This window comes from Punica granatum, chromosome 1 (genome assembly GCF_007655135.1).
Source record: "Punica granatum isolate Tunisia-2019 chromosome 1, ASM765513v2, whole genome shotgun sequence".
Lineage (NCBI taxonomy): Eukaryota > Viridiplantae > Streptophyta > Magnoliopsida > Myrtales > Lythraceae > Punica > Punica granatum.
The window spans coordinates 46,385,849-46,523,571 of record NC_045127.1 but is presented as its reverse complement, the minus strand read 5'-3'; the positions used below and the strand labels follow the sequence as shown (position 1 = coordinate 46,523,571).

The following is a 137,723-nucleotide window of genomic DNA, read 5'->3' as shown; positions in this document are numbered from 1 at the left end:
ATTAGATAAGTGATCGAATGTGAAGCGTAGATAATATTCACATTGGAACTTTACTAATGTCAATGAATATTATCTAGACCGTATTAGTGCATATAATCCTTAGACTTGAGATAGTACGATTATCTCATGCGTATGTGATTAAGATTTACTACTACTAATGTGATTAGTATGGGTATTCGGTAAATGGTGATCATAGTTAGTTATACATGAAGGTAGGTGTCCGATTAAGATGAGGTTCACTAACTTGAGTAAACAGGGAGAATGTCCTATGGATATGAGTTTAATTATGGATCAAGAAATCCTCGGCCAGAGTAGATGAACATGAATAGAAAGAGTTTCTATTTGAGTGGTACTGATCTAAGAATGTAAACTAGAGAATTCATATGATCGGTTATAGGGTTTGACATTTTACGTGGCCTTAACTAGATCGGGATCTTGTAGTGAAGGGATTCGGTGCATGTTATATATGGTCACAGGTTCATTAGAAAGTTTTAATTATACATCTGTCACTATTTGGATTGTTATGATATGCTGCTAGGCGTCACTCATAAACTTTGAGAATCGATGGCATTTTGGGAATTATACTTTTGGTTACGGAAAGAGTTTCCGATAATGCGTTACTCATAAACTTTGAGAAACGATAGCATTTAGGAATTGTGCTTTTGGTTACGGAAAAAGTTTCCGATAATGTCAAACGAGTTGATATTATAATCATATTGTCACTTAGTGATAAACCTAGTTAGTCACATATAATAAACGTGTTTAAGAAGAGAAAAGAATTAATTATAATTAAGAAAGTTAATTAGGAATTAATTGTAGGATGAGGCTTGCAATGTGGTTGCATGAGTGCTAGCACATGCAAAGCCGAATCCAATACCAAGGTGAATTTAATTAACGAAATACTAGAGTTTTCTTATTTGGAAATATAGATTGTCTATAAGTGGAAACTTATGTCAATGACAAAAGTAATCTTACTTTCTTACTAGGAGGGAAAGTCATTAGATGACTTAAAAGTGCAAGGATTAACTTGTGATTAATTAATATAGATTAATTAATAATTGCAATTAGATCCCTAGGGTAAATCTAAGAATCTATATAAAGATGTAGTGTCTTACAATTAACCCTAAGTGTGCCGATTGATCTCAACACTCAAAAAGTGAGAGAGAGGAACAAAGGTTCGGCCGAGACCCTCTGCTCAGCCTCGCCCCTTAGCTTACCAATTGGAGGCCAACCCTGCCTTTGATTGGTGAACCGGCATTGTCCGAGACTACCTTGACACGGTCCTTTCCTTCCGTGGCAATTCCGTTCAAGTTTGGTGACCTAGATCGGAGTGGATAGATCGAAAGGAGCCAATCCTTGGCGGTGACAAGTTCGTGTGGACGAGTTAGAGACCGAACAATTGGACGGTTCCGTTGATTGATCGAAACAAACCGAATCCGACAAGAGTAAGTATAAAGGTAGTAACTTCACTTGTGGATTCATTATACGTCGTTATCTATTCGTTAGAATGTGATATTCCATGTCGAGATATGATCTCGTGTTTTGTTTTCAATTGAGCATGTAATAAAAATTTGATTTTTATCTATCGCACGTTCTCAGTTTTCTAACAGTTAGGCCCTTGAGGTGTGAGTCGAATAATGTGGCTGTTTGTGGAATTCCTCAGGCTTCAATAGTGCACTAGGTTGTTCATGGATTGGATACCGGCGCTCACATGAGCAATCATTGCCTCGAGGGCGTGCTGGCCACGTTTGTGCCCATGCTTGATTGATGTTCATATTTGCTCAGGTAGTGAAGGCAGTTCATATTGGCAGAAAATTCCCAGGCACTTGCTGAAGGAATCTGCAGTCATTTTCGGATCGACCATGGTACATTCCGGGGCGCGGTCCTCTCACAAAAGGAGGAGAGTGCTACTTTGGACGAAGTTCGCAAGCTGCTCAGCTATATCTGGATTTAGAAAAGAGGGATGAACCGCGCAGATCAGCCGTTCGTTAACAAGGAAAGACAGTAGTTATTAAGTTAATTAACGACCACCTTGTATATGGTTTCACGTACGCACATACAGTGGAGTTCATAAGGTCTTCGCCAGTTGGGCCGAATTAGAGGCGTAATAGCAACTCATGGCCCCTTGCCCTTTCCTGGTAGCCCAATCACAGGCCTTCTCTAGCAAAATTTTGCCCTTTTTTTTTGTTGGGGGTATATAAATTTTGGGCATTAACTAGTTTATATTTTGTGCGGGTCGTCAGAATACTCTGTGTTGTAAATCTTTTTTTTTTTTAATAATTTTAAGGAGAATAGAAGAAAAATGACTTGGTATAGTGACATTTATCTAAAACGTTTTTGAATTCGATTTTTGTCGGTGAAACTTTTCGTAACACTTCGTTGGTTACATAGATCTCGTTGTTATTAAAAAATAAAGAGCGAGAAGGAAAAAACAAATGGACGATTCATGAAGAGTCATGTGATTTGGTTACTATTGGATCGTCAGCCCCCAGCCAGCCAATTTAAGTTGGATCCTGCGGACACTGCTTATCTTTGCGAAATGATCATCTGCCCTCAGCAAGCCAATACAGCATAACTTAGATTAATACTTTGTTCAAGAAATGAAAGGATAAATGTAGTGAAACGCAACATAAAAAAAAATCAAATAAATATATATGATATAGTTGAGTTTAATTGGCGGAACCTGACATAATAAGACAAAAAACCAAATGTTCCATCGACCGGCAAAGTTTTATTATGAGGTCTTGGAAGGATTATCGAATGGTCCGAAAAGGCATAAACCGATTTAAGTTATGCCGACCGAGCATCTTTGTCCGTCTAACCGCGGGCGGGGCCACCTCGCCCCCCTCCAATCCACAAGTTGATAAGATCCAAAATTTCATTATTCTCTTTAGTGACTAAATAGGTAGATATATGCTTTTTCATGTGGATGACAATATTCATCTAAGGGATCTATTCAACTGCAATAACACTTTTAAGTTTTTATTGTTACTTTTTTTTTTTGGGTCCTAGTTCTCTATGTGGAAGTTCTTCTACAAACAAAGTGATGCCTTTATTATTATTATTATTTATTTATTTACAAAGGAGATTCATTAATCTATTATAAAAAAATATAAATATAAATAAAATGACATAAATAATCTAACAATAAGTATCAAATTTACAACTTCATAATTATCAAGCGAGAATGCATAATACTGCACTATACTCTCTTTTGATAGTGATATATTTAATTTTAAACCACGTAAGTTACCATCAAGATAACTCAAAGCAAGCTCTTTATCTTATTTTTCCTATGATCCGCTATGAATATGTTGATGAGTGACTATGGATGGATCTATGGATTATTCGACAACCAGCTGGGATGAGCTTTTTTATCTGAAGCCCAAGTGATTTTCGAAGAAATAAAGAGAGACCGGACTTAAAAACCTTTTTAAACACGTGAAAATGTGATGGCTCCCTAATCAAAGCACGTACTGAGGTACTTGCGGGCAAAGACAGCCTTATAACATCATTGCATTGCTCGGTAGTTACTTGATAGCTGTTGAAACCGTTGATTCTCAAATTACTCCAACTGATCATTCTAGTGGGTCCATCTTAGGTGATCCATGTTACGGAAGAATGTTTATCCATTATATCGTAATATATGGGACTAAGATTGTTTAACATTTTTTTAGGATAAATTACACTGATGATCCAAAAAGTTTTACAAATGTTTTAATATGGTACAAAAAGTTTTTTTTGCTACTTAATGGTACAAAATGTTTCGAAGTTGTTTCTGTATAGTACAAACAGTCATCTCGCCATTGACGCCGTCAAGCCGACGCTGATGGTGCAAAATCGATTTTTGTGAGACGTTACATGATGGTGCAAAATGTTTTGAAGTTGTAACTTAATAGTACAAAATGTTTTACGTAAGTTATATGATAGTGCAAAATTTACAATCTTGTAAAAAACGACTTGACGACGTCAATGATGAGATGACGGTTTGTACTATACTGAAACAACTTTGAAATATTTTATACCATTAAGTTGCAAAAAAAACTTTTTATATCATTATTTGTAAAATATTTTGAACCATCAGTTGCTTCAGCCGCCCAACCACCCCCACTTTCTCTCCATCTTTGTCTCTCTCTCTCCCCCTGTGTCTATCTTTTGTCTCTGTTTATGACCGACTCTCTTTGTCACCGTCTCTCACAGCTCCCACACTAGAACAGCTCCAGTGACCCCCTCCGATCGCACCAAGACCAACCACCTCTAACTCAACCTCTTAATTGCAGATATAGGAAAGCACAAATCCTAACAAGAATGGAGTCCCAAATCCTTCATCATCACCCTACCAATCGATCAGATTCTTACACTAATCGTTCATCCTAGATCCTAATTGCAAAAGCCCCTCAACAATTTTGGTGGAAGAGAAAGAGAGAGAGAGAGATCAGAAGTGAAATGATCGTTGCAAATGAAAGGAAAAGGGGAAAAGAAAGAGAAGAATATTTTAAAGGTCGGTATAAAATTAAGAAAATATCAAAATATTGGGGGATAAAATTGAGAATATATCAAAAAGTTGGGATATATATTGTTATTTTTTCCTTATATCAAGTCTATATACCCTCAACGTCAGCACTGTTACATCAATTAATAGCGGGATAGATTTAAAATTGAACCCTAAACGTTAGGCTGCCTTATAAAAAAAAATAATTGGAATAAAATTGAGAAAACGTCAAAAGATTAAGATGCATAACGCTATTAACTTGTTTTCTATTAGAGCCGTAAAATCATTCTATAAAGTTCGTGAAGCAAATAAGTTTAATCATATTTTAAGCACCCAAAGACTTGTATAAGAATTTCATTCGAAATTAAATAAACGAGAGAAAACGTGTATCCTTCGACCCCTCCATGATTTCTATTATTATACTGGATAATATTTTTTGGAGTTCGCTTATCCAAAAGAAAAATTTATATATATATAATATTTTCGAGCAGATACTTTTTCTGCCTATAAAATAATTATGTTGCTGGTGATCATGGGCCATGGCTACGTCTTCCAATTATTTAATTTGTTTGACCTACATGAATTACTGTTATATATTACATTATCGGGTATTGTTCAACAACCGATCGATCGATCCACCTCTTATGGAAACGATTGACCAGATACACACTTTATTTGAAAGGGTCATTGTCGACTAAGCCCTGTAACCTGACTTTGCAAAATTGTCCCTTCCAAGGCAAATGAATTAGCAAAATTAGGATGGATCTCTCAATGAAACGCCCATTCAACGATATATTAGCCACTGTTAATCACTCGAGTATGTACTTGCCATTGTTCTGAATTACAAGAATATAATTGATTCTTTCTCATCATATCATTATAAAGTAATATCATTGTTTAAAGAATCAATTTTAAGCATCAAAATCATAATTCATGACAATAAATACAACGTGAGATTGTTGTTTTCTATTCATAACTTATATTTGGATAGTGCCTTGGGATAATAAGTAAATAAAACTTTATATTGATTTAATGTGGTTAATGAGTATTAAAAAGAATAATGTAAGACTTATCTGTTAATGTAATTTGGATATTTCCAATCGGATTTCAAGAACTAGAAAAATGAAACGGTGAACATTTCTTTCTATCAAATTAAACAAAACCTATCAAATAGAGTGGGACGTAATGAAGCACGCCTTTACCTAATAATTAAAAAATTACAGTTTCGATACTCATTTTGGAACTACCCGTGCCCCTTTACAATTTCTATTTCTAGCGTGATTTTTCTGCATTCACAATAACCTGAACCTGAGACCTTACTTAAGTAGAACAAGCGCTGAATCGCTTGAACTAACCCACGTTGGTTTTATTTCATTGTACTAGGCCCGCGGCCTCCCTTATAACCCAAAAAAAAAAAACCATAACTAGTGAATTGAGACCATTCGAGTTCTGGACTATTATATATTCAAAGAGTTGCAAGTTAACCTCTTATTCCAACAGCTACCATTGAAATGCTCCATGCTTCTCCAACTATATATTCGATTTAATAAGGTTTGCAACATTAGTCAATATCTTTTTGTTCTTTTAAGGAAGGGTATCTAAATTTTGTCCGATTAATTCTCAAAATTCATGTGCATACCCTGCAAAGCTTAGGGACAAATAAGTCTGGCACATAGCCTGTGTAGATGTTCAATAGGAAGTATCATCCTTCATGTCGTAGCACATCGTGATTCGATCATAAATCTCTTGTAAGATTGTCTCATCGTTCCAATACCAAACCAACATTGGTTTGACAATAATTAAACTTCTCTTTATATTTAATCATGGGCAAACTTGCACGGAAACTCATATTTCCTACTCATTTGTGGAACAGAAAATTTTTATCGTACTTTTAAAGTGGAGTAGGATATATACTCTAATATCGAATGAACTCTTAAATATTAAAAATATTATTCGACCAATGAAGAGGTACCACGTGAATCGATGTAACGCTGTTAACTTTTAGTTACAGATTTGCACCAAAAGTGTCTAACATACTAGACATTTAGGATTATTCGAGCCAAACTAATACATTATATTTAAGACTGAAGTTCAACTTTTTGTATAATTTTAGGATTTTTACTATAATTTTGCCATTAATATGTACATAGAATTAACACAAGCACGATTCAGAGACGCACGCAACCACGAAATCGAGAAAGGTCATAAAAAGTTGATCTATTAAAGATGGGGACCAGTCCTGAATGGGGACCGGATGAACCATTAGAGTATACATAGTCTCTTTGACTGAATATTCATACATGTACTTGCAATCGGCTGCATTTCGGCGGCTAATGGTTTACTTATACTTGGAGGTAAAATAAAACTAGATATAAGTATGCTTAGTCCTGCTTAATTAATCAAAGCATTTAATAGACCAACGAATTATTGGCGGACTAATCGTAGAAGGCTGCTTCTACGCCAAACCATACTTTTCGTTTGTCTAGGCAACTCGAGATAATCCGGTCACTTTTAGTCCACCAATTCTTGTCTAAGCATATATCAATAAAGTATAGAAGGATGGAATAGCAAAGAGCAAATCTATTGGAAGAAAAGGTTAATAAGCAGTCTTCACCTGATAATCAAAATATTTTAGATTCGATACTCATTGGGATCACTCATACCCCTTTATTAACTATTAAGATTTTTATTTCATTATATTGAGCCAATGAGCTTTCGCGTGTAACCAAAATGAAAAACATCAATAGAATGCAATATAAACCCAACAGGGCACGTGTGGGCCCGGTAATTGGATGGTTAATACTATGATTCTACGAAATCATGCAGAAGAAGATTTCTTCTTGGACTACTTGCATTAATATACTGTACTGGACTTTCTTTGTCTCGAGGGTTTGCGAGTTTTTCACATGGATTGTACAGATTAGTTGAACGTAATTTGACAACCCTCCTTATAAAAAGGAAAATAATAATAATAATAATAATAAATTGAAATGCATTATAGATTAACTAATTAGATTTAGATTTCTTATTTGATTTGTCTCACTGTAATCATTGTTGGGGCAAGTTATTTCGAATGTTCTGACTATTATCAATCTTCACAGATTTTCCAAAGGGCTTTTTTCTTCCTGTGCGATTCTTATTCCCCGCGAGATCACGGAATGTCAATTTATTGCCGAGACTAATTCCAATTAGAAACTAGTGAAGCTCTAATCACAAAATACTTTTAACAAATTTTGAAACTGTAAAATTCAAAAATACAAAGTGCAGTTTACCAGTACACCGTACCTCGTCATTTTTTCAGATTCATTTTAAAATAATAGTGTTTTTGGGAGAACCTTCGGGGCATGAGCAACCCACTTGCACTCTCGCAGCCAAACTACTCGTTTTTCTTCCCTTTTAGGATAAAACTCCCACGACAGACATTTGAGGGGTCGTTTCTAAATTAAATCTAAAAGGATTTGACCTAATGATTAATGAGAAGTTAAAGTATTCACCCGATCCCATATTCGAAATTTTTTAAGGCCACCGGAGCACATGATTACCTATTCCGTAATTCGTTGGGGGTTCTCGGAGCCTTGACGATTAATCGGGCGAAACTTGAACACCCTGATTAACTCAAAAAAAAAAAAAAAAAAAGAAGCGTCGTTTCTAAGTCAACCACTTGTGGAAGTCAAGAATCCTCAACGCGTACGGCAAACGCAGTATCTATACATTGTTCCTTTGGAAGTATTAAGGATTTTGACCCACCCCAAATTACGAACAGAAGTCTTCAACATAGTGGACTTTGAGGAACTATATATTGTTTTTACTGTATTTAATGATGAAAATGAAACTAATGCAAAAGCCCGTATCGCGTCATTTCTCGGTCTATTATGGGGTTAATTCCCTTCCTCCTACCCCGAATTTGGCGGATTGATGATATCATATATGAGTGATGCTAGAAATGCCGAATAGCCAGAGACATAGGACAATCTTGTAAATAACTCAAAGATGAGAGGCACTATGTAAAGTGATTATTGAAGATTTTTATTTGACAAATTAAATTAACAAATGGAAATATTATTATTTTTATAAGAAAATTAGTTCTTTAAAATGTGAATTTGTACAATAAAAATGATATTTATTTATGAAAAACGAACCCGTGTAATATACGGGATAAAAAGACTATAAATAATGTACTAGAAAAAAAAGAAAATAAATATTATAATGATTTATACTCGAAAATGATTAAGCACATCTATAAATTATCGCAACACACTAATTCTGTAAAATTACAAGAATATTAAAAAAATTTAACGTGTGAAAATAAGGATTTTGAGTAGAACTATCTCAAACAATGTCTATAACGTATATTCAAACGATATATTTTTAATATATATTAGAATTATATTGATTAGCTAAATATATAAGCAAGGCATATTAAATAAAACAATTAATTACTTATTCAGAGGATTTCAACAAAAATTAACATAAGACACTAAATCTATGAAATTGGGGCCACATAAAAATTTTAAAAAATAATAATTGAAGGTAAGTATATAAAAAAAATATTATACAAGATCAAGTCTGTATACTGGTAGTTAATAAATTTGCATAGTGCTAATGATTAAATAAATATTAAATAAACATTAAATTAGAGAATTAGTTGCAAAATTGTCACTAAACTATTAATAATTAAACTAATATATTATAATTATTATTATTTTGTTATTGTTGAAAATTCTAGAATATGGTAATAACTACAATTAAAACAAACATGTGCAGCGCCAAATGTATTCCCTTGTATTCCTCTCAAGCCAAATGTTGTAGACATAGTTAGACCACATCAATTTGAGAATGGTGACATCCAAACCCCTGCCTTTCAGATTTTCAACCATCCGATTTCAGAGAATCAATCCTCGTCTAATTTTTGAATACCAATCTTGTTGAGCAAGCTGAACGAGATGGCCGTTATAACAATACATGTGTAAAAAAGAGATGCTCCATTATCTTTGTTTTGCGACCACAAAATTCACATTCCATCGAACCAGCATAGATTCCCCAACGAACCAATCTATTCTCTGTGTTCAACCAAACATCAGAATTATAATTCTATTCCCTGTCTATTCCCTCCAACCAAACACAAAAATTTCATCAAAATTTCCATTCTATTCCCTGTCTATTCTAATCTCAGTCTATTCTATTCCCTATCTATTCTAATCCTGCGAACCAAACGTGCCCTTAGTGTCAGTCTGTAGATAAATGAGGGTCTCAGTACATGTTCAACAAACCATATGGATTTACTCCATGATACCTTGGCACTTTTAGGTCTGACATGCTCCCAAGTACTATGTATTAAATTTCCGTTTAGCTTATACGGGCTTGGATTCATTGCCACTTAAAAGCTCAAGCTGATAAGTGGTGGTACCTAAGTCTAATATAAACCAATGGTTGTTCTTTCATCTTTTCCATGTGAAATTTTGTAATTCTCAACACCCGCCCTTACGTGCAACGTATGGTCTATTTCTACCTGCACGTTATCACGCACCCTTAAACACTCGCTCTCAACAACTGATCTCGAGCTGGGCTCATCTTCCGTGCTCGGGGAAGAGGGGACTAACATGAGACGCTCTTTTGACTGCTCTCGATATTGGATCGGCGTAATGTGAACTCACGTGGACACGCAGAAGCGTAACCCGCTATGATACTATATTAAATTTCCATTTGAGTTATAATATCAAGATATTAGAAGTAGCCGATAAAAGAGCCTCATTGGTTGTCAGTGCATTTTTTTAGATTTTTTTAAAAATATTACGCATATAATTTTTTTAAAATATTATATAATAACATGTGATTTTAACACTTTATCTACATGTGCCACGTACACTTATAGGTTAGAAGAGAATGGGGATATTTGATAGTGAAGCGATTTTTCTCTCGACACTTGAAGTAATTAACGACCATGAGTTTCAAATTCAGGCTGACACTTTAACTGCCTCGAAATTAGACCTAGAGTTATAAGAGCCCATATGAACATGTAACTCGCTCTAATTATAGTCCTGAAATTTTAAGAGAAGACAACCCGCTCTAATTATAGTCCTGAAATTTTAAGAGAAGACGTTATGTGCAAATGGATATTTCAGTAAATATTTTACTAAGCACTATCACCCATGAAATACTTTTGTCGCTGGGTGGCAGTCGGTAGCGCAAAACTCAACCATTATTCACCTTTTTGATTGAATGTACATAGGGGGATATAAATATGTATATTTTATTTTTACTAAAGTATGTGATGTCTTTTTCCGGTAAGTACCATGCTATTCGAATGCCCAACAGGACTCGACTATTCCAGTTCGAACATGATTAATCTACTAAGTTAAAAAGGTAAAGCTCTCTCATCATAGATTTTATCTATTCACAATACTCAAATCCGAGATCGTTAATCTTACTTTACGAGAATAAGTCTCGAACTACTTGAATCAATCTATATTGGTTTTGTTATGTCTTTTTCCTTAACTAATTTGTTGCAATTGCATTTTTAATACGCGGTCATCATAAATAGGGTTTGATAGTCTTTTTCCTTAAATAGTTTCTTCCAATTGCATTTAGATAGTTTAGTTAAGCAGTCATCATAAATAGGGTTGATTATTTACTGGAGCACATACGTGTAGATGTAGTAAAACAAACTCAGTGATGAATGCGTCTTTTACTTTCCCGTGCGTTTCCAAACAGGCCTTTAATTTAAAAAGATAACAAAAAATGCTTCTTCTTTTTTCGTGAATGATAAAAAAAGCTTTTATATTTTATTAAAATTTTTCCTCAGCCAATAATTTATTCAATCAATAACTTGCCATTCCGCGGTTCATGGGATATCCTTCATGAGCAAAGGATTACACCTTTCTTCTTTTGCCGACTAATTCTCATATTAAGTCGATTTTTTTCCCCATTGAATCAGCATTATCGATTAATTAATTACTCGTAAAAAGAAGTATAGCCAGCTAATTTCATTTCCTGCTGGCTACTGCAACTTTCTTCTCCCTTCTAACATCACAAAAAAAAAAACCCATTTAAGAGGTCGATATAGAATATCTTGCAAGAGAACATTTAGTATAATTATACTAGCTCGCTCATGATTCAGAACCAAGAGTTTATTAATTAATTTGTTTGTTATTAGTGATCCGATGTATCATGCCTCTTTATTTTTAGTTCTCTTATTCCTTACTTAATTCATGAACCTCCCTCTTAGTAAAATAAAAAATGTAAATATTAATAAAGTTTCTTGTATCTCTAACATTTGACATATTTATGCAAGTGGAGTTGTATCTCTCTTTCTCACTTTAATTTCGAAGCATTGCCGAAAACCTTAAATATTCAATGAAGACTTTTTTCCTTAATAGTTTTCATAGAATATATCATAATTGATGGCATTATATTTAACTGATCATTCAAAGGTATGTATTAGTTATGAGTAGTATGAGGATTTTTAAGAAGTGTAGAAGAGATGGGTCATTTTTGTTCTCCTTTTCAAATAATAGACTAGCACTCCTACATAAGTTAGGCCTAGATCACGACAATTATTGGAGATATTATTACAATCTTTTGAATAATTTACCCAAAAAAATAATAATTTACCCACTCAATCGGACATCTTCTTGGTGAGAAGATGTCCGATCGAGTGGCAAGCTGCTGGTCATCCGACCGGGTAAAAGGTCACCGGTAGCAATGAACTTCTCCAGCAACCTCGCAAACGAGAATTGAGATAACTGAAAACGGATCACCAAAATTACTCAAGAAAGATGAGAGGAAGAGAAAAGATAATATAGTGAAGAGGCTATCGGTTATCTTGACCCTACATAAGGTCGTTGGAAGCACCTCCACCATCGCTGCAGGGATATATATGGGGCCATAATTTGCTTTCAGCAGGGCAAAGTAAGAAACTAAAATATATAGCGCATATATTACTTCTTATAAAGTCTATTCACAATATGATAGATTATTATGCGTATTTATTATTTAGTATAATTTTTAATATATATATAGATAATAATTAATATGATAGATTATGGACTGTTTTAATTTTTCATTTCGTTTTGGGGATAAGTTCTAAATTTTAGGGGTCAGTGTAGGGACAAATACTTAAGAATCATATTAATTTCTAGGGGGAAATTGCTTCATCGGGTATCTTGCTGAAGTCATGATGTTCGGTAGCGATCTAGATAAGAGTCCAATGTGCTCTGTATTCTGTATCTTGAGAGGATCAAGGTTGGCTCGGCCCACACTACCTTGAACCTTGGTGAGGTTGCCTCGACATAAATTCTTTCTTCAGTCAATGCCACTAAACATGCATTTGTTTCAATTTTGTTTTAAGGGCTGATGTTTTAAGTGTTTAAGATAAGAAAAAAAAGTGCCTAATAAAATAAGAAGATTTTGTTTGATCGGACACAAAGTCGCAAATTTTACATCATTTGAAATCCTAGTTATATGATGCTCAAAATACTTTCCTTCTTTCAACTTCTGCCCAAATATCATTAATTTTTCGAAAATTTAAAAAAGAAAGAAGTCAAATCATCGATCTAATTGAGAATAGAATTCGCCGGCGAATTCCGCTGTACTGATGGGGATAGGCGATGGAGCCCCCACCACTCGGATTTCAATTTTCATCTCCCTCTCTCTTCGATTTCCGAAGAGAGAGAGACGATTGAGGGTGGCGGCAGTCCCAATACCAGGCCCGCCACCTTGATCAAGGTCGTCGGGGACATGGTGGCCGGGATCGGGAACACAACCCCTCACCCCTTGTCGCCTTCCCCTTTCTCTCCCATTCCGTCTCTGAGTTTTGAATGGACTGATTTGAAAAATTAAAAAATTTAGGAGCACTGTTGTAATAAATAAAGAAAAGAAACGCCCCTAGCTGGGCGAATCAACCAAGATTGACTGAGAGTGCGTTTGGATTGAGAGTTGAGTTGAGTTGAGTTTTGGTTTTAATTGATTTGTAATGATTGTATTGTTGAATTATGAGAAAAAGTGTGAAAACTAATAAATAATTGAGAGAAAATAATGATTAAGTAATGATTGTGTTGTTGAATTGTGAAAAAGTAATAAATAGTTGAGAGAATTTAATATTAAAAATTAAATTGAATGATTAAAAATATTTAAAAAATAAAAAAAGTAATGATTGTGATGTTGAATTGAAAATAAGTGGAGTTGAGTTAAGTTGAGTTAAACATTATTCCCAAAACAAACACACCCTGAATGATTTAGTAGGTACCTACTTACATAATCATTAAGTGCTTTTCTTACTTAAGTCTGTTAAGTTGAGTTCTCATTTTATTGCTCATAAAACAAGCTTAATTTTATTATGCGTTGAATGATTAACTTCAGTGCTTATTTTGCGTTATCAAACACATGCTAATTTAGAGCCACTTGACCTCTTACATTCTCGTCTTTCTGTTTTTTTGCCTCCCTTCTCTATTAATTGGGATGACTTGTAACCATTCACCTAGAATTGGATGGAGGTCGCTTGCGACTTCTAACGTATTGATAGCCTTTTCTTGGTCAGGGTATCTGGCAGCTTGCCACCCGGAAACTCCACTTCTTATTGGAAATGGAGGGGAAAGTCAATTCTTAATAATGATAAATTTTTGGATAGCTTCTATAATTATTGAGAGTCGTCAAGCCCACATCGGAAAAAAAAAATATTGAGTTATATGATATTAGACATCATAACTTATCAGTTCGAAATTTTGAATTGGACATGGACTTTTAGAAAACTCTTCTTTTTTGGATAATTGTTGTTTCTATTCATATCAACTTTAGAAAAACCTTCGCAAGGTGGGCTTGCATTTTCGGGACAATTTGTTTGTCGAATGGATGCCTTCTCCTTACAAATTGACGAGAGTGGCCTTTAATTTGAATAGGACATGGCACGAACATGACCATAGAGCTATAAAAAGAAAAAACCCAAAAAAAAAAAGCTTCTTTGAGTAAATTCCATATAAAAAAAGAAATTAAGTGATTAATCGAAAAATAAAAAACAAGAAGACTAATAATAATAATAATAATAAAAGAATTAAAAAAATTTGAACTTTTACCCGGAAACTCCCCATTTGCTATCTGCCCTTTATTCACCCAAAGAAAAGCCATCTGCCCTTTTGAGCCGAAGACCAAGACAAAAACAGAAGTGCCAACCTTAATGCCAAAATCCGCATCCATCTTCATGGGCTTGTTCAACATTCACATCTCCTATATATACAAATCCATAAGCATATACAGATTTGACACATGTCCATACATCTATATCTATATCTACATATATATCTATATCTATCGACATCTCTATATATGTCTATAAAGCGGGTTTTTTGGAACAATAATAAAATCCTCTTTTTCTCCCATCAAGATTTTTCAGAGAGACAGGGAGAGAGAGACTCTGCCCCTTCCGCTTCCCTTTGTCCAAACCCCAGAAAATCTATCCCCCAAAACCTCCCCCCACATTGCCACAGGAACCCAGACAGACACAGACTTAACCTTGTAGACAGTGTTTCAGCTTCGAGCTTCCATCTACGGTCGAGGGAGCAGCTGATTGAAGTGGGGGAAGCGGCCAGAATGGGGGCGATTGCTGCTGCTGGGCTTCTGAGGATGGGGGTGCTGGTGGCCCTGCTGTTGGCGAGCTTGGCAGTGGCGGAGAGAGGTGCAGCCGCAGGGGAGGCCCTCCTCGGGGGGCGCCGGCAGCAGGCGTACGCGACGATGATGTACATGGGGACTCCGAGGGACTACGAGTTCTACGTGGCCACACGGGTCCTCATCAGATCCCTCGCCAAGCTCAACGTCGACGCCGATCTGGTCGTCATCGCCTCCATGGACGTCCCCCCTCGCTGGGTCCAAGCTCTGTAAGTAGCCCCTCCTTCAATCCCTCTCATCCCCCGACAACAAACGCCGGAACGAAACAACAACAAACGCCGGAAGAGAACAACAAGAACAAAAAAAAAAAAAAAACGTTTTCGTTCTTCCTTTCCTCTGTCTGCGTTCATGGCGCCCTGCTTTCCAACGCTGTGTGTGAGAGTGCGAGGCCCGCGTCAGGGGCCCCACGCGAGACAGCCTGCCTCGCCACTGGGTCCTTCACAGCATTGGCTCCCCGTCCCCACTTTCTTGCCTGTCTGAAACCGTTCGGTGACTGCCTGTCGGGGGCCCCACGTTTTCCGTTGAGTCTTTCTCGTTTATGGTCCGGGGACAGATTCCGGGACCCCCTTTGTCAGGAGTTTAGGAGCTCGCGGGGGGGATGAATGTTTCACACTTTCACTGGTGGTCCGTGCCACAGCTTATAATTTCTCTGGGGAAGGTGAAAGAAGAATACGCCTTAGGATAAGTTGGGAAGCATATTCATTTTCCGCCCAATGGCAAATTTGGGAAAGAACGTGACTTTTCAATAACCTTTTTCACCAAAATATCTTCCCCTCCATAACGAGGGATCACCGAGGAATCGGTGCAATGACACTCATTTCCGATTTAACTCTCATTCGTGAAACTTCTCGTATCCATTTATTACTCGGTTTATATATCTCCCTCCTAATCCAAGAATCTCCTTTTGCATCGATTTTTTATTTTATGGTAATTACATGATAGCTTCTCCATGGAATGTCTCTACGCGTGTTGGCCGTTTGCTGAACTGTCCCTTCCTTATGGTTTCCAATTTTTTCCTGATTTATTTGATTAGTCCTGTCCCTTGCGAGCTTGAATTAGTCTCAAACCGTGGCATCCCATCACCGGTCGGTCCATTAAGAAAAAAGGAGTAAAGACGTCATTTTCAATGAGGTGGTGTGTTGGTGAAGATTTTCCACTCTCCTTCTACGTGTCTTTTTACCTTAAAACAACTTGTCTTTATGATGATTCCACTGAGAAACAAAGAAAAAAAAAAATCTCTCTCTCTTTTTCTTTTTTGGAAGATGCCCGTTTCACCTCGACCGAGTCGTATTGGGTCACTGGACAGGGACAGGGTGGGGGGGGGGGCCCACCTGGTTCTAGGAAGTTGCGATGTGAGGGGAGGGGAGGACTGGAGGAGCGTTCTAGGATTCTCAGAGAGGATGTTGTCGTGCCGTTTCTTGGTCTTCTTCGCATCGGCACTGTCCCTATGGAAATTGCCTGCCCCAAGTCGGCTCGCTGCTTTAAGCTTGGATTTCCTTCCTAGTTTAGTCCATCAGGTCAACTTCCATTCCCCTTTCCGTTGATTGGGGCCTTTCACGCGTCCTAGCCCCAATTCTGCCGGTCTTTGACTTGTTCTGGCGATGCCGTGCACTCATTTAAGTACTCGGTTCGAATGCGAATTGATAAGAAATTTTAGGTATAAAATTGTGGGAAATGGAACATTTTTCCCATCGATAAAATAGTTTGACACTGCTGAGTCCCAATTCTACCGGCCTTTGACCGGTTTTGACAACCTCATCAGGAGTCGTGCACTCATTTACTACTTTGTTCGGATACAGATTTACAAATATTAATGCTTAATTCCTAAGAAATTTTAGGTATAAAATTGCAGTAAATAGAACTTTTTGACCCCAATAAACAAAGTTTCTAGTAGTACCTCTCTTTCAACTCGAAACGTGGGAGTTTTGTTTCCGGAACGGAAGGTTGCTCGGTCCGGGAAGTTACTTTCTTGGGCCGCATTACGGGAATGTCTGGGAGCTTTGACTTTGTTGAATGCTTTTTTTTTTTTAAGTAGCTGGGGAACGTGCTGTGGACGTGCTTTGGCTGATTGGGTTGGGTCGGATTAGTTTTTCACCTAACTAAAGAATATTCATTCATTAATACAATAATAGAGGAGAGATGTTATCGAGTAAAGGCAGTAAGCAAGCAGAGAAATTGAAAGGTGGATGCCAAAGCTTTCTATCAGGTCCACCGGCCACCCGCAAATTACGAGGATGCCGTGGCTCCAACTGGCAAAGCACGTGGAGCCGTGACCGTGGCTCTGCAATTTACAATTTTGGGATTTGATTGATTCTTATTCACTGCGTTAGACAAGAGTTAATTTTCATGTTCTACCACCAAGAAAGATATTATAGGATTAGCTATGGGCTAAATCTAACGGAGTTGGTCTGATTGTCGATCGTTGGACGACCTTTTGATATGACAAGTTTGAATAGCCGTGTGGCCCGAATTATACGCGCTATTGCTGATGTCAGTTATTTTTTTGGTTGGTAAATAGTGGGGAGGACGGGGCGAAGGTGAAGAGAGTGGACAACCTTAACAACCCGTACAAGAATCAGCATGACTTCAACACGAGATTTAAGCTTTCGCTTAACAAGCTGTACGCGTGGAGTTTGGTCGAGTATGAGAGGGTTGTCATGTTGGACGCGGACAACCTATTCCTCCAGAAGACTGACGAGCTGTTCCAGTGCGGGCAGTTCTGTGCTGTCTTCATCAATCCCTGCATCTTCCACACAGGACTCTTTGTGTTGCAGGTACAAGATTTTACTTATTTGTTTGGAATGTTGGATAAAGAAGAGTATAAATTCTCAAACTTTGATTGAATGACTTAACATCAATGATAATCAAGATCCGGTATGCCAATATTTTGCAGCCGTCAATGAAAGTTTTTGATGACATGGTTCATCAGCTAAACGTCGGGAAAGAGAATCCAGATGGAGCTGATCAGGGCTTCATTGGCGGGTACTTCCCTGACTTGTTAGATCAACCGATGTTTCGCCCTCCCCCTAACGGCACCAGACTCACCGGAAACTTCAGGCTCCCACTCGGTTACCAAATGGATGCTTCTTACTACTGTAAGTTACCAGGAAGCTCGGTTCTCTTCTATTCGGTTCGTTGCCTTCAGGACTTATCCCGAGTTTGCTGGGATTCTAATGGAATTGTTGGATTCAGATCTTAGGCTTCGTTGGAACATACCATGTGGACCCAACAGCGTGATCACTTTCCCTGGTGCACCGTGGTTGAAGCCCTGGTACTGGTGGTCTTGGCCTGTCCTGCCACTAGGAATATCGTGGCACAAACAGCGCCGCCAGACTCTCGGGTAAGAAGTTAGATTCGAATAATGTTCAGGTTCTTAATTAGCGATGATCACTTCAACCGTTTCCTTTATCTAAATGAATTGATATATGTCCACAAAGGATCTTTTAGGTGTTTGTACCCGCACCATGAGGTGCGAGGAAAACTGATATAACTGCAATAAGTGATGGGAATAACGAGCAGTGTGCTATATAATACTAGGATTTAATTGGTTCTTAGAAATATTGATCAAGTTGACAGACTAATCCAGCCTATCTTCTGTTGACTCGAAAATGAACATCTGAAAAGCTTGAGCCAGTAGATGAAGGCACTTTATTATTCTGTATCTGATATGTCCCATTTCATTCACAGGTATGGAGCAGAAATGCCTTTTGTAGTGATTCAATCGGTATTCTACTTGGCGATGATCATGATGACCCGACTGGCCCGCCCCAACTTCTCAAAGCTCTGCTATCGGCGCGCGACTGACAAGAACACGTCCCTGATCCAGACATCCCTCAAAGTGATTGCGATATGGTCCATCCTCGCATCCTACATAATCCCATTCTTCTTGATTCCCCACACTATCCACCCCCTCATTGGCTGGAGCCTGTACCTGCTCGGTGCACTTGCCTTCTCATCCATCGCGATCAATGCCTTCATGCTCCCAACACTCACTGTCCTGGTCCCCTGGGCTGGGATCCTTGGGGCCCTCCTGGTGATGGCCTACCCTTGGTACATGGACGGCGTGGTCAGGGCCCTGGCTGTGTTTGCCTACGCATTCTGTTGCGCCCCGATAGCATGGTTGGCCCTCATGAGGGTCATGGCAAGCCTACAGGTATCACTTGAGAGGGAGGTCTTCCTTCCAAGATTAGGGGAATCCTCTCCTGCCCCGGGATTTAACAAGTTGTACTAACGTCCTGAAATGAACCGGGATGGAAGTTGAGCAGTGACAGGGCATGATTTATTCTTTTGGAGTGCAGTTCCTACATTTTGTAGCATAGAATTCATTTGATTAACATGTGATTGCTTCAATTGGAATTTTTCTTGCTTTAACCTTTTAGTCCGTATGCACGTCCTATCCTACCATAGAAAAGTTGATCAATCGGTCTGCACTGGGTCCGAATTGTTCCTGGGAGGGGTTTGGAGAATGCTTTCTCCTTGTTAGTCCCATAACAGAAGAGGTTGGAGACAGAAAATGATTGACACTGTCGCTGTGACACGCGGTTTCCCCGGGTGGGATGGGTGTGGGATTCACAAGGCACTATGGCATCCTACAGTGGGGGACCCGGTGTCGCGGTAATACAGTGTCGTGTTAAAATTTTCCTAATTGTATTTGTTGTTCTGCTAATAAAGGGACATCAATTCTTGTGGGGCTTTGCCCCGTTAAGTACTGATCAAAAGCAAATTAATCAATGAATTGGATGGATTGATCCAAAAGTATAATCAAACTAGTGGTGCTCAGAATTTTTCTTTTTCACGTTCTATCTATGCATATGATGGAACTTCACAACAATATGAAAATGAAAAAATAACATAAGATTGAAGAATTATTAATCAACAATCAGGAAAAAAAAATTAAAATAACTTATCTTCAAGAACCATCGACGATCAATTACTTATATGCATTCAATAGCAAGCGAAATATAAAGACATGATAAAGATTAATAATATGCACAAAAAACTCGCGAATCGGTGAAAAAAAAAAGATGAGACAGATCTCTATTTTCATATTTAAAATTGAGAAGCAGAAGTCGAGGAAAAAAAAACAAAAAGTTTGAATGGCATACCTTCAAATGGTAAAAGTATTTTTTGAGAACTTATATACAGTGATAGTGGTTTTTTCTTTTTTATAGCGAATCGATTAAAGTTTATGTGTGATAGATTCTATTAATAACGAACTATACGAAATATCAATAATTTGTTTTTAAAAGCCAATATGATTTACATCTATAAAAAATATAAAAAATTATATAATTTGTTTTTTGAAAGCAAATCTAATTTATATCTATATAAACTATGATATTTATTTTTTGAAAAGTAAATATGATTTAATGTGATTTACTTATATAGGATAATACATATTTTGAAATACAAATATGAATTATATTAATTCAAAAAGAATTGAACTATATTATTTCAAATATAATTTATGCCTTAAAATTCAAAATTCAAAACTTAAAAATTAGAAATTCATTTTCTAAAAAAACTCAAAAAATCGAGAAAATAATGTCAGATCCCACAAATCTATATCTATATTTTTAAAAAAAAATTAAAAATTTTAGTTTTAAAATTATCAAAAAATAGAGAAAATTTTATTTAGTAACGAAACGTTCTAGGACTATCTAGTTGGGCCCACCATATTTTTGCTTTCATATAGATATATAGGTGAACCTATTTAAAAAAAGGGTAAATATCCTTAAAAAGCACGTACTATTAAAAAATTTCCTAATCTAGCACGAACTTTAAAAATTTTCTAAAAAAACACAAAGTTTCAAAATCTTCCCTAATCTAGTACGTCGTCTCCTTCCATCCATTCTCTGTCGTTAAATTGCTTACGTGGCCGTTAAATTTGACTCATTGACCTTTAATTGCCACGTGCCACCATATCATTGGTTTTCTTTTTCCCTTCAACCTTGTGCATTTTTCATTAACGGCCAATGATATGGTGGCACGTGGCAATTAACGGTCAATAAGTCAAATTTAACGATCATGTGAGCAATTCACGGCGGAGAATGGACGGAAGGAGACGGCGTGCTAGATGAGGGAAGATTTTGAAACTTTGTGTTTTTTTAGAAAATTTTTAAAGTTCGTGCTAAATTAGGGAATTTTTGAATAGTACGTACTTTTTTAGGTTATTTACCCTTAAAAAAAAGTTAAACCTTATTCACGAGACGCTTGTAGTAAATTTCAAAATCTTATAGTCCTTAAAATCTGCTAAGTGCGATCTCAGTTTGACGCGTAACAGTGTACTCGTAACTTTATTAGGTCCGTCCTTCATTATGTAATGACCTAAAGGAAATTTAAAAAGAAAAAAAAATGAAGGGGAAAATGACAGTTTTGATTCTCAATCTTTGATACTTCTGCCACTTTAGTCCTAAATCTATTTCCTTTACTGATTTCGTATTCAATCTTTCATACTTATGCCACTTTGATCATGGTATTAGTTTTTCGTTAAAAAAAAACACTTTTGGTCGTTAAAATCCAATTTCATAATAATAATATTTACGAAATAAAAGAAAATTTAAAAAAAAAAGAGAAAAACAAAAAACTTGCGGGGACAATGAGAGGGGTGGTGGGAGCCTCGCCTGCACCATAGCCTCAGCTGGGTCACCAGCAGCCTATAGGTCGCCGACAATTCCAACTAGGCGATGGTGGCTGCCTATAAGGTGACTACCAGCACCTCCCTAACTTAAAAAAAAAAAAGACAAGGAATAAGAAGAAGAAGAAGTTGAAGATAGACATGGGAGAGGAAGAAGTGGAGGTGAATCATCGTCAGCAACCAACACCTACAATTGGGGTCGACTCAAATCTTGTTTTAGGAGGGAAGGGGGTCTCGTCAATGGCCCCCACTCCTCTGATGGGGTCGACTGTGACTTTGTCTAAGGGGTGTTGGCTACCCTGGAGGCCCTCAGTGCCCTTCTCCCCTCCTTCCTAGCTCATGTTTGTCTTCCTCTTCGATGTCCCCATAAGTTACCCTTTTTTTCTTTTTTTTCTCTTTTTATTATTTTTAATTTTGTAAATATCATTATTTTAAAAAATGGATTATATTGACAAAAAATGCTTTCTCGATGAAAAAAAACTAACACTCGAACAAAAGTAGCAAAAATGCAAAAAGTTAAGGATGAAAATGGTAAACAAAAAAGGTTTGAAATTAAAAATGTCTGTTTTTAGTTATAAGGAGTCCATAAAACTAATATAAATAAATAAAAATCTTCGAAACTTATAAAGAATCACATGTGGTCTCATCAAATATCGAAATTAAAACCTCTTGGCTACTGTACAAGAGCATATGCACTACTCTACATCTTCTTCTTCTCCTTCTTTTTTTCCCTAAAATGTCTTTCTCCCAAAAAAATAAAAAAACAACAATAAAATCCACCTCGCCATGGACAAGCCACGTCGGATGGAATCGCCTGCGGTCGGCCCCACCAAAGGGTCCCCGGACGCTATCGCTTTACCCATTCCCTTGTGGCCCTATTCAGCCACAAACTGAGCTCACTGAGCTGCCCCTACCTCCCGTCCCGTCAATGGCTGCTGCCCTATCTCCGGCAGCTTCTCTCCAGCTACGTCCCTACCCTACTCTCCGCTTACTCTCCCTCTACTCCAGAGCCTCCACAACCCTACGCACCTCTCACTCCCTGCCGCCGCCTTTCCGCTCCCTACCTCGCCGGAGATGCCTCTGCACTGTGATCACCGGGGCGCTGTATTCCGGCGAGAGGACCAAACGGGAGCTCGTAGAGAAGCCTAGGGGCGAATTGGGCGAGAGAGTCGGCGAATTCAGGAGGCGGCTGAAGATTGCGGAGATTAAGGGCAAGCCTGACGAAGGACTAGGCCGGGTCGGGCAGAGCATTGCCGTTATGGGCTGGGTTCGGACTCTCCGTGTTCAGAGCAGCGTCACATTCATGGAGGTGAGAATGCTTTTCCTTAAGCTTGTGCTCCTTTGACTGAGGCAAAGGAAGAATCTTTAGCTGCCTTAGGAACCAAAATGGTGTACTCAAGGTGCTACCTTTCCTGCCTGTTGCTGAATTTAGGTAAATGATGGTTCATGCCTTTCCAACATGCAATGCGTCCTGGGCTCCGAGGTTGAAGGTTATGATCAGGTAACATTCTGGGCTTTAAACAATTTCGTTGTTTATATCTGTGGGGGCCAGATTCCTTGCTTCTAATGATGTCTTGTTCCATTTTTCTTTTCCTTTCCATTTTTTCTCTCAAATTATTACTGTCAAGTTGAATCACAAGGGTTTAAGGCAGTTGAGGCACATTCTGTCATTATTTATTTACTCTGTGCTTTCAAGCCGAATTGATAGGTGGAATCTGGCTCAGTTTCAACTGGTGCATCAGTATGGGTACAAGGAGAAGTTGTTCCTAGCCAAGGATCAAAGCAGAAGGTGGAATTGAAGGTCAAAAAGATAGTATTGGTATAATGACCCTCTTCAGCTCTAGATTTCCTTCTGCCCTTTTGGATAAATAAGGGTTACATTTATGAAGCTGCTTAACTGGAAACTATCACTTATATCTCCATCGTCATCTCTTTAGACCTCTGTTCCTACCGGGGCTGCAAATTATTTTATATCATATCCTTTTTGTATCTCTTTCAGCTTGGCAAGAGTGATCCTTCATATCCCATCCAAAAGAAAAGAGTCAGCAAGGAGTTTCTGAGAACAAAGGCTCATCTTCGACCCAGAACAAATACATTTGGTGCGGTATGGTTTTGCTTCTTGTTGTTTATTAGCATAACATAATATCTCATGTATAGATGTCTTTGAGCCTTTATTCAGTTGCCTGACTCCAATAAAAAATGTAGGTTGCTAGAGTGAGGAATGCTTTGGCGTTTGCCACGCACAAGTTTTTCCAAGAGAATGGTTTTGTTTGGGTCTCCAGTCCCATTATCACAGCTTCCGATTGTGAAGGCGCTGGAGAGCAGTTCTGTGTTACTACTTTGGTATATTTGACGGCTGATTTCATTGAATGATGTTTACTCATTAGAAGACCTTGCAGTTCATCAGGGTAGTCGGATATAATCTGCTGGATAATGAATTATCAAAAGATGAACACTTGCACTCGACATTTTGTCATACTGTCATCAGAATAAGATACTTGCTTTAGTTATTAGCCAGGGTAATGGTGTCTATTTCATGTTTTACTTTGACTATAATATCACTTAGAGCTACTTTGCTGTTATTGATTGTGTTCAAAGTAAGTGATTTTTAGTCATGTGATCGTCCAAATTGAACTGGGTAGTCCAATTTCAGCATTGTTGTAATTTTTGTTGATCATTCTTCTTCTTCTTTTTTTTCAGTTCCTGATTGTAGATCTTTACTGCAATTGTTAATCTATAGATTCTTGTTGAATCCACAGATTCCAAGCTCAGGGGAAACAACTGATACTCCTCTGGATACCATTCCAAAGACAAATAATGGGTTGATTGATTGGTCACAAGTGAGTCAAATTAGTCTCATTTTTTATCTTGTGCACTGTACTGGCTATTCACAGTTTTAAATGATCTCATGATTACTATCTTGGCCAATAGAAACTTATATTAAGTGAAAAGATACGATTATGATGTCTGCTCCATCTTTCTTTGCTGATTGATCATTTGTCTTTTGGATGTTTGATTATGTTTCTTGAGTTCTTAAAATGTTTAATGGAATCTATATCTAATAAAGTCGATATAATTTTCCTCATATCATCTACCAGGATTTCTTTGGGAAGCCTGCATTCTTGACTGTTTCTGGCCAACTCAATGGCGAAACTTATGCTACAGCTCTTTCTGATGTAAGTGATCTCGGATCTTTACCTCCTGAATTGCACATCCATATGTGATGAAATCAATGAAATGAAGGTTTTGTATTTTTCCAGATATATACATTTGGCCCCACTTTTCGAGCAGAAAACTCCAACACATCAAGGCACCTGGCCGAATTCTGGGTGAGGGGCCCCTTCTTTAACGTTCTTTTCTTTGTCTCGGTGTTCACCCCCATAGACACGCATATATATGCGCTTGTTTACTTTGAAGCACTTCTGGCTTCTGGATCTTATTTGTTAAACCTTGTCAATTATTATAGATGATTGAGCCCGAGCTTGCTTTTGCTGATTTGGATGATGACATGGCCTGTGCAACTGCCTATCTCCAGTATGTAGTATGTTACCTTTCACATCTGTTTACAGTGTGAAGTTTTGAACTCATGATTGTGGCAATCGATCATTATTTGATAGCTCCACTGGTGTTCTGCTAAGAGTAACGTGAAAGTTTGTGTCCTCTGCAGGTGAGACATATACTTGATAATTGCAAGGAAGACATGGAATTTTTCAATACTTGGATTGAGAAAGGAATAATTGATAGGCTGAGTGTATGGGTCCCTTCTTGAAGTATCTGTTAAGTTAACTGTTGAGAAAATTTATTTGGAATTGTTATATGGCTTCTCTCTCTAGCACAATATCTTCGTTATAGTCTTCCTGGTCGCATATATCATGATTTTTGCATTGTTGTCCACAGAATGTTGCTGAAAAAGACTTTGTGCAGCTAACATATACAGATGCAGTCGAACTGCTTCTTAAAGCTAAAAAGAAATTCGAATTTCCGGTAATGCTCATACTCCTTGCTTAGAGCTTCTGAAAGGAGCCTTTAGTAGTGTTGCGGATCTATTATTTTCTTGGCTATGATCATTTTAATAGTTCTCATATAATATTCTTTCCCATATAATTCTGGTAACAAAATCTCCATTTGTAGGTAAAATGGGGGTGTGATTTACAAAGTGAGCATGAGCGTTACATTACTGAAGAAGCTTTTGGTGGGTGCCCAGTAGTCGTCAGAGATTATCCGAAGGTATGTGGGAGCACATCTCCTGATCAATTGCTTAGTCCATGTTATTTTGTATTTAAGTTGGAAACATGTGAGTTGCAGGGTGACTTAAGAGTTTCCGATGTTATCTTTCAGGACATTAAAGCTTTCTATATGCGGCAAAACGATGACGGAAAGACCGTCGCCGCGATGGATATGTTGGTTCCACGGGTAACTGTTTTCTTTTGTTCTAACAGCTGTTTATGTCTTAATTTTTTCCACTTAGTTTCTCCTGGGCTTTTTCAAATCCATCATAATGGGATGAAGTATGGTAATACAAAATAATGGGGGAGGATCCATGATGTAGTATACAATTAGGTTTGATTGAGGGCAAGAATAGTTCCAATAATACTTCCACGTTGTGCTGGAGGCATTAACCTCATTAGACATCCAAATTGTCCTACGTACATGTCAGGTTGGCGAGCTTATTGGTGGAAGCCAAAGGGAAGAACGGCTTGATTATCTGGAAGCTCGTTTGGACAGCTTGAACCTCAATAAAGACAGCTACTGGTGGTATCTCGATCTGCGCCGCTATGGTTCAGGTCAGGAGGCCTTTCTATTTAATGTAATATCTGTTCTCATATATTATTTGAAATCAGATTTTTCTTCTCTCTTTTACTTTTTCAATTTTACCTTTTTGAGTCAATTGAGATCCAAGATGAGCCAGAAATGATGATGCTCCTAATATATTCTTATTAAAATTATTTGTACCTCCAGTTCCTCATGCGGGCTTTGGATTGGGGTTTGAGAGGCTCGTGCAATTTGCAACCGGGATAGACAATATAAGAGACGCGATACCTTTTCCCCGGACACCAGGCTCTGCCGAATTCTGATGGAAGAATTCCTTAAAGCTATTTATTTATGCAGAGTGGCAGGATGAGTCCTTCCAAATATTTTTTTTGGTTCCCAGTTCTCAAGTCAGGTAGTGTAGGTTTCTTTTTACCCTTGGATTTTTCCATCTTATATACAGATGATGTATTTTATCCTTTGTCAAGTTGATGTCCGATCACGGACCTTCGACGCTACACCCGATTTTTTTTGTAGTACATTAAAATTATGTTCAGTGGACAATAAGAGAGTTCAGGTTGATATACTTTGCCGATTTGAGTGATACGGTCGCTCCTGCTGCTGCCATCGCCTCGTTTGATCTTTTTGTCAACAACTCCTGGCTTGGATTCTTACGACGCCCAATACTTTGACCTTATTCATCAGAGCCTTCGCTTGCTCGATCGGCCTACCTTTCTAATCGTCAAGTGTTAAACTTATGCATCGAACCCAAGGCAAAGAAGCAAGGCAACTCATGTGCATCAGAATGTTCCACTTTCAGTTTTCAACTATATACATACGTATGAAGTAATACAAAATGTACTGCCCAGATATAAAAAGATGCGGAGAAAAAAAAGAATTAACAGGGAGAGGAAAAGGTGTACAAAATGAAAAGAATATTCGGAACCTACAATTCGACTCTCCTCTCCCTGTAACAGAAAGTTCGAGTAGAGGCCTATGTATGGGACTATACTTACGTCCATCTTTAAGGACTTTCACGGTCCCCATCGATAAAATGAACAAATCATCCGTAATCTCTTCCCTACCAGATACAATAAAAGACCCAACAGCACCTCAAAGCACTTGCTAGCGGTCAGTGACAACTCCCCTTTATACTGAGAGCCTGCACGTGCTTAGCCGTTTCGCAACTTTACGACTAAAAAGGCATATTTTTCGTGGTCGCCCAAACCGATTCAGTGATTATCACCATCATTTTTGCAGTTACCACAGAGCTGGAACGTGTGACCCTTTCTCGGTATCTGTGCACTCTTTTAACATAGAGAGCACCATCCTAGGCTTATGTATTGATCACACAACAAAACTTGATATTTACATCTTCCAGCAGCCTCGTGAAGGGTGTCGATATGAAGGGGACAAATTCCAGTATCAAAGTTCCACTTCCTGGAGTTCGTCGAAGCTTCCTCCACCATTCACGGGCATTCGTGACAGAGGAGATCGATCACTGGGCATAAAGGATGAAGGGGGCATGCCCAATTGCTCCCCAAGAGGCCTGATGTCAGCGCCTTTAGGGGGATGATTGAAAGAGTCATTGAAGCTCCCACTCCATGAAGCTGTGCGGCGTGAGTTACTTTGGAAGGAACTATGTGCATCCACCATTGACCCTCTTCTCGGGATATTTCCCGTGCTTGGGAACCTCTGGATGCCCGCAGTTTGTATAGGGGCTGAAGAAGAAGAGGGCAAATCAAAAGCTGCAGATGTTGAGGGAGCTTCATTTGTTGCAGGCTCTTCCTGTGTACTTTCCGCTATCGACTCCATTTGTTGCTGTTCAGCTGATGCTGCTACTGGAGCGGGAATAAAGAACTTCGGGGTACCAGTGCTAGCGGTGGGTTTAGCTGCTGGGACAGATGGTGACTGGAATAGATTTGCTGGGCTCCCACCCCCTTTATTGAAGGTGTCGACGTACCTGAGGAAAGTATAAACACAAAATGATAAACTCACTACAGATAAACAAATAAACGAGGGGAAAAAAATTCAGTAAAGAGTCAGCTTGGCTCAGGAAGAGTCCTCTCCATTTATTATCATGGTAAATGAAGGAGAGAAACATGTGGGGTTGGATTTCAATACACATTATATAATTGCAAACAAGCTCATTCCATGGGTTTTCTAATTGTTTTGATCATTCTCCCATATAAAAGAAAGAACAGTAGAAAATTTCTCCAATATTCTAGAGGCCAAATGTACAAATGCACTTCAATCATCTAATAAATGCGAAGCCATTGGATGTATTTGATTATTCTGGGTAAAGTCTACCGACAAGCAACAGGGAAACGTGAAGAATAATAACATATAAAAATGAAATAAACTCTTCGTACCTCGCGCGAATACCCATCCGTCCACGGGCTGAAAATTGATTAGAGCTAGGAGGCATAGGGGGCATTCCTGAGGTCTGCCCTGGAAGTGCCATTGGACTCTTGAAATCTGTTGGACTTCCATTGGCAACGAATCCTTCACTCTTAAGAGCTGACTTCAAGTTGTAGTCAGATGTCCCATTCTGGAATGCCGCAGTCGTTGGAGGAGGAGCCAGCGCAGCTTCCTCCGCAGGAGGTTCAGCGCCTTCCTCTACCCATCTCTTGAGCTTCTCATCGTAATAGAATTTGTTCTTTTCACCCAATTTTGCCTGGAATTAAATGGCAGTTGATTATTTAAATACCATGCTTCAAATATATATCTATATATATAGTGCACAAAGACCCTCAATGTCACAAAATAAAACAATAGTAACACAAATTACCTGCTTATCGGAGCGGGGTCTCAAGACCAGTCCCACCGTCTTCTGCAACAGCTGCGAACCAAACCCGAATCGAGCAAAGCGGGATGTGCCCCCTGAAGCAGAAGCTCTCTCTCCACTAGCTGGACTAACTTCACTTGACGGATTAACCTGGGATCATACAGCTCAAATTCAAGATTAGCTTTGGATGAACAGAAGTAAAAAAGGAAAACAAATATCATCTAACTGAAACAGGTAAGGAATTAGGGACCTGTCTCGGGCTACGGCCAAAATCTGGTTCAGATACACTTCTGTTCTGAACAGTCATTCGGTTGTTATCGCCTGTCCACTCACTTATAGGTTCCATGGACAGAGATGGCACTAGTGATGGCACAGCCGTAGATGATTGACTGTTCAAAGCTTTCTGGTCCATTGGACGGTTAAATTGCTCGCTAACTTGCACAACTCCTGGGTTTATTGATGGAGCAGGAGGAGGTAAGCCACCACCATTTACAACCCGATGTGCAGTGCTATCAAAGAAGTTGAGCAATTTCCCAACCAATTTCGCAGGAGCTAAATTTGCAGAATATCCACCCTGCAAAGAGCACGGGTTACTTCAAACATACCGGCTACTTTTTCTTTCATCTTTGCTATAAATAGTCATGACCAAAGAGGACTCTACCTGCTGATGAGTTCTTACTCTATCCTCTAGTGACACCACCACCTGCTTCCACATCTCTACTTCAGGTGCTCGGCCAGTTTTCAGAGATCTTAACAAGGCTTGGCAGTACCTAAAATAAAACCCAAGAAATAAGGTTAACCTGTAAAAAAGCACCAGCAGGGTGCCAATTGAAAGAAAAATATTCCAGACTTACTTCAGGGAGTCTGAAACCTTTCCCACCTCAGCCAGCATGTGAGCATAGATAATTTTATAAGGCTGAAAAGGTAGCAGAATGAACTGAGAGTTCCCAAGCACCTTCGAATATTCATATAACTCAGTTCTCTGTTGAAACAACAGCAGAGTCACCCAATAAATATCAGTCCTGAATTTCAATTTTGTACAACATGATGCTCCCTGTGGAGGAATCAACACAGTGCAGAAAAATTGACTCAACGGTATAGAGCGAACAGCATTTGGATGGGAAAGGCCACGAAAGATCTCTCTGTCTATACTTCAGAAAGATTTTCCCCGACTTCCACCTCTCCCCCATGCTGCCCCACCCCCACCCCCCCTTTCCCGAGTGGATAATTCATACTTCAGAAAGTTCATAAGATAGGACGTACATATTCTTTTGAAAATTGCATGATGCTCAAATCTACATATAGGTACCTATCACTTAAGCCCATGTATGCATCTTAAATTCAAGAAAATATTTGAACAAAAATGACTATTGAACTGCCAAACATGTACGTTAATTTTTTAGCGGCAGACCAAGGAAAGCAACTGCAAAAAAAAATCAAAACTAATATCTATAAGAAATATAGGGCACCTGAATAGCATCCGGGCTAGCATAAGTTCGTGGACATTTCCAGTGATCCGCTCCAACAAGGCACATTCTTGCACTATCTGAATAAGACTCAAAGTTCGCTTCTGCGACTAGATAACATAAATGTGCTGCCATGTTCTGGAGTGTGAAATTTGTTAGATGCAGCTTATAGAACTTTCAAGAAACAATACAAAATATAGAGATTGCAATATAACATACCTCACTCCTTTCCTTCCATAAGCAGTCCCCTAGATGCATTATTACAAGTTCATCATCCTTTGTTCTGTTTGCTGCAATTACAGCAAGATTTTCCTCCCAGTCCTCAAGCATACAGTTGGCCCCAATCTTACAATATATTACAAAACAAGTAAATGTCAACCGTCATTATTCATACATAACAAGATTGTGATACTGTTCTTAACTTTTGAGCTCAGAAAACACAAAGAAATCTAGTCCTGGACTCTAATTGGTGCATGAAACCTCTACATTATGCCATTATTTTCTTTCAGCATCTTTTTTCAAATAAAAGAAATTTTCACTTGAATCACAAAGCCAGAGATACCTTTGCACCAGTAATAAAATCTAGAAGATTACAATCCCAAGAGTCGAGGATCCACAAAAGAAAGCAAAGACCTATTTGAGCATTAAATGCCACTGCAAAGTAATACCTGTGCCTGCTGCTGAGACATTGGTGCATGAGAAACATTGGCAATGGTGGTGGTTTCTGCTGAAAAAACTTCAGCAGGTTGCCCTGCAATCAGTAAGCATAATGTCCGCAAAGGTGATCCTGGTACCAACTGACGGAGTGCCATTTGCTTTACCGTATCTACATAGTACTACAGTGACAAAGGCCAGATACCCTCAGAACACAATAAGAGAAGCATAGGATTGTATGCAACTTTACAGAAATGTTGGAAAAATAAAGAAGCCTAAAAAGAACCTGATCCCCAAGTTGTGAAGCGAGTACAAGGGCTGGTCCCCACAATTGACCTTCTTGGGCAAGTTGCAGAGCCTCTTTCTTCTTACCAGACACTAGAAGATTCTGCACCTCAGATGCGGTTGCCTGCAGAAATCATGGATTATGGAAATGGTCAACTGGCTTAGAGAGTATAAGGGAAAGACTTCAGAGGATTTCAAATACCTGGACTTGTCCTGCAGGAGGCAATAACTGCAAGCACTGTCTTTGGGCAACATAATCACCAAACTGTGCACTGTTTCTCTTTGCAGAAGCAAACAATTTAGCAACTGCTACTTCAGGACTATCACCTTCCTGTACATAAGAGTAACACAAGCCATATATGTCAACTGACAAATGAAAGGACCCTGATATAAAACAAAGAATTAAAAATTGAAGTATAGAACGATAAGACCATCAAAGTAGCATTAATCCATATCATCTCTGTTAATCCATCATAAGGGCAGATATAACTAGCAAGTCAATAACAGCAAACATGTACCAAAGAGACCTACTGCACCTTTTCTTCTTAAAAGCATAATTGGAACACATTACGTAAAGCACATGCTAACAAACCACAACAAAAATTGTCATAAGTAATGGATTCTCAAAATGTTTGCTAACACTAAGGCATAAAGGATTAAAGTTCCATTAGGATGCTCGTAAAAAGGAGCATTTTCGAGAGTGCAATTTAAACACGATACACAGCAGGTTGTTAGGTGATTACTGGTAAAAAATTAACTTTATGGTAAGATTCCTATTTTTTAAGAACAAACTTATTATCTCTTATAGCAAGATACTTGCTATCTATTAGATGAATTATTATTCTAAGATAAACTTATTATTTGTATAAAATGTTATTTGATAAATAGTAATTAAACATGACATATTCTCGGACATAGTTTGATTGGAATTTTCTGATTGCAAACAAAGAGAATTATGCATACCAGGTTCGGACATGGTTTCACTTTAGAAAGGTAGAAGAAGGGAACAAGCAAAAGAGGCAGCATTTTAGGATGCTCTTAAAATTATTGTCCCCTACTATTTAGCTAACCATGAAGATGAACATCACCAATATTCAGGAATTTCAAGTCAATTTTAACACGTGAGAATAGCGCCCAATTCAATGTAAACTCAAAAATTAACAAATCAAAGTGGAAACAGCAGAATGATTGAAAATAAGTAAACATCTGAAACTTGGCACACAAGCACGCAGATGAGCATCCAACAGACAATCTAATAACTTCTTATCAACCTAGAATCTCAAAGAAAAGATTCCTAGCCAGGTCAACGTTAAAAAAAGTGAAGAATTGCAGTTTACCTTCAATGCTGTGTCAGTGCCGAAAGGAGATCGAAGTTTACCATAATGTTGACAGGCTATCTTTAACAAAGATAGAAGCAACCTCAAAGTTTCAGCTCTTCTATAATCTAGACCTGATGACTCACAATTCCCAATCCTCTCATCGATCCATTTATTCAACTCTTTGTTTCCAACATTTCCACCCACCAATGGACCAGGAAAAGACTGGTGGCACAGAGCACTAAAATAGCCTGAACCACCGAATCCAATGGTAGAGCCACCGTCATTCTTCTGCACAACTTCCATAATGTTGAGCATAGAAATTGAACCAATAGCCGAATCCTTCACAAGAAAAGGACAGATGGTCAGTGCAGTCTATGGCAGGATTACTACTCTAACAAAGAATAGTGCTCTCCAAATCCAAAGAGAAGGTAATCAAAGAGCAGATAAAACATAAAAGAAAGCCAAGGCCGCATGTGAAACTTCTCACAAAGTAGCGAAGCGATGTTTCAGGTAAAAGAATCTCTCCTCAGTTTTGGAGAAAGCAGATAAAATATAAAGGAAATCGGGTCCTGAAAAAGGACAGTCAAGACTAACCTTGGTTGCAAATGATAAGTTACTGGCATCCTTCATGACTATGAGTTTCCCCCCAAATCCAAATGTAACCAAGGCATGAGCAGGACGTCCTGCAGATGATCTTCCAACATTATGAGTATGTGAAAAGTCATTTGGAGTCTGAAAAGGCTGCTGGGAGAAGCCTGTTGATTTCTGAATCTGATAGATGTCATTTGAGAAATGACCTTGGCCCCTTTGCTCAGCCAGTGGCTGATTAGCTGGCTGACTAGGAATAAAGCTTGGCATCCCAATTGTCCCATTGGCCTTACTGTGACTTTGATGTAGCATGCCATAAGACGCACTTGAGGGAAACGAATTAACAGAGCTCTGATTTTCGATGTGGTTGTCTGCACTTGAAACATATGAAGCATCAAATTGCCGGTATCCCCCAGCTTGCTGTGCCCATGCATAATCTGCATTCTGTTGGTTGTACTGCCCAACCCAGTGATTATCTTGGCTATCAGCGAGGTGGCCTTGTGATGCATAATTGTTTACTTGCCCATAGTCGCCATAAATGCTACCATCATTATGAGAATTTTGATTCTCACGGCCTTGTGATGCATAATTGTTAACTTGCCCATAGTCACCATAAATGCTACCATCATTGTGAGAATTTTGATTCTGGTGATCATGAGATTGGCTGGTTGATTGATCCGAAGATGTATAGCTCTCTAGCGTAAGCCACTCTTGCGCAATCATGTCATAGTACCAACCAGGAAACTGAGGGTCAAAAACCATATGTTCTGGGTACCCATTATTTCCTTCCGAGCCTTGATTCCAGTTAGAGACTGTCTCAGTTTTCCCAGTTTCATTGACTGTTCCACCAACAGACTGAGCACTTTGCTGCAAATAAGAAACCTCAGTTTTTTCCTGAAAACTACCAGCAGATTCATTCACTGCAGCACTATCAGAGGTCTCTTGAACATTCATATTGCCATCGCTACCATCAACTTGATACCACTGTTGAGTATTTGGGTCATATCTCCAACCTGGAAATAAATTTTCCCAATACTGACTACTATTCAAATCCTCCATGTTACCACTTTGATCTCCACCTGCCTCATATCCTTGGCCCCCTTCATATTGTGTATAACTAACCACATTGCCTGATCCATCAGCCCCATATTCTGCACTACTAGATGCAATTTTAGCCTCACTACTAAAACTTTGCTCCACATTCCCAGGAAAATCTCCACCACCACCGCCCAAATCAGAGAAAAAATCAGAGTATGAGCCAAACCCACCGGTACCGGTACCGGTCCCGCTCTGGGTCGTGGAATCTGCATAAAACGAATTCCACCCCACTTCCTTGATCCCCCCAACATTTTCAACATTCTTGCTCTTAAACATGTTGGCCATTCCCTCCGATGCTAACCTTTTCTCATTTGATGCAACGAGTGTATCAAACTTGAACGAATTTGAGTGTGCTAACACATTACCCTCTACTGTGACTGCAGATGGAAGCTCAGAACTGGCATCACCAAGATCTCGTTTCACCATCGCCTCAGACCCACTTTCAGTCGTTGAATTGTCCGTGCAAGTAATTGCACTTACTTCCGGCTCAACTACACTGTCGAAATCAAGCGAACTCGATGAGGGCAGCACCTTATTCTTGTCCTCCGTAGAAGTATCCACTGATCCATCATCAAAATCAACAGAATCACTTCTTGCTCCCTCCTTGAGCTCCCCCCTCGCACAGCTGTCTTTGATGCTTAAATTAGAAAAGGCATCAGCAACACCAGGATCAGACTGAAGGACTGGTCCAGGGGGCTTAAGCTCATCATCATCATTCACCAAATTATCAAAGAAATCCTCGTCAGTCTGATCCTCCATATCAAATGGAGGATTACTAGCCATCGAACGAAAACCCTAACTACGACCTACGCCCTCGATCCTGACGTAATTCACACTGTCAAATCCGATTAACCTAGAATTTGGCGCGAAATCACTCCCAAGGCTGGGAAACCTCGACGCCGTCAGCTGCGTAATCACGCTGACCGCAAGATCCAGAGCAGACGCACCCAAAATCGCTCCTCAAAACCGATGACGGGCGATCCCAGACCCCAAATCGATCATAAGTATCGCCCGAGCAGAGAGATCTAGGGTTTATGAGGTCCTCCCGATGCTCGGATCATAATCGGGGCAATTTCACACAGAGCTGCAAAATTAGACTTCAAATCAACGCATTGAACACAGCCTACGAGCATGGAAATCCGACGGAAGCAAGAGAACTTACAGATTCAAGGTCGAGAGTCGGGAGAGGAAATGTAAACGAGAGAGAAGGAAGAAGAAGAAGAAGAAGAAGAAGAGATGCAAACACAGGGGAGAGAGAGAGAGGGACCAAAATTTCGCATCAACCCACCCACCAAGAGCTTTTTTTTTTTTTAGTAGTTATAATTTTAATTTATATATATTTTTGGATGAATATTTTTATTTATATGTAATTTTGGTTATTGTCGGAGTAATTGTCTTACGACAGTTTTGGGGATTTTCTCTTTTTCCACTTTTTGTTATCTTTTGCCTTTTTGAGGTTTAAAAATTAAATTAAATTTTTTTTTTTTGCCGCCAACTACGTAGGCAGTCGTATGGGCTGCTGAAACGTGGGCTGGCTACTCACTCCCTCCCCTCCGAAATTTTTACAAGATTTTTTGCCAAAAAAACAAAAATAATACGCTTTGATCTTTTTACCATATATACGTAGCATATATTAAATATGTTCAGCCGAAATATGCATATATTAAATGGATATGAATGGGAACGCTGACAATGAGATTTTCCCATGCAAAAAGTTTTAAGCCATGATTTTATAATTTTTTTTCACTCTACTTCACTTATTTTCAATTTAACAACACAATTATTATATTTTTCATTTTTTTCAATCTTTTTAATCATTTAATTCAATTTTTAATACTAAATTTTCTCGATTATTCATTATTTTTTTCATTATTCAATAACACAATCATTAATTTGTCTCAATTATTTATTTTTTATTTTTATTTTTCTCATGATTCAACAACACAATAATTATAACTCTAAATAAATATAATTATTTGTAGTTGAACTGGAATTGAGCGAAACACTCCATTTCCAAATAAAGCCTAAATTGATTATAACAATATATTATGTATTACATTTGTGAAAAATATATTATGCATAAGAAGACCATAAAACTATTCCTCCATGGACATTTGGTACGCAGCAATCTATTTACATTAGCTGTAATATGACTTTTAAATTCCCAAGAGTCAACACACAGGACACTTCCATATTGGACTCGCACGTTATTATTGCTCTCCCAAACCGCATTACTAAAGCAGGCCCCCATGAGGATGGGTGTGTGAATTACCACCTCCTGGCAGGGGCGGAGCCAGCATATTAGCAGGGATAATTGTCCTCCCTGAACTTTAAAGTCCCGTTTAATTTCAGAGTTAATTAGTTTTAACTTTAACTCAACACACTACACAACAAAAATACACATTTCTCAAGTCAAATTTATAATCACATCTCACTTATCATTTTCCACAATCAAAATTAAAATAAAAATCAAAGTAACTTTAACTCTGAATCCAAACGGCCGCTAATTTTTTTAAAATTTTATCCCAAAATTATATTTATTATAATACTTTTGCCCCCCTAGACAAAAATCCTGGCTTCTTCCTTGCCTCCTGGTAATCCTAATTTTCGAATTCGCCATTGGCTTCGTCATGCATCTCTCCACCTTTGACCATACCAGCAAATACCATCGCTACCGTCTCAACCGCCATCCACCGCCACCGCCAACCATCTCTGCCACTGCCACCTACCACTGTTGTCGCAATTCTAGTGATCGTCACACCTCCGTCACGCCCTAATTCTTCTTCTTCCTCTTCTCTCTTACCACCAGAGATTGGGATTTCAAATCAAAGCACATAGTTTCATTTTGGAAAGGCTTTAATTGAAACCTCGAGTCTGGACTTGGAGAGAAGAAAATGTTGCAAGCAGCAAAGGCGGGCTCCGATGGGATTCTTGGAAAGACTAGGACCTTGTTTGGAAATAAAGTTTAGTTAAACTCAATTCAATTCTAACCATGTATATATATATATATATATATATATATATTTAATTGGATTGTAATAATAAGGTGGTGGGAGAAAATAAAAAAGTAATGGCCGTGTTGTTGAATTATGAGAAAAAATTGGAAAAAATAATGAATAGTTAAGAGAAAATAATGATTGTGTTATTGAATTGTGAAAAAATAGTTCAAAGAATCTAGTATTAAAAATTGAACTAAATGATAGTTAAAATAAAAAAATGAAAAAAAAGAGAGAGTAATAATTGTGTTATTGAATTAAAGATAAATAGAGTTAAAGTGGATGAGAGTAAAAAAAATTATTTAATCAACGATGGCCTGGGATTTGGGGGAGATGGGAAAAAGGGCGTTCATTGAAGGGGTATTTTTGGTAATTTCGTACGATATCCAAACTTTTCAAATTGAATTATATAGACTGAACTTGCCAAACATGTTGACGTTAGATTGCTGGCAATTTAAAAGGTGTAATCTTTTCTTTAATGATTTTTTTAATGAATTAATAGGCGTAATCTCTCTAGTAGCAATGAGATTACTATCTCAATATTACAAGGTAATGCACCAAACACAACCTCAAAGATAGAAAGATATCCTCACAAGTTAATTAGATTTCATTTTCTTATTTTGGCTATCTCTTTTTTTTTTTCTTTTTCTTTTTTACAATCTGATAATTTTGCCCAGTTATAATTGTTGTGGTTGTCTCATTACCAACTGCACGGACATTGAGAGTATCAGACATCTTTTTATTTTTTTTTAATGATGAATGTTTAGAGTATTCAAACATAATAGTGCGTTTATACGAGCGTGTTTGGTTTTAGAGTTAAGTAGAGTTAAATTTTAATTTTAATTGGGTTATAATGATTGTGTTGTTGAATTATGAGAAAAAGTAAAAAATAGTTGAGAGAATTTAATATTAAAAATTGAATCGAATGGTTAAAAAAATTAAAGAAAAAGGAAAAAGTAATAATTGTGTTGTTGACTTTTGTTGTGTAGCGAGTAAAGTTAAAGTTAGAGTTAAAATATTATGGACCATTTGGATTCAGAGTTAAAATTACTTTGATTTTGATTTTGATTTTGATTTTGATTGTGGAAAAGGACAAATGAGATATGATTATAAATTTGACTTGGGAAACGTGTGTTTTTGTTGTGTAGTGTGTTAAGTTAAAGTTAAAGTTAAAATCAAATTTCTTTGAATCCAAACGGGAGGCTTGTGATGTTCACCGGTGAAACTAACCATGGTTGCGGTAGATTAACTTTAAAAAGAAATTAGAGAATTTAAAAAATAGATGAGAAAAGTTAATATTAAAAATTGAATCAAATGGTTAAAAAAAAAAATTTTAAAAAAGAAAAAAGTAATAATTGTGTTGTTGACTTTTGTTGTGTAGTGAGTAAAATTAAAGTTAGAGTTAAAATATTAAAAATCGACCCTAAAACCAAACGGGCTTATGATGTTCACCGGTGAAACTAACCATGGTCGCAGTAGATTAACTTTAAAAAGAAATCAGAGTCTAAATTTACAATTAGATTGTGTTGAATTCAAATCTATTATAATTTTCTAATATTTTATTTCTTAATTTTCGTAAGATAACACATCCTTCAATTTTATTTTATTTTTATATCTTTAATCATCTCATACTTATATTGCATCCTATTATAGTCTATAAGAGCATAAGTAATATCAAATTAATGAAGATATATACTTTTAATCCAAATATTAGATAGAAATTAATAAGTGAATCGTTAACTAAAAATCAATAAAAATATGATCTATAGAGATATATAATGATGTGATTCTCATTTGAATAAGAATTTTGATAATTTTATATTTAAGAATAGTATGTTATAATTGGTCATTCACATGTTATAAGTTAAGTCAGTTTATTTGGAACATATTTTTTCTTTCATGAAGAAATTATTTTCTATTTTAGTAAATGTATATTCCATAATTAATATTTTGTTTTCCTTGTTGGTTATTACTTTACACTAATGACTTTTCTTTAATTGTAAAAACATAAAGTTGTTTAATTATATTGAAATAATTTTATAAATTAAAATTATTAGAATATAGTTATTTTAGAATTTACTCTTTCTATGTTCCTTACCTAAAGTTTTACTCCTATGTCTCAATTAAAGAGATATAAAGAACACCGAAAATAAATGAATAAGAAAACATTAAAGTTAGAATGAAATTGAATTAAATTTGAGTGGCCAATGAGCAAAGTGAATATATATAAGCGTTAATTCAAATATATATATATATATATATATATTACTCTCTTTCTTAAATATAGATAAAAACTACAGATGTTATACATTTAAACTTACACTTTCACAATTGTTTTGTTTATGACCAATTTTAAGCTTTCCGCTTTTCATCCACTTTTTAATTAGTTTTCTGTTTTCATCCACTTTTTAATTAGTTTTCATATTTCTTTTTCTTTATAAATTCCAAAAAATAAAAATAATTTTAAAAAGAAAAAAGACGTATCGGAGCCAGAAAGGGTGGGAGGCTTGCCAATGGCACCATCACCAAGTCAAGGACGTCAGTGCCGTCTTTGGCTCCCCCTTCACCGATTTTGCGAAGGAAGAGGAGGAAATTCCCAATAGTAGGGTTTGGTGGCTGGCCAACACTGCTCCGGCAACCTTAAAGAGCATTGGCAACCTTGCATGGATGGGAGACCCGGCTTGAAGCCCCTCATTGCTGGGAATTTCCCTCTCCCCCTCTACTGAAATGGAGAAAGGGTTTCAAACGCCTCATTGTCGGGAATTTTTAAATCTTTCTCTTCCTCTGCGTCTCCTTTTATGATTTTATCTCCAATTTCTAAATTTTGTATTTTCTAAGCTTATTATTTACTTAATTGAAATTAAAAATTGATATTCCGTAACATAATATTTAGTTGAACTTAGAATTCATACAAAATACTAAAAGCCGAAACGACACATCGAGCGGTACCACGTAGGACGGAAGAGAGTTTTCCTCACGTGACCTTTCCTGTGATCACCAACAATAACGTGACAAGTGACACAATAATATGATATCACCTTACTTTTTGAAATTGAAATGAGCTGCATTGGAAGATGAAAAGATGAATTTATGATTAATCTATTAAATTGCAACACTAAGTCTTCTAAGGTGCATAATGGTTCTTCACATTTTGCTCGGGACTTTTCTTAGAAAGTGACCACTTGCTTTTGGTAACGTTTTACTTGAGACGTCGGTCACTTGCTTCTCATGAATTTGTATCACAGTTTTAAAGTTTTTGCATATTGACAATGGAATTTTTTTTAGATTGGGATTGCACTCTAATTTTAACTTGAGAGTGAGTCATATTTTTCATGATTATTAGAAGGCTCACGTCCTTAGTTCTCTCGATTATAAAGGTATGAGTGATGTTCGTTCATTGAATCAACTGCTCTGCAAGACTGTACAATCATAAAAATGGCTTTTATTGTTTTTACAAAGAGCTGGCCACAAGTCATAAATAAAATTGTCTTAGCTATACATCTATTCCAATAGTGGTCATTTTTATTTTTTTATATTGCCGGCGATTTTAGCTCGTGTGTGTGCATGGGCCTTGCATCTAGTTGGTCAGAAATAAAATACTCATGAAGATAAATGCTTAAATTTCTAACACTTTTCCCCTTTTTTGCTATACTAGAAACTTACCCGTACATATTATGGTCTAACCCACGTGTACCGTGCTTCTACTATAATGATTTTTTAGTACGTTTAATGAATGGATTAATTTGGAATAGGAAAAAAATAAAGGGTAAGAAAAATAAAAGGTAAGAATTGGAGATAGAATTTGAAAAAGAAACAAAAATAATGTGATTAAACATGGGTTTAGGAAGTTGACAGAAGAAAGCAAAATAAGGGGATATGGGCACACGAAAGGAAAGAGAGAATGGATAATGATATGAAGTGGATAATATTATTATTCAATTACTCTATTTTATTTTAAATTGTATCTTTCAAACGAAGAATAAGGAGTTTTTTCGACTTCTCTGCCATATCCTATAAAACAGGTGATTCTTACAAAATCAAGCGTTCGGTTAAATAATAGTATAAGATTTAGGAAAAAGTTTAAAGTATATTTTTTTATAAGAAAAATTAACATTCAATAAAACAAAGAGAGAAGAAAAGTTTTCTTAGAGGTAACTGCAATAAAATGGAAGTTATTTCTAGTCACTCTTCTTTTAATGTAGATCAATTTCACTAGCAATTGATTTTATATGAGTGTATCTGTTCAATGACGGGACAAACGTGCTATTAATGCTTATACGTGCCCCTCTAGATTGGGATCTGCCCTCAAATTAAAGCCATTAAACAATCTAGATCCGACGCAACTCACAGGAATTAGAAGCATCTATGCAGTTTGCTTTAGATCTCGATAAAATTATTGATAATCAATTGGCAAAATATCAACAACTACGTAACGAATTTTTTTCAATGTGAACCCTGGTATCCGAAAACCCTATTAAGTCCCGACTAATCTAGTCGAATCGGGTCGACCCACTAATTAGATTTTCTGACGGTCTTACCAAGTTCAATCGTTCGATCTCCCTTAGGACAGCCGCTCTCGAAACATTCAAGGGCATGAGGTCTTCAATTTTGAACGACTTTGTGGAATGTTGGCGCCCACCTGATCTGGTCACAGCCTTCCCTTTGTCTTTCTCCTTATCCTTTTGCCTTCCCCTCAACGACTCATCTACCGTCATAAAATGCTGCGCTCAGGTCGTCATATCATCAAAGCCGGTTGGAGGGGTCACTAGGAGGCTCTTCATCAGATCTTCGTTTTTCAGGCCTCTCTGAAACGTCGCCATTCTTTCACGCTCCGATAGATCATCTATTTCAGCTACCATCTTCAAAAACCTATCATAATAATCTCTCAGCGACTCTCTCCCTGCTCCATCGTGAAAAGTTCCATGGCATCTTTCTTCACACGGAAAATGCTCAATAAACTCACCTCTCAAGTCGCAAAAATTGAAAATAGACTGCGGGGGAAGAGAGTGGAACCAGTCTGCGGCGACTCCCGTAAGAGTCCCTTGGAAGAGGAGACACTGTAACTCCTCACTGGCTCTCGTTCTCAGGAGTGAATCTAGGTGTCTCCTCACATGGTCTCGAGGATCCATTTTCCATCATACTGAGTAATGTCGGGAAAAACAAACTTACGGGGAACTGTTGCTTGCAGCATGTGAGGAGCAAATGATGAGCATTCATCCTCAAGCAAGGTGAGTCCCATCTTCTGGCGCTCGGTCTTCTGCATAGTCTTCGCAACTTGTTTCGCTACAATCTTCTGAACTTCTTCCATAAAAATCTGCACCGGAACCTGTACTGCCGAGGGTGGAAACGGCACCAGATTACTTTCCTGACGATGTGGAGACGCTGGATGAGAATGAGCAACTTCACCCCCATGATCCAAGACCAAGGTGGCCTGTCTTGGAAGGTCCCCTGGTCCTTGGCCCCAAGGTTGCACTTGCTGTAGGATGGCAACCTCCAGCGCGACTCACTCCGCCGGGGATAAAGATGCTAATATCGTGTTGGGGTCTCGAGCCAGGGCGTCTCGTATTTCTTCATTTCCCCTAGACGACACAACTGGGGAGGCCCCCCTGAGTTGCTCAGACACTACCAATGCGTTTGTTTTCGGAGTTAAAGTCACGAATTTGTGATTGTGATTGTGATTGTAGAAGAAGACAAAAATATATGGGGCCCACCAGTTTAACTTTTGAAATATGAAATGAATGGAAGGTATAGATAATTAATTATAATGGGATTGTATTTTAATAATATATGGGGCTCACAAATTTGACTTTTGAAATGTGTGTTTTGTTGTGTAATGTTTTGAGTTAAAGTTAAAGTTAAAATCTTAAATCACGACTTTGAAAACAAACGGAGCGTACATTACGGTGATTTTCCTTGCTCCTCCGACCGCGCCGGCTGTCCACCATGGCCTTTCGTTCAATAAAATTGTTCCCACAGACGGCACCAATGATACGTCTTGCGAAAAAAATCATTACAGTTGATGGAGATCATACCTCATATAAGTTTGTGGTTTCTTTCTCAATTTTTCGATGTGGGACAACATATCTCAACACCCGGCCTCACGTGGCAACGTGTGGTCCAACACGTGCCACGTGCCTTAAACACCCGCCCTTAACAACTGACCCGAGTCGGGCATCCTCTTCTGTGCTCGGGTAAGGGGGGACAAATACCAAACTAGCATTGAGCTCCACACTCGTGCCTAACTAGAGGTGCAATTTTAGCTACCTCGGAACTGGACCGGACCACTCTTGGGCCTGATTAACATGAGGCGCACTCTTGGCTACCTCGAAATCGAATCTGGCGTGGTGTGAGCCCACATGAGCGCGCGGAAGTATAACCCGCTCTGATACCATGTAAAATACCCACTTGGGCCTACACGGACTTGAGCCCATCTGTAACCCAAAAGCTTAAGCTAATAGGTTACTGGACCCAAGTCTCATATAAGTTTGTGGTTTCTTTCTCAATTTTTCGATGTGGGACAACATATCTCAACATCATGGCCTCTTTTAACCTTTATCCTCTATTTGACTGGGCTAGTATTCTGAGCCCTATCAGGTTTGTATATATCACGGTGCAAATTAAACGCGTCGAAGATCGATCCCTGGTCTCGGAATTGTCTAATGCCGAAACCTAATGAAGGAAGGGAAAGGTTAATTAAATTTAAAAGAAGACTAAAAACGGTATTCGCAAGCCTATAGAGATATCTATTCTCCATTTTGATGGCCTGCATACGTATCTGATGAGGTATTTCATTTCCATATTGAAGAAAGACAATCAATTGATCTCTTTACAAAAGCAAGATATAAGACGACTTTCCAAGACAAAATCGTCCAGGTCATGTCAAAGCGAACAATACCTCTTGGTGATCCTTTTCATGACACGAATGCTGGGCCACGTCCTCATCAATATCTATGCTCACAACTTGTATTCATGGCTCATAAAAAATATGCCCTTGAGATCTGCTCTTATCATCAAACTAAAAAATTGTTGCTAGGATCCACGGATTAGGTGACTTTTAGCCCTTAGTGGGCGCATCCGATTTAAAATAGATTAGTTGGGACCAGTAAGCTTTTCGGATACAAGGTGTACATCTTACTTTTCGGATACAATGTGTACATCGGGAAAAGAGAAAATGACACTACAACGATATTCACAAATACACACGCCACACAATATAATTAAGAAAAAGGTTAACTTAAACTTGCACTCCAAAAGCTAGTTCTATGCGTAACAAGCACACATGTTGCAGTTAGAAATGCTATAAATGTTTATTTAACTCCTTGTGCTATGCTTCCTCCGTGATTTCGAGATTCAGATCTCGCACATTCAAAGACGACAATTCATGTGCCGCTTGGTTTACTCATAGTCACTGAGAATCTCTCTCTTGAGGTCTGTCTCTACATGTCTCATTCAAGCTATTCTGTTGGGTTAATTTTTGGATTTTTTTTCGTACGTCCTGATATCAGAAGTTTAACGAGCTCTGATTAATGCAGTTCGAGCCGATTTGTCTACTAGGATATTAAAATCTTTTATCGTGGATTTTCTTTATTCACAAAATTCAAATTTAATATTTTATTTGAAAATACTGAATCATTTGAATCATCATATCATATGTTGATGGGTTTAATTTTGGAGTTGGATCCATTTTTTATTGATAAAAAAAGGGAGAGAAAAAAAAAAAAAGAGAGACTGGGGTTTGGGGTTGAGGGGTGGAGGTGTAGTAGTACTTTTCCAGGTCATGGTTGACTTGCGATCTCTCATTCTGCCGATTGTTATTAAATGGGCCGATCCTACCCGCAGACCCATGAGATTGGGGCTGCCCCTAAAGTTTGGCCCGTGACTAGCTCTATAAGTTATAACTAACAAATTCAATATCTTTGCTGTTGATGAGAGTCGAATAACATAGGCTCCTACTAAGAAAAAAGAGTATGATGAGAGAGTTTATTCCCTTTCTTTCTTGGATTTTTAAAAATATTGTAATGTTTAAATGTTAGAAGATACATCCCGGTCGGATCGGACTCAAATTTAATTCGTTTCCTCAAACATGACTGTATATCGATCATTTTTCGAATCCAAACCCAAGTCAAAGTAACTTCTCTTTCTGCCTTCTTACCATGATGTCACATTTGTTGAACATTCATTTGGAGTAGAGCTAATAGAAGTAGTTAGTTCGCACACGGGTTGTCTATATGTGGAGAACATTCATGTGAACTATTTCGAATTGCCTACATCAATAAGTCCTAAGCACGTAATTGGAAAAGTCATGAAACCCATGCTACAATACAAAGGGGAGAGAATCAAACATCTATTGCCGTCCGACGCAACTTCATGAATTGACTTGATCAAAGTTCACGTCTCTCCATTGCAAACTTTGACGAATCGGGCATGACGGTGAACACACATTCTCATCCCACTTGGAAACTAAGGCTCTGCTAGGTCTTGGTTGTGATTCTTATCAGTGGAATATTTCATTTTTTTTTTTACTTATTTAGAGCCCTCTTCTCGTATCAATATACCATCTCTTAGGGGAATAAAGTACAACGAATTAACTGAAGTCAATGCGACAATAACCCCATCCTATGCTTGCAAAAGACATATGTTAAAAATACTATGTAGTGTCCTCATTTTCATTCTGTCAAATAAGAAACGACAGATTGGTGAATCGATCAAAATGGAAGGATAAGATTTGTTTAACGTTTAACATACTTCAGGATCAACTTCAAAGAAAAACTGAGAACTGATGAAGCGATTTAAATGAACGAGCGGGATTCGTTCAGCACATCTTAGGGTCGACTCTATATGCCTAATTTAATGCATGGAGCCGCCCTACGGCGGTTTCACGAAGAATTCGGACTTACCCGATTTTAGGGTCACGTGAAGTAGTGATGGCTATAAGACTTGCTTCTTATGGTCTTCCTTCCTCGCAAAGGGGCCAAAAGAAACAAAATGGAAAGCTCCAAGCAGTTAATGGGAAAATTGACCAAATGGAAAGGCTCCATTCCGTTCCACCACATCATCTTCTTCTTCTTCCTATCCAACCCAAACCGGGTTCGGGTCTTCGCAAGGTTTTCTCCGGCTTTTGCGCGGCGTGGGACAACTCATTTTCCTCTGACAAAATCTTGATTTGTCGAGTCTTCCCCATTTGCCCTTCAGAATCATATGCCGCATTGGTGGCAACATCGTAAAAATCAAATTTGTATCCCCCATCTCTTACGGATGAGATGACAAGAGGCCGTGTCGGATGGCAAAAGAGTTTTGCTCTTCAAGATCTCGTTTCAGTGACTCGGAGCGAGATTAGACCGAGCCTTACCCAACAAAACCCAATAATAGCATCCACAAACATTTTGATTTTACAGAGGAAATCCCAAGATCTCATTTGTTTTCCCCGAGCATTCGTGATACAGGAAATACTCGGGTAAATTACATTAGGTCAATCCGACAATCGATCGAATCGTGTGGGAGGAAACTTCCAATGGCTTTTGATGAGATGACTTCGACTTTAGGTGAATTTGGTCCTAGTAATTTCCGAGGTTAGAACAAGGTAATCAAAACATGGGATCATAAATAATGTCTAGAACAAGAAGAGAGAGAGTCCATAGGATAGGGAAATGCCAAATATATATATATATATATATATATATATAGAAATAGGCAAAGAGAGTGAGGGAGGAATCCTTCCGAAGCAAGAAATACGCATCACATGCAAAAGGGCAAGGAACCTGCAACCCAACATTTCCAGACACTTAATTTTGTCCTCATCCTTTAATCAAAGTAAGTACCTGCCCCGCCTCCCCAATTAACACCCCCCCCCCCCCCCCCCCCCCCAAACACCTCCCTAATCCTCTCGTGATCTTACATTAATTACCACCCAATTTTCAACTAATTAAGAACATGTTACATATCCTTATTTGCAAGCAATGATGTCTAATGCGTGTTTGGATAAATCGGATTCAATAGACAAAAACCACGCACCGCCGCTTTTCCCGTGAACATCGATGCTATAGAATGTGCCTTCAAATTGGCCTACATGTTCAATCAAGTATATGATGAACGTTCTGCCATCCGATAACTTAATCTGTTAAAACAATATATGGTGGCCCTCTTAACTCTCGAGTTCTCATGTGGTATCAGAATGCAAATATGCATCACTAGCGTCTCCTGACCTAATGGGGTTTCTAGTGTCATCCCAACCCGCATGCGAGACAAGAGCCGACCGGTCACCTCGGAATTCCGTAAAAGTTCTATCCTTCATGCGATCTTTCTACATTTATAAGAAAAGTATGAACCGAAATTAGGACATGTCGCGTAGCATGCTTACTAGCTAGAAACACTCAGCCTCACTACTCATTGAGTTAGTTGGCATAGCTTCATGCCGTTTCAGCTCGCAACTTCTTTTGTGATTCATCCCGAAATCATTGATCCCATTCTTCACGCTAACTCAAGCTGCCACTGATAGAAAGACCGAAAGAAGAAGAAGGGGGAGAGAGAGAGAGCTTTTACCTAATTTCCCAACTATATCTTGTCCCCAAATCACAGTGGCCAAAAAAAAAAAATAATAAAAAAAAGAGCAAATTATAACAACAACAATAATAATAATAAGAATAATAATAATAATTTGTATAGGTTGGATGGGATTAGGACACTTAACAAAAAGAAGAAGGGCTTTGCTCCAAAATTAATAACAGAAACTGAACAAACACACACTTTTGCACTTTCAATGGACCAAGTCCTCGTCCACACATCATCAATACCCATTCCAATCCCAGACCCAGGATTTTCTCTCTTGCCCGTAAATTGAAATTCCCTAACACAACAAATTCCAATTCGAAAGATTTTAAAAAAATAAAAGAAAAAATCTCTCAAGTCTTGGTGTTACTCAGCTACAGAATTGTATCGACCGACCGGACCCTTTCGATGAACGAGAACGAATGCAGGATACTAGCTACCGATTGTGAGCGACTAAACTGTCGAATTCCGCTAAAAAAAATGGATATAGTCAGCTGGTTTTGATGGATAATCCGTAATCACGATAACATCTTGAGAAAAGCAGTGGTCTTGCTACGGTATGATATGATCTTCCATGCCGGTAAGATCCGCGAGCTCGATTCCAAGTTCCTCGTGGAAACCCGTTATAAAGAATGTGTAGAACTCTTCGTGTTTGCCCTCTGAATGTTCCGGTTCTCGAGCTCAAATCCGTCCCGGGGCCTCCGTGATCTCCCCGTCGGACACGACGCTCCGGTCATCTTCCTCCTCGGGCGGGGCCGGCAGGTTGAGATCTATCAAGCCGTTCTGCTTATGGTTACGAGCCTTGCTGGAGTTCACGGGAGACCCGTTCAACCCGTTCCCCGATCCGAGCACGTGGGACCGCTTGTGCCCGCCGAGGGCCTGCCCGGAGCCGAACACCTTGAAGCAGTACGGGCACTCGAATATCTTCTCCCCCTCGTTGTCGTCGTCGACAAACCTCCTCTGATTATGATACTTCTTCTCCGCCGCTTCCTCCTTCACGTTCATTGCCTTCCTGTGAGTCACCCTGTGGCCGCCCAGCGCCTGAGACGAGCGAAACGCCTTTTTGCAGACCTCGCACCGGTGCCGTTTCACGTCACTCTTCGCCGCCGCCGTCGTCCACTTCTCCCTCGACAGCATCACGAGGCACATAGCAATGGCAGCTTCTTCCTCGCCCTCTCCCGCAGAGCAGGGCTTCCCGCGGGCCCGCTTACCAAGCCTCCGGGTCGACTCGGCCTCGCTCTCCTCGCCGTCGAGGGCGGCAGCTTCGTTCGGGGAGGAGAACTCAGGATCTGAGAGCTTGAGGCTCCTCCTGGGATTCTCCCTCAGCTTGTACATCGAGTTTGCCTTGTCGTCGCCGTTTTCGTCTTCAGCACTGTCACGGGAAGAAGAGGCAGGGGAGGAGGAGTGGGTGGCGGAGGAGATGGAGGTGGACTGATCGGCGGTGAGGTGGCGGTGGAGAGGCTTGGTGGGCAGGGGGAGGGTGGCCAAGTGGGCCTTCATGTGGCCGCCGAGGGCCCTGCCGTTGGCGAAGGTGCGGGAGCAGAGCTTGCATTTGGGTCTCTCCATTGAAACAGAGAGCTCGCCTCTGCTTCGGACAGAGAGATCCAAGACCTCAGAGCAGAGCAGAGCAGAGCAGAGCAGGAGAGCTTCTGGTTTTCTTTGACAGTAACGGAGAGAGAGAGAGAGTGTGAGCTGGGGGAACTTTAAAGGAGTAGGTGACAAGCATTCCTCCACCAAAAAGAGAGACATATATACATTTTTTTTTTCAGGAGCAATAAGCCCACAAAATAATTTTTTTTTAAAGATAATTACAAATCGAATAGTCGAGGCGAGGTGATCCCTACGGGGCAAAGATCGAGCCTATAAGAAGTGTTACAGAGCTTGATCAGTGAGCCAATCCGCACAGGAGTTTTCCTTCTGACGAGTGTGACAGATGTTAGTTGTCTGATCTCGGTCAAACACAATGTCATTCTCCCTTTAATGATATTCGGTTCTATCCCGTGTCTATGTAATATGTCATCAAGAAAAGGACACGAATCCACTTCGGAGATCATCTATATCGGTATCCCAAGCCCCAAGTGAGATCGAAACACGACTTAACCTTTCAAAGCTCAGCCATAATACCCCGCATTATGCTAGGCTAATGGAATGAGGGAAAATGAATGGCGCACCTTGATATTTATAATTTTTGGAAAATTCTTGTCTCACCTTGATCAAGCGAATATTAATTGAGTGATCGCATTTTCATTTTGAAACTCACAACAAATAAATAGAACTATAATATTAATGCATAAACTTTTGATAATTTCTTAAAACTTGGAGTAGTTATTATTTTATTTTTTTTGGTAATGAGGATGCCAAAGTCCAAAAAAAAATTATATTCTGTCATTTACAATGATCCCTCCTTAAAGTTCAACTTGAGATTTGGGAAGCGAATTCACGTATTCACCTATGATACGTCGCGTTTCTTTCTTTTCAAAAATGGACTACCGCCCAAGAATGAAAATGAGCAAACAATAACTTAAAAAAAATAATAATACAAAGATGAGATATGAAAACCTTACATCAATCAGTCTTCTATATCTAGTTATAGACTCATTCAACCATGAACTCAGTTAAGAATGTGAACATCCAACAAACAATGGAAGTCTTTCCTGATAAGTCAATCTGCACATGAGTTCACACAATCTATAGACGTGTCCAATGACAAGTTGCCAATCCCTCGATAGTAAATCTCGAAGGCTCTAAACTGTGACACAAGGTTTCCGACCACCTCCGGCTCGACCTCAACCGGAGCTCGCTAATTCCATGATTTTGTTTCGCTAAGTACATTTCACATCCTACTAGAAGTGGGAAAGGGGAAGTAAACGAGAAATTAAAATGTCATGGAAAGAGTGAAATGGGGTAAAGGGGGGGGATTGGGAGATGCGTGATCATGAAAAGGGAAAGGGAGGGGGGCTGCAAGTGCAAGGGGACATGCAAACCTTGCCGAATCCGGGAATCTGCCTTCCTTCCTTTTAACCTCCCCACTCTTTTTTCTTCTCTTTTTTTTTTTGGAAAAATTAAAGAAAATTACTGATAAAAGCTTCTTTTTTTTTTTTTTTTTCCATGGCCGCACATCAAAGTGTCTGCCTCTGGCCGGCCCCGCAATTAATCTCTCCCACCTTTCCGTTCAGTTCAATTCAATTCATCGATGCCCATATCATGCGGAAGCAACAGCACCTGTGACAACGGACATGATTAGTCACAAGGGCATAATGTCCAGTAAACGTCTCCGGCTAAAGCAAGGATCTCATCGGAGTTACGACCGAGCTATGGATGAGCGCTTGCTCTAACCTAAATGTCTGGTAAGATTCATATTGTTAGTTCCCGTACCGAACCCGACTGTAGTTGCTTTGCTATATGCTTCAATTTTATATAGAAATATTAAAATCAGTAAAAGATCACGAGATATAATGCAGTTAATAAATTATCACCAGGTGAATTCTATTTTATGATTAGAGTAAGGTGAAAATCGAGAGTAAATCAGACTCAATTAATAGACGGATGATATTTCGTTGTAGGAGGGAAAAAAGTAAATTTGGCTGAAAAGAAAAATTAAAATATGGAAAAAGCAAAAGTAATGGAACATAGCTGGGAACAGTGAGTGTACAAATGCTCGATTGTATTGGTAAGGGACGAGGTTTGTTGCCGGGGATGGGATAGAGCCCATGATAGAACCACGTGCCTCCCTTCCCTTGATATTTGGTTTAATTGGGCAAATCTTTATTGTTCGAGAAAAATATTTACTTATTATGATTTTCTTTTCCAGTTAATGATTCTTTCCCCCCCTCCGGACCTGGTCGAACTTGGTCGCAAAGTTAAAAAAACAATTGGTTTTTATCGTGAATGTTTGCAGTTACTCCATGTTGTGCATCAACTAAGTGAGAGAAGTAGAAGATAAGATGAGAAACCATAGTATTAGTATATGAGATTGTTTGAGCCTATTTTTTGCACCTAACGGCCGTTACAAGTTAGTGACGGACGCGATGACTTAGTGAGCTCAATTGGTCGAATTTAAGTTCATTTTAGGCCTACGACTCGACATTTTCCAAGAGGCCCACGTGTAGAGGTGATCCATGATCGGAGGCTTGAAGGCCCCACTAGAGGATTCACGGCATCACCCGACTTGGTTAGCCACTGGTGGGTCTGGGATTTAAGGAAAAGTCGTGGGGGCAGCTAGCTGGGCTAATTAGATCATTCAACTTAGGCATATTAGCTAGCTCTCTCGAGGAAGGAGTTTCGATTCTTTCCAAAACAATAGCAACGCACGAATCTGAACACTTAAGAGGATAAGTATGTTACTCTACATGGCAGCAGGAGACATTTCCTTGACTTGCACACTGGATATGGGAATAACGCTACATATTTGATCATTAGCCGAGTATGGAAACAAGTTCGATTTGTGTCAGTGCTTAGGTTGATGCATGCGATTAAGGCAACAAAGGCACGGCTGGTGCCCTAATTGTGATGGCTCGAAGTGTTTCCATGATTAAGAGGTCATTCATATGGGGATTTTTAGAGGGTTTAGCAAGTGGAATATTGTAACTAGGAATTTTCCATGTAATTAGCTAGGGAGTATATACACTTTTCTAGTTTAGCCGGCTGCTAGTGTAGCAAGGTTTTATTGCTTAGTTTTAATTGTTTCCGATGTAATAAGCTCGTTCTTGCTCGGATTAAGGATTCTAGGTCTGCCCTATATAAGCAAGAGTGTGAGCAGCGTTTAATTCTCTTGACAACACATTAATCAAACGACTCTATGCGACACCACGTACTTTACTTATCTTACTTTTTTGCATCTTCCAACCCTCCTTCGTCTCTTTTTCTCCCATTTCGTCTCTCCCTTGTTGGGACCCTTGGTTCCATTCTTCACCTACCCCTTGAAACGTCTTGTTCCATTCTTTCTCTCACATTTCCTCGTCGGAGCCCTCGGCTCTATTCTTTCTTTTACCGTCCTCGCATCCGGGCAAGGATATCGCTTTTACCCCTATCTCGGCTACCCCCAGCTGAATCACTTGCACCCCGTGTGAGTCCTTTAGCAATTCATCTACTGACCTATCATTAGGGCTGGCTAACTAGCCACTCCCCGCACAAGAACTTTAAGGCATAAAATCGCGCGCCCGTGGGTAGAATTTTGGCGGCTTAACGCTCAAAGCCGCTTCATCGTCTGAACGCCAATTTGACACTCGCGATACACGACACGATTCTATCTATACGAAACCCAGTTACCGCTTACACCTACGAACTATCGGATCATGGAACTACGTGTAAGACGGTGAGGATAGCTAGTGATTTAGCCATGATCTTGGGACAGTGCATTGGCAAGCCTGATACGCACGTCTTACCATGTATCAACCGGAGATTGGCTCGTTTGTTTTTAGGCGAAACCGAGGTCTTGCAATACCATATATAGCTATTTGTATGTTTGCTCGTTTTGAGCTTGAACTCGGGCAGGTACGTAATTTGCACAAGCTTATAAAAGTCCATTGATGAAACAATGTATGAGTGGACGTGATACTATGATGGGTCCGGTAGTTGTGATGAAAGGTGAAATCACAATGTTCGGTGTCAAGTTGGGTATTGAAAGACATGCTATGAATGCTCGGTCTCTTTCAATTGGTCCATAAGCACAAACAGTAGGCTCGACTTTGCCTTTTCTAATCAAAGATGTTCATGGAAACCACTTTCCCGTTTGGTTTTCCGAAAGGTGTATTTCACGAGAATTGCGGTTTTAAGCTTAGGAAAACAACTCCTTTTAATCGTAGGATTCCGAGTTAAGGTCGCCTACTTGAACCATATGTGTGGTGTAAAAGCTCGGGAACCCTCACCGGGATGAGATATAGCAGTTCATCTTGTAAAGGCATCAGCCTTTCCTTTACAGGAAACTATAGCTATTGTATCATATCGGACCAATGGCAGAAGTAGAATTTAGAAGAAGAAATCAATTAACCGCAAGAGTTACTGCAGTGATCAGTTTGGATCCGCGACCCTCTGCAGGGGGAAGCAAACCTCCTGAGGTTCTCCCTCAAACTATTAACCGAACAAACAATGTTCGTTGAGACCTGAGCACCGATTTTATCGGGACAAACTGAAGAGAGGAAAGTGCAGTTTGCAGGGAAAACTCTCTTATAAAGCAAGAATCTGCAGCTTCGTGGAAAAGACAGTTAACCATTGAAGCTAATGAAGGCACAAGAAGAACTTCTATGGTTAGACCTGAAGCAGCTGTCCACTACTTCAACCGTAGCTGGGATCTCGGGATTCATTTTCAAAACCTTTCCCTATGGTCCCGACACCGAACAAATAGCTCTAGGTTTGGTTCAAGGATTTTCTTAATTGATGAACTTCCTTCTTTTTCCGATCGACTTCCCGTTTTCATTCCAGGAGCAAGTCTCTGCCATCTCTATAAACAGTTGCAAGAAAATTAACCCGAACCCCATCAACAGGAACAGCATCAAGTCTCTGCCCAAAGAGAGGAGTTAACCCTACATAAACATGTAATAAAGGAAGAGAACTGGGAAAGCTACACGCACACATACAAGCAAAGGATAAACTATTTACACATCTAGAATCTAAACTACGTTCGTCGATTTTCCCTTTTTCTAGATTAGGCCTAGTTTAGTCGCTCTAAAGATGCTACTAAATTTAAAAGATTGGATTAACCCAAAAGAGGCTTCTCTGCATCTGACTCACTTAGCAGTCCGCCTTTGTTCAGGTAACCTTCTTTCCCTTTCGCCCATAGCACGAGATACAGTCCTGTGAACATGATGAACATACCGGCCCCACTGCATTGCAGAGTTTAAGAATTAGATCATCCAAGTTATACACATGACATCCATTCCAATTATATACTTATCTCGAGTTTTAGGAGGAAGAGAGAGTTGGGGTACCTTCCTATGTTGATTGTGTCCCCTAAGGTTGCGAAAGACAGAACAACCGAGCAAAAAGTCCCAATGGGGCTGAACATGGACACAAGGACTGGCCCCCTTTTCTTCATTGCCCACGCGCTGAAGCTAACACATGCTCCTCCTATGGTTCCGGCCTGTAAACCCGTCGATTTAACCAAACTTAAGAATCACCAGGACATGTCATACCAGCCTTCTCAACATTGTAAAACTTGAAAAGAACTCGTATTGATGGCAGTGAAGATAATTATAGCATTTTTCAAGTAGCCATTTCAAAATATTTAAACAGGAAAGAATGCGAGCAGATGGAGTTCATCAAGTATATATAACAAAAGGATATTGTCTCCGAATAGAAAGTATAGGAAACATGGCATTACCAAAAGAGAAATGCCACACACAGCCCCAAAGCTCACTAGAGGCCAACTAGTCTCCACTATGCGCCCTTCAAATAACTGAGCAGCAATAGTTGTAAACACGCCGATCAATGAAGTTACTGCAGAGAGAGATATTGGTGCTGGGAAGTCGCCCAAGGTTGCTGCCTGTAGAGTGCCAAACACCCAAAAGAATATAACTAACAATAAAATATCGAATCCACCGCTGTGTCCTTATTTATTAACAAAGACATATATTACCTGCAAGACCACAATGCTTGACATCATGAAGACAGCTCCCAATAGATAAGAACTGCCGATGATCTTCTGTTTATCGAAGACCAGATATGATGCCGACCCCTTTGCTGCAGCACTGTGCATTAGGCTCATTGTTACAGCCCCTGCAACGCACAGCACCGTCCCCACTATCTTGATTTTGCTATACAGCAGACTCCAGTTGACTCTCTCCAAGCTGCGTAAGTACATGTTGAGATAGTGTTAAGAGATTTCAAACTATCTTCTGTAGAATAGTTTTTGTAGCATCTATGCAGGAAGCTCCTGCCAGCTTGTCCATCAAACTACCGATCTGCAATTGGAGATATGATGGGGTGACGAGCCAAAGAACTCGTGATCATGTAGTTTTTGAGTTAAGATCAGGGAAACTAGTAACAAAGAGAGAATTTCAACAGACATTTGAAAGGTCAACAATCGTGAAAGGCAGGAATTAAAGAGGGCAGGTTCCTCCAAATTCTCCAACTTTGTGTAAAAAATTAAATGATACATATCTGCCCTTCTAATGTTTTCTTCATTTTGCTCAACTTCGCCTGCTTCCTCACCGGCTCTTGATTACTCCGTCACTCACAGTTATAAGGGAACTTGACGCGATGAATGGAACTGACATAGAGGAGAAGTACCCAACAGTCCAAGCGATGATGAAGATGAGACCAGGTGCAAGGTTCGGCATGGCTGTGGCCATTGCCGGCGATGTCAGCTTAATCCCTTTCAAGAACAGAGTCTGGAACAGAGTAACCCTGCCAAACGGACCAAGATCAGCAGACATATATACATTTCGAAACACGAAATAATCAGGGAAAAGGGCTTTCAATATTCGAGAGTCTGGTAATTCTGCGTCAAGATCGCTTTAGCTTGGAACAACTAACATCCGCAAATCTCGGTGAGTCTAAAATTCTCAATCATATTGTGTTAAAGAACAATTTGTAACTACTGTCCATGCAAAAGAATGGTATGTCTGTTTTTCGATATGTAAAAAAAATCACCTTGTCGGGATCTCAAAAAAGCAGACCACAGACAATGGAAAAAAAAAAATTCAACGTACCCTCCAAAGGAGATCAAAACCAGCTGAATCATTAGCTTCAGGGTCAGCGTCTTTGGCCATAAGCTCCTGCAACCATGGATTCAAAGAAACATCCTCAAAGGGTACAAACCAGAGCAGAAATCGATTCGTTTATTCTCTCAAACCGTACAGCGTACACACAGAGGGAGAGAGGTGATGATATTATATACCTTTCGAAGCATAGGGCGAGAGGGGAGAGGAAGAAGAAGGTGGAGAGGGAAGCGAAGAGGATGAGGGTGAGAGGGTCGACGCCGAAGGACATGACGTACCCCATCAACACCGAGTTCCCGGCGTACGCCACCTGAGCTGCCACCAGCCCCACGACGATCACCGCTTCCTCCACCACCTCCTTCCTCACCATCTGACCTTCTCCACCGCCACTGTAATGCCCCGACATTCCCGCCACCCTCTCTCTCCTCCTCCTTTAATGGCGGAAATGAATGAAGCTTCTTCTTTCTATCTCCTTCTCCTCCTCCTCCTCCTCCTCCAGCTCCTTCCTTCTTCTGGGTAATGCGAGAAGACCCGGGTTGTGGTGCACTCTGATCTTCTCCGTACGGGTTTCCTCTTCCTTCTTTCTGTTTCAGCCAAAAGAAGCTCTCATGGCGATGGCGGGTCCCCTGCTTTTCCACTTGGACCACCGGTCATCTCCTCGTCATTCGGAGGATAGAGAGAGAGAGAGAGAGAGAGAGAGAGAAGAGAGATAGAAACTGTCCCCTGTTTTAGAAACCGCCCCTAAAGATTTTGATCCATCGTTGATGGAGTGATCGTCGCTTCGTAACTGAAGTTCAGTATTTTAATTTGATCTGTTCCGTAACAAAGGGTAACCCCTTCCCATCGTAATCCGACGACTCATGCATGCATTATTATCCATTAAAAAAACGGAAATTAGCCATACGTAATCCAGTTCACTATGCTCGACAATAACATAAATAAACATGACAAAGACCGATTGACATTACTATGATCTTGCAACCGATCGGATCCCGCTTATTATAAATCGCACGGTGCATGGATAGTAGAGGTTGGGAAGAATAAGAAAGTTTTACTAGCATGAAAGATGTGTATTACTATTGTAAAATTGTTGCTCCAAGGATATATCCCCCTACCTCCTACTACGATAAAATTGTTCCTTTTTTCGATTATTAGTGAGGTTCATATGAATTTACTAATAGAACAGGAGAATAAACAATCGAACACAAGACATGTCATCCGCGAATATTAAGCTTTAAACTTCTCGTTTCTAAACAAATATTTCCTTTTCTCTTTTGTTTTTTATTATTTATATTTAATTTTTTTGGGGAGACATTGGACTCGCCGGATTGAAACATTTTGCGGCGTTTGGCTACCCAAAGAAAAAACCAAAAGAAGAAAAAATAAATAAAAGAAAACTCCCGAAGACAACCAATTGTTTGCTTCATCATCGAAGTTGAGCACTTTTCACATCCCCCGAGCGCACTTCCTTCTCAAAGCCAAAAAAAACTCGGCTCCGTGAGGACAAGTGCTAAGAATCGATAAAAAAAATTTGAATGAGTAATTCATAAAAATTTACATATAAAATTAACGTGAAATTTTCGACGTAAAAATCGATTAAATTCCAGAACCGTTCTCCTTAAGCTTTTAGTTCAGATATGATGTATTTATGGCTGTAGGTCCACTTGAATTAAATTTCGATATCAAGGAACACATCATCTATGTGATCGTCCGGTGATTACAGCTCCTGTCCTTTTGTCAATTATGAGACCACATAATACGTTCTCATCTATAGGACTCGCACCATACAAAATCTCTATTAATATACGTATGAATGATTCCACAAACGACCGTCACTTTCCCCCTGTGACTACTTTAAACAATCAATTATAAGTAGCGCGTGTCAAGTCGATTAGAAGATATAATCAAAGACAATCACCAATGAACATTACCAAGTTACATGTCCCGTGGATGTGCAACTACTAGCTCGACATAATGGTCGAGGTCAGCTACGTATTTCGAGGAACTGTACCGTTCTTTACTCGGGTTCCAGGATGCAAAGATGGCATACACTGTCGAGTTACTAACCATCAGAAAAGCTAAATTGACCAGGCAAAAGAAAAAATGGAACACAAGGGCCCTGGAAACTTATTGGCATTAGAGACATCCTATAAAATTGGAAGATACATAGATCTTCTTCACAGTAGTCTAATCAAAACAATTGCCACTCTTAAAACTTATGAACGAATTCACCCGCCCAAGAGATCGTCGATTTCATCAGTCCTTTTCGTCATGAAGTCTGCAAACAAAGTCACCTTGGAACGGACAGACCGAGCTCTAGTACAAGAAACAATGCAGAGAACTATCAGAAGCTGACATAGAACCAAGCATGCATACAGCATAATGAATTAAACTGATCAAAACATGAGATTCACAAGCCACCAGTGAGATTGATGACTAACAAGAAAGCAAAGTCGAGTGTGTCATTTCATCTTAATCCTATCCAAGAATATAGTCCCAATGTTGATTGGCCTAATCTGTATTATGCAAGTGAAGTTCTAACAAATAAAGATGGCTCAAATACAATGAGGAAGGGCATCCTTAGAACGACAGCCGAATAGTAATTTGGGGCCACCTCCAGAATCAGCACACCTCTCACGTACCATCGACTCCATCTGGGAAAAGGAGCAATTTTTTGTCACCACCCACTAAAATCTATTCTCAGGGCTCACAGACTATTTAGTTTACACGCAAACTCAGAAGTAAAACAGGCAGCTTAAGTATCATCTTTCACTATTCTTGTTCTGGTGCAATGAATGGTAACCCCAGTAATAATGAAGTTTCCACGAATTATCAAAAGGCAAAAAATGAAGATTCTGCGAGAGCTAAAGCATCTTAATTAATGAATCATCAATCGGGCAGTCAGTATAGTGGCCGACACAGATTGCCAGTTGATGTCACAATAAAACCTAACCGGGCCAACTGATACTAATCAAATCTTCTATGTTCAGTTACTGCTACCATCACAGTCGAATATAATCACAGAACCGCATGGACAACAGATATCTTATAAGGAACTCGTTATGATAAAGGAATCAAATAGATAAAGTAGGAAGAGGGGAAGCCATTGATCCAGTAAGTACAATTAACCACGCCTTATGATATTTCCCCAAAAGTCAAGTATGTGGTCAAAACTTGAGGAGAAATTCGTGCAAATTACATTGACAGAGGTTGGGGTTTGGAGGGTGGGGTAAAACTGAGAGTTTCTCAAGACAAGTGTGTGGTTCTTCCAGTCCAACAAACATTAATAGAATCCCAAGCATGTCAATGAGCACTGGCATTATACTCATTTATTTCTTTCAAGCCCTCGGAATATCATGTGCCTGCAGGAACCAAATATCGCAGTCAGATCTTCTAAGTTCCCTATAAATGCCCATCTATTTGAAAGTTGAATTGGTGTAGACTCCAAACGAACTCATCACCATCCGAGAATCGCTGAGCCATAAGGAGCAATGACCCACTAGGAGTTGGGAAATCTTTTTGCAATTTCCAGATTCTCTTATGTTATTCTTAATAATATTTTCCTATTCCATCCCTCCTTCTACTATACTTTTTTTCACCCTTCGCTGTAATAATCACTCTTCTACCTGGCCCCAATTGGCCTCCGCATTTGATCCCCATTTGCCCCTCTTGGATCAAACTTCAGTCTTTCCATGCTTTCATTACTCCACCCAAACTACAGAGTATATTTTCCTGTGAGCGAAGCCCGAGTAAATTCCTTCCAAATTTGGAATCGACAGTCATAAAGTAGGCTTGCATATACACTTCCACAAATAGCTAAGTTCTGTAGTAAAGCACCAAGGTAAAACTACCATTCCTTGTGTCAACCCGCAATCACTTCTAACAACTTCACTCACCATATATAATACATCTCCGCTTCATTACTTCTGGAAAGGACCATAATCAAATCATTAGTAACACTAAGTATGAAACTTTTTCAAGTCCAAGTGTCCAAAATGATATCTTTCAACCTCTCTCTTTGCCAGACTCTCTTCCGCTATGGACAATAATAGAATCTCCAGTTTATATATACTACCATAGTTCACAGTCCATTCAAGTTCATTCTTCACCATAAATGCTCTCTCTCTCTCTCTCTCTCTCTCTCTCTCTTCTAGACACAGCGTTCACCAAATCTATAATTTTGTCTGACCTCTTGTTGAAGAATCCTACAGTCACATGGCAATGATCTAGAAAGGCCACCCAACCCTTACAAAGTAGTAAACTTCACATTTGCAATAACCATGCAGAGCAATGAGTTCGTCTTACGAACATATATGCAATGAATCAATTCGTCAGGCTTCAGAAATTCAACATCTATAAATTAAAAGGGAGAGGGGGAAAAAAAAAAAGCTAATCATTTTCACAAAAATTGACGACAATGAAGGGAACTGAACAATAGGAGAAAGGTTATCATGCTATTATGATAGGAAAAGCAAAAAAGCTACTCACAGGCAAACACACAAAACGGCACTAGAGGCCTGGAGAGGTGCAGCAGAGAGTACCCTGTGAGAGCGCCCGGCAGCTCCTCGACGTCGTGCTCAGGCAGGACGTCATCCTCGCCGCGGCCACCGCACTATGGAGCGGCAAGAGAGATTGCACGCACCCCAGCTCATGCCGGACTCTAATAGAAGAGAAACAGGCAATAACAGTCAAAATCAACTCAGTCCCACTCCATGAGGGGAAGAAGGATAAGCTCGACGGAGATACCTGAGGACGGAGAAGGACCGCCCAGAAGCGGAAGTAGATTTGGAAGGGAGAGCGGAGGCGGCGGATCTGCTGGTCGAAGCAGGACGCAGATTAGATCTGATGGCGGAATTCAGCGGCGCTGAAGCTCTGCGCACGAATCTTCCACAAGCTGAAGCCATTTCAACTGAACTTGACAATGATCCCTATATATACCTTTGTTCTTCTCCGGAAACTGATGGCCGCCGGAAACGGGAGAAACGAGGAGCAGGATCCGATCTGTTACCGTCCCGCCGGCAAGGGTTCAGGGTTTAAGCAAGCAGTGGAAACTTCCAAAATGGGGAGACGAAGCTGGGCCTTAACCCAACCGGAAAACAGGAAGTCAGTGAAAAAGGAACAAGGCCCATAAAATTGGGCCAAATGGGCTGGGCTGAGTTGGGCTGGTCTGGTTTCGGGCTGAAACATCCCTTACTGGGCTGTTATGTTATGAGCTGGCCTGAGCTTCCCTTTTTTGCTTTTGCGTGAAAAGACACTTTGGCCCTCAACTTTCCAGATTCTGCCACTTTACTCCTAAATTTCCTTTTTTCCGACTCTCGTCCTCAACCTTTTGATTTTTTACTACTTTAGTCCAGATGTCACTTTTTCATAAAAACTAGCCTTTTCCGTCCAAACAAAAGTTTTTGAAATTTAATTATAATTTTTAGAAATTTAAAAAGAAAAAAAGGAAAAAATGAAAAGGAGAGGAAGACAGCGGCGACCTCGCCATTGGCCGCCGCCACCCCCAAATCGGGGTCGTCGTCGACTACTGAGGTCACCCGAAATCAAGATCGACCTTGACCTCGATTTAGGAGGGGGGGGTTGATGATCTTTCAGGTTTTTATGATGATTTATGAATTGTCCTTCATATGGTGAATCACATTCGATTTCTGGTCGCGATGCGCTTTTGGGTATTTCCACAACTATTCAAACTTTTATTGGTGTCAATTGATTGTAGTCAAAATTTCACTCTTAATTTGTATATTTGTTTTAGGGTAAATTACAAAAAAAAACCCAAGTTTTGTAAAATGTCTCAATTTTGTCCTAAATTTTGTTTTGTAACAAAAAAAACCATAAGTTTTCTAAAATGTCTAAAAAATGACCTCCGTTATAACTTCCGTCAATTTTTGCTGTTGATGGTGGGTCCCTTTAACAGTCCACGTAGGTCACACGTAAGCTAGTGGAACCCTTTAACAGTCCACGTAGGTCACACGTAAGCAAAAATTGACGGAAGTTATAACGGAAGTCATTTTTGAGACATTTTAGAAAACTTATGGTTTTTTTTGTTACAAAACAAAATTTAGGACAAAACTGAGATATTTTACAAAATTTGGATTTTTTTTTGTAATTTGCCCTTTGTTTTACTAGCTTTTAAGGTCTAAGTAGCAATGGACTATGACACATTTTTCAAGTTTGAGAACGATTTTTTGAGTTTCTATAATGATTTTGTAGATTTCCATGACAACTTTCTATGTTTTTTAAGGTTTTTGTAATGATTTTCTGGATTTTCATAATAAATTATTTTTCGTACGGTGAATCATATCCAGTTTCTTTTCGCTACACACTGTAGAATTTTTTCCTAACTATTCAAACTTTAATGGACTCCTGTTGATTTTAGTCATGGGTTTACTCATATTTTGTTTATTTGCATTTATGTTTTCGTGTGGAAGTGTGATGGCAGTTGCATAAGTGTTTTTCTTTGTTGAATTTTTAGGTAAAATCAATATTTATTTGACTATTTCAAAACTATGATTTAATTTTTTTTTCGGTTACATAGCGATGTAAAATGTGATTTTCTTCAATAGTTTAATAAGTGTTTATAAAAACTGATTCTACTTGTTGTCTATTTTAAACAATAATTTTAATTTCAGCAATTTTAAATTGTTACCTCCCAAATACTTGCTTATTCTAAAATTAACATTTTTCTTCAACAATTATATTTCAGCACTTTTATTTTAGTAATAGTACTCCCAAACCAAGCCGACATTACTAGTATTTATGGGCTAAATGGTAATGGACTCTAACAGTTTCCAAGTTTTGTAGCGATCCACTGAATTCCTATGATGATTTATCAGTATTTTCATGACAACTTTTTGGGGTTTTCATGATGGTTTTTGTGTTTTCATGATGATTCGCGATGAACTATGACGTTTGCTGAAGGTTCATGATGGGTTGTGATGACAAAAACATTGAGAGCAAGAACGACCAAAATGCAAAACATTGAGAACAAAAAAGTAAAAAGAAAAAGATTTAGGACGAAAGTGACAAAATCATCATAGGTTAAAGATTTTATTTTCTAATTTCCATTGAATCAACATTGGTGAAGGGGATAAATAACAACATAATGAATGAAAAATGGAAAAGGAATCATTAGAAAATGTATCTTAACAATGAATTTGTCAAAGTCGTAAAGGTTTTTGAATCCTAACTCATCGGTCTGTGCATATTTATGAGTGCCATATCATAGAATTAGCTTGGCACCTGTATGATGTATCACATCTATAATGTGATTAGAACCACAATCAGCTTAATACTAACTTTTTGGATTCCTCAGGCAATCACTCCATCATTGAGAATAAGCATATCTTCATTGCTCCTTAGATGTCTTTAAGAAGTACAAGGAATTAATAAGTTCATCTATTTGCGTTTCTGATTCAATTATAAGTCCCCGATAAGCTAACAACTCACATTTTGCTTTTAGCTAATGTTTTTTTTTTCGAATAATGCCATCATGTGAAAGTTTCTTCGACTCTTACAAGTCATGAGATCATAAGCAAAAGAAAGTAACAAGCAAGCATTTTATCAAATTCCCAAATGAATCCGAAGAGTTAATACAACATTTGATAATATTGATAAAGGAAAGAAGGAAAAGAAAGTGATGAGTCAAGAACAAGGTACCAAATGAGAGTTTTTTTTTCCCAAATTAGACTTAGTTTGAAAATAATTCTCATTTTAGACTTCTTTGTGTGAAATCATTTTAATTCAATCCATATTCTTTAAACTCGTTTAAAAATACCCTGAAAAGTATAAACGGATAACCATTAAACAAAAATTAGCAATTTTGCCAATGCGGTTAGCCGATTAATTTGAGTTTCTAAGAAATAATGGATTCTATATATAAATTAACCGGTTCGGCTATTTTGGACAAAATTCTTAGGAGTCAAGAGTGAATTGAAGCCAATTTTCGTACTCCTAAAGATATTCCTATGTTTTATTAACCATACCCATTTTTCCGGTTCATTTAATTGAAATCTACATAATAATTAATCGGGTTCGGCTATGTTGGACGCAATTTTTAAGAGTCAAACATAAATTGAAATCAATTTTTGTGGATTTTTTAGTTTTATTAATTTAATTTTCAATTATTTTTACTATTTAAATTATTTTAGTTATTTTACTGAATTTTATTTACATATTTTATATTTTTAAAACTATTTATGATTAAAGATCAGTGAAATGTAAGTAAATGAATTGTAGTAAGTCACTAATCAAATTAGTTATTGGCTACACACCGAATTAAAGTAAAATTGATGCTCAACCTACATCCTCGATTCTTTACTCACCCTTGGGGATTTGTGGATGAGCAATCTTTTAAGAATTTAATTAAGGATGAATGATAATGGTGTTTTTGTTTTTCACCTATCCCCTATTGGATTAATGACTTAAATCAAACAAATTAAATGTTTTGAGAATATACGTAAAAAGAAGAATAATGTTATCTATTTCTTATTGGGCCAAGGACTTAAATCAAACAAATCAAATTGTTTTGGGAATGTAAAATCATATAAGTCTATTATGAGAATTAGTTTACAAAGAAGTCTATTATGAAAAATATTTTGTAAAGGAGATCTAATTTGGGCAAAAACTCACCAAATGGAGACCAAGAAGAGTCTGTCGCAAGCCCGTACTTGTCGGGCTACTGTCCGATAGTAAGCCGGGGCGGGGCGGGGCGGGGCGGGACAGCTCAGTCCTTCCCGAGCCCTATCGAAGTACCCTTGACACGCTCATCTATTTACAAACATTCCCTTCATGTATATACTCTGTCACCCCGCTCGCGCCCCATAACCCCACTCCTCCCCCGTTTGCTTGTCCTCCGGCGCTCCCCACGAACCCGCCGGCGCTGCGCCACCTGATTCTTAATCGGCGTCGTCCCAACGTCTGGTAACTCTTCAACTTTGCTCCTCTTGCTTCGAAGCTCTCGATGCCGCTGAAATTCTTCGACCCAGAGCGCTTATACACTCAGTTGAGCTTCAAAACTCTCGTCGAATCATCCCCCCTTGAAAATTGTACAGTGAAAATTGTCTCGTTAAAGTGAAAGCAACTGACGCATCTGCTCGCTTGTCTCATCGGATTTGCCAGCATGTTCTTCGTAGGAAGGAAATGGAATGAGATGCATTCTTCATCTTCGTCTTACTCCATTGATCCTTGTCTTTCAGCTTGATCTTCATAATATGGCATTTCTCCTTTGACTCCGTCATGTGCGTTGCTCTTCTAGTTCCAATCCCGTTCATTCATACACTGCCACCATTTCCATTTCTCTTTCGGGGTTCTGTATTGCTGCCCCCGATCAAATTCATTTTCATAGGATTATCACTTACCTATACATCTATTTCTTTACTAGCTATGTGTTTTATCATTGCAATTAGCTCAGTAGGGAGTTTATGCTTCGATCCAAGATGTGTAAAACCCAAAAACCTGCAAACTGCCTTATTATCGGCATGTCTCGGGAGGGATACGGACCATTCAGCTACTAGCGTTGCTGTTAGAAGTTTATGGGAGTTCTGTGGGAACCTTTTGAGTTTTATCCTGTTGTTTAGTATCAAAGAGCAATTTTTTTTTAGCTTTAACTTCGAATTATGCTGAATCTATGTTCTTACTCTTGTCAAGGTCATATGCCGAAATGAACGAAGCAAATGAGCAATCAGTGCCTGTGACCTTGGATGGATACACTCTCGCCCCAACTCCTGTCTCAGTAAGGAACCCTCAAGTAGCTGAAAGTTGGGAGTCGAGAAAGCGGAAGCTTACTTCTCCTGTTTGGGACCACTTTGTGAAGTGCACGATTGATGGAATCGAGTATGCTTTCTGTGAGCACTGCGGCGCTAAGTACAAAGCAATAAGCAAGAATGGGACAAGAGTCCTGCTTAAACATATGAAGAAATGCTTTAATAAACCCTTAGAGGAACCCTCTCAAACTAGTCTAAACTTCACCAGAAAGGATGAGAAACGGAAGGATGGGTTTGGGGATCTTAGCTGCGATTGGGAATTTGAGAAAGCCCACAAAGAGGAGGATAATCTCCATAGTTTCCGGTTCAATCAGGAGGTTTCACAGCAGACTCTTGCTAATGCTATTGTGGTCGATCAGTATCCACTTTCAATGGTAGAATTTGTCGGGTTTCAGAACTTCTGTGCCTCTCTTCAACCCTGTTTCAAGATGCCTTCTCGAGATGAAATTAAAAGAGATATCAGAAGCATTCACAATGTCAAGAAGGCGAATGTGTATGAGGTGCTGGAGAAGGTTCAAAGTCGTATAGCCATCACATCAGATATCTGGACTAGTGACCAGAGGAAAGATTACCTGTCCATTTCTGCTCATTACCTGGATGAATCATGGATTCTCCGAAAGTGTGACTTAAGGTATATATTTTGCTTACTTCATTTCATGCATGTTAGTTTACATGTTACAACACAGGTATCTCGATAAACTTGCTGAGCAGCAGCTAAGCTTAGCAGAAGTGAAGGATGTCTTGTGGCGCAACTTTGGGAAATCTGGATGTGTTTTAGGCCCTCGAATGAAATTATAATTCTTTGAATAACCAAAAAATTGTATTAACGGTGCAAGAAGAATACTGCATTCTGTTCTGTTATAAATTCATGTTTGTTAGCTTTGCACGAAAATAGTACGTGGAGACTAATCTCGGATCTGAATTTGTAGGTTTATTTACGTGCCTGTTCCATGCACTACAGAAACTCTTTGGAACCACTTGACTGCAAGTTTATCAGAATTCAATGTTGGCGAAAAGATATCTACAATTACCATGGCAAACTGTAGCCATAGTGGAATGAAAGATCTCGACTTGAAAATGATTGAGGGTGAACTTCTGCTTGATGGGAAGTTTGTTCATATGCAATGTGGGGCCCATATCATCAGTCTTCTTGCACAAGATTGCCTGTCTCTGGTCGAGAAAGTGACAGAAAAGATCCGCGAGACAGTTGGCTTTTGGACTGCAAGTCCTTCCCGAGAGGAAGTCTTTGCTGAGGTGGCATCTCAATTAAGAATCCCACACATAAAGAAGAAGCTGTGTATTGATGATACGACTCAATGGCACTCTACTTATTCAATGCTTGAAGCTTCGATAACTTATAAGGAAATGTTCACAAGATTGAAGGACATCAACAGTTTATATACAATCGTGCCCTCTGAGGAAGAGTGGGATTTAGTGAGTGATATCTGCAAAAAGCTGAAACTGTTATACGGTTTTGCTGAATTATATCGGGGTCCAAAACATGTGACTTCAAACAATTATTTCCCGATGATGTGTTTTGTGAGGGAGGGGATTGCTAAATGGGTCACATCTTCGAACGAGACCATTAGTCGGATGGCCTGGAATATGTTTAGGAAATTGGAGGAATACTGGAACTCTGTACACATCGTTCTAGCTATAGCAGCGGTTCTGGACCCGAGGTACAAGTTATGTTTGGTGGAATACTTCTTTATGATTATATACGGGACTAAGAGTTCTCCTGAAGTTGAACGCGTTCGTAAAGCTTGTTACCAGCTGTTTCACAAGTACCGACTGAGGTTCAGAATGAATTCTGAACCTGTATTTCCGTCACATTGTGAGGAGACAGATGGCAGCTTTCAGGGTTCAGGAGATTCTCTCGACGGGTATGATCAGTTCATAAAGAGTGAAACCTATGATAAGCGCCCACGGTGGTCGGAGTTGAGCCAGTATTTGGCAGAGCCACTTCTCCCACGGACTCGGGATTTCGACGTACTGGGTTGGTGGATGGAGAACGGGGATAAGTACCCCATCTTGCAGTTGATTGCTCGAGATTTTCTGGCTATTCCCATATCCTGTACCACATCGGATCCTGCTTTTAGTGCACTAGGGAGGGTGTTGCCTAAACAGTACAGGAAACTCAAACCCGATATGCTGGAAACTCTAATGTGTACAAATAATTGGCTCCGGAACGAGATGGAAGGTAAGAAGATTACTCTTAGGCTGTTATCTGCTCAATCGGTGGTTTTCGTCGTCTTCCAGGGATTACCATACCACTGACTGCCATTTTGGTTTCAAAATTTCATCTACAGGTGACAGTCTGAATGCTGATTCAGGATCTGTTTGTTCAACTCGAGATGGAGATGATTCAGATTGGGAGACTCAGGGTGCTTGATCTCGGAGGAAAGGTGTGGAGGAAAGCAAGAAACAAGGCAATGGTGAGAAATTGAAGAGCCACGACCCATGGGGGAGTGTTTCCAACGTTGTACCTATGACTAATGTTGATGCAAAAGATTATCTGTTAGGTTCATTCGAACTCAATACTTTTACTATACCGACTAGTTTAACCTTCGTCCTTGAATCGGATTCCCGTATCGGTCTAGGACGATAATGTGTGAATGAGGGTGCCTTCATTAACCAAAGTTATTTTATTTTATAATATTTTGTTGCCCGTATAGAGAGGAATTCCCATCCAATAGTTATTCTTCCCATGTGGAGCTACGTTAACTAACTAACTAACTAACTAATTTTTTTCTTTTTAACTTGGACATCAAGTAAAGTAATCCCTTGGCAGTTTTTCATAACGAGAGGTTTCCCATATTCCGGCAGTAGACCCTTCATCAGGCAAGGGAACTAATCAATCCCGGTCCTGCGAAGGATGCGCTCAAAAGGAGGACAATTTTTTATGGCCCGTATAAAGTGAAAGTAACGTTGAGAATCATCGGCAACAGTATTGGCTGAAATGTAGTATTGGTACATCATCACGAGATATATATCTGCAGGCAGACGGAGTGTCGTTCATGATTGTAAACAAGTCATAAATGGTCATAACACGATGAGATACCAATCCTGATGTAAAGATAGTTTTTTATCAGATGTTATCAGAATGTTTTATCCATTAACGATGGAAAAAGGGGAAAAAAAAAAGAATTTCCGATTTTCATTTTTCTCTGTGTAAGTGTGTGTGACCTACTGCACATGTACAAATTGCAAACCTAATTGAAGCCCTAAAATGTGAAATGCTAAAAAGAATAGGGATTAAAAAGAAGAAGAAAGTGAAAGGAAAATAATTGAAAAAAGAAAAAAGAAAAAAGAAGAGGGCGCCACGTCGGACTGGGCCTGTCGTCTTCCCCGCTTAAACGCAGAGGAGGATGACCAAAACGACAGCCGCCGAGGAGGCGGTGGCCCACATGGAGGACTGTCTGATGTCCCGAAGCCCAAGTCCTCCAAGATTGGAGGAATTCTCGGACTCGAACAGGGAGCTGAGCTTGAAGTTTGGGTTAGACCCGTAAAGGGCCTGCACCCCTTCGACGTCGTCGATCCTCAGCTCCACCTTCCTCGTCCTCGGGCTGAGGCTCGGGTACATCACCGCCTCCTTCACCGACGAGTGCGCCAGCCCGAGCACGTGCCCTATCTCGTGCGTCGCCACAGACTCCAGGTCCACAGCCGCCTTCGACCTCTCCGCCTTGAAGTCCACGCTCCACCTCTCCGCCGCGTCCAGGTGGAACCGCCCGTTTTCCGGAGAGAATGCGTGTGCCAGCACCCCAAGCACCCCGTCGAACGGCTCCCCGTCCCCATGGTCCCCACCGTAGAACCCGATCCTTATGTCCGCCTTCGCGTACTCCTCGACCTCCTTGAAGCTCACTGGGATCACCGCCGACCACCTCGAGAACGCCCGCTGGAACACGGCCCTCACCTCCCCCGGGCCGATATATCTGATCATGTGGTTGGGGGAGAACGCATAAGTCAGCGTCGCGGGCGACCCCCGGGTCCATCGTGGCCGCCCGTAGAAGTACGCATAGTGGCGGGTCGCCTTGAGCAGCGCATGATGCCCGGGCACCACCTGCCCTTCGATGTCGTCCCTCACCCCGCACCTCGGGGACATGATGGCTGTGATAGTCCCGGCATCGAGCTTCCCGGTGACGGCCAGCCCGAGGTTGGTCTGGTACTTGACAAGGGCGGACTCGAGGCTCCTATCAAAGACATCGGTGAGGTTGCCGGAGTCGGAGAGGGACAGGTAGCCGAAGCGGGTGAAGTACCTCTTGAGCTCGGACATGCCTGCCATGTGGGCGCCCACCCCGGCATCAAGGAACCTGGCAAAGTCCTGCCACGTGGCGTTGTGGGAAACGTCTTTGTCATGATCGCCGGGAGGGGAGTCAGATTGAATCACACTTGCTGCGGAGCCAGCGAGAATTCTGGCGGGAAAACAGGGTCGGCACAGGAGAAGCAAAACGACGACGAAGACCGAGGAGCCGAAGAGAAGCAGAGGACGCATGATGCTGCGGGGAAGATCATGAAATCGAAATCGAAGAAACGGATGGATTAATTTGAAGGGGAAGGAGATTCGGAGGGGTTGCGTCGGGGTGGATGGAGATTCTTGATGGATGGGGGGAGAGGGCGTCGTTAATGGTGGGTAAACCACTGGAGAGCCATTGTTTGGTTTTTGCTTACACAGGAGACTGAAAGTGATGCCTTGTTTGGCTTCCTGGGAATCCTTCGAAGTGGATAATACGGCGAAGGAATGGAATAAATGGTTGAATTGAATGAGTATATTCAAATTGGAGCGTTCGTTCGGTCAGGTTTTTAGTTGAGGGGTCTGTCTTGTTTGTTGACCAAATCAGCCTCGATGACTCCAAAACTTGTATTTAAAAAAAAAAAAAAAAAAAAAAAAGAAGATCCATGCAAACACGTCATAGTTAGCAAAACCCATGTACCATACTTGGACTTAAAAACATATAGATATGTGTACATGGAATATCGTGGGTTCCGCGGAGTGAGAGGGTCGACTTATCCGAATAAGTTGTGAAATCGGGCCTGAGGTGACCAGGAGATGGTGTTGGTGATCGGGGTAGGACTAGGAAAAGCCTTGAAAGGGTTGATATTGGCGGGTTCTGGGACACTGCGTGCATCAGGATGGGCAAAGTCTCGATCATGCTCTTTTTGCTGTCAAAACCACAATTAAAAAAAAATACATAATTAATCTGTTCCCATGAGAATGAAGTTCATTATATCATTTCATTCCAATTTTGATTGATCTTTTTTTCTCTATAAATGCTTAGGGGAAACCTCTATGGAGTAGGATGTCTAGGGGGGAAGCCGCTATGGTCCTGGGGTCATACCATCTAGGAGGTTCCGGGATCGTTGGGCGCCGAACCCCGTTTAACCGGAGAACCGTCCCCCCATTCAAGAATCTCTAAGCCCCAGACGGTCCGACCCGGGTGTCTAAAGATTAGCTGCAATGGAAAAAGCATTCAGTTCGACCGTGTTCTCGAGTTATTTCCTAATTTGTGTACCTTCTCACTTAACTAGTTAACTTCTATGATATGTCTATATCTTTTATGGCCACCCAAACCCAAAGGCATAGAATAAGTAACTATTATTTACCAAAATGAAAGTAAATCTCACCTCATTGATATAAGGATTTTCATTTTCTATTACCTAATATACCCTTTAATCTTTTTTACAAATAAATCTTCGACATTATTCTATTACCTAATATACCCCTTAATCTTTAATATACCCCTTAATCAAATAAGAGGGGGACAGGAGAGGATTTAAAATCCCAAGCATAGATAATACTCTAATCAAATGTTTAATGCATGTGAATGGTTAGGATTTGGATATGAATATGAAATGACTCAAGTTCCCTTAAATTTAACTTTTTCCAATTTTCAGTAAAAAGAATAATATTTGTGAAACTAAATTAAAATGGAGAGAAAACAATGAATTAGGAGAACGGGGCAGGGCTTGATGCCAGCCACAGTCCTTTTCCGCGAGGTGGCGGCGTGAGCAGCGGTGGCCGGCAAAGGGTCTCCACCGCCCAAAATCGAGCCCTCCTTGCTCTTCAACGAAGAGAGAGAGAGAGAGAGAGAGGAGTGACAAGGGGGTGGTGGCGGCGGCTCGATTTTGGCGACCATCACCCCAGTCAAGGTTGGTGGCAGGAGTCGAGCCACCACCACCACCCCCTTATCACTCCTCTCTCTCTCTTGATTGAAGAGCGAAGAGAGCTTGATTTCACGCGGTCGAGGCCCTTCGTCGGCCATCACCGCCCAAGCAAGGTCGCCGACGAACCTTGGGCAGGCCGATGACCTCATGAGAAAGTATTGTGGCTGCTATCGAGGCCCGACCCCCCTATTAGGTCTCTTCTATTGCTATGGCAGGTTTCGAAAATTAGAAGGATAGGCAAGGGCAATTCGATCATTATAAAATTAAATATATCATAATTCCGCTTTGACCCATCTGTTGGCCAGGATTAACTCCTTAACAACTATACCCAAACAAATCTCGAACTCGATCCTCGTCATCAAACATGAGATTAGGATTTTAGAAATCCCATCCTCCTCTTTGCCCAATTTACTAAAAGCATCCTTAGGATATACCATAGAAAAACCAACCTTTTATAAACTCAGAATGCCCAATTCGCAATAAATTTTTACATATAACATGTCGATATTAAGCGACATAGAAATATCCAATTCACCATCCAGATATTAAAATCTTAATCTTATGAGATTGCAAATTTCCAAATATGGAAAGGCAGGAGATCACAGGATGTCGGCAGGTAGAAGGCCAACTGAGTGGAAGGAACCTATCTCCAGTGCTGCTTGAGACCTTGTTGGTACCTACTATGAGTTTGGCCACCTAAGATGAATTGAGCCTTTTTGAGATGTCCCAGAGCTTGGAAAAAAACCTCAAACCGGTATCTATCTCCCAGCAAAACACCATCGAAAAAAATAACTGCGAGAGTAATGCTCAATTTCTCATAAGCGCGAGGGTAATATCTCCTACAATTATGCATATCGAAAAAATAAAGGAATATAAATAATTTTTAATAAAAATCGAACTTGAAACTCCGGTGCATTTGATTTTAGAATTAAATAGAATTGAATTTTCATTTTAATTGGTTTGTAATGATTGTGTTGTTGAATTATGAAAAAAAGTGTGAAAAATAATGAATAGTTGAGAGAAAGTAATGATTGTATTGTTAAATCGTGAAAAAAATAATAATGAATAATTGATAAAATTTAGTATTAAAAATTAAATTAAATGGTTCAAAAAATTGAAGAAAATGAAAATAATAATAATAATTGTGTTATTAATTTTTATTATGTAGTGAGTAGATTTAAAATTAAAGTTAAAAATTACAAACCAAACAGAGCCTATTACTAAAACGAAAGCATATATACTCTCTCTGATAAGTTGGTTTTCAATATAAGCAATTATGCTTCGGAAATTAAAGTCAACGAAATCGCATATAGGAAGATTCGCAACACCAAGAACTATTATGGAATATTTTGACCTGGCCATTAAAATGCATTAAGTTGCAACTAGCAGCATTATCAGGTGATTCAATCTGTGTGGCAAATGTCCATTAACTTAATTCAACTATGCCATCATTAACTAATATTAATCGACTGCGAAGACCCATAAGTCTTCCTTTTTTCCAGGAAGAATCATGCTCTTGTAGAAGTATTTGATTTTTTTTTTCTTCTCTTTTTTGGATCAAATCCAGTGATGCTCCTGCAAGCTTTTGATTTTGATATTCTCCCGCACAAATTTAAAACCAATAATAACTCGAACCCCGCTGTACAAAAGTGGCGGCCGCAAGCATTGATATTCTCTGCAGATATACTTCTTCCATGATTCATGCTGCAAATGTCGATTAGCAACACAATTGGAAGAGCTTGGAAAGCAGAGTGACTGTTTTCAGTTGGTTCCACTAAAATCACACATATTAGATATATAATTATAAAGTTTACAACAGATGAAGAATCGGAGATGAGAAGGGCAGATGTGATCCAAAATTGGGAACAAGTCAGTGCAATCGAATTAAGCTGTACAGAGGAGTTTTCAGTGTTAGGGCCACTGGTCTATGTAAGTATAGCAAACTCACCGTGGAAATTTGCAGTATCAGATGATCCATGTATCCATCGATCTTCGTGTCTCAATCTGCAATCTCCCAGAGAGAGAGAGAGAGATCGATAAATACCGTCTTCAAGAAGCTTGAGATCAAGTCCGGAACATTCCCACTAGCTCCGAGAGCAATGACTGGGGCTAAGCGCAGCTGCTTAATGTCAGATGGGCACGAAACATTTCAGTCCTGGCATCTTCGATGCTCTCATCTATGTTCAAGTCTTTGCCACCAGCTCAGTCCCAACTTTGCTTAGAACGGTCATCTCCACTGTCGACAGTGCTGTTCTTGGCATCGTTCCTCCGTGGTTTCTTGCAGATACAGGAGAAGGGATATTCAAGGAATTCACGATCTCCTGGTTTCATTTCATTAGGCTCTCCCATAGAACCTCTCTGATAATACCTCACCTTGTTGGCGAAGGTATTCCAGGAGGTCCGGTTCCTTTTCAGAAACAACGCAGTGAGCTTCTTAGCATTTGGTCTGATGGTCCTCTTATGCCCCATGTATCTCCTGCAAAATACCATGACAGAGTTCCAGGACACCGCAGTCACTAAATGTTTCCGGACTGATAGGCTTTCGAATCAAATAAGAAAAGCAAACTCATGACTAAGTATATAAACGATGATCGGTTCATTTTTGTAGCCATTGGGATCTTTTGTCCAAAAAACAGAGAAGTTCCATCCAATGTTTTAAAAACCAGATCAGGTCATCTGTTGAATAAGGAACTAAAATTCTGTCAGTCCTACTTAACAGTTCGACCAGTTGAACTAGAATCAGGGGAGCCAGTAGGAACTGTTTAGATTCTAACAATATGGTTCAACCTATTTTCTGAAAGTGGCAAGACATTTTAATTTCGATATTTAGGAGGACAATAAAAATTATGAGAAAAAAGTGGTGATGTTACAGTTCCCAAAGACTATTTAATTTGAAAGTTGCATAAATTCAACATTTATAAGTTTTGGAACTATGTCAAATATATGCAACCCACAAACATTAAAGTAGAAAATTTGCCATTTTCTTCAGTATCAATATAGAAACTTTATAAACTTGTTATGAGTGCTTGGAATTTGTATATGATTAGCACTGAATTGGGGGCAACCACAACCACAACGCGAAGAGTGGCATGCTTAGTTTGTGCATTTGGCCAGTTTTAAAGTTTCTGGTGATAGATGCAGAAGAAAATAAGTTCAAAATCCTCACCTCCGACCCGCAAGAAGTTTTGCCATATTTCCGTTGTTATTGGTGACAAAAACATCACTCTCTTCACAAACAATATAGTCAATGGCCGCAAGCCTTGAAGAATATGGTAGAAAAGGCTGCAACTCTTCGCCAGCGAGCATCTCCTTCGTGTAAAAGTTTGGGAACAGTTCTTTCAGAGGCCGCAGAGTCTCTTCTCCACCATAAATTTCACCAGATGCAACATAGAGATATGTGTCATTAGTAAAACCAAGTGCCCGCAGCATCAGACCCACCTCATGGGGGGTAAGTGGACATTTTCCTCTCTGTCGCTCCTCCTCAGCGCTTAGATCCTGAATGAGAAATTGATTGGTATAAGAGGCTCCCTCTAAAGCCAAAGATATTAAACTTGAAAGGCTCCAAAGTTGATTGGGTGTCAAGAAGAAGAAGACAGGATATTGTCATGCGAGTAAAGAAACATAACAAAATTCGACACTGTAAGGTAGGGAAGCCTCACCGGTAACGTAACCCATCGTTTCCTTATTTCAGCAAGCTCATTTCTCTCCTTTTCCCCACCACCATAATAACACCCAGAGAATGCTAGCATATCAGGTTCAAACCTGTTGGAAAAATGTTGTTGAGGAAACCAAAAGACAGAACAAATGTGTATGTTGAAATCTGCAATGCATGCCTACTGTCTTAGGATGCAAATATTTTCTTTTTGGTTGTCTCAAGAGGGACGAGACTGAGAGGCAGATAGTGACCGTGTGGAGATGCATGAAATAGGCATGTCATGAAAGGGCAAATAGAATATGTAACTCATCAAAACCAAGTATCAAGAGTCAATAGCTAGTCACGGATTTTTTCAGTGCAGAGCATGAGAAACCAAAAGAAGAAAAAGCAAAGTAGTATTGTCATTTCAAGATATGGTGAAACACATTAAGCATAATGCAATATCTTTGCATGCAACTCAATAAAAAACTTAGTAGTAAAACATTTTTGGCATTATAGAGCTGGACCTCAAGTGAACAGCAACGTAACGTTTCGCCACCTTGCGCATCCTTGTGTTGAGTTTCTGACCAAGTTGATTGATTGGTTTTGTAAACCTCAAAGCATGATAGTTAGCTCGGCATCGCAGCTTCTGTAGTTCGTCATCAAGATCGTTCGCGAGTCTGTAGTCGAATTTTGTCAGTTGCACAACCTGAGAAGTTTCCATAAATGTTAAGGAAGAACCCACACTGAGCTATGAAAATTGAGTTCCAATCTAACAGCTGGCAAACAGGAGCTAGATCAGTAATGGAACACTCCAAGAGACATACAAAGTAGACAAGAAATATGGAGAAGAGACCTTACATGTCTCCTCAAGAGTATAGGAAGAACTTGATCTAAATAATATTCGGGGGGAGATTTCCTTGGGACACGCATGGTGTATGGTGGTTTCTCCATGGATCGCATGAATTTATCAGGAACTTTTTTGACAACAGTTACATCTTTTGCGAGAGAAGAAATAAACCAATTAACGTCAAAGATGTTCATGAAATCACTGCACGGGGAACAAAGTAATTTTAGGAATACGTGAGTAGCATAGATTTATGTGGTTCTAAGGTCTCACAAAAAACTGTTGACTTACCTGTTATCTTTCCAGTAGGAATCATGATCCAACTCGGGTACCACTAGCGTAGCATTAAGAATCCGTGCAACGACGACTGCATCTGTTATCTGATCAGAGATTAATTCTTCATTTGCATCTCCATCAAAATGAGTAGAACGCAGCATATACAACAACTACATGGCGTAAAGCACCTAATTCGTTCTACTTTTCTATTTTGTCTTTGAAACTATTTAGAAAGGACAAAAGCGCACAAGCAAGATATAGAAGGAGACAAAATCTTTCCATCTACAAATCCTGTTGATGAAAAGGCACTTATCAAAAGATTATGAAGAGGAGAACAATGAAAGACAGCAATCAAAATCCTATACTACAATAAGGTTGGACACACTCCTAAAAACTTAACTGAACATACATCCATACATTTACAAGTACATTACAAGCAATATATCCAAAAAATAAATTTATGCATAGATATATAGCTTATCCCCTTACTCCTGTTCTCTGTTGGTTAAGTCCTCCACTAGCTGCAATAAGTAAATAGCCATTTGAAGATCGCTCACGTACAGCAGCTGCAAAATGAACCACGACCTTAGATTAAAATCCATCATCAGATACTGAGAAGGAGATCAAATTCGGTATGACGAAAAATGTATAGCTGAATATAAGGGTCTGCCGACGATGTAGGAATGTGATAAGAGGAGCGATTGAGTGACCCAGACTTTAGTTAGGCAAAAAACATTACCCCCCCTTTTACGGCAAATCATGTCCAACAACCAGAAGCAGGCAATTATGGCAGGAATATAGACATTTGAGTAAATGCGAAAAAACAGGTAATTTCAACTAACAGAACAAGCAAAATGAAGCAGAAGTTAAGGAAAGGGACAAATAATTCGACTCACAATGGAAATTGGGGCCTCTCTTGCTGCATCCACGGTAGAGTTTCGAGTACTTGGACTTCCAGATATCAGTCGGTTCATAGTGACGGCCGACCTATAAGACAGTGAACAAGAACGCATGGATAATGACAATGCTGTCTCTTCTCGTCCGAGGTAACAAAAGGAGATGAGTGAGAGTGAGCAATACTCCACCATTGAAGAGTAGAAGCCTCTGCCCACCAATTTCTGGGAGTACCAGTCGAGATCAGAGGCCACGTGCCCGGTGAAGAGCGAAATCAAGCCCAAGGCAAACAGCATCACACCGCACACCAGCGACCACGGGACCTTCCACCTCTGGGTCGCCGCCGGGGCCTCCTTCCAAAGCATTAGCTTGCAGTAGCTGCTGCTTCGGCCGTTCTGGTTTGGTTGCGGTGGCGGAGATGACCTGGGCGACGACAACACGCCATTGGCGTGTAGTGCCGCGGCAGCCGCCTTCGGTTTCATTGGTTGTACTTTCACTGGAACTGGACAGACGCCATTGGCGGCGGCAGCCCGAGACGTCGGGACCTCCGTCCGTCCTCTTCGATCGAGTGAAGTGGAGAATGAGAGAGAGAGAGAGAGAGAGAGAGAGACGGCAGGTCACGGGCCTTCAGACACAGAGAGAGACGTCAGGAAGCGGTATTGACTGTTGATGGTTGAGCTCTGTCGGGGGCTGTTAATTGGAGGAGAGAAAAGGCCGGGTAAATGGCGGAAAATGATTGTCCAGGGGGGTAAATTAGTAAATTCAGATATTCGCTCCGCTTTAATTATCTTTTTTTTTTTATACCTGAATGGCGCTTTAATTAATTATGTATTTATGTCGCTGAAAAAATGAAATGATTTATTAATAAATAAATGGTGTATAAATCATGATAAGCTGTTCGAGCAATCTAAATCAAGGGAGTCGTTATTCCGCCTCCTCCATAGATCTTGTGCACGTGAGACTCCCCGCTCCAAAATATTCTCGATTTTAGACCTTCGCTAAGTAACATATAAAATTACCTACTTTTCAATTTTATTTAACTCTAATATCAATATGTATTTTGAAAATATTTTGTAAAAGAAAAAAATATAGCGAAACTCTTAAAAAATTATCGTTTTTGTCGATTAAGTCCTATAAATTTTACTTAGGATTTTTTGGTCGTATAACGTTTGCTCCGTCGACACTTTTGATTCAAATCGTTACTGAGCACTAACGGCTGATGATGTTAATGTTAATACCATTACATATTTTCCATGTGTCCATGAAATATATAAATGGAATTTAAAAAATATTAAAAAATTGTTTTCGAAAAACAATTGTGCTCGTTTTTTAAAAATTGGTCGGGATGGATTTTGAATAGTGGATTGGACTGTGAACAATTGTAGAATGGATGAATTGACGGACCAATAAAGTGAGTGGGCCGATTGATAAAGTTATGTACTCGGCCCAAATATGTTCATATTTAGGCATATTGACGGACCAATAAAGTGAGTGGGCCGATTGATAAAGTTATGTACTCAGCCCAAATATGTTCTTCTTTCTTTTTTTTTTGGGTGAAAAGTATGTTCACATTTAGGCATATGTTTTTAAACATAACTAGCTAAGACTCGCGCTTTGCCACGAGAATAACAGATGTCAATTTTTCCTAATACACTAACTGTGGTTAACTTTACATTATTTAATTGTATATACGCGTAAATTAGTAGATGCAAAATTAAATATTTAAAAATTGCACGAATATATCTGATGATATTATGTTTTAGATTTGCAATATAATCATATTATAAACATAAGACGAAAAAAAATAGTGTTATAATTTTTTTTATTAGGAGATATTATATGATTCATGTATAACATTATTAGAATGATATCACTATATTAATCAGCTCTTTTAATTATTATATATAAAAAAACTCATTATATAATTTCAAGATATATGACTAGAAAAATTAATTTTACAATCACCTATTGCAATAAATTCTATAGATTTTCTTTTAGATACCTTCTTATTCAAAACTTCCATTTTAAGAAAGCAACTCGATTAAAAATAAATTGTGATTAAAATAGAAAAGTAATTGGCTAATTAAGAAATTTGAATTATTTTCTTAATAGAATATAAAAAAGTGGCGCTATGCAAAATTTGATGTAAATCAAGTTTAAATTACTTTTCCGATTATAAATTAGCACTTAAGAATAATGTGAAATGTAAGTATTTAATAGTGTGCTCCTTTTAGTAAAATTTAGGTGATCTTACGAAAGATTAAAGATTCCGCAAATTTATTATCCACACTTCTATTAGTTTTTCAATGATTAATTTGGCTTTTATAGCTCATTAAATCAAAACTTGAATGACTTTCTTGATGATTGCATTAGAATTGGAAAATCAGGAGAAATGCAAGTATTTAATAGTTTGCTCCTTTTAGTACATATGGCAATCTAGTGATCTTATGAGGATTACTATCTTAGAAAAAGAAAAAAAAATAACTATGTGAAATCTTACAAAAAGATTAAAAAAATAAAAATTATGGGAATTGATCTTGGAGCTTTTGGTTGATAAGTACAGACTCAGCCGAGCAAAATTAATGCTCCGAAACCTCAATCAGCCTCTATATATTTGATAAATATGGGAAGGTAAAAAATTGAGGGCGTGAGACGTGGCGGCCCTAAACAACAGTTTTAGTGTATTAAAGGATCTGATTTCAACATATTGAATTGAGTGACATAATTTGATATTTTTACCCGCTGAGAAACTGACTCCTATATGTGGCACTAATAAAATCAATCCGAACTAATTGATCGGAGTCAGCCATCTGGCCATCTGAGTCAACCTTTAGGAGTAATCCAAATCCTATCGATGTTGGTCACACCTCGATAATACATTCAGCATAGAGGTAGCATGCGTGAATATAAACAAGATTTTAGCAGCATGAGTAGGGCATCTATATATATATATATATATATATATATAAATTTGACAACAACGTAATAAATAGGTTCGAATTGATAATTGGAACAAGTAAATTGGGTTAAATTGGTAATTATACATACAATTAATTCATACAAACATAATTTCATATACTATTTAAAATAATAAGTAATAAACTATAAAAAATAATGAAGTTCATCTATAATTAAAATGATTTAATTTATAAAGTATATTTCAATTATATATAAACAATCTATATATATAAATAAAAACTTAACAACAACCTAATAAATAGGGTCGAATTGGTAATTGGAATAAGTAAATAGGATTAAATTGGTAATTATGCATACAATTAATTCATACAAAGATAATTTCACATATCATTTAAAATAATAAGTAATAAACTATAAAAAATAATTAACTTCATCTATAATTAAAATAATTTAATTTATATTTTATAAGCATGACCATAACCTAACAAATAGGGTCGAATGGTAAACAAGCAATTTGCATTAGCAAAAAAGTTATCAATTAAGTAAATAAAAGAAATTTGTCAATTAAGTAAGTAAATAAATAAATAAATGATCCTATATACCCATATCTATATATATATATATACACACATGACCATAACCTAACAAATATGATCGAAATTATATATACAATTAATTCTTATAAACATAAATATATATATATATATATATATATATATATCTATGACTTCTCTATAAATAATATGCACCTTCTTCGTGTGTTTTCACAAAGTAAGGACATAAATGAGATCTCCTTAGTTATTCAACATAAAAAAAAAAGATATATTTTCGAGTAAAATGCTATTGTCAATTTGCCATGAGTAGTGCCATCAAAAACACAAAAAATATCAAAAATATCCTTGTCCCTCCAAAATCATCCAAATCATCTCTCTCTCTCTTATCAAATCATCAGTACCGGGCCTTTTTCTCTCCTCACTCAACCATTTCTCTCCAACCATCTTTGTCGCCAAAGGTCTTTTCTCTGCGATCTGGGGCTTGCCCTGATCGATGATGATGCAACACAGTTGATGAGCCAACCAGAGATGGAGACAGAGCATGATAGATTTTAGCCAGAAACTTTGGTTTTTGCCGTGAGGGGAGTGCCAAAGAGAAGAACAACGAAGAGGGAGAGAGGGAGAAGGATACTTTGATTCTATATTTCGAACCGTAGCACTGCCACCTCGATGTTTTCTGCGTCATAATATCTCCGACTCATATCTAGGGGTCTTTTTGCCGCGATGTAGGGCTCATTGGTGACCAGTGATGCGGCACAGTTGGTGGGTCAATGATTGATGTAGATGGGGTGTGGCTCATTTTTGCCAGGAACTTCGACTCTAGCAGTGATGGGATTGTCGAAGAGAAGAGTGCAAGAACGAGAGGGTATGTAGCACATTTTTTTCTCACTGGGACACTGCTTCCTTTTTCTATTACATCTGCTTCTCATTGATTTTTTTACCACTCTTGAACTATTATAATCCTTTTCCTTCCTTTTATGGCCTTCTCATCACCTACCAATTTTGATATTGGAATGTCAATTTTTCTCCTGTTACAATCCTATTACGTACTATGGATTGGGATCTTGCATTCTTTCTGTAAAAAACAGTCTTTAATTGGTGTTGCAATACTGGTATGCATTTTAAGAATTTATCCAGCTACTGTCTCATTATATTCACTTCTAAATTGTAATGCAATCTACCATGATAAACCACATAAGTAGTAGTTTAGCATTCATTAATGAACATGTGGAGGACTTTCATGCTCTTATAAAGATGGATGATTTTATTTTTTTTGAATTAGAACGTCTTGTTTGTGCCATTCTAGACTTGAATGGCTCTTACTATCCATTTATTCCGCATTTTCTTTGATATTCTTAATTCTCTCGGCTCCTTTTTAGTTCACCATAAAGTTGCTTTCTTTTTCTTCGTAGAGTTGGATTGGATTGAATTTGGATGAGTAGAACCGGTTGGATTGTTAGCACTGTGTTATGTTGTAGCGATAAGTTTATAAAAGGAAAACAGAAATAAAAATGTTTGGCCACGATTTCTTATGTCTTCATGTTTTTGATATCCAAGATTTGATTTTGTACTAAAACCCATTGATGTAGCTGATAAGGAGCTTATTACCATTGCAATCCCCAGACAAATTAGTGGTATTTTTTACTGGTTAGTTTGAGATTATGACTTTTTCTTTATGTTGTCAAGGTTTAGGGTGTGTAGGTTTTAAGTACAGTATTTATAAAATTTGAACTGTGTTTGTTGTCTAATAGTTTTCGCATAATTTAGTGCATTGTTGATCATTCCTTAAATTTTATATATGCATATTGTTTCCAAAGCACCTTAATTATTAGGATGATATATTATACGTTTAAGATAACCAATTCTTTCCTTATATGAAAGCATGTTGTTCATCTTCTTAATTGAGGAGCAATATAAAAGTCACTTTGTTATCTTCTTTTAGAAACGTTCCTTTTCTTATAAGTTTGATGTACTATCTTTTTCATAATTTTTGAGCTTTTGATGTTTTGTCTAAAGTTTTGAGCATGTGCATGCCCTTCAATCACAAACTTTTAAAGAGCCAATAACAATTGGGGATTTTCGGAACTCCAACAATTATTTTTCTCTCTAATGGATCGTGGCAAGAAAATATATGAGGGATACAACATTGATGTTTGTATCTCAGTCAATTGTGTAAGCTTATAAGATAATTTTTTCTAGCCATGACTTCACAAGTTATCATACTTTCTCATGGTAGTCCATATATTTGTGCTCCTTATTAGAATATTATATAACATGTTACTTTAATTTGATATCATTTCATGTATTTTTGGTTTCTTTAGAGTATGCTTCTTGGAGCATGACCTTTGTTGGGGTGTGATCTTTATTTACGCGAGGCTCAAATAGGATCTGGAGGCTGGTGAAAACTAAAAAGATGTCGATCTCGTATATTGGATCCATATTTCTCTAAAATAATATGTATTGTTAAATCCGAAATTGTAATTTTAGAATATGTGAGCAAAATGATCAAAACAAAATCTATGAATTAATGTTTGGGTTATCTTTTGCAGATTTTTCATATGAAGAAGAAATTATAAGAGTAGTTAAGACCTAATTTACTCTAAAAGCAACTTTAGTCTTAGCAGTTCTTCCTGCGTCCATCTTCAGCTTGTCCGCAATCCCGGGGTAAGGATTCTTTCTCCTTGTCATTGACATTATGTTGAGTTCTCAATGAGGTTTGTTCCATAATCATAAAGAGACATCACTATTGATATCAATTTATTTTTATAATTGATTTTTGTTTGTCTCTTTTATCATTGTGAGGCTTAATTAAATCATGGGTACAACATTGCCTGCTTTACGATCAAGTAATAATTTCTTTGAAGTCATATTGTTTATGTTTTTGCATATTTCATTTCTAGGAACGTAGAGATAAAATTGGTAATCTCAGCAATCCTTATGGACTAACAGTTCTTGGCTATACAATCGCGTGATCGTGCGGATTATGTGAAGTATTAGACAACACCGATAATTGTCCTCAAGTACATAGTGTACAACACCAAGTATTCTCCAAACAAACCAAGTCACCCTTTATATCTTCTCAAAAAAGTGGAGAATTGGTTCATTGGGTCCTCCAAACTCTACTAACCAATCATCACTGAAGTCTTCGAGATCAAGAAATCATTGTTTTTTTGGTCCAAAGAAGGAAAAATTGGGTGCGTATTTCAAGGAGGTAATGAACGAGACATTGGAAATAGATCAACACAAGATCTATTTGGTAGATTGTACCTTACAACAATTTTGTACTTGCATTATGTCTATTTTATGTCAATTTTGTACTTGCATTATGTATATTTTGTGTTTTTCTCTTCCAACTTGAATGCTCATTGCAAGTTCACATTTCATGACTCATATACCATGATAATGCTTATTTATAATTCGGGTGAACTATATTTTTATTGATAATGTTTTTCCACGACTTATGCTTATTTACAATACGCAAAAGGATCATAGTGAAATCGGCCTTGTCTTAACAATAGCATTAATATTCATAAAAAAATAGCATTAATAACATTTTGATCAAATGAAACGACCTTTTTTTCCCTATCTCATGCATTAAAAGATTTAATATTATATATATATCAGTGGCAAATTCTTATTTTCAAAGACAATATTGACCAACTTATAGAGATGCATACCACGGGCAACACACGTGACCTTCTAACTAGTATTATATAAAATCATAAATATAATCTTGACAACAACATAATAAATAGGATCGAATTGGTAATTGGAACAAGTAAATAGGGTTAAATTCGTAATTATACATACAATTAATTCTTATCAACATAATTTCATATGTTATTTAAAAATAATAAGCATTAAACTATAAAAAAATAATTAAGTTCATCTATAAATAAGATAACTTAATATTTCAACAATATATATAAACATGACTACAATCTAATAAATAGGGTTGAGTCGGTAAACAATCAATTTGCATTAGCAAAAAAGTTATCAATTAAGTAAATAAAAGAAATTTATCAAATAAATAAAGAGCTAATTCTATATCCATACTGGGAGAGTTTTACACATTTAGTAAGTCGACCCGGCTCAAACTGAATTAGTCGGGACTCGATGGGCTTCCGAATACTAGGGTATACACCAAAAAAATTCTATATATCTATATATATATACATATATATATATATATACTTGACCATAACCTAATAAATAGGGTTGAATTGGTAATTGGAACAAGTAATTCGGGTTAAATTGATAATTATACTTACAATTAATTCATATAAACATAATTTCATATATTATTTAATATAATATGTAATAATCTATAAAAACAAACAAGTAATTAAGTTCATCTATAATTAAAATATTTTAATTTATATTTCAACTATATATAAAGATGACTATAGCCTAATAAATAGGATCAAATTGGTAAACAATCAATTTGCGTTAGCAAAAAAGCTATCAATTAAGTAAATAAAAAAAAATTTCAATTAAGTAAATAAATAAATAAATAATTCTATATCTGTATCTATATATACACACATGACCATAACCTAATAGATAGGGTCAAAATCATATATGCAATTAATTCATATAAACATAACTTAAGAATTTATATCATATATCCAGATATATATTTAAAAAGATAAAATGGAAGACAACTTAATTTTTTAGGAATTAAAAATTATAGAAAAACTTACTTGACTAGCATTAAATGTGCTTAAACTAATGCGCTTAAAAAAATAAAAAATATATATCTTAATTTTCCAAATAAAAAGTTATTTAAGAATCTACTTTTATATATCCACATATATATTAAAAAAGAAAAAAGTAGATGAGAATCAAATCCGTACTTAAACTTTTAATAAATGAATTAAAATACAACTAGAAAAAAAGAAAATTTAAAAGAAAAGTCAAACATGAAAAATGATAATAAAAATATTGAAAAAAAGAAATAAGTTATAACCAATTCGTGGAAATCATGTAAGTTTTAATCCACATGTTAAAGAAGATCCTGAATTACAATTAGAACTAAAAAAATTTTAAAACACAAAGAATGATAATAAGATATACTTAAAAATAATAAATAAAATCAGGTTATAGTATTGTTTTCATAGAGATTGAAAATATTATGAAATTACAATGAAGTACATGGGAATCGAAAATTAAAAGTAAAAAATCAACCTCAAAGTACCAAACAATGTATTTTTACTGACTTAAGATTTGACGACGTTTTTAAATTCTTCATATTATATGCATTTTTAATTCCTTAGAAAATATTATGAGTCATAAAAATGTACTGAAGTGTCAAGTTTTGAAAGTTTGAGAATCTTATAATTTCCTATCATTTGGTGATAACTATTAATTTATTTTAATAAGATTATATTAGTAAAATATTTTAACTCGGATTATCATAAACAAAATTACTTAAGTAAAATTTGAAACAAACCCGTACAACGCACGGGATAATAATCCAGTATATATATATATATATATATAATTGTATGCCACCCTATTAAATAGGGTTAGAATAGTAATACTAAAATAATATTTAGGTTAATTCTTATTAATATATATCTATATATATATATATAATTGTATCTCACCCTATTTAATAGGATTAGAATAGTAAATATTAAAATAATGTTTAGATTAATTCTTATTAATCTCACCCTATTAAATAAGGTTGGAATAGTAAGTACCAAAATAATGTTTAGGTTAATTCTTATTAATAATCTATATATATAATTGTACCTCACCCTATTAATAGGATTAGAATAGTAAATACCAAAATAATATTTAAATTAATTCTTATTAAAAATTACAAATAAAATATAACAAAAATTCAATAAGTATTCAAGAGAATCTATATATTTGTATTTAAAATAGACTCCTCGAACATCTGTGATGAGGAGTCGCCATTCGCGCGACGAGAGTTTACCACATAAACTTTATGGAACTTTCATCGCTCCTGATGATCGACTCTTCAAATTCCTCGTACATAACTCATTCTGTTAATAGTATCTATATTAAATATTTTAAAAAGTCAATCAAATCAATTATGAATATACACACAAAAAAAATTAATAAATCAATATTCACCTTCTTTTTTCTCTTACTTTTTGGCCCCATCCCGACAAGCCCCTGCAACCACATAAAAAGATTTTCATTGGCTTTTTCCATTCCGTCATTCCGTTTATGCAGAAAATTTTCCAAGATTCTGAATTACGGTGGAGAAAAGAAAAATTACGGTAGAGGATTTTCGAGCTTTCAGCTAGAAGAGGTTTTCAAATGATGTAGCATGGTATAGGAATGACCACTTTTGATAAGTAGGACTTATTCTTCCTACAACAGAACATGAGCAGGCAAGGATTCTATATATATATTAGCAATTTAAACTCCTTCAACACGAATTACACCTAGGTGTTTTGAATAAATTCTTAACTTATGGTTAATCATTTCTTCATATTCCCTGCACTACTGGATTTAGGTTGTTTAATTTTTTCTCTCTTGCCTTTTTTTTTCCAAAGCAAAAATTGAACACATCCAACATATTTGGAAAATCAAAATTCCTCAAGATGTTAGTCTCATGAATTTACCTAGATTAAAAAAATCATTAAATGTAAACTAAAATAAATTCTTCAGAATCAGAATTGCTAAAGATGTTGTCTAATGAAAGGTCCAAAGAACTCATTAAGTGTAGAATAAAATAAATTCATTGATTTAAAACAAGCTAATTTAATAAGGTAATTTTTAATCTCCATTTAAATAATAATAAGACTCAAATTTTCTCGTGTCATCTTATTTGAACTTCTGTATTTTACAATTACCTTATCATTGAACATGTTTCAATTGTTTTTATCAAATTTAAAACATAAATTTTCATAAATTCAATTTACAAAAGATTATCTAAGAAATAGAATATAGAGCTTGCAATCTCTTCAACCTTAATAAAACTACTTGAGACTAATGAATCTCACGAGAAATCAATCATCTCCAAGCCTACCTCCTCTCTCCATGTTGAAGCTTTTCAAACCAAGGAGAGCAAAAGCAAATACCGAATGAGTGGAAGGATCAGTGACATTCGGTACGAAACTCTCGAACCTTGCGATCGTGTCGCAATCAAGAAAACTCAGCCGATCACTATCCGCATTATACTCTTTCTTCTCCGCGGACCACAACCACAACATCATTTCATTAGCTTACAACGACAATGACATCGGACATCACCACTAACAACAACCATGCTTTGCTAATAATATTATTCTTCGGATATGATAATCTAAGGCCTGCCTGGCTTGTCTTTACGCCCATTAATTAACGACAATTGCTAATTAATTCAGTGTCTTTACACTCATAAACCCCAATTATTGCCTAATTAAATAAACTAAATGGCGGTTGGTCGGCACCCAATCCCGCCGCGCCATTCCCTACCGGCGGCGGGCCCCACATGGGCGGTGCCCGGCCTGGCCCTGCCCTCCTCCTTTAGCTGCCTAAGCACTATATGGACGCAGTGCCCATGAATTGTTTCGTGTATATATAACTCTTGAGAACTATTCCTCTCATCACAACAAATCCAATTCAGTTGAAAGCTCTTGCTAAGATTGGCTGATTTGGATTTAGTTTGAGTTCAGTTAGAAGAGAGACAATGGTGAAGTTGGAGTTCGGCAGCTTCGGCGACTCCTTCAGCATCGGGTCAATAAAGTCCTACTTGTCGGAGTTCATAGCCACCCTCCTCTTTGTGTTTGCGGGCGTCGGTTCCGCGATTGCCTATAGTAAGTGTTTGCATGACGGCATACGTGTATATAACCTTCTAATATATGGTCCATTTTGAAAATCTAAGTGACATATACTTGAGTGTATACGATTGATATCATCCATCTTCTGATCTTCTCCACACGCTTTCAGGTAAGCTCACGTCAGACGCGGCTCTAGACCCCGCTGGCCTTGTGGCGGTGGCAGTGGCTCACGCATTCGCCCTGTTTGTGGGCGTTTCGGTTGCTGCAAACATCTCGGGCGGCCACTTGAATCCAGCTGTCACGTTCGGGTTGGCTGTCGGGGGACACATCAGCATCCTCACCGGCATCTTCTATTGGATCGCCCAGTGCCTCGGCTCCATTGTCGCGTGCCTCCTCCTCCAATTCGCCACTAACGGAGAGGTATTTTTTTAAAAAATACATAAATATATATATATCGCAATCAAAATATCCAATAAATTTGGAAAATCGCTATTTTTACATTCAAATTGTCCTAACTAATTTTGTGAACGTTGCACTGATGTTCTGCAGAGCATGCCAACCCACGCAGTCTCTTCAGGTATGAGCATGTTCGGAGGCGCGGTCATGGAGATCGTCATCACATTCGCCCTGGTCTACACGGTCTACGCCACCGCAGCAGACCCCAAGAAGGGCTCTATCGGGATCGTCGCACCCATTGCGATCGGGTTCATCGTCGGCGCAAACATCTTGGCTGCAGGCCCATTCAGCGGTGGGTCCATGAACCCAGCCCGATCGTTCGGCCCAGCTGTGGTCAGCGGAGACTTCTCTCAGATCTGGATCTACTGGGCCGGTCCACTGATCGGAGGAGGGCTCGCTGGGCTGATATACGGCGACGTTTTCATCGCGTCCTACCAACCGGTTCCGCCATCTAACGACTATGCTTGATGGGGCTTTTTTATTTTTTTTTCTCGACTTTGGGCCTTCAAGCGGTTTGATCCTGATGTCTTGTTTTTCCTGGATTATGAATGTCTTTTTTTTTTTTCTTTTTTTCTTGGGGTTGCCTGCAAATGAATTGGAATTGGGTGCTTTTCAATGTGTCTAAATCTGCTCAAGAATGAAATGTACAAAAGTAAATAATTGCTACCTTTTGCTTTTTTAATGAGTGCTCTAAGCATTATCCCTCCTTGTTTTCTTTAGTTCAATCAATTAAAGCTTGACCCAAGGCCCCTACTTCGGTTGTCCGAAAATGGCCGTTCATAATATCCTAGAAGTAGTCGTGCACGCAATATATTTATTAATTCAAATAGTACGATGATATAATTTTGAACTTTTGTAGGGCCAATCAAACCAAACCCTAATAAAAATTGGCATATTGCATGGTATAACATGTCAAAATCAATCAGTTATCGGTTTGAAGTTGAAATAGAGACCCAACTCCCATCAATATCTAAATCATTATTGAACATGAAACATGGCCATCGAGTTGGAATACATGTCCCTTTTTTTTTTTGTGAGACTGTAACTTAACCTGTTGATCGAGGCTAATTTTGTTGGGATGTCACGTTGATTCTGACTATAAAATAATTTAAGTAGGTTTCGAACTGTACTACAAATTATATTCTGAAACTAAAAACTCAATTTGTCGTTAAATTATGATTTTACGATCGATTCATAAAATGTGTTTTTCATTGTGAATTTGCAAGCTGGGCCCTTGTTCCAATAGAGAAAAAAAAAAAAAAAGAACTCCTATAAATGTAAGGCTCAGAGAGGAAAGCCGAGCAAAGCAAAGAAATAAAGAAAAAAGATGCTTTTATGATTGGACCGAATATCATTCGATCATCCAAAGAGTGAGTGAAATCTGACTGATCATGCATGATGAAGAACTCAGATTCTCTAGTAATAATATAGTCGGGGGAAAAAAAGGAAGGATAACCGGAAGAAAGTGAAATAGATTCGATTCGAGTTTGATACACGACGTAGCAGCATTATCGTGAATTGAATGGAGAGGTTATTGCGGGGTTCTATCTATCCTCAATTAAAACGACAGTTCTTCTCTATTCATACGCGAAAACGGGCAGATAAATGGAATTTCAATTATCATCTTCTATTTCACTCGAGTGTAATTATTAATTATGTAAAATAATCAGTCAATTATTATTTCATAAGAGAAGATAAGGTTAGATTTTTCCTCCGGACAGAGCATTGAGGGGCCAGCAAAAGGATGTAGTGTAGCTGTTAATAATGTTATTGGGTGCCCTACCTCACTAATTACTACCAACCTTGTTCAATTAGGTGTGACTGAACTGTTCTTTCATTCTTTGATAATAGATGGCCAGATGATGGAGACCCATCTAAAGTCCATGATTTGGATGCGAAAGCCTCGACATTAGGCACATCGACCGAGTGTCGTAAAAAGTCCTATGGTGAGTTCTTGTCGAGGCTTAATTAAATTTTTATTAGGTTTCTTGTTTCAAATCTAGCGCATGTTTTGTACAACAGAACGGCTTAGGAATTGCGTGAAATAACATTAAACTACAATATTAAGTAACCGCTTTCATTCTGCATTAGCTCTCTACAAATTGATGGTTAGTTACGTTACGTTAAGTTTGAGATATGATACCGAAAAATGATGCTGGCTTATATGGTTAAAGTCCTCAGTCGTTGTACCGAGTATCAAGCTTTAGGCAGGTCGAATCGAAGAGAGGCCCATTGGTGAGTGAAATTGGGAAAAACTATCTATTTTCAAGAGATAGCAGTTTGAGCATCTGCACCATCACTCTCAATGACTTCCATGCCACCATCACTCTTAATTTATAAAAAAGATGCACGAGCAAATATACACAACACAGTAATTATGCACAAACATTGTCTCATAATATTCGATAAGAGATTACGTTCATCTCATTGTTACTTTCAATCCTTTCTAAGGTGGAAATCATACTCATACCACTGTACTTGTGCCGCGCATGGGCAAAAAGTCATTTATCTCAAAATCTATATATGCAAGGACATATGGCAAGCATGTGATTGGTAAGATAATGCAACTCGGGATAAGGTTGAGAAAGTCTTATAACGGATATACCACATGGTATTGTATCACAAAATTCAATAGTTTTTATTTTTAAACATTATATCATAGATTTGTAATTGCACGTGCTAATGTGTTAAACAACTATTAACTTGTTACGCATACTACCAATATGGCGTAACAACTATATAGGCTCGCGGATGGGTGATATTTCTTGGAAACCTCACGCCTACGAGGATTGCAACGCCGATCGCTCCCCAACCTCTTTTACATAAAATTGTTACGCATAGCACGTGACATGCCCGTTACATTACTTTCCACCGACCACCTGATTGGGTTCGTGCACGGCCCCCCTCTCTCTATCGTTGTCTTTGGGCGGTTCGAGTCCGACTCCAACCACCGAAGAACTTCATTCATTCAAAGAACCGCACAGAGCACGAAGTCACCCTAACCACTGCCTCTGTTCTCTTCTCTTGCAACAGAGTAAAAGATTCATTATACAAATCCGATGTTTCTTGTCATCATAGGAACCTACGCCTGCTTGCCGGCATGACAAACAAGGAACCAACCCACCTCCTTATTTTCTGGCTATGTTCCCTTCATGTCCCCCTGATTGATTGACTGGAAGCTGCTCGTATGTCCTGTGTTTCTCTCTGGGTCTCTGATTGATTGTTTGATTGCAAAATTTCTTCTTTTCAAGGAAATCATTCGTGAGCTTTCGTGTTTCGTGAAACTCTGTTTGTCCCTTAGCTTCGTCGGATTATTCTAATCCGTCTTCCACCTGAAAATATGGCAGATTGAGAGCACGAGATGTGATGTGCCCACCTGCAATGATCACTCTGCATCTTCCTATCTTCACCTGTTTCTATATATATATCACTGTCAAGCGCTTTTCATTCTAAGATAACATTCCATTTCGTGTGAGAATTAGTGCAAAGAAGCTCCGAGTCGGTAGTACTTTTCGGAAGTTTTAAGATTATTAGATCGAACATCGCCTCGTCTATTGTTCGTCTGTGAGTTCTTTATCAATGGCTTTCTCTCTTCTCTCCCTTGTTTCTTCAACCGGGTCAGGCAGAGTCAGTTGGGACTGAAGCCTGAAAAGCATAAGAAATTCCTTTTTCCTGAAGATTTTCCGCAAATTAAAATAGCCTTCCTGATTTTAATGCTGCAGGGGTAGCTGAAGAAGTTCGGGTCTCGGCAAAAGCTCTAGTTGGCCAATTGCGACCAAGATTCTCTAAGCGATCAGCACAGGACCCGATCAGCTTGGCCTATAAGTAATTAATGGAGGGTGGCCATCACTATTTCAGTTGGAACAGCAGCTCACTGCCGAGCATAGGAAATGTGTTAGAAGACGAGGAGGACGGGGAGCTGAAATCGGTCCAGCAGTTGCCTGCTATCCCTCAGCCTCAAACACCCAATGAGCCCATGGAGTTCTTGTCGAGGTCGTGGAGCCTGTCTGCTTCGGAGATCTCAAAAGCTCTGGCTCAGAAACAGAGCAACCTTAAACTCGACATCAATCTCAGCACGGTTCCGGAAGGCCCGGTGGATCCTCAGCATCTCGTAAGTTGCCTTTTGGACATGCTCTCTTAGTTAAATTCGCCATGTAACTATGAACAAATGAATAGAACCGAATGGCGGTGTCAAAAAGTTGTCGGAGTCATCGTGTCACGAAACTTTAAATGGCATGGTGATTAGTGAGGGCTTGGAATTTGGAATGCCAGGATGGACCCGCAATGGCAAGGAATGCCAGTCTGGTTTTCTATAAAGCGATTCCATCCTGAAGCGGTTTCTCCTTTAGAGGCGAACCCGATATGTTCTAATGCCACGGCCCATTCTAAAGGCAAAGGCTTGCGCTCTATGTAGAAAGAGACACCAACACACCCAATTCAGAGAGCAAATTGTTCTCGACGTGCTGTAGATTACATTTTTAGTAGAATAAGCTGAGACACCTGAGCGTACACTGTGGTGATCATAAAAGCTAACGGCATCCTAGATAGGCTTCGCATAAATTAACTGCCCCTTATCAACTTTTTGCCCTGAATTTGAGGGGAGATTGATCAGCTTTCTTCTCTATACAGGCAATGAAGGTCATGAACTCAACCAGTGCTCCAAGGACAGGATCGTTCGGGAAATGGTTCCACCACCACCACCACCACAGAGAAACAAATACGAGCAGCACTTCAATGAATAGGAAAGATAAAGCCCGGTTCGAGAACGCTCATTTGCACTCAGCTCTGTCAGTTGCTGGTCTAGCAGCTGGCCTGGCTTCAGTGGCTGCTGCTCAGGCCTCTGGTGACTCGAGAATGAGCATAGCCTTGGCCTCAGCCACGGAACTGTTAGCTTCTCATTGTGTTGAACTGGCTGAGACAGCTGGAGCAGACCATGAAAGAGTAGCTTCTGTTGTTAGATCAGCTGTGGATATTCAAAGCCCGGGGGATCTCATGACTCTTACTGCAGCAGCTGCCACAGGTATGCATTAGACATATGGTTCAGTGATGCAATCGACTCAGATGCTTATCACCAGGATCGAGCTCAGCTCAGCTTGACCTGTTTCAATTTGAACTGTTTGGATGTCTTCCACAATCCACATCATACTATGCTAAGCTTCAAATAAACTTGAAACTTTACCTCTACTGGCATGCTCCGAGAATTGAAAATGGGGATGTAGATGGTAATTCGGATTAGGCTGATTTTCAAAATTCAACCTTGTAGGTGAAGCTCAGTTAGGCCCGTGAATCTCTCAGGCCAAGCACTGCTGGGCATGAGCACGGCTCAAGTTCTATAGAATTGAGTCGTATATTTAGTGTCAGAGTAGCTCCCCAGCAGCTTGACTAGCTTGCTGTCCTAGGGATGATCCAGTCAGGAGTCTTACAAAGAACTTCAGTTAATGGAATTGATTTTAGTGCGACATTTCTATGATTAATTTATCGTCGTTTCTTATTCTTCTTAATGTATAAAAGCTTTACGAGGAGAAGCAGCTCTGAAAGTAAGAAGGCCAAAAGAAGCTAGGAAGAACGCCACAATTAGTCCCTATGACAGGGGAATAGCGGAAGCGCATGTTGCAGCTGATGCTACCTCTTTCCATGGCACCGGCCGAGAAGACGGTCTTCCCTGTGAAGGTGAACTTCTGCAGCACACACAAAAAGGTAATCAGAGATGCAGTACAGATCATAATCAGACATTCGTGAAGCTCCCAAATTTGCCTTTCTGGGAAAGAAACCGACTCAAGGAGGGACAAGAGACTCAATAGTTAACAACGTTACAAGCTATCTTTCGATCAGTTCCATTTCATTGGTCTGTACTTATAGCCACTATTTGAACTTTCAGGGGTGTTCCAATGGAAGAATGTCTCTGTCTACATGAACAACAAATCTCAGGTACTTGCAGCTGACCAACTCCAAAATTTTTTAACTGCTCAATGCAAATGAACTTACTTAGTCTGTATGCTCACAGGTCATACTCAAGATCAAAAGGAAACACGTCGGAGGAGCTTTCTCGAAAAACAGTAAATGTTCGTATCGACATTATAACCTTTGAGCAGAGCCTGCATGCACGTATATGTGTTTTGAACAACAAATATTGTGACAAATTTACAACAGCCAATTGTTGCTGTTGTTCCCACTCCCCGCAACCTTTGATTACAGGTTCTGATCAACTTCACTACTTAACAGGTGTTGTTTATGGAGTCTGCGATGGAACTTCTGCCTGGCCCTACCGAAAAGAGAGGGAATACGACGAGGAAATCTTCTTCGGGCTGAAAACCGGGCAGGGACTTCTGGAGTTCAAGTGCAAGAACAAGGCTCAAAAGCAAAGATGGGTGGATGTGGTTCAGAGGCTTCTTCGACAGGCTCAGCGGGTTGAGTTGACCGAGTGCTCTCTGCAACTCTTAAACATGAACGGCAGTTCGAGTATATGATTCCTTTTCACAAAAACTTCGGTTCCGGATAGTTGTATATGAATCAGAGGATGTCTCTTCATATGAGAGGGAACATATAGTAAGAGCAGTATAATGTACTACTTTTCTCCTTCGGGTCTCGCTCCTTGGCGGGAAGAACCCAGCTTATACGATAGCCAGCAGCAGGAGTGAAAGTTCAACAACTGAGGAAAATATGGGAATTAAGTCGAGAAAATAATCGGGATAGTGTGAAATTAGAGAATGTGATGTACATACAAATACAGCCTCTTAATTCAGCTTTTGTAATCCTGTTAGAAAACAACGGTTTTGTTTTGTTCGTAAGGCAAAACCCGAAGTTCGCAGTATGATTTTACTGCTTTTATGAGGCACTGCTTCTCGAGGTTCTCCGACTTATGTACAAAACTATGCAAGTTGTCTCTGTGAGAAACTCTCTCAACCTACACATGAAAATGAGGTATAGGACTTCGATTAATGATCACAGTAAGTTATTGGACGTAATCTATGATCACTGCTCGGATCAGGACTAGAAAAACTAAGCACTGACCATTTGTTCGATAATGGGTCCCGCGTCAAGTCGTTCAGTCACGAAATGACTCGTAGCCCCAATTAACTTTACACCTGAATCAAAGGCCTGGCAAAATAGCTTAGCAAATCAGACTTTGTTCAACTAAGGAAACCTAATAGATAACGCAATATCGATGAATTGAAACAGAAATTCAACCTGCTTGGAGGGATTCCCACCCTTGAATGAAGGCAAAAGGCCATGGTGAATGTTAATTATGTCCTTCCCGTAGCCTCTCAAAAATTTGCCCGACAATATCTGCAAGACAGGTTTATAATTAAAGAATAAATCGTGAAAATTTACGGTCATAAAACCACTGAAAATGAGTCTGAGGATATGCTCAGTTCCAGGGAATAACATCACATACATTTTCTCAGATGAAAAAGCATTTAGGATCCGTTTTTCCAATTATTTAACAATGAGTGTTCTCTCACTTGAAAGAATAAATCTGTTCGAGTGCAATCAACATTTATTACCTCATTTTTTCCCCCAACAAGGATAACAGAGAGCTGGGACAATCAACAGACTCATCTATAATGAAAAAGCAGGAAACTTCTATCCATTTACCTGCATGTATCTAGCAAGTACTAAGAAATCGGTGTCTCGAACCAGTTCCAAGATGTCATCTTCTCTCTTGTTCTCCTTGGTTGTTGGTAGATAATGGTAAGGGATCCCGTGCCTTTCGAGAAAACGAATTACATGTGTGTTGGGCACCCTTTCGTGATTACTGCCCGCAGAAGATCAATCACGAACTCAAATTAGACTGTGTGAACTAAAACAATTCTAATGAGAAAATAAAAATTAGAAATTCACCTTATCACGCGAGTTATGTCCACAGGAAGTCTCCCTTCCTGCCACCCATGTAATAGATCAACAAGACAGTGGTCCTGAAATAAGATCAATTATCGTTAAGTTTAATTTGCTGAAACAGTGATAACTAAGAAATTTAAAGTTTAAAAGTAATGTACCTGTTTTGAAGCCAGAACAGCAATCTTGTACTTCGGGTCAAGGAGTGGGACTCGAACGACGGACCTCATGGCGTTGAACCTCTTCAACAGTTTGAGGAAGTCTTCATCCATTTGAGCCCGCGGCCACTTGAGCGGGTCAAAGATGAACTCACTGATATATTGCACAAGAAAAAGTAGGATTACACTTGAAAAGTTTGACTCAAGAACTATAGTACCACGACAGTCGGCATGTAAATATCGGTGTATAGACACGCACACGTAGCAACTGAAAAGAAAATAAAAAAGGTTGATAGGCAACTGAGAATTCCCAGAGTTGGTACAATCCTCCCCGTAAATTGTCATTGATACTGGACATTGTGGGACACAATGGTTTGGTGTGGACAACAATGTTCTGCTGTCCATGACTCACAAAGACGAGAGATCTGTCATCGGCGCGACGGCTATGATTGTGGACAAGTAACTTAGATCCAAAAAGAACAACCCTTATCAGATGCTACGGCATCAAAAACCATATAAGTTAAAGCCGCCTGGAAGCCGAGCCAGACATAATTAACTGCTCAGAACCGACTCAACAAATTGTGTGGCTGTAAATTTCCGAAAAATATAGAGTTTTTAAATGACAAGATGTCAATAACAATCATCGGAGTGCATGGTACTGAATCCAGCATTTCAGATAGGAACCAACCTTCTGGAATAGAAGACATTCTTGTTCTCCGGGACGAAAACATCGGCCCCGAGTATGTTTCCGCCATTGGAGGCAATACACTCCGACAGTTTTGCGACAATCCCAACCTCATCCTGCCATGGCGGACCAACCGAGATTAATTACCCGCACACTCCATTTACAAACTTCAGAGATAAACTGAAGGAAAGGAACCTAATTAAGGCATGAACGAACACCAATCGAATGAATCAATGACAATGTTCTTTCAGCTCAGCAGAAGACAGAGCACAAAGCGGGGGGCAGATCGCGAGAGATAGAGGGAGGGGAAGACTCACGGGGCAATGAAAGACGTGAATTCCGTGAGTGAGAGAGGCGTAAGTTCTTGAATCCAGGGACTCACCGGGGGAATTCAGAGACTTGAGGGACCTGTTGGCAACCCCGAGAGCTCGATTGAAGCTCAAACATAGCTTCCTCGTAGCCATCATCTCTCTCTCTCAATCTCTGTGTGTGTGTGTCAGGGCAAACGTTGTTTGTCAGCCACAACCAACCACCACCCGGAAATCAGGGAAGGCATGGCGGGGAGGGGATCAGAATATTATGCTACCTGCCATTTAGGGCCATTGCCTTCTGAAGATTGGAAAATGATTCTTGTCCACCAATTCCGGACCGTCGATGCACTTAATCTAATGGTCCGAAATTATTTCGAATTAAAAATACCTCATTCAGCAGGCTGCAGACTGGCCCCCGAAGATTATGTATGCGCCATTCGATGCAATACGGGTCGATGTTGCGGTACTGAGGACAAGTTTTAATAGAACTATTGTCATGAGTCGTTGCATATATCTTCAAGAAAATGTTGGGACAATTACTTAAAATGCCATCTCTATTTTTCGATCTGAGGAACGCGTCTTTATCTTGTTTTTTAAACAAAAGGAGATCATGGTCTAACTGGAAATAGACTAGAGGAAGTAATGAAAGGGTCATATGAATTTGGGTTAATAGTGCAATATAGTCTAACGTTTGAAGGAATTCTTAATTCTAACCCAAACTTAATTTTTTACCTGAGATATCCCAACGTTGACGTGTTGGTTTCAAATCTATCCCGACGCTAACTTTCTGTTCAAAATTGACGAAATTGCACACGTGGCACGTTAATTTCACATCTATCCCGACACTTGTTACAAAATTAACGTGCCACGTGTGCAATTCCGTCAATTTTGGACGGAAAGTTAACGTCGGGATAGATTTGAAACCAACACGTCAACGTTGGGATATTTCAGGTAAAAAATCAAGTTTGGACTAGAATTAAGAATTCATTCAAACGTTACGCTACATGGCGTTATTATCCCTATGTATTTCCCAACCTTTTTTTCCCTTAATCCAAGCTCATCCCAACCCATGGAAGATCTCTGTATCGACCTCGATCGTGGATGAAAACAACCCTCACACATCGATCATAAAGAAACGCAAAATTGCAGGACACACGTACTTTCAGTGATAGTTTCAACACATGCTCCGCATTTGACACCGTGAAGCACTAGGCCACCCTCAGTTCCTACATGTTAACAAACAAATGTAACGGGATTGCCACACAAAACATCTGTCCGATCTTATATAACGATTCTATTCGGCTCTCTTTCCATGTTTTCGCACCAAACACGATATACCGGCATTTAGTCATACATTGTCAAATTACCCTGCACACATAGAACTACACTTTTCCATTTTATTGAAATTGCGTTTCTGATTGACCCAACAGATAAGCTTCCCCTGATTGTGTTCAGCAGCAGCATGAGCAAACACGACTGACAGAACAAACGTGCATTAATGCTGTTCATCAGTTGCAGATTTTCTTTTTTTTTCTTTTTAAGCAAAATGTTGTGAGAATTTGGAAATAAACTTCATCACATAACTGAATCTGAAGATCCAAATCTTAGGAAGAGTATACATGTATCAGCACATATCTAATCAATGCTGCGCATCACTTGAGTTGTGAGAGAACACCTGGGGCTGGTAGTGTAGTAAAACTGATACATCGCATGTACTTTCGGAGAGCTTGGAGTTGAGCCGGGAAAGAAAAGAATCATCTTGAAGTGGAGTTCAGAAGCATTTACATCTATTTCTTTGCAGATTGCTATGGCCCTTCTAGTTGCCAACCTTTGTCAAACTTAAAGAACCATGAAAGGAATCCAAATGCCCACAGTCGTATGTATCTAGATCAAAACTTTGTTCCTGCAAACAAGTCCCGAACATCAGCTCACCACATGGAAGCAATTATAACATTAGCGTTTCTCACCACGATGATTTGTACAGTCAGGAGCACAAAGCAGTATATAGAAAGACTTCTCATAACAATGCTTAATTGATCGCATACTAGACATAGATACCTCACAGGCAAAGGGAATAAGTAAATTGTCAAGCTACATTGGGTTCTGATTCTTCTGAATTTATTGTGTAAAAGGTAAGAGGCTAGCCCGGTTTGTAACAGATTCACATTGATCAAGCTCCTATTCAGTTTTGTCCCAGTAAAGCAGTCGGTGCAGGTTTGTCAAGAAAACCGGAGTGGAGGTAGAGTCATGTTGCATTGGAGGTAATGGCTCAACATCTCATTGGTTAAACTCATCCCATTATGTCTCCAACTAATCCCAGCAGCCCCCAAGAAAAAAAGAGAGCGGTAAACATTATCGTATCATCTAATATATCTCTTAGGAGAAAACACATAAAGCTTTCATGCTCTGGTTTCGCACAAGAACTAGTCTACTACCGCTAGGAGCTGCATCAGAACAATAGCTATTCGAACAACTTATTCCGCTTCAGATCCTACGGAGGCCAGCTAATATCAGTAACATATTGCAAACCAATGACAGGTTTGCCATCACCATACAAATGTAGGAGCAGATATCAGGTAAACCTATCGAAGCTCTTTAGCAATGCTATAAGGTACACGAATCGTGCTGAACATCAAATTGCACAGTTCCGAAGGCGAAATTCGTTGAGTTGCATTCAGCTCAGATCTAGAACTGTTGCCCAATTCTGCTCATAAAGCAAGTCTGATCCTAAAAAAACCGAAGAGAAAACCTGAGAAAGGCACACCTACGTCTGCTTGGAATAAGAGGAATTAGACGGCACACGCTTGTTGCGGAACATCATGTAGCCAACCGGCAACACCACTCCGACCATCATGATCGCCGCTCCAACTAAGTACCTCATCGGGCTCGGCGGCTCCACCTCTACTAGTACGGTGAGCTGACAAAAAACCACAGGCAATCGAAATCCACCACGATCCCAGATCAAACTCCGCCACCAACCCGCAAATACAACCAAATAGGGAGCTCAACTGAACTGTAGAGCGAGCAGATCAATATGGAGAGGAAAGGGAACGGAATCTTACAAGCATTCTTCGAGACAACCGCAGGGGAGAGGACGACCGGAGGTGGAGATTCGGTCTGGCAATGGCGAATGATCAGTCGCAGAGAAGCCCAGTCGAGGTCCGCTCCCGCCGAGATCTGTAGCTTCCTCCGGCGTAAATCGATCCTTCTCGTCTCGTTCTTCAACGAATTTCTTTTTTATTTTTGTTTTTCCTTTCTATCATTTTCATTATTTTATTTATAGAGAAAATTGCAACGTAATTCCCGACATTCAACGTTTATCTCAATTTCAGCCCATTCTTTAAAAATCATCTAAAAATACTCAAAATTTCTATTTGATTCCCGATCTAACCCACTGTCAATTTTACAGTAAAAATTGATGGAAAAGTGACGTGGCACGTAGGTGAGGCTAGATTAATACATTATATAAGATAAACTACACAATGTAGTATGCCATTTAATACCCGCCTCAAATTTAGCTCATCCTTAAGAAAATAATAATCGAAAAATGCATAAGGTTTCATTTTCGTTACAATTCTAGTCTATAATTTCAGGGAAATTTCGAGGTTGATGGGTTAAAATTGGAACTAAAACGAAATGCCAGGCATGATGCAATTCTTCTTATATAATATATTAGTTTTGGAACACTTACGTGCCATGTTAATTTTTCGGTCAAAATTAACAGAACAACTGACATCGTCTTAGATTTGAGACGAAATAGAAATATCGGTGTTTTCAAGATAATTTTGAAAGAATGCGCAAAAATTGAGACAAGCGTAAAAGATCGGCTGTATGGTGCAAATTTTTCTTATTTATATTGTCTTTTCCTACTTTCAGATGCTGTCGTCAGGCTTGGAGCAAATGGGCCATCCAGGCCCAATGGTCCAATTTCGGCCCGGCCCATCCTAAGCCAACCATTATCCGAGAATTCAGCAATGGCGTCAACAGTCAACCTGTCCGTTTGTCCAATTCGTTAACCGGGAGCGAGGCAGAGTGAAGCGATTGTCTGTGACCAGAAGAAGAAGAAGAAGAAGAGAGAGGCATGGAAGGTGCAGGGAGTGGGAGCACAGTGAAGTATGGGATAGTGGGAGTGGGGATGATGGGGAGAGAGCACCTCATCAATCTACATCATCTTCGCACCGAAGGTGCAGTGGTTGTCGCCATAGCTGACCCTCATGTTCCTTCCCAGCAGCTCGCAATTGATTTGGCCGGCTCCTTCGGGTGGCATCTGAAGGTAGCCGAAGCTCGATTAATCGAACCTTCCAAACTCTTCTCGTCGTGCAATTTTGAGCATCTGATTGAATTCTCAACGCACTGGTCCGATCATACATTAGAGAAACCGATTGCTTAGCTGAAATTTCTTGCTGAAGTTGCTATAAATTTCTCTGGCATAGTTGTTGGATATTGCCATCACTAGTCTTCCTCTGTGAAAGCAGCTAAATTTGTTCCATAATCACGAAACTCGATCGGAAAGAGATCTATCGAAATTCACTTTTCGATCCCGTGGTTTTTGAATGCTCGGTGAATGAACTGAACGTGTGGCTCCTTAGATGCTCGAACGGTGTCATTCGTGATTGCTTAAGGCCTAGTTCATGATTGCGTAGCTTACGGAGTTTTCTCTCGTTAATGGTGGACTGTGATAGGGGAGTACTGATTTGGAGAATTTTAAAAGGTTTTCTCAGGTCACCGTGAACTGTTAGACAGCGGGGAGTGTGATGTAGTGGTGGTTTCTTCTCCGAACATGACGCACTATGAGATCCTCATGGATATAATCAGACATCCGAAGCCGCACCATGCTCTCGTGGAGAAGCCTTTGTGCACCACGGTCGATCATTGCAGGGAGGTCAGTTCGTTTGGTTAAACTGCAGAAGATTTATTTTCTGTAAATGCAGTTAGGAACTGTGAGCTCCATTTCTCTCCTGTAAAGCGGAGGACTTGTTCTTAATATCTGATTCTGATACGTTAATCTTTATGCTGTGTACTCTGCATTTTGAAGATGAGAGCCGAAATCATATCATGCTCGGTCTTTTGCATTGGGGACTAATTAACTAATGTCATCTTTACGAGGCCTTTTTCCCAATAACAGTTGTGATACTTTGGAACCTTATGTCTCTACAAGTTTGTAGATTTTGATGTGCATTAGCCGGATAATGAATTAATGCTGTTTCCATCTCTGATAATGAATTCATGGCGTGTATATTTAACCAGGTGGTGATGGCAGCAAGAAAGAGGCCAGAGATGCTGGTGCAAGTTGGTTTGGAATACAGATACATGCCGCCTGTTGCTAAGCTGATCGAAATCGTCAAAGGTGGCTCTCTTGGGAACATTAGGATGGTAGCAATTCGAGAACATCGGTTCCCATTTCTTGTTAAGGTAATGCAGAAGCTTATCAAACCCGTCTCAGCTGGGCTCGCACTGATCTTGTTGACTCATGTTTTTATCAGGTCAACAACTGGAACAGGTTCAACGTAAACACAGGGGGGACTCTAGTTGAGAAGTGCTGCCACTTTTTTGATTTAATGAGACTATTTGCTGGTGCAAATCCCGTTCGTGTTATGGCTTCTGGAGCAATTGATGTTAATCACAAAGATGAAGTATATGATGGGAAGGTAGGGTACTCCTGCCTCTATAGTATCTTCCACTGGCACTGTTAATAGCTATAAAGGATCACCCATGATTTCGATCTTCCCTGACATCTGTTTTCAGGTACCCGATATCATTGATAATGCATATGTTATAGTTGAATTCGAGAATGGTTCCCGGGGGATGCTTGACCTCTGCATGTTTGCTGAAGGGAGTAAAAATGAGCAAGAAATTGCAGTTGTGGGTGACATCGGGAAGGTCTCTCTCTACGGCTACCTTATTCGCCCATTAGTGCAATTGCATCATTTTCACATCTACCTTACGCAACTTCAATTCATTCATGGAACTGATGGGAGCCCAACTGCATAGTCGGATTAAATTGATTCCTCGCTTATTCAGCCATATCTTGAACATTATCTTGAACATTTCACAGGGCGAGGCCTTTGTTCCCGAGAGTGTTGTGCAGTTTGGCAGTCGAGCTGCAGGAAGAGAGGGCGTACAAACTATAAAAGCCGAGGACAACCGAATAAAGTGAGCGAAATAACCCCATCTCAGCTCGCAAAATACGTACATTTATTGCAAGCCGGATATTCTTCTGGCGCACTGATTTTCAAATGGATTGACAATCAACTCACAACTCAGATACCACGGACTCCATCATGGATCAAGCTACTTGGAACACTTGAACTTCTTGCACGCGATGAGAGCAGAAGGTGAACAAGCCCCTGCTGTGGATTTGCAAGATGGGCTGATCTCAGTTGCCATGGGAGTAGCAGCACAGCTTTCCATAGAGTTGGGACGATTCGTGACAATTGAAGAAGTCACTTGTGAACACATAGTTTAGCTTATAGCTCTCCGCACATTATTGGCTCCTAATATTTTTATGGCAGCAAAGCCTCAGTCCGCCTCTTAGTTCCCTGTAAACGCTATCTTCTTACTCCCCGATATATTTGAGGCCCTAACATTCCAATTACAAACGTACTTAGAAATCCTAATGACATTTTATTACTTCTTCATGCTGAAGTTGATGCCCGAAAGTACTCAAGCTATATTCTTGGGATTCCACATTGATTCGTCAAATCAAGCACTAAGACTAGAGAAGATTAATAAGACTGGAAGTTCGCAAGACCAAGAATTGATCATGAAACAGCAAACAGGAATCAGGACTGCACTGAACAAATTCCAAACAGATCTTAACTCAATAGTACTGTAATTTCCAAAATTTGAAACCTCAATCCGCAAATACTATGTCTTAAGAGTGATATTGAGATAACAAAAACAAAAGCATGAGACCTAGTAGCAGCGACCAGATCAACGGTAACGGCGGAGAGAGAGGGTGTTGTTTCTCTTCCATGTAGCTCTGCGAGATGGGCGTGCCTTGTGGTGCAGGTGCCCCCTTCCCCGGAGACCCCTGTATTTCTTCCCAGCAGAGGTAAGCCCACGGAGCTCCCTGTGCTTGTGCACCGGGTTGCAGATCCATTGGACCCTCTTGTCATTCCGGATAGCATTGTGGGCGACATCAACAAGGATCACCTCATAGTACTTGTAAGTTGAATCCTGTTATCATTCAGAAGAAAAGGAGCTACTGTAAATAGACTTGGAAAAATGGAAAAACGAATTGAAAGAGCATCATGCATATAATGACGATAATATACACAGACCTCATTGAGCCAGTAGGAGTTGAGCACCCTGAGGCCTCCCAACTTCCTACCCGCTCGCTCCTCTGCAACAGACCTCTTGCTGCGTTGGAACTTAAGTTGAGTAACACCCTGATTCGTGGGCTTTCCATACACGATACCCTTGGGAACAGGCCTCTTGCGACCTCCACGTCTGACACGGACACGATAAATGACATAACCCTGCACCGAGTAAAAATACCCATTATTTGCTGAGTAATAAGAGAGTTCCTGTATATATCAGATACGGTCAACTGTGGATGTATCAGATCTTGACAAAAGTCAGGTTCACGATTAGAGAACCGACTTGGTCAGTTGATCGACTTTTACTTTTATTTAGCTGGTCTTAGGAAGCATCAAATCATCATCCACATCATGACGCCACCTAACCAGCATACACATGTAATTCTCGGCAATTCCAATAAAATAATTCTCCGCTGAGATACAGATTCATACTGAAGATGATTGTGAATTAACGAGATACATCTCAGGCAAAACCTACTATTTTCTACTACAAAACAGAAAGCCGATCAAACCAAGAGCTAATTATCACACAAAATGTTACGCTATCTTCCTATGCAAGCATTCTTCCAAGCAATTGCTTCGATAAATTTACCTGCTTGGCCTTGTAACCCAGGCGGCGGGCCTTGTCAGGGCGAGTGGGACGGGTGACTCGCACGATGGAGGGGTGCTGGCGGTACTCCCAGCACCTAACCCTCTGCAGGAACCTCATCACGTCGGACTGCTTCTTCCTCCATAGCTCCTGCACGTACTTATACGCCCCTGCACATCACAATGCCCGTCACACAACCACCTTCAAACTAAAACACTGGCCACATTTCTGATCAAAATTTTGTTAAATCTGTCAGCTCATCAGCAAACAAGCACCAATACGAAAGAAAGCTTCAATCCACTCAAAACCTAAACAACAGGGCGTCCACAAGCAGATACAGTAACAGGTGAAGCGGAAGCTGCTAGCAAATACAGCTACGCTTGAAGGAACGTAATGGAAACGCGCGCAGGATGAGACTCAGAGCTGAAAAGACAGAGAGAGATGAGAGTACCCATTGAACTCGGTGGTGTCTAGGGTTTCTTCGGCTCGCGGAGGAGACTCTGAACTAGGGTTTGCAGGAGATGCTTGATCGGCATTATATAGGGTACCGCGATCTGAAGACATAAGATCTCAGCCGTCCATTTTTCACCATCCTTAAACGGCGTCGCTTTGGTTAATGAATAGGTAGGGCTTCCGGCCCGACAGATCGAAGGATGGGCTAACTGAAGCCCGACCAAAAAGATAATAACTTGGGCCGGTTCTCGGTCCGGCTTATGATTCGTAATGGCAGCCCGGTCGGGCCGACCGGTGACGACCGCCGCCGGGAAAAGAGAGAGAGAGAGAGGGGAGAAAAGAAGGGCTGCTAGAGGAGTACGAGTAAAAGACGAATTTGACGACTCCAATCCTCATATCATGGAGCAAAAGCGTGATGGTTTGAGGCTTTGAGCTAAGGAAGCCGCAATCTTTCGAGGGGAGAGTGTCGTTCCGTTCCGTAATCAGTTCACCCGCCCAGGTAACAAACATGGCCTCGTCAAATTTTCCCGGGTTTGAGGATTGGGAAGTCCAATGCGTGGCATTCGGTTGTGTTCTGAAGAGGGAGTTTTTGATTCCATGCTTGTGTGTCTGTCTTGTTTATTTTTCATCTCTGTTTGGAGCTATGATTTGTGGGTTTTCAGTTCCTCCTCCCATGCTCTCTGAATCATCTGGAAGCCGGGAATTTGATTGGTTCTTCTATCAACGATGGGATACACATTTTTCTATTTGAGGGGCACTGAAACTGATTCCGTTGCTGAGCATTTGGGGGATGAGGCGCGTTGGTCTTGTTTGCATAGGCTAAGGAAGTAATTCTGTGTCAGTGGGCATTAGTTCAGCTTGTGTTGGGCTAGGAGTGCAATGCTAGGTTGTCATTGTTAATCGAGTGGGCGAGGAGGTAGCCTTTTGAGCACTCTGCTTGGTGCTATGTAGAGTTCCTTGTTCTTTGTAACAGCTGTTGTTTCTGGTCTGTGCCATCGTGCTGCTTCTTTTTCATTTCCAGGTTAATGAAATGACTGCCCACTGATAACCCGAAACTCCAAGAGGAGGATGGAAATCACAACAAATACGATTCTAACCCGACAAACCCCTAGCAGTGTCTCTTGACCACCCGCTTTCACACCTAGAAAAACTATTTCACACTTCTCGAATTTGCACTGAATGCAGCCGGTACTTGTTCTGCTTTTGCTGTTCAACTGTACCAACGCGCAGGTTTTATTAAAAGATATTTACTCCGGTATATGAGATCTGCGAGAAACTTATGAATACAGTTATTGAATTGGATGTCAGCTGTTAGTGTTGATTCTATCATGCAATTTTCTTTTTCACTTTTTTTCCCCTTTCTCTTTGTTGTTATTATTGGCTGTGTTAACTTCCAAATAAAATTCGCATTGCTGCTTGTGGGTTCATTATTCTGCTGTAAACGGGTGCAGGATGGCTGCTTTCTCGTGCTCCTTGGGTCGTGCCTTTGCTGCTGTTTCTAAACCAAAGCATTCTTTGCCCTCTCAAATCAATGACCGGAGCTCTTTTATCAGTCCGAGCTCCCAAGTCCCATTGAAGCAGAGTATTATCTTCCGAAAGACGAGGTCTATCTCACCAAAGACCACCAAAATTTCTTGCAATCTGGAGGCTTCTGCCAGCTCAACTTCAGCCAAAACTTTCCATGGCCTATGCTATGTCGTAGGGGACAACATTGACACTGACCAAATTATCCCCGCGGAGTACCTTACCCTAGTTCCCTCCAACCCTGATGAATACGAGAAGCTTGGGTCCTATGCCCTGATTGGCCTCCCTTCAACCTATACCACTCGATTCATTGAGCCCAACCAGATGAAGACGAAGTACTCAATTGTTATCGGGGGAGATAACTTTGGGTGCGGTTCTTCACGTGAGCATGCACCTGTAGCCCTCGGCGCGGCGGGTGCTGTGGCTGTGGTGGCAGAGTCTTATGCGAGGATATTCTTCCGAAATTCTGTGGCCACTGGAGAAATTTACCCTTTGGAGTCAGAGGTTAGGATTTGCGAGGAGTGCAAGACAGGGGATACGGTAACTATAGTGTTGGCTGAGAGCAAGTTAATCAACCATACAACTGGAAAGGAATATAAGTTGAAGCCAATTGGTGATGCTGGTCCTGTGATTGATGCTGGTGGCATTTTCGCGTACGCAAGGAAAACCGGAATGATTCCGTCACAAGCAGCTTGAGTAAGAAACTTGTCTCCAATGTTCTCTAGGTCTTATACAATTCATGGTCGCAGAAGATATTTTATTGAAGACCTGCAATGTTTATTAGATTATCAAGGACGAACCTTTCCCCTAATGCAAACTTCTGTTTTAGTTTCTTAGAAAATAACAAAATTCAAAAGCAAAATTATTCAGTTCAATATTCCCGATGCCTCATCCATCTTACATTTAATTGAAACTTGCTTATGATGGAGAAAACGATGTTTCTTTCGGATTTGTAGGAAGAGAACTAATTATTGGCTAAGTCTTATTAGTGATTGGACTATTTAAATGAACTGAGGAATCGACCACACCATGTAAATGAATTGTTTTTGTAAAAGAATGCAATATCCTGGAGGCATATGTTTTGGTTTTGATTGCTAAACTTTACTGCTTGTTAAGAGTTTCTATCCAAAAGTTAAAAACTGGAATGGCTTAATACCTGTATTTAGTTTTTATTAACTGTGTTTATTAATTGATGGTTTTGTGTCGGAGCTGCAGATGAGCGGTGTCGGTATGGAGTCATCTTCTTCTTCAGACCCCTGCAATAAGACCGTCATCTTCTCTAATTGCAGAGGAAGTATTTTTACTCGATTTGTGCAACTGTCATTTCAATCCCATGTCTGTTCTTACTGAATTTTCTGTTGTTTTAATAAAGGTATGAAGTGGATCTCTTCATCTGGATTGAGGCTGCCGTGTTGTAGTCTTGGTAACTGCTATAATGATCCGAATGGGAATAAGAACCTTGTTTTCTTATTGCCCTTCTTACCTGTCGATCAACTTGATATATTTGGCATTCTGTTGTTACACTATACATTCTCTTATCTGCTTCGGCGAAGTGGTGATACTGAAGTTGGAACTCAGTGTTTTATGAACTGTCTCTATGCCCTCAATTCCCGATTTGGCCTGGACCTCGTAAAATCATTGTTTATGTGTATGGTCTGTTCCACTTCCAGTTCCAGTTGGTTTTTCCCTTGTAGTCGAAGGTAAGCGTAAGGAATGTTTTGGGACCAATCCCAAACACTGAACTGTGTGATAATAGACGTTTGGTCTTCAAATATTTCGGAATAAACCAAAAAAAGACAGGAACTTATCAGTTTGGCATCCACCCGAGTTGTGCATCTGCTAAAATTTTCTCCAGATCTAATAAATCAAATCCGGAATCTAACAATGCGTTTGTTTTCGGAGTTAAAGTCACGAATTTGTGATTGTGATTGTGATTGTAGAAGAAGACAAAAATATATGGAGTCCACCAGTTTGACTTTTGAAATATAAAATGAATGGAAGGTAGAGATAATTAATTATAATGGGATTGTATTTTAATAATATATGGGACCCACCAATTTGACTTTTGAAATGTGTGTTTTGTTGTGTAGTGTTTTGAGTTAAAGTTAAAGTTAAAATCTTAAATCACGACTTTGAAAACAAAAACGGAGCGTAAAAGGTTTTTTTCCCGATTGCTGGTTGAACCTTGCAGCAACAGTGATGATCAGTAACTGACCCTCGTCCATTTTTCTTCAAGATATTGACTTCCATTCCACCTTAGAGCCCTGACTTGGCGCTAACATCCGTAATCCTCGACAATCGTGTTGCAGCAGTGAAAATTCAAGTCCTGGTAGATCTTAGGCAGGGTGTAGCGTGAATACTGAAAGATGTCCTGATGTTGCTCCTATAGGGTTCTTCCACTCTCATTATCCTAGCTCATAGCGGATTTTCAAGTAGAATGGACAATAGATGGACTATTTCAAGTAGAATAGACAATAGATGGACTATTTATCTTACTACATACCAGCATCGATTGCCCCTTCAGCATGTTTCAGAAGGGCATACAACTTATCGACATTATAGTTTGTAAAATATTCCATTTGCCCTCTTATTTGACAACATGAGATCATTCGCCCTCATATTCACATAATGTAAACCAAAATACTGAAAGGAAACAAGAATCCTCAGGAATTGCGAGAAGAATGGCCTTCCTGTTTCTATATAGATTCACTATGTGATGTTGGGTCGAACACTGCACCAACCTAAACAGATGTCTAGACTAAAAGGAATATCCCCAGGAAACGAAGAAAGTCGGAATCATACATCTGTCAATATTAATGAAGATACAATCACAACATACGCAAGAAAGAAGAAAAGCGCTATCTGGATGAAAAACTTGGGGTTCTCTCTCATGTTTGGGGACGCAACAGCCCTGTAAAAACGAACCAGAACCATAGGCCATAAGCAAATGGGAACAAGAGCAAATCAGGATCACGAATTTCATGTGATCTCATGCATAGTTGAGGAATTTACCGAGCAATCCGCTGAGACAGCCGGTGGAACGGCAAGCTCTGAATGAAAACGATTCCAGGACCAGTCAGAACAGCTGTGACGAGATTCTCACCCTGCAAATTCAACCACAGTTTAGAGATCATGATGAGTGAAACAAACTCCTGACGTTAATCATCAACTTAACAAGTGAATGCAGCAATTGTCAACATAAGAGAATGAAGAAAAAGAAATTTAATCAAACAGTTAAGTATCAGCAGAGAAATACATTCATTATAACATACCCCGAAGACTGCCCTTCTGATGGGACCATTGTATTTAATTTGCACATTAACCGTGGCCGTCACAGCTGCAATGCAGGTAACGTCGACAGCTAATACTTCGCCTACCTCAAGATTTTTCTGCACAACTGATCAAAGAGAGAGGAGCAGTTTAACCTCTAGTTTGAAATTTATTGCAGGGAAACGGCATAAAACTTGTTGAGCAAAGGGCATAGTATAGAAATACTTCTTATTAAGCCACACCACCAGGAATTTTAAACGCTAAATTATTAGAAATAATTGATCTGATAGTAGCTAATTTTACTAGGCATCATAGACACAAAACAAGCCCGAGGACCCATGCGAAGTTTTACTCCAAAAGTGATTCTCAATACATCTCAGACATATTGTGAACAACTTAATGTCCTAAAGCAGCTAAATTTATTTGTCTGAAGGGACATACCAGATCCACCAGCAACTATGAAGGCAAGTCCCTGTCCAGATAACTTCTGTCTCAGAAATCCCTAAAACAGAATAAAAAATCTCATTCAATGAGTCTGACTAGATTTGATAGAACCGCATGGGAGAGCAAAGAGTAAGGAAAAATCCTCACCTCTGCACCAGTGACCACATGACGGGCTCTCTGGTCAACTGTATTACTAACCTTTACATCGTTAATGGAGCATAAGAATGCATCTGGCTACAAAAAGAAGATATAATCACTTAATGGTCCATAACACGAAAATTGAGATACCAAGAGAATTGGAGATGTGAAAGAAAAAGTTACAGAGTCAGCTCTCTACCTGGCACAACATCTCTCCCCCGAAAACTGCCAGATCAATCTAACCATCACGCAAGAAGAGGAAAAAGTCAATAAAGTACAGCATGGATCATGACTTATTTGATAAAAAAAGAAACACAAACCGGGAGAATTCTTGCAAGAGAAGGTGCAGCTATTCCAACAAATCCATCTGTTGTACCCGTGTTCCGAAGAACTATGCTTGTAATGTTCTTGCCGAACAGCCACTGCCACATGCCAACTTCATGTTCGGGAAGATAGACATTTTCCATTTCAATGGATCCAGACATAAAGCACATAGAACCTACAATGATTTTTAGGGTCAGTCAAAAAATGATACAGACAAGAGCTGCTTCGAAGGGCCACAGTTTGTGCCCTTCACATAAAATATTAGTCTTAACTAGTTTTGTTGCATATGGAAAAATCTCCAGGTCCGTCCACAATTAGCAATTAATAACTACACACAATTACATAGACCAGCATGAGGCATGAAAGGTAATGCCTAAATGACCTTGCATTTGCCCACTGCCAAGAAGAAATTCTCAATGATCTTACATCAATTTTGTGTGATTCGGAGAATATGATGTTTTCAACTAACCTGGTCTCGCTATTATCTTTTCTTGTGGCTTTAACATAACCTGATGGGGCAAAACCAATATTATCAGAAGAAAGTAAAAGAAAGTAAGCCAACAATGGAGAAAAGCTTGTATAGCCGACACGGGATATAGAGTTTAATCTGCCTTGTTGACCAGTGCTTCAGATACCTGAACCAACTGCGCTTCACCACCCAAAATTTGAAATGGGGTGACCACATCTTGGGGACTCTGCACAGATAAATGCTCACAAGAATAAATTTCAATAGAAAAAATCGACTAATAGATTGATCGGATCAATAGATGCATCGGTGAGATCAAATGCGAGAGCAGGACTTCTTCCAAACTGACTATTCCAGTTTATTAAAAAAAAGAAAATTGTAAATTTCATCACTGATTACCTTAGGTATTTTGATATGGGACCAACTTTTCCACATTATTCACAAAAACAAGGAATTGCCAATTTGATGAGGCAGACATAATGTGGCAGAATCAGGCTTACACTCGAAATTACGGATGTGTTCCAATAACTGATTCTGATAAATTGAGACTCATCAAAGTTGACTTAATATGTTAGAACTTTACATAGCAAGTGGGAGGTTTTGGGCAATTAATATTGTAATCCAGGACGTTTTACCAAATATTCTATGAGGATTCATGAAGTGATCGCATTTTGTCTCATCAAGATGGGGTTTTGACTGAACATTTCTCTGAAAGGCAAAATTGATCTAGCCATTCTAGTGATGAACCCCAGCAACTAGCAGTTGAATGAAGTGGTGTGCGGTAAGTAGCCATGCTGTGCCATAATTTCTGCCTATAAAAATGCCCTACCAAGACATGCTGCAAAAACATGTCGAAGCAGTCGTAACATAAATGGATCCAACTAGACGGCCGCCGAATAACTTGTTCCAGCAATTTAACAAGATCACTTCAAGGTGTGAAAGACATCCCATGCAAACAAAACTGTTCAGATGCTAACGCCCAAGCAAAACCACAACTCGTTTTTCACAGAAATCAGAATTCCCTCCTCACTGAAGATAATCTCCTACTCCACATTCATACCACCATTAATCAGTTTTCTTCGTAGGAGAGATCAAATTCAATCACCTTCGCAGTCACAAAAGCATAAATTTTTGGGGCTTAAGAAGCAACAAGCGCCACACATGCCGAAGAACTTTTGCTTTTAAGGGTTTAGAGTCATCAAAAAGGGGAATCATTGAGATCATCCATTGGCATCAAAGGCTAATTCATCCACGGTGAATAAAGGTCCCAAATCATGAAGTCATCAGAAGAGACAACAACTCCACCGAATTCAACGCGATGACGAGAACCGATCAAACCCAAATGCCAGAATTCTACTCCAAAAGGCGGGACATTCCCGCCGAGGATAACACAATGACAATCCAAAACCTCTTAAATCTCGGGGTCAAAAACTAGAAGCGATCTCAGCTCAATGGGGTTCAAACCTGATATACGTAAGGCTGGAAGGGGGTGGAGAAGAACGGAGCAGCCATGGCTGGAGAAGGAAGATTTCAGGCCAGAAGCGGATCGCGAAGTCAAATCTGAAGGGTTCGTCAGAGATCCGAGCTCGAAAGCTCCATTGCCAGAATCAAATCGAGGCAGAAGACGCAGCAGAAATCGACGTTCTCTACAGAGCTCCTCCCACTTTGGCCTTGTACGATCGGCAATGGAAGGCTCGCCCATTTACGAAACGCCCCTTGCATGTTTAGGCTTTTGTGTTATTTTACGGATCTGCCCCGTCATTTTAGTCTTTTCTTAATTGATCCACCATAGTTTTTACATTGAGCTATAATGCACGAAATATAATCTGCAAATCCCCTGTTTGGCTTTAAAACAAACACAATTATTACATCTTCCTTTCTTTTTCAATTTTTAATATTAAATTCTCTCAACTATTCAGTACTTTTTTCGCAATCCAATAACACAGTTATTACTTAATCATTACTTTCTCTCAACTATTCATTATATTTTCACATTTTTTCTCATAATTTAACAACACAATTATTACAAAATTATTAAAATCAAAACTCAACTCAATTATAATACCAAAAATGAGATAAATACGAAAGTTTCAGGGACCTACTGAAATTAATACTTTTCCTGATCCCACATATTTAGTTTGATGGCATTTTAGTCTTTCTCGTTTTCTCATTGTCGGCTCCGTGATGTTCTTGCGCTGGTAAATGGACTCGGGCTCACTCAATGGAGTACACGTGGCAGGAAATCTGACGTGTCATAATATCACTGGAGCATGCTGTCAGTCCCGACGTGTTTCTGACAATTTTGACTCCCCGGATTTAAACTTTTCCAAGGTCATTCATCCAAAGTTCCCCGAAGACAGCAGAGAACGAAAATTTATCGAATCGTTATCCGATCCCAACATTACAAGAACTTCGATGATTTTTGAGTGATGTTTTAGGCGATTAGAAAACAATATTACTTTTTGAGAGAATTTCTATTTATTAAATTTTAATAATAAAAGTTATTTTTTGGCAGAAATTTCGTATATATTTGTAGAAACTCTTTTGTTAAGAAATAAAAGTTGAATTCACCAAAAAAAAGTTGAAAATATGAATAAATTAAATATTATTAGTAAAATGAAAATGTTGACAAATATAAAAGACATAGTATATATATTTCACATAATAATTATTAAAGTAAAATACACTCATCTCCCTTGAAGTTTTGTGACACTTTATTCTTAATCAAAATAGACACTCCACCGCATTGATCTTGTTGACTTAAGATAAACTTCTTTTGACGCTCAAACATTATTTTCATTTCACTTTTATTATATTTTTGCTCTTTTGAATTATTATGATCATCAACATCACATGACTTATTCACTTTGGTTATACTATTTGAATTTTCGATAAAGTTATTATTTTTTGTTATATTTTTTAAAATAAAAAGTATTTTGAAATGAAAAAGAGAAAAGAACAACTCGTCAACAATCATTATAGCTCTCAATGGTCTAAAATAATGGTGTCCATTCATTAGAAAAATAAAGTAAGGGTGTCCGATAACCAAATATCCATTCCTCGACATCGATATCTAGAATCATTGCATTTGACACTAAAGAGGTCATGCCATACCAAATACTCGTGCTTCACTGTAAATGGCAACAACATTCTCACGAAGTTACGGACGACTATTTTTATGGTTTATAACATCCGCGAAATGCTGAGATTTTAGACGTCGTAATTTAAGATATGAATGTTACAAATAGAGCCTCGCCAATGGCAAATACTCCACCATAGGTAATCGAAGACCTTAATGATCATCAATGATCTCGAACAGAATAGTTACAAGTAATATTTTTCTCTTTCTTATGTATTTTCTTATTTTCAAACTTTTTCATCCACAAAAAAATTTGCATGTCAACAGATTTATTGATGATCTAAGTAATATGATCTAAACGTGAATTAGTTGTGTCACCTTGAAACAATATTGAAAAATAATATGAATTAGGACAAAATTTAAAAATAAGCTAAAGATTAAGGACTAAAAGAATTATTTTCAATTAGGTCAACATGAGCAATGGGGTGTATTATTAATTTTACTATTAAGAATGAGGTGGAATGTCTATTCTGATCAAGATTGTGTTGGAGTGTCATTAGGCAAAACTTTAAGGGAGGAGAGTATCTTACTCTAATTATTAAGAATGTTTAGTTGGAATGACAAGACGATATATTTTCCTTGAGGGAGGACAAAGTTCAAATCTCACCGATCGCATTAAAAATCTCATGCGCCTTGCCTCTCGACCTAAACTTGTTTTGTAATTTTGATTTATGTATATATTATTTAATTTATTATTTATTAGTCAAAATTTTCAACAAAGATTTTTTTGACAGCGCAATTGCGCTGCAAAAAAATTTAGAATTTTCTTATATTGTAAGTACATCCGCATGTCTGATAACGCATAAAAAGTATAAATTAGGCCCGCATGTCGTGTAGTGCTAGACTACCATATATAATGTCTAGGGATGGACTGAAGGGATTGAAGGTGATAGTTATCCTCATTGAATTTTCACACTTTAAGAAAAATTATATATAATTCTTTCAATTTTGGTGAAATTTCTTATATTCGGTCCCCTAACTCGAAAAAATTATCTTACTATTCGCCCTCTCTAAGTCCAAATCCTGAATTCGTCCCTACTAGTGTCATGGCTAATGGCTCAAACTCATAACAATGTGGAACCTTGAAAAGACTTTTCGGTTCAAACTTTATATAAGTCGAATCCCTCGATGGAATGCCAAGACCCAAGACTGCTGGCATGCTCACATCATAGCCTTCCGTCTCCCTTTATTCTACACGCCATCGAACCAAAGTTTTTGCCACTAATGCGCCACTAGACGAGAAAGGATTACTGAAAATAAAATGGATCGATAAACGTCGACATGAGGGAGAGACGCCACGTGGGGAGGGATGCTGGACCGGATCCAGTCCATCCCCTATTCCCCTACTATAGATGGAGAGAGAGGGAGCTTCACTCCTCCTCACTCGGCAGTAATCATAGTAATTATTAAATAATTTTCTTTGTTAAATCGTAATTATTATTAATTTAATTATATTATACGAAAAAAGTCAATCTCGTTGTCTGTGTCCCTCTGTCTGTTTGTCTGTTTAAGGCAGGTTTCCGTCAGCGCTCCTCTGTTTCCCTCCCAATTCCATTCCATTCTCCCTTTTCTTCCTCCCACGCGTCTCCCTGTCCCTGCCTCGGAGTCGGAGGCTTCCTTTCTCTGCGATCAACCAATCCAAATCCAAATTCTCTGCGGATCCCGCGTCTCTGCTCAGCTGCTCCAGAGGTATGCACGACCTTATCCACTCTCGTACGATGATGATGCCAACACCATCACATTCTCTTGCTGATCCGGTGTTGTTAGCAAGACGATGCTCTGTTTATCTCCAGTTCTTCCTTTTGCCGCTGTTCTTTGGTGTTTGTTTGTGCACTGCAACGAAATTGCAATAGAGACCGGATCACTGTTATGTATGGTGATGCAATGTGATTTGTTTGCTGGCTGGAATTACCGTTCCTATTTTAGAACCGCGGGACTGTCCCGAAGCCCCCGAAATGATATTAGCCTTACATGTTTTGTCCTTCCAAGTGCATTCAACCTTAGGACTTCGATAGTTGAACATATTGGAAGCATATATACGATTTTGCTTTCAAAGCTTATCTCCTATATCTGTATGAGAGAGAGCTCCCTGCTTGTCTTGATTGGACAGTAGAATGAATTGCATGACTGGGGTTTGGCTTCAATAAGGATTCTGCTTAAAAGGGAATGATTTTACCGAGACTGGTGGGAAAGCGCTGCCTCACAGCGAGTCGGGTTTTTGTTGGTTGATTGTTGGTGAGAGACATATCGAAAACTGAGGTTCTTCTTATATGAGATTTTGAAGCTAAAGAGATACTTGCTAAACAGTAAATAACGTGTTATTGGATTGCTTTGGATATATCAAGATACTTATTAGAGAATAGGAGCTTGCTTTTGAATGGAAAAACGAATTCTAATAAAGGCAACTTATTAAAGAATTGAGTCCCTTATTAAATAGTAATAAGCTTATTATCTTTTGTAGTATCCTTAAAAGCTGCTCTTTAAGGATGCTCCTCGTGGTAGCAACACTCGTATGACTAAATGAGCTCGGATTATTTTATTGGACTGGCCGTCTTGCCCATTATGTGATTTGTAAGATGCATTGATTTTTCTGTTCTTCCCCGTGCAGTTGGGGGCCCATTCTCTTCTTGTTACACGCTTCTTGTAGAGAGAATATTCAGTGGGACCTTCGTGCTTTAACATTCTGAGGTAGCCTTTATGCGCATGCTAGTCCCTTAATATCTCATTTCATTCTGTGGGAACTTTTACGCTGTCGGAGTCTATTGTACATACACTGGATGAGTACTGTATGCACAAAATTTCTGTTTGGGTTGGCTAGTTTTAATTTTGCTCGGATATATTGACTCTATGATCATTTTTACACCCCATTCCTCACAATTTTTTCTTTTCATATTCAGTGCTCGTAACTTACTCTGATATTGTGTTCCATTGTCCCTTTATCAACTTTTCATGGTCGGAGCTACAGTTTCAGCAGCTCCTGGTGTGATGAAATCCAATCTTGCCCATTCAAGCAGTATTCCTCGATCATGCTTGCACGTAGGTGGCAATTGGCTAGCTCAACCAACGGGATCCGCTCAGACTTATGGTGATATAAATTGAGTAGCAGAATTGTTTTCTTCTTTGTGATGAGATGAGGAGGCCATTTATTATAGTTCTCGTCCTAACGAGGGATATCTTTCGCCTTTGCATGGGCAAAAGACTTAATAAGAGAAAATTCTTTATCATCGTGGCCGTCGTGACTATATGTGGCATGGTGCTTCCGACCCTTATATTTCCCCATCCTCTGAACATTTGGTTCCTCTATCCACCTATAGTTGCTTCATCAGATAATTCCTTGACTAGCAATATACATTTGAGAGTGGAACAGACTGTGGCAAGGTTTGAGCAAACACAGAATGTTCCGGCTGCCCCTGTTGCTTCTGTGAACTCTTCAATTCAGACAAATCAATCTGCGTTAGTGGAGGAGAAAAGACGAAAAAAGAAGCGGAAAAGGAAGCATGGCAGGATGGCGCAAAAGATTTTATCTCCTCCTCCTCCCCCTCCTCGTAGAATCGTGCCTGCTTCTTTGCAGGTAAAACTCGTTGGAGTATGTTCAATTTGCAAAAGTGAAGCCAGCCTAGTTTATCTTCTAACCTTTTTATATTCTTGTGTTAGAGATATATCTGGTCTCTGCCACCGAATGAGCAACTTGTGTATGCTAAAAAGGAGATTGCAAATGCTTCAACAGTTATCGATGATCCTGATATCTATGCTCCACTATTCAAGAATGTCTCCGTATTCAAAAGGTATGCCTTAAGTATATGTACATGGAATGATTTTACTCGATGAAACAGATTTTCTTCTATTTATTAAATAATACATTTTAGCTGAAACTGTTTCATGCTCGTTTTTAGTCATATTCTGGAGTTTTCACTTACCTAAAACTGGTAAAGGCTCTATAACTATTCAACTGTAGCTGTGGAATTGCATAGCTAAATCGTTATGTGAGGGACATCAAAGGGGACTTTACCTCTGTAAATCAAATACAGATTTCGAATTTTGCTTTCTATCGAACCATTTGAGTGATCCCTGGAACCTCACTTCGGAACTTTTATGAGTTACTGAGCTTGCATCTGATAACTTATTGTGATGGTTTGGAGAAGCTGATCTGGAACTATTTTTCTTCGATGTATAAATTGTCCTTGACTACAGAACATGACCATTTGGATGACCCTGATAATAGCAGAGAGCTTCTGATCTGTTTAAAATTGAAAAGTAAGGATCATATTAGGATCATCAGAAACACTTTGATCTGTTTCTTTATCATTGAAACACGAAAGTTATACTCTTCATCTGCATGTGTTATTATGCTATAGTATTCATTTATATGTGGAAAGATTTTTGAGGATTACTTGATGCCTGAACAGCGGTTTAAGTGTAGTTCAGCCTCTCCTTTACTACGCTCGTTTTTCTTTTACTTCCCAGCGGCGCCGCCCCCCCCCCCCCCCCCCCCCCCCCCCGCCTTGGTCCTTCAAATTGGGAGTATTTGTTGAAGTCTTGAACTCGATTTCAGGAGCTATGAATTGATGGAAATGATACTCAAAGTTTACATTTACAAAGATGGTAAAAGGCCCATTTTCCATGTGCCCCACCTCATGGGAATTTATGCATCCGAAGGATGGTTCATGAAACTAATGGAGGAGAATCGGTGGTTTCCGACCAAGGACCCGGAGAAAGCTCACCTATTTTATCTGCCTTATAGTGCACGCCAGTTGGAGCTGGCCATATACTTACCTGGCTCGCATAACCTGAGACCGTTATCTATCTATTTGAGAGATCACGTGAACTATCTTGCAGCCAAGTATCCTTTCTGGAACAGGACACATGGGTCAGACCACTTCCTCGTTGCTTGCCATGACTGGGTATGTAATGTTAAGATCATTCTTGAAATGCAACTATGTCATTCCGTGTGTTGGTGAAAGTTCAGTCGTACTATATTCTTAACAATCCCTATGTTCTGAGTTAGGCAAGACCATCTCAGATTATGACTGCTCCTTTTCTCATTACCTTATTCTTCGGCAGGGCCCTTACACGACGACTGCACACGAGGAGCTGGCCCGAAACACGATAAAAGCTTTATGCAATGCTGATCTATCGGAAGGAATTTTCAAAGCTGGAAAGGATGTTTCTCTCCCTGAGACTACCATAAGGAACCCAAGGAAACCTCTGAGGTACATAGGCGGTTTAAGGGTGTCACAGCGCCCGATCCTTTCGTTCTTCGCTGGAAACATGCATGGTAGGGTCCGCCCGACACTTCTCCGGTACTGGCAGGACAAGGACGACGATATGAGAGTATACGGTCCTCTACCAAACAGGGTCTCCCGAAAGATGTCTTATGTCCAGCACATGAAATCTAGTAAATACTGCCTATGCCCCATGGGTTATGAAGTTAACAGCCCGAGAATAGTCGAGGCCATATATTATGAGTGTGTTCCAGTTATTATTGCAGATAATTTCGTTCCTCCATTGAGTGAGGTCTTCGATTGGAGTTCTTTCTCAGTTATTTTGGCAGAAAAGGATATTCCAAATCTAAAGGACATTTTATCTGCCATTCCATTGAGGAGGTACCTTAAGATGCAAACTAATGTCAAGATGGTGCAGAAGCACTTCCTCTGGAACCCGAGACCTGTCAGATACGATTTGTTCCACATGATCCTGCATTCTATTTGGTTTAACCGGTTGAATCAGATCGAAGTCCCACCTGCACAGTGATTCTTGCTCCCCCAAGTGGAATCAATGAAGATTCAAGACGGACAGCTCGGATGACTGGGAGGGGACAAAGGATCTCAAGAGTAGCAGTCATATGGTAAATTTGTCAAATCAATGGGGCCACATTGCCAAGGTTTGAGGGATGGACAATCAGCATTTATTGCATTAATTCGACGTCACGTGAAGCTTTGAATCGAGCACCAAGATTTCACGCATCGGAGGAAGGGAGGGCTCCAAGACAGGGATTCCCGAACCAGGTATGGCGTAAAAGGGCCTCCATGGTTATCTACTGGTCAAGTTCTTGCTGCATTTGCGTATTTCACCTGCCTGGACATATAATTAAATTATATCACGTATTACAGACTTTCTTCATTATGTCCAATGAGTTGCTATATTCTGGTGTTCTCCATTTTCACTATTTCCATGAAGGGTGTTTCATCATCGCAGTATATCAAGCTCCCGCACCTTCCATTAACTAAGGCTTTCCCGTTCACATCCTGCAGGAGAAGAAAATATCAAAAAGGAGCTGAGCTTTTCCCCGCCGTAACTCCAGTCGTCCAAAAGGGAATGGAAAGGTTGATACGCGGAGGTATTCAATCCCGAAACCGAGAAGTCTTTGCGAAAAACTGTTCTTTATATTCCTGCGTGAATCTCCTCGTACAGCAAAAAGTTGATATTCTGTTTCGGGTCATAGTGAGATCACTCATAAGACAAGAATTACCGGCTGCTGAATTTTAATCATCTGTGCTGTGGTATGTGTCGCTGTTATGCATATGATTTTCACATCATTGGCCCTACTTTCCTTTCACTTGGCCTGCACCTTACCTTCTTCTTCTTCTTCTTCTTCTTTCCCATTCCCCACATCATTGGCCCCACTTTCCTTCACTAGGCCTCCACCTTACCTTCTCCTTGTTCTTTCCCATTCCCAGCGAACGAACAACAATGTCGTCTGTTCTGTGCATTATTATTTATTTTTTTAATGCTCCATAGGCATATATTATTTTCTTGTGGTATCCACACCTGTTCCATTGTTCCAATTCGTTGCTCTAAGCATGAAGACGTTATGGTCTTCACGATAGACCGGTAGTCGGGAGAGACCTCTCCGAAACAAGACTAACGTTGCCAGTGGCATTTGATTTAATCGGAATTATTAGCGAAAAGCCAGTCCATTTTGTTGGTTCGACTCGATGACGCATGCATGCGATGGGAATAAGAATGATTAATAACAATGCAGCGGGACAAAACAAATGATTAATGCTGAAGTGGTCCTCACTTGATGGACGGACACCATACAAATCTCGTGCGGGTTGTCTTTTTAAAAGTTTTAATATTTACCGATCAACTTATGCGAATTGGTTTAAACGATTTACTGCATATTATTTTTAAATAAAGTATTGAATTCGAATATTGTAAATTGATATAGTTTCATCCTTTTAGCAAGATAATCTAATTTTTTTAGGTGTGTACCATGGTATTCAGATCCCAATAGGGAGATCGAGTATTAAAGGTTATTTTTCTTCCCAATAAGTGCGCTTCTCGGGATTCGAATTTGTGTTATCCTCCTTACGGGGTGAGCTGCTAACTACTCAATCAATACTTTTGAATTGAATGGGATTAATTGGAGCTCATTCGACTTCTAAATATCATAATATATATTAAAAAACATACATGCATATATATATTAATCAGATATTTGTAATTATCAATTTTAATTCGTACCTGAAAAGTAATTCTTTCCACCTGTTTCACGCTAAAAAGGGGTCTTGACAAAGAAGTGGGGTCCATAACATAGCTCTCCTAAAAGTAGTGAATCGAATCAAATCGCTGATCAGAGGAGTTTGATGAAGAAAATACGGATGCCCAGACAGATCGGAGTTCGGCCTTTCATCGTGAGCCAATCTGCAATGGTGTTTCCCTCACGATGGATTTAATCCATCCATCTTTGGCTTCTCGTCATATATAGTATCTGCGAGTCGTGATCCAGTTAGACTAAGAAAAGAGATTGAGCAAACTCTCGAGCCATGTACAATATAGTTAACAAGATGCTGGGGCAATCCCCGAATTAATTAGTCGCCAAGGTTGCACGATTCCTCCATAGACATCGCTGCTCGTTAGCCTGTAGACCCACTGAGTGCATAAATGGTCATGATCCCCGATTTTTTCACTTGCTCATACACGTATATTTTCAAATTTTCTTCGCATTTTCACAATAGATTTGTTTATGGATTAATAAAATAATTATTTTTTTTTATAATAAGTAAATAAGTTTCAAGCTTACTTTTATATGTCAAGTTGGTTTTTAATGCATAATCTTCCCCTTCAATTTGCGTCGATATCAAAAAAGATGTAGTGCAGTGGCATACGCTCTTACCTGTTAATCTAGAGGTTACAAGTTCGATATTTATGTGGAACTACCACTGCTTCTTTATTAGATATTTAAGATTTATCTTTCATTTACTAAGCCATGGGTATCCTTTATAACCGAAAATTTATACTGATCACTATAATTTTTTTCATTTCCACCGCCTTTAACTTTAAACTTTGTTTTAAGAAAAAAAGAAAAAAACTTGTTTGTTATTTATTTCATCCATTTTACTGTTCTCCGCTTTCGACAGAGAGCTTGGAAGCCGAGGGAGAGAGTTTGAAAGGAAAAATCATAGAGAATTAGAAATTGATCTATCTTCAAGTTTTGATTTTCCGGGAGCTCGTTGAGATGAGTAATTTATTCCTATATTGATACTTTTAACGTGATTATTATAGAAATTGTGGAACCGTTGTATTGTCGTTACCATATCAGTATTATATAAATTGCATGTATCTTTATATGATCGATCAAGATATTTGAAAATGAGTTAGTAACATTCAACCAAAAAATGAGTGAAGATTTTTTGGTGTGAACCATGATATTCGGAAGTCCGATTGGACCCTGACTAATCTAGTCGAGTCGGATCGGCTGATTAAAGGGTAAAGCTCTCCCAGCTTAGATTTTCTGCATTCACAAGTATTCGAATCCGATATCTTAGTTAAGTGGAATAAATACCAAACCGCTTGAAGCAACTCACGTTGGTAAATGAGTTAAGATTTTGACATATTGTAAACGTTCAGTGTCATTTTGAATTGTAATTAACTTCACGATCTCTCAGTTGATTCATTTTTCTAATCAAGGCTTTCTCGATATTTACAAGTTTTACTTGAATTTGGAGTTAGTTAGATTTTGATATATGTTCCTCTATGGTTTTTCTTTTGAAAGGATTCAAATTGAGTCCGCCAATGTAATAATTAAGCCAATTTTAGGATGGAAAAGCAACTGTATCAAATAATTGATTCTTGATTCTGCTTTTGCTTCCTTTTTTGTTTCCTCGGTCATGGCCTTATTAAAGCAAGTGGCCTTATCGCTTCTAAAAAAGCCACCAACTTTTTGAATCGGTCGTGTTCTTTGAGTTAGTATGATTGAGCATTTTGCTCGTCCACTGATATTAATATTAGCATTAATAATGTATATAGCATTTCAACACTTACCCAGACGAATAAAAGTTCTTGGAATTACTCCTTTAATCATGATAGAAGAGGAAAATATTTGATGCATGGGTGAAAGTCAAACCTGAAACCACTTTTATCTCCTTTGATCAAATAATGTATAGTCATACCCATCGAATTTAAGCTAGCAGGGATGCATGCAAGAGCCATGAGGGATCATGCAGCCAAGTACGACTGCGGTGGACGTATTAGCACTCATTCAGTCGACTGTGTCATGTGAGATATGACGACGGATGCTTCCCCGTTTATTTTCAAAAAATTTAATTTTAACTTTAACTTTAACTTTAATTCAACACACTACACAACAAAAACACACGTTTCACAAATCAAATTTATAACTACATCTCATTTGTCCTTTTCCACAATCAAAATTAAAATCAAAGTAACTTTAACTCTGAATCCAAACGGCCCCTAGAGCTAGCAACGTTAACATGAAAAACCAGTTTCATCCGGAGACAACTTTTGTATGTGTTGTTAAAAAATTGCGTAGAAGTCTAGGAAACTTAATGGATCACGACTAATTCAAAATCGATTCAAGTCAGCTTTTAAAGGGGTGAATCTCTCCCGGTATAAATTTTATTCATTTTACGATATTCGAATCTAAGAATTTAATCAATGAAAATAGTTAGTATCAAATCACTTGAATCAACTTACTCACTCCTTTCATTCTAATTTCGGTGGAAGCAAATTTTTTGTGACCGTAATAGATTTTTACCCCTTTTGAACCAACATGCAAATATTTCGGTCCCACTTGAGTGCTAGAGATCCAGGTCCTCGTGATCTGATCGATTGACAAATATTTAATTTCATGATTGGAGAGAAAAAAAATTTCACCAGCTTCGGGTCAGTAATTTTTTTTTTTTGGGTTGAAAATGGGGGTTAAAGCCCATTGGTCAGTAGTTACTTATAGTAGATTAATCACATGATTGCCTCCATTTAATTAGTTCGTTTTTTTTTTATCTAACCGATTAACAAAAAGAGAGACCGCTAGCTAGACATTAAAATCGCTTATCAGCGGTCAACATGTCCTCGTCGAGTTCGAGGAACTTATTGACCCACTCGAGACCGTAAGATCCCTCGGTAGTGAAGTCGAAGAACTCGTTCACGTCAAAGCTAGGATCCAAGTTTCCGGTCCCCAATTTATTGCCGCCCTCCTCCTCCTCGGCCTGAGAGTTTTCGGGAGTTTTAAGCGGCGGTGTTGTGGCCTCCTGAGGTGCTGGAACTTCTCTGGATTTCTCCTTTTGATTTATTTTTTTGCTCAAATGAGAATTCCAGTAGTTCTTAATCTCGTTATCAGTCCTGCCTGGAAGCCTCCCAGCGATCAAGGACCACCTGGTAATAATTAAACAACACGAACAAAAATGTTAATACTTCGTTATCGAGATAAATCCTTTAGCAAGACAAGCGAGTTTCGTGCAATGCTGAGATCTTAGGAATACGTGTTGTCACTTGTCTTTCCGAAGCTTCGTGAAGCCCGGCGGTGCACGGAGCGGATAATTAGTCCCAAGGGGATTCGAACCCGGGTCTCGGTGTAAACTTGAGTGCACATTAACTACTAAGTCGAACCCGTTGGGGTTGCGTCGTGACTTGTCCGGTAAACCTTTTAGGATGCTGGGCTGCATTCTCGAAAAAAGAACACATACATCGTGCTCTCGGGATGGAAAAACTTTTCGTCGAAATGTAATTTATTACCTGTTGCCCAGCAGCCTATGGAGCCTGAGAATCAAATCCTCTTCCTCGTCCGAGATGTTCCCTCTCTTGATATTGGGCCTCAGATAGTTCAGCCACCTCAGCCTGCAACTCTTCCCGCATCGGTTCAACCCTGCAACCCAAAAAAACCAAAAGTCCTTCTTATTATTATCATGTATAGGTAGATTTAATTGTACATGTACAGAATGAAGTAAAAGCAACAATGTGTTGTACGTACATGAAGATGAGATACATATGCAATTGTACCTGATTTAGAAGCAACAGTCTTCCACCTCCGGGGGCCGTGGATTTCGATGTACTGAGAGAGCTTCCGGTCTTCCTCAGCAGTCCATGCCCCTCTGTTCATCACCTTCTTGCTGCTGCTGCTTCCCTGCTCATTACCATTATTGTTGCTGTTCTTGTTACGCCTTGTTGGTGCCGTCATCTCTCTCTCTCTCTCTCTCTCTCTCTCTCTCTCACTTATCTTCTTTTTTGGGGAACGGAGAGGTTAGGAATTTAGCAGAAACAGAGGAGCAATTAAGGCTTTTGCTAATTCTAGGATGAGAGCTAGACAGAGTGACAAGTGTGTGTAACTAGTGTAGTCCTTAACGAGCTGCCGAGGCTCTCTGTCTCTGTCTGTCTTTCTGGGTCTGCTTGAGGATTTGTGAGAGTTTGCAGACATGGGGGGAAGAGAGAGAGAGAGAGAGATGCAATTTAAAGCATACGGACTCCTTTTTTTTTTGTCTTAAAACAATTATTTTTGGGGTGTTTTGTCATCTTCATATGAAGGAGACGAAGAGGATCTTGATGGGTGAGTTTTAGTTAGGTGGTTTTCATAAATGGAGGGTGTTTTGAAGGGTCAGTAAAGTCAACCCATCTACCCTTCCTCTTACTTCCCGTTTGATCAAATTTGGGTGGGGGGGGGTAGGGTAAGGGGACCCTGAAAATCAGCTAACTACCGGTTAGCACAACTTCATGGGGGGGTTGTGGAGAAAGTGAAGTATAGGAGGAAAGAATGTTGGGGTGGAAGAGAGTTATGCAAGTAAACTTCGACTCGATTCGTGGTCTCTTCGGTAGCGACTCCGATTTACGGGGTTTGTGTAAGTTGAGCGTACGTATGGTTTTTTTCTTTTGTCATGAATCTTACTGCATTGATTGATTGGCTTCGTGTACGCTGAACAGCTTGATCGGCTGATAAGGGAGTGAACTGGAGTCGGATACTTTTCAATGCAACGATTTGGAAGCCATTGAGGTCATTGAGGGTCAGGCCATTGAGGCAGACCTTTCGGGAGCAAAATAAATGAATTCAATATTTTGACCCACTTGCCTTTGTTTTTTGTTTATATATATTTATGAAATTTTGGTACACGACTGGGAGATGGGCAATGACCAAATAATGGGCCATGAAGGCATTATTAAAAAAAGGGAAAAGTAAAAAACCCTTTTTGATTTGAGCTTAGAATAAATTGAACCCTGTGATTTTTTAAGAAACAACTAACACCATGTGATTTGCTTCATGAGACATAAGGGACTTCATCGTTAGTTTTTTCATCATTGGGTGCAGGCAATCTCGGTGATGGGTTCAGGGTCGCCGATCGGGGACCCTAGCCCCTTCTTTTTTTTTTTGAATTTTATGATCAAATTAAAAAAAAGGTTAAAAGCTTGAGAGTAATAATGATAGAAAGAAAAGTTTGAGGATCAAAAGCGACGAAAAAAACTAACAGTGAGGTCCCTTATGTCTCATGAAATAAATCACATGATATTAGTTGTCCCTCGATAAATCACATGGTCTAATTTGTCCTAAAATCAAATCACAAGTGGAGAGTTTTTGTATTTTTTTCCTATAAAAAAAAGGCGAAAAAGGCTCTCAAGTTGTTTTTCTTGGAGGTTTCCCATTTCTCAGGATTTTAAATTTAGAGTAGTTTTTTTTTTCGATTATAAATGTGACTCATAAATTTAATAATAAAACTCATAATAAATAATGAAGGAGTATGGAAATTATAAATAATTTCAACATGAGAATCAAATATGTAATCTTTTGATTGACAGGCGAGGACGTACGTAACTGCATTACAACCACTTTTTCTCAATCTTAGGTCGTTTCAATTGTCATGAGAGAAATGAACGTGTTATATACTCAAAAGAGAAATGGACATATTTCTGGCTCCGGCGTCTCTTAATTATTTTTCAAAAAAAAAAACTATTATTGCTTATTAAATTAAATTCAATAAATTAAAAGAAAATGGTTTGCTGGAATAATCAGTGATTGGGTTCTTTTCACTAGATATTCTTAACTATTAGTATTCAAAGGACTTATTCGGGGGATTGCTGACGTAGGATCCATGTGAATTTGTGAAAGAAATGCGTACATGCACTACCCTTCTCGAATCCAATTAGAAATTCAAAAAAAAGGAGGCTAAAATATCGTCAAAACCAGGCAAAGATCTCAATGATGGAGCTTTGATAGTGGCCAAAAGGTTGTCCCTTTTTATTTACATGTTCCACGACGTAAACTAACATATATATAATATAAAATATAAAGATAACATGTACGAGGTCTAAATACGTCTTTAATCATGATTGACGCTTTTAATTCTTGATAATCATAACTCTCGAGACTCAACCTCCACCAAAAATCAAATTATCTTTTGATACGCGTGTGAACGTTATTTAGATTACAAGGCTGTGTTTTTTTTTTTAATATTTCGATATTATATTGACACACAAATTTAATGGATCTTTTTAGTCGAATATTGGTGATTAGTGCACATCTTTTTTTTAGCCTTTTGATATGATGGAGCAATAAGGAAATTAGTGTGTTTGATTTTAGAGTTAAGTAGAGTTGAGTTTTAATTTTGATTGAGTTGTAATGATTGTGTAGTTTAATTATGAGAAAATGTGTGAAAAAGTAATGAATAGTTGAAAAAATTTAGTATTAAAAATTAAATTGAATGGTTAAAAATTGAAGAAAAAAGAAAAAGTAATAATTATATTGTTAACTTTTGTTGTGTAGTGAGTAGAGTTAAAGTTCAAGTTAAAATTTTATGACTTGTTTGGTTTCAAAGTAGGATTTTAAAATCCTACTTTAACTTAATTTTACATACAATAAAACAAAATAATTTATACAAAGTTAAATGGTGAGTTTCATTTATACCACTATTTTTCCACAATAAAATAAAATAACTTATACAAAATTAAAGGATGGATCCTATTTATACCACTTTTTTTTCAAAATCAAAATCTAATTTTAAAATCCTACTTTAATACCAAACGCAGCATAATAAAACCGACCCTAACGTGGATCCATTTTTCTATTTCAGCATACCAAATGGGCTACGACTTTACATACCACAAGAGGGTTGGTGTTAGACGACCAATTACCCATCTAGTGACTTTCTTTAATCTTGACTATGAGCATTTGCATTACATATATAAATATCAATGCAGAAGAACTTTCTAGAAGGCCAATTATGAAACCATCATATATATAGATTTTAAGCATTTTCAGGTTGGCTGCCTTTCAAAAAGGTCATGGATGACGTGGCAATATAATTGATTGTGGTTTTGAAAATTTGAGAAGAATATCTGAAAAATGTATAATAATAAATGGAAAATTACAGCAAAAAATATCTGTGTCCTCATTACATGTGGGCTATATCCATTCTGGAATTCTCCACCGAGGCATTAGCATATAGTCTCATAAATGGTCAACCATCAGTACTTTCCCCTTAATTTAAATTATATATTGTAATTCGTCGAAATTAATGAGATATTAATTCACTGAAATCTTCTAGGTACCATCTAGAAATAATTAATGCGCGAGTGGATAAAAATCACGTTTGGCACAAAAACTTTTTAAAACATGACAATTTGATATAAAATGTTCAAAATGTATAATAATTTGGTGCAAAATTTTCTAATTTGTACAGTCAATTACATTTCATTAGAAACGAACCAACGAAGTTAATAGATGCCTACACGGCATCTGACTCGGATCTGACGCACTACTGTTTGTTCATATTTTATGAAATGTAGTTGATTGTTGCAAATTAGAAAGTTTTGCACCAAATTTTTATATTCTTTTTCCAGTTATAAATGATGTCTATAAACTTAGTACAAAAAAATAGATTCCTAATAATTAGTAAATGGGTATGGGTAATCCCACTGAATATTGAACCTCAATAAATTATTATATTTCAAGAAGTTTTTTCTATTAATCATTTTCTTACCTTGTCAAAGGTTTTTACTATACTCGGAATATAATGTACATGTACGTTTGCATCATGCTAAAAAATGTTGATTTAATAAGATATACATACTAGTGTTCTGATTCGTGCATTGCATGGGTTTGTTTGAACAATATTATTCATAATTTTTAAAGTAAATTTTCTTTTCAAGTATAAAATGAAAATTTCCAACAATAACTAAATATTTTGAATTATAAACCTAATATATTATACCAGTTTTAAATAGTTTAGTGCAAGTTAGCTAGTAATTCTCCTATGTAAAAGCATTGCATATTTATTTAATTATTATCATTATTTAAATTCACTACAAATATGAAGTGCAAGTATACAAATTTGGTTTTGTAAATGTTTTTTAAAATAATAATTGTTAAATAGTTACTTTCATTAATTAAATTTTTACTTTTTATGTGATCGTCACTCATAGAATTAGAGTCATATGTTAATTTTTTATTTTGGGAATCCTGCATATAAGTAACTAAGTATTTTATTTAACATATGCTAAGTATTGGGTTAAATCTTTTCTCGGGTTAAATCTTGCAACGAATTGAAAAATATAAGTGTGATCTCAAGTGTGTAGTATTCGATTTATTGATCTAATTAAATCTCCTACTTTACCCGTGAATATTTTCCCTATTTTGAGAGTTTTATCACGTATTTGTAGTGTTGATATAGTTTTTTTGATGGGTTTAAGTTCCTCTAATAGACTTCTCCAACAATATATGTGGCATTTATCATAAAAATATATATATAGGTCAAAATGTACATGTGTAACGTATATACATATACACGTTGGTACATATTTACTTATTAGTGACCAGATAAAAGGTAATCTGTGGACAAAATCTGTTGAGATGTGTTTCGTATTCAGTGAAGAATTCGAATACTAGGAACGACGACGAAATCGACCGAAATGAGAAGAAGGGATTGAAACTGAGTTGTGCTCAATAGAAGAGAGATTGCCACAACAAATTTGAAGATTGCCGCACAATGGGCAAGTTTGTCGTAGCAGTCGGAGTCAACTTGGGTGATTAAGTTATCATTTTGAGAGCAATTTTGTGTAATCTCATAATATATATATTTATAAAGATTTTCTAAAATATTTTGGATATATAGTGGGGAATGTTTAGAGTCTTGAATCTATATATACGAGAGGGAGGGTTTGTACCAAGACAATGTCCGTAAAGTCGGGAAATCACGTATAATTTTCTTATTTTCAGTTAGCTCTCTTGAGGTCTCTAACATTCGTAGGGTGAGAGAGTGGTTATATTTGAGTCGGGTCTTGTAACTAGGGTTGAGAAACACGAATGTGCTCTCGACGGTGTAATCTCCGATTTATCGTTTTAGTGGAGTCTCCCCATTTTGTCCATAGATATTGCTCTCGGTATGAGGATTTTATCATGTATATCACAATATTTTTTCTTCTCTCTTCTCACTTTAAATTTCTCAAATTGGCACACTTCCCAAATAAATTAGTCAATGGTACTGATCGATAAGCTAAAAAGTAAAAAAAAAAAAAATTTGAAAACTTGCATATTTTTAATAGAAATGGTCTTTTTTTGTGTGTGAAAGAATAGGGAGTTTATTATAGTGAACAGTTACATCCTCCTCGGATCCCCAAGTTTGGTATACGAAATGGTCTTTTTAATTAGCTGCAGTTAGGGAACAATAACATAATTTCATAAGATCACATTAGCATATGGGTGACACTTGCAATTTTTTAATTTCAAAAGGAAATCTAATTCTACAACCTACAAATAATACAAGACACACATAGTTAGTGATGTTACGTGCGAATCGAATGTTTGTTCACGTGGTCGTGGTCACTGGTGTCCAATTAATTTATATATGTGTGTATATATATATATATATATGTAGCTGTTTTCCCTAATGACCCATGAGGAGGCCATATATGAATATCGGATCTACTAATTACTTACTGGATGTTGACCATGTTAAAAGTAACACGGTAAAATCACTCTTATAAGTTTACCCCATAGTACATTTTTGGTGATGTTCGTTATTAACTGTGAGCTGCTAATGTGAACGTACGGCGTTACTTTTGTCCAGATGGCGATTTGTTATTGGCTTAAAATTTAAAAATTATTACACGGTTATGTGGGAATGTCTTCCTTTTCGAAGCATCATTAAATGGTTATATATATATATATATATATATATATATTCTTTTTAGAGTAAACTTGATATATGGAAGATCAACTTTTTAAATTGGATTGGTTCATTAAAAGGTAAAATTCCTCTTTCATGAATTTTATTCATTCACAAAATTCAAATTGAAAATCTTATTTAAGGAAAATAAGTGTCGAATCGCTTAAATCAATTAATATTGGCCACGATTGAATCATTAATATTATTTTTTTCGTTATGTATCGTGATATTCAGAAGTCTAATAGACACTCAAACTACTGAGAAGTCTCCAAACTAGGAATTTTTTGTATTCACTTTACTCGAATCCAATACCTTCTTGGATTATTTGTGTGAAGGACAGCCTTAGATTTTGTTTAGGGGAGCATTAATTTGGTTTGTCAATAATTGTGGGTTTATGTGTTTGCCAACCGCCCCTCCTTAAAGCCAATCTATTCCTAACTCCATTATCGATGAGGCCTTTTGATGTCCACACAAGTCCCTTGTATGGTTAAAATTACATCGTACTCCTAGAGAGGAAAATTCATCAATCACGTCCCGGCCCGGGTTGGTTCAAGGGCTCCACCACCGTCAAATGGGGTCCCCATGTTTATGTGCAGGGCCATCCCCAAATGCAGCCGTTGAGGGGCACCGGTGAACTTTCTGTTCTCGATCATCATCGAGCTCCAGGACTTGCCTCCAAATAGTTTCGACAATACTTAATCTTGTACCCGTAGGTTGGACGATTTTACATCATAAATAATATCTGTCCAAGACATATAAAATGTGATGCATAGACATATACATATTTTATAAGTACATAAATGATCGATCATCACCTCAATATGTATATTGGAATAAAAACAGCATTTCCAGCAGCCTCAGATTCCTCTGTTGCATGTAATAATTTAGTTGGTGTGGAGGTAGTTGGTGGAGTCGACCCAATAGGAGGACGATTCATACAAGAAGGGAAAAAAAAAAACAAAAAAAACCAGCAGGAGGACGAGTTCCTCGATACATTGGGATTTCAAATTTTCATTATTTTTTCAATAGGTCATGAATCTAGAGAAAAAAAGGTGTAATAAGGTGGTAGGACCCACTACAAAAATTACCTCTACTTAGAGGCAAATAATGAGTGACAATAATAATAAGTACCTCTAAAATTGTTATTTTGAAACAAATACAATGTATGCTTCTTATATAGATGTTATTTGTTTCTGAAACACCTAATTAATACTCTAATAAATAATAAATCTATATCACCATTATTAGTAGCAAATAAGTCCTCTAGTCTCTAAAAAATAATTTTTAAAAACATTAAATATTAGTATATGCATATAGGAAATTTGTCACCAAATCTTTTTCAGAAAGCAAAAGTTTTAACCGCTTCAAAATGCAATCTTATTTGCCCTTAATATATTGGCAAAAATACAATTTTCTCTAAATTTAATTCTCATTTTCCTTCAACTCAATAACTTTTATCTATAAAGTAACTATATAAAATATTGAAAGTTTGACGGATTATTTTACCTAAACATAGAAAATTTATTCGACATAAACTAAAGGATATTCCAGTTACTCTCTACATAAGTGAAGATATATTTTTATTTATTTATAGATGTAAATATAATTATGTAGATATTAAATTAAATTAATTAAATAGTAAACTAGTTTTTTTTTAATATCTTACAACATCTATTGTGTTTAAATATGATATTTGAATATATAAAATTTAGGATAATTGAACAATCCTCAAATTACCACCCAAAGAAAAAAGATTAATGATATATATGCACAATGTTTGATTTACTATTATATAATTTATATGTTCATATTAATTATTTTATTAATTTTAAATAATTATATATATATAATTTACATGCTTATAGAGGCTTGACATTATTTATTATGAGATATAAATTAAATGTAATTCAATCTAGAGATGGATTGGAGTTGAAATGGTAAAAGCACGGGAGTAAAGATATTGTGCAAAAAGAAAAAGATCCGAGTCAAGTTCAAGACACAATATAAAAATACGAGAGAGACTAGAATACAAATGTAATTAGTATATTTTACTTTTGAAAAACTATATAGTAGCAAATTTTGTTGTTATATCTCTTTATTGGAGGTTGATTTAATTAATAGTACCAATTAGCGGCTTTTGTTAGTTGTGCTAATTTGTCTCTATATCCTAAAACGACAATGGTAAATTGGACAATTTACTCATTTATGCCTCCTAGATCGATACTCATCATTAACCTGGAATTAAGGGATTTGATAATGAGATTTATTAGTACTATCAACATTATTGATACTCATCATTAACATGGAATTAAGGGATTTTTTTAGTAAATTGACAAATTGGTCCTCTAAATATGCATGTTACATCAAATCTGATCTCAAGAAATTTTTTTACATCAAATTGAACCTTGAGAGATTAAGTGTACATTAAATCCGACTTTAAGAATTTTTTTTACATCAAATTAGACCTTGAGAGATTAAGTGTACATCAAATTGAATCTTGAGAGATTACATCAAATCTCGCCTCCGATTGAAAAGTGAAGAAATTGTAGGAAATACTTTTTAAGCCAGACATAAATAGGGAATAATAAAAAAATAGAAGAAAACAATCAAACAATGTCACATTAGTTGTAGAATGTCAAATTAGATTTTTTCTTCCATTTTGGACGGCATTCTTATGGAAGGTCGAATTTGATGTACACTTAATCTCTCAAGATTCAATTTGATGTAAGAAATTTCTTGAGATCGAATTTGATATACACTTAACATCTCAAGGTTCAATTTGATATACACTTAATCTCTTAAGGTTCAATTTAATATAAAAAAATTTTTAAAGTTGGATTTGATGTACACTTAATATTTTAAGGTTTAATTTGATGTAAAAATTTTTTTGAGGTCGGATTTGATGTAACATGCATATATGGATGATCAATTTATCAATTTACTCTTTTATTTTATTTTTTATATTCAACCCCCATCAACATGGAAAATTTTCCGTACCTCTCTATGTCCCGTCATCTCTCCTAGATTGACATCTAGCTGGGAACAGTACTGCTTAAGTGGTTACTTTCTGGCCGTATGTACACATAGAAACTGCCCCTATTAGTACCTCATGACACTGCAATAAATGGCCATTATGAACGATAATAGTTAATGGCAGCCGGCTGGTAATAATAGGGTCACCCTTTTATAGTTGGTCGGTCGACAAAATTATTCTTAAAAAATGAGGCCTATAAGATTAGATTTTATAGAGAAATAAATGATAACTTTGTCCATCGTAGTAGTGTGTATTTAACTCCCACCTTTTTTTTTTCCTGAAATAAGAGGATCTCTTTAACCTATTCCCAAGAGGCATGTGATAACTTTAATAAATAAAAGTAAACTTTTGTAAAATTGCAATTATATTTATAAAACTCTTACTAATTAAAGACAATAATTTATTTAATTTTAAAATTTTGAGAAAAAAGAAGATTGAGTGTAGTGACGCGTTCTCATCACCTTTACT

General features: G+C 38.6%; 19 protein-coding genes and 1 long non-coding RNA gene across 36 annotated transcripts; 9 read left to right on the top strand and 11 right to left on the bottom strand.

Moving 5' to 3' along the window:
* The first annotated feature begins 14,682 nt into the window (after positions 1–14,682).
* LOC116187220 (putative glucuronosyltransferase PGSIP8) lies at positions 14,683–19,526 on the top strand. The gene is made up of 5 exons (XM_031515860.1): positions 14,683–15,357; positions 17,667–17,922; positions 18,042–18,243; positions 18,341–18,488; positions 18,836–19,526. Exons 1-5 carry the CDS (start codon positions 14,750–14,752, stop codon positions 19,377–19,379), a joined length of 1,758 nt encoding a protein of 585 aa, XP_031371720.1. The 5' UTR covers positions 14,683–14,749; the 3' UTR covers positions 19,380–19,526.
* A 3,130-nt stretch (positions 19,527–22,656) lies between these two features.
* LOC116192379 (asparagine--tRNA ligase, chloroplastic/mitochondrial) lies at positions 22,657–27,120 on the top strand. Its single transcript, XM_031520919.1, has 15 exons — positions 22,657–23,094; positions 23,218–23,286; positions 23,494–23,604; positions 23,785–23,889; positions 23,991–24,128; positions 24,545–24,625; positions 24,884–24,961; positions 25,046–25,114; positions 25,252–25,326; positions 25,453–25,536; positions 25,683–25,769; positions 25,917–26,012; positions 26,124–26,198; positions 26,443–26,569; positions 26,745–27,120. The coding sequence occupies exons 1-15, from the start codon at positions 22,714–22,716 to the stop codon at positions 26,858–26,860; spliced, it is 1,692 nt and encodes a 563-aa protein (XP_031376779.1). The 5' UTR covers positions 22,657–22,713; the 3' UTR covers positions 26,861–27,120.
* Positions 27,121–27,328: 208 nt separating this feature from the next.
* LOC116192378 (protein transport protein SEC16A homolog) lies at positions 27,329–36,054 on the bottom strand. The gene is made up of 14 exons (XM_031520918.1): positions 35,895–36,054; positions 33,641–35,816; positions 33,065–33,385; positions 31,930–32,058; positions 31,729–31,851; positions 31,457–31,624; positions 31,008–31,133; positions 30,792–30,926; positions 30,177–30,304; positions 29,984–30,092; positions 29,573–29,896; positions 29,326–29,472; positions 28,907–29,211; positions 27,329–28,497 (listed from the first exon to the last, which is right to left on the bottom strand). Exons 2-14 carry the CDS (start codon positions 35,513–35,515, stop codon positions 27,960–27,962), a joined length of 4,428 nt encoding a protein of 1,475 aa, XP_031376778.1. The 5' UTR covers positions 35,516–35,816; positions 35,895–36,054; the 3' UTR covers positions 27,329–27,959.
* Positions 36,055–48,410: 12,356 nt separating this feature from the next.
* LOC116213878 (zinc finger protein ZAT1) lies at positions 48,411–50,000 on the bottom strand. The gene has a single exon (XM_031548993.1). It carries the CDS (start codon positions 49,837–49,839, stop codon positions 48,955–48,957), a length of 885 nt encoding a protein of 294 aa, XP_031404853.1. The 5' UTR covers positions 49,840–50,000; the 3' UTR covers positions 48,411–48,954.
* A 4,260-nt stretch (positions 50,001–54,260) lies between these two features.
* LOC116213859 (WAT1-related protein At5g47470-like) lies at positions 54,261–57,657 on the bottom strand. 3 transcript variants are annotated; one of them, XM_031548981.1, is made up of 8 exons: positions 57,110–57,657; positions 56,922–56,987; positions 56,485–56,616; positions 55,847–56,057; positions 55,592–55,753; positions 55,200–55,351; positions 55,003–55,094; positions 54,261–54,771 (listed from the first exon to the last, which is right to left on the bottom strand). In XM_031548981.1, the coding sequence occupies exons 1-8, from the start codon at positions 57,334–57,336 to the stop codon at positions 54,764–54,766; spliced, it is 1,050 nt and encodes a 349-aa protein (XP_031404841.1). In that variant the 5' UTR covers positions 57,337–57,657; the 3' UTR covers positions 54,261–54,763. The 3 variants fall into 3 exon arrangements, with proteins under 3 accessions (XP_031404841.1, XP_031404825.1, XP_031404834.1); XM_031548965.1 differs by having other exon boundaries at positions 54,755–55,094; positions 57,110–57,656; XM_031548974.1 differs by having other exon boundaries at positions 54,755–55,094; positions 56,500–56,616; positions 57,110–57,654.
* A 1,172-nt stretch (positions 57,658–58,829) lies between these two features.
* On the bottom strand, positions 58,830–61,973 carry LOC116213881 (protein NUCLEAR FUSION DEFECTIVE 6, chloroplastic/mitochondrial). 9 transcript variants are annotated; one of them, XR_004158148.1, is made up of 4 exons: positions 61,677–61,968; positions 61,419–61,590; positions 59,545–59,584; positions 58,830–59,246 (listed from the first exon to the last, which is right to left on the bottom strand). XR_004158148.1 is itself a non-coding variant. In XM_031549045.1 (4 exons), the coding sequence occupies exons 1-3, from the start codon at positions 61,832–61,834 to the stop codon at positions 59,565–59,567; spliced, it is 297 nt and encodes a 98-aa protein (XP_031404905.1). In that variant the 5' UTR covers positions 61,835–61,968; the 3' UTR covers positions 58,830–59,246; positions 59,545–59,564. The 9 variants fall into 9 exon arrangements, 7 of the variants coding, with proteins under 7 accessions (XP_031404905.1, XP_031404893.1, XP_031404873.1 ...); XR_004158162.1 differs by having other exon boundaries at positions 59,494–59,584; positions 61,472–61,590; XM_031549045.1 differs by having other exon boundaries at positions 61,472–61,590.
* Positions 61,974–65,546: 3,573 nt separating this feature from the next.
* LOC116192022 (zinc finger BED domain-containing protein RICESLEEPER 2-like) lies at positions 65,547–69,363 on the top strand. Its single transcript, XM_031520416.1, has 4 exons — positions 65,547–65,849; positions 66,576–67,322; positions 67,621–68,891; positions 69,001–69,363. The coding sequence occupies exons 2-4, from the start codon at positions 66,589–66,591 to the stop codon at positions 69,081–69,083; spliced, it is 2,088 nt and encodes a 695-aa protein (XP_031376276.1). The 5' UTR covers positions 65,547–65,849; positions 66,576–66,588; the 3' UTR covers positions 69,084–69,363.
* A 456-nt stretch (positions 69,364–69,819) lies between these two features.
* LOC116195899 (metalloendoproteinase 4-MMP-like) lies at positions 69,820–71,427 on the bottom strand. The gene has a single exon (XM_031525309.1). The coding sequence runs from the start codon at positions 71,181–71,183 to the stop codon at positions 70,044–70,046; it is 1,140 nt and encodes a 379-aa protein (XP_031381169.1). The 5' UTR covers positions 71,184–71,427; the 3' UTR covers positions 69,820–70,043.
* A 3,178-nt stretch (positions 71,428–74,605) lies between these two features.
* On the bottom strand, positions 74,606–79,200 carry LOC116192537 (O-fucosyltransferase 29-like). The gene is made up of 9 exons (XM_031521110.1): positions 78,696–79,200; positions 78,507–78,597; positions 78,100–78,176; positions 77,626–77,714; positions 77,349–77,538; positions 77,015–77,196; positions 76,513–76,615; positions 76,020–76,348; positions 74,606–75,329 (listed from the first exon to the last, which is right to left on the bottom strand). Exons 1-9 carry the CDS (start codon positions 78,984–78,986, stop codon positions 75,056–75,058), a joined length of 1,626 nt encoding a protein of 541 aa, XP_031376970.1. The 5' UTR covers positions 78,987–79,200; the 3' UTR covers positions 74,606–75,055.
* A 3,136-nt stretch (positions 79,201–82,336) lies between these two features.
* On the top strand, positions 82,337–85,393 carry LOC116199764. Its single transcript, XR_004155595.1, has 2 exons — positions 82,337–82,842; positions 84,527–85,393. It is a non-coding gene; the product is annotated as an uncharacterized LOC116199764 (long non-coding RNA).
* Positions 85,394–89,545: 4,152 nt separating this feature from the next.
* LOC116194640 (probable aquaporin TIP2-2) lies at positions 89,546–90,843 on the top strand. Its single transcript, XM_031523504.1, has 3 exons — positions 89,546–89,755; positions 89,889–90,139; positions 90,269–90,843. Exons 1-3 carry the CDS (start codon positions 89,629–89,631, stop codon positions 90,641–90,643), a joined length of 753 nt encoding a protein of 250 aa, XP_031379364.1. The 5' UTR covers positions 89,546–89,628; the 3' UTR covers positions 90,644–90,843.
* A 2,105-nt stretch (positions 90,844–92,948) lies between these two features.
* On the top strand, positions 92,949–97,010 carry LOC116207912 (VAN3-binding protein). 4 transcript variants are annotated; one of them, XM_031541060.1, is made up of 7 exons: positions 92,949–93,062; positions 93,898–94,286; positions 94,805–95,195; positions 95,687–95,872; positions 96,054–96,103; positions 96,180–96,237; positions 96,398–97,010. In XM_031541060.1, the coding sequence occupies exons 2-7, from the start codon at positions 94,008–94,010 to the stop codon at positions 96,640–96,642; spliced, it is 1,209 nt and encodes a 402-aa protein (XP_031396920.1). In that variant the 5' UTR covers positions 92,949–93,062; positions 93,898–94,007; the 3' UTR covers positions 96,643–97,010. The 4 variants fall into 4 exon arrangements, with proteins under 4 accessions (XP_031396920.1, XP_031396911.1, XP_031396897.1 ...); XM_031541051.1 differs by lacking the exon at positions 92,949–93,062 and adding an exon at positions 93,072–93,209; XM_031541037.1 differs by lacking the exon at positions 92,949–93,062 and adding an exon at positions 93,082–93,360.
* On the bottom strand, positions 96,826–99,618 carry LOC116207935 (formyltetrahydrofolate deformylase 1, mitochondrial-like). 2 transcript variants are annotated; one of them, XM_031541079.1, is made up of 9 exons: positions 99,441–99,618; positions 99,172–99,337; positions 98,858–98,970; positions 98,173–98,323; positions 98,018–98,091; positions 97,772–97,931; positions 97,364–97,462; positions 97,187–97,273; positions 96,826–97,079 (listed from the first exon to the last, which is right to left on the bottom strand). In XM_031541079.1, exons 2-9 carry the CDS (start codon positions 99,319–99,321, stop codon positions 96,933–96,935), a joined length of 981 nt encoding a protein of 326 aa, XP_031396939.1. In that variant the 5' UTR covers positions 99,322–99,337; positions 99,441–99,618; the 3' UTR covers positions 96,826–96,932. The 2 variants fall into 2 exon arrangements, with proteins under 2 accessions (XP_031396939.1, XP_031396928.1); XM_031541068.1 differs by lacking the exon at positions 99,441–99,618 and having other exon boundaries at positions 99,172–99,440.
* A 1,024-nt stretch (positions 99,619–100,642) lies between these two features.
* LOC116207943 lies at positions 100,643–102,416 on the bottom strand. 2 transcript variants are annotated; one of them, XM_031541098.1, is made up of 3 exons: positions 102,228–102,416; positions 101,930–102,082; positions 100,643–101,068 (listed from the first exon to the last, which is right to left on the bottom strand). In XM_031541098.1, exons 1-2 carry the CDS (start codon positions 102,231–102,233, stop codon positions 101,930–101,932), a joined length of 159 nt encoding a protein of 52 aa, XP_031396958.1. In that variant the 5' UTR covers positions 102,234–102,416; the 3' UTR covers positions 100,643–101,068. The 2 variants fall into 2 exon arrangements, with proteins under 2 accessions (XP_031396958.1, XP_031396949.1); XM_031541089.1 differs by having other exon boundaries at positions 101,934–102,082; positions 102,228–102,414.
* A 753-nt stretch (positions 102,417–103,169) lies between these two features.
* On the top strand, positions 103,170–105,810 carry LOC116188903 (inositol 2-dehydrogenase 2). The gene is made up of 7 exons (XM_031518358.1): positions 103,170–103,438; positions 103,877–104,047; positions 104,413–104,577; positions 104,649–104,813; positions 104,911–105,045; positions 105,221–105,318; positions 105,430–105,810. Exons 1-7 carry the CDS (start codon positions 103,247–103,249, stop codon positions 105,629–105,631), a joined length of 1,128 nt encoding a protein of 375 aa, XP_031374218.1. The 5' UTR covers positions 103,170–103,246; the 3' UTR covers positions 105,632–105,810.
* Positions 105,811–105,924: 114 nt separating this feature from the next.
* On the bottom strand, positions 105,925–107,637 carry LOC116188913 (60S ribosomal protein L15-1-like). Its single transcript, XM_031518364.1, has 4 exons — positions 107,528–107,637; positions 107,080–107,246; positions 106,449–106,646; positions 105,925–106,344 (listed from the first exon to the last, which is right to left on the bottom strand). The coding sequence occupies exons 1-4, from the start codon at positions 107,529–107,531 to the stop codon at positions 106,099–106,101; spliced, it is 615 nt and encodes a 204-aa protein (XP_031374224.1). The 5' UTR covers positions 107,532–107,637; the 3' UTR covers positions 105,925–106,098.
* Positions 107,638–107,852: 215 nt separating this feature from the next.
* On the top strand, positions 107,853–110,670 carry LOC116192374 (3-isopropylmalate dehydratase small subunit 3-like). Its single transcript, XM_031520913.1, has 3 exons — positions 107,853–108,028; positions 108,981–109,749; positions 110,269–110,670. The coding sequence occupies exon 2, from the start codon at positions 108,982–108,984 to the stop codon at positions 109,747–109,749; it is 768 nt and encodes a 255-aa protein (XP_031376773.1). The 5' UTR covers positions 107,853–108,028; position 108,981; the 3' UTR covers positions 110,269–110,670.
* Positions 110,671–111,615: 945 nt separating this feature from the next.
* LOC116192925 lies at positions 111,616–115,396 on the bottom strand. Its single transcript, XM_031521632.1, has 10 exons — positions 115,160–115,396; positions 113,865–113,924; positions 113,699–113,738; positions 113,226–113,404; positions 113,105–113,143; positions 112,915–113,001; positions 112,765–112,825; positions 112,326–112,450; positions 112,066–112,157; positions 111,616–111,964 (listed from the first exon to the last, which is right to left on the bottom strand). Exons 1-10 carry the CDS (start codon positions 115,205–115,207, stop codon positions 111,850–111,852), a joined length of 846 nt encoding a protein of 281 aa, XP_031377492.1. The 5' UTR covers positions 115,208–115,396; the 3' UTR covers positions 111,616–111,849.
* Positions 115,397–118,367: 2,971 nt separating this feature from the next.
* On the top strand, positions 118,368–123,595 carry LOC116192190 (probable glycosyltransferase At5g03795). Of its 2 annotated transcripts, XM_031520658.1 has the most exons (7): positions 118,369–118,523; positions 119,443–119,522; positions 119,800–120,405; positions 120,489–120,619; positions 121,387–121,735; positions 121,896–122,839; positions 123,086–123,595. In XM_031520658.1, exons 3-6 carry the CDS (start codon positions 119,965–119,967, stop codon positions 122,583–122,585), a joined length of 1,611 nt encoding a protein of 536 aa, XP_031376518.1. In that variant the 5' UTR covers positions 118,369–118,523; positions 119,443–119,522; positions 119,800–119,964; the 3' UTR covers positions 122,586–122,839; positions 123,086–123,595. The 2 variants fall into 2 exon arrangements, with proteins under 2 accessions (XP_031376519.1, XP_031376518.1); XM_031520659.1 differs by lacking the exon at positions 119,443–119,522 and having other exon boundaries at positions 118,368–118,523.
* Positions 123,596–126,961: 3,366 nt separating this feature from the next.
* On the bottom strand, positions 126,962–128,550 carry LOC116192184 (transcription factor MYB114-like). Its single transcript, XM_031520654.1, has 3 exons — positions 128,076–128,550; positions 127,812–127,941; positions 126,962–127,451 (listed from the first exon to the last, which is right to left on the bottom strand). Exons 1-3 carry the CDS (start codon positions 128,251–128,253, stop codon positions 127,118–127,120), a joined length of 642 nt encoding a protein of 213 aa, XP_031376514.1. The 5' UTR covers positions 128,254–128,550; the 3' UTR covers positions 126,962–127,117.
* Between the last annotated feature and the right edge of the window lie 9,173 nt (positions 128,551–137,723).

Coding starts and splice junctions, on each gene's coding strand:
- LOC116187220 (XM_031515860.1), top strand. CDS start 14,750: ATGTCCATACATCTATATCTATATCTACATATATATCTATATCTATCG. Junction 17,923..18,041: donor CAGGACTCTTTGTGTTGCAG/GTACAAGATTTT, acceptor AATATTTTGCAG/CCGTCAATGAAAGTTTTTGA. Junction 18,489..18,835: donor CAGCGCCGCCAGACTCTCGG/GTAAGAAGTTAG, acceptor TTTCATTCACAG/GTATGGAGCAGAAATGCCTT.
- LOC116192379 (XM_031520919.1), top strand. CDS start 22,714: ATGGCTGCTGCCCTATCTCCGGCAGCTTCTCTCCAGCTACGTCCCTAC. Junction 24,129..24,544: donor AGTTCTGTGTTACTACTTTG/GTATATTTGACG, acceptor TTGAATCCACAG/ATTCCAAGCTCAGGGGAAAC. Junction 24,626..24,883: donor GGTTGATTGATTGGTCACAA/GTGAGTCAAATT, acceptor ATCATCTACCAG/GATTTCTTTGGGAAGCCTGC.
- LOC116192378 (XM_031520918.1), bottom strand. CDS start 35,515: ATGGCTAGTAATCCTCCATTTGATATGGAGGATCAGACTGACGAGGAT. Junction 31,852..31,929: donor CTCCTGCAGGACAAGTCCAG/GTATTTGAAATC, acceptor TGATTTCTGCAG/GCAACCGCATCTGAGGTGCA. Junction 31,134..31,456: donor TGTCTCAGCAGCAGGCACAG/GTATTACTTTGC, acceptor ATATATTGTAAG/ATTGGGGCCAACTGTATGCT.
- LOC116213878 (XM_031548993.1), bottom strand. CDS start 49,839: ATGGAGAGACCCAAATGCAAGCTCTGCTCCCGCACCTTCGCCAACGGC.
- LOC116213859 (XM_031548965.1), bottom strand. CDS start 57,336: ATGTCGGGGCATTACAGTGGCGGTGGAGAAGGTCAGATGGTGAGGAAG. Junction 56,988..57,109: donor CTCGCCCTATGCTTCGAAAG/GTATATAATATC, acceptor CCATGGTTGCAG/GAGCTTATGGCCAAAGACGC. Junction 55,095..55,199: donor GACACAATCAACATAGGAAG/GTACCCCAACTC, acceptor TCTGCAATGCAG/TGGGGCCGGTATGTTCATCA.
- LOC116213881 (XM_031549020.1), bottom strand. CDS start 61,834: ATGGCTTCAGCTTGTGGAAGATTCGTGCGCAGAGCTTCAGCGCCGCTG. Junction 61,591..61,676: donor CGGTCCTTCTCCGTCCTCAG/GTATCTCCGTCG, acceptor CTCTTCTATTAG/AGTCCGGCATGAGCTGGGGT.
- LOC116192022 (XM_031520416.1), top strand. CDS start 66,589: ATGAACGAAGCAAATGAGCAATCAGTGCCTGTGACCTTGGATGGATAC. Junction 67,323..67,620: donor CTCCGAAAGTGTGACTTAAG/GTATATATTTTG, acceptor CTGAATTTGTAG/GTTTATTTACGTGCCTGTTC. Junction 68,892..69,000: donor GCTCCGGAACGAGATGGAAG/GTAAGAAGATTA, acceptor TTTCATCTACAG/GTGACAGTCTGAATGCTGAT.
- LOC116195899 (XM_031525309.1), bottom strand. CDS start 71,183: ATGCGTCCTCTGCTTCTCTTCGGCTCCTCGGTCTTCGTCGTCGTTTTG.
- LOC116192537 (XM_031521110.1), bottom strand. CDS start 78,986: ATGAAACCGAAGGCGGCTGCCGCGGCACTACACGCCAATGGCGTGTTG. Junction 77,715..78,099: donor TTAACCAACAGAGAACAGGA/GTAAGGGGATAA, acceptor ATCTCTGATCAG/ATAACAGATGCAGTCGTCGT. Junction 77,539..77,625: donor TCCTACTGGAAAGATAACAG/GTAAGTCAACAG, acceptor TTCCCCGTGCAG/TGATTTCATGAACATCTTTG.
- LOC116194640 (XM_031523504.1), top strand. CDS start 89,629: ATGGTGAAGTTGGAGTTCGGCAGCTTCGGCGACTCCTTCAGCATCGGG. Junction 89,756..89,888: donor CGGTTCCGCGATTGCCTATA/GTAAGTGTTTGC, acceptor ACACGCTTTCAG/GTAAGCTCACGTCAGACGCG. Junction 90,140..90,268: donor AATTCGCCACTAACGGAGAG/GTATTTTTTTAA, acceptor GATGTTCTGCAG/AGCATGCCAACCCACGCAGT.
- LOC116207912 (XM_031541060.1), top strand. CDS start 94,008: ATGGAGGGTGGCCATCACTATTTCAGTTGGAACAGCAGCTCACTGCCG. Junction 95,873..96,053: donor TCTGCAGCACACACAAAAAG/GTAATCAGAGAT, acceptor TTGAACTTTCAG/GGGTGTTCCAATGGAAGAAT. Junction 96,104..96,179: donor ACATGAACAACAAATCTCAG/GTACTTGCAGCT, acceptor GTATGCTCACAG/GTCATACTCAAGATCAAAAG.
- LOC116207935 (XM_031541079.1), bottom strand. CDS start 99,321: ATGATGGCTACGAGGAAGCTATGTTTGAGCTTCAATCGAGCTCTCGGG. Junction 98,971..99,171: donor TTCACGTCTTTCATTGCCCC/GTGAGTCTTCCC, acceptor CCGCCATGGCAG/GATGAGGTTGGGATTGTCGC. Junction 97,463..97,771: donor TACTTGCTAGATACATGCAG/GTAAATGGATAG, acceptor CCTGTCTTGCAG/ATATTGTCGGGCAAATTTTT.
- LOC116188903 (XM_031518358.1), top strand. CDS start 103,247: ATGGAAGGTGCAGGGAGTGGGAGCACAGTGAAGTATGGGATAGTGGGA. Junction 103,439..103,876: donor CCTTCGGGTGGCATCTGAAG/GTAGCCGAAGCT, acceptor GAATTTTAAAAG/GTTTTCTCAGGTCACCGTGA. Junction 105,046..105,220: donor TTGTGGGTGACATCGGGAAG/GTCTCTCTCTAC, acceptor AACATTTCACAG/GGCGAGGCCTTTGTTCCCGA.
- LOC116188913 (XM_031518364.1), bottom strand. Junction 106,647..107,079: donor TGGGTTACAAGGCCAAGCAG/GTAAATTTATCG, acceptor TACTCGGTGCAG/GGTTATGTCATTTATCGTGT. Junction 106,345..106,448: donor ACTCCTACTGGCTCAATGAG/GTCTGTGTATAT, acceptor GAATGATAACAG/GATTCAACTTACAAGTACTA.
- LOC116192374 (XM_031520913.1), top strand. CDS start 108,982: ATGGCTGCTTTCTCGTGCTCCTTGGGTCGTGCCTTTGCTGCTGTTTCT.
- LOC116192925 (XM_031521632.1), bottom strand. CDS start 115,207: ATGGCTGCTCCGTTCTTCTCCACCCCCTTCCAGCCTTACGTATATCAG. Junction 113,405..113,698: donor AAAGATAATAGCGAGACCAG/GTTAGTTGAAAA, acceptor AAATCATTGTAG/GTTCTATGTGCTTTATGTCT. Junction 113,144..113,225: donor CTCTTGCAAGAATTCTCCCG/GTTTGTGTTTCT, acceptor CGTGATGGTTAG/ATTGATCTGGCAGTTTTCGG.
- LOC116192190 (XM_031520659.1), top strand. CDS start 119,965: ATGAGGAGGCCATTTATTATAGTTCTCGTCCTAACGAGGGATATCTTT. Junction 120,620..121,386: donor AATGTCTCCGTATTCAAAAG/GTATGCCTTAAG, acceptor ACTCGATTTCAG/GAGCTATGAATTGATGGAAA. Junction 121,736..121,895: donor TCGTTGCTTGCCATGACTGG/GTATGTAATGTT, acceptor ATTCTTCGGCAG/GGCCCTTACACGACGACTGC.
- LOC116192184 (XM_031520654.1), bottom strand. CDS start 128,253: ATGACGGCACCAACAAGGCGTAACAAGAACAGCAACAATAATGGTAAT. Junction 127,942..128,075: donor GACTGTTGCTTCTAAATCAG/GTACAATTGCAT, acceptor TTTGGGTTGCAG/GGTTGAACCGATGCGGGAAG. Junction 127,452..127,811: donor CATAGGCTGCTGGGCAACAG/GTAATAAATTAC, acceptor AATTATTACCAG/GTGGTCCTTGATCGCTGGGA.